At 39.5% G+C, this 144179-nt stretch overlaps 2 protein-coding genes across 3 annotated transcripts; both read right to left on the bottom strand.

Annotated features, from left to right (window-relative positions):
* Window positions 1-13676: 13676 nt before the first annotated feature.
* On the bottom strand, window positions 13677-30992 carry SPMIP7 (sperm microtubule inner protein 7; the record flags this gene model as incomplete). The annotated part of the gene is given in 4 exon segments (XM_082281351.1): window positions 13677-13788; window positions 21874-21958; window positions 30660-30926; window positions 30929-30992. Coding segments are annotated over 4 exon segments (528 nt in total).
* A 35454-nt stretch (window positions 30993-66446) lies between these two features.
* On the bottom strand, window positions 66447-125293 carry VWC2 (von Willebrand factor C domain containing 2). Of its 2 annotated transcripts, none has more exons than XM_082278098.1 (4): window positions 125082-125293; window positions 123194-123975; window positions 116357-116486; window positions 66447-66927 (listed from the first exon to the last, which is right to left on the bottom strand). In XM_082278098.1, exons 2-4 carry the CDS (start codon window positions 123905-123907, stop codon window positions 66776-66778), a joined length of 996 nt encoding a protein of 331 aa, XP_082134224.1. In that variant the 5' UTR covers window positions 123908-123975; window positions 125082-125293; the 3' UTR covers window positions 66447-66775. The 2 variants fall into 2 exon arrangements, with proteins under 2 accessions (XP_082134224.1, XP_082134225.1); XM_082278099.1 differs by lacking the exon at window positions 125082-125293 and adding an exon at window positions 124726-124922.
* Between the last annotated feature and the right edge of the window lie 18886 nt (window positions 125294-144179).

The following is a 144179-nucleotide window of genomic DNA, read 5'->3' as shown; positions in this document are numbered from 1 at the left end:
TGGCTCTTCTCTGCATTTTGGGGCATTCTTATGAGCACAGTTCTTCTTAAAAACAACTAATTTGGAGTTAGCACTGATGTCATTACTGACATAGTGCTCTTTCCATTTTACGTCGCGTATCTCTGGTTTTAACTAAAAATGGCACAGTTTTACATTTAATTTTAGAAATAATACTGAGTCACATAATTCCCTCCTTCTATTTGCAGTCTCTTAGCTTCTCTTCTGCAAATACAAAAAGCATGCCTTTTACAGAGCTGTTTCAAGAAAAGACAGAGAAGTTATTTTCAAGTAGATTATCTGAAGCACCAACAGTTGGTCTTATTCTATCCATACTAAAATAATTCTTTCTTTGGCTTTAGTGTCTTTTATTTAAATAATAAAGAATAAGAGAAAATGCTATCTGAGCAGAAGTCCTCTGTACCATGCCATCAGACCATGGATGGTTAGTAGTCCACGAAATTTCTCCAGTTTCAGGCTGAAGCGAAGATCTGCTGTCCTGACTGTGCCCCTAGTGGGCATCAGTCAAGGTTCTGACCAGCATAATTCCTAGAACATCATGTGATAGGAGCTTCCCATCTTTGGAGAGGGCACTTCAATCCAGAATGAAAAGTGAGTCATAAGAGAATATTTTAAATCAGCATTAGCTCTGTTTGTACAACAGTTGGGCACATGCTATTCAAATTCTATTGACAGATCTGGCATCTTACAAGTATTTGTCACACACTCTTGACAGTTTTGTATTTTTTGTTCTCTGACTGTACAAACCTCATGAAAAAATGAAACATGGAAAAGTTGTCTTAAAATATTTAGCAAAACTTCAAACAAACAAACGAGAAAAAAGAGAAGGCTTATAAAATTCCATTGCTCTAATTCTCTGGTTCAACTATTACTAATAAGGAAGTTTAGTGAACAAGCAAAGCTTCTGGACTTTATATGAGAAGGCTTTTCAAGATTAAAAAATTTTATTTTTCGCAAGACCCAGCCTTTTGGGCCTTCCTGGTTGTGCTTTGTGTGTTCTGCTTGCAAGGTACACATGCTGTATGTTAGAAATAATGCCTTCTCATGGAGGGTAAACAGTTTTATAGAGATTAATTAAATTAATCCAATTCTAAATCACAAAGATTTCAATTAAAGTAATCAAATGGACCGAATTAAACATAAATTAATCACCTTGTTTAATTGGGATATCCACAACTCTTTCATGGTTCTATCATTTTGAAACATTATAGACAATTTGTATTTGTGAATAGGACTAAAGAGTTTCCTGACCGCTGGAGTTGAGGTGGAATGGGCTGATAACAAAGTATCTATTAAAACATCATTGGAAAAAGCTCTATAGTTCATACATTGGCTCAGTTAATCTCTATAGATTTTTTAATGCTGTTGCTGGAAGGCTGGTGTTGGAGAGGGAGAGAGAAAGAATGCAACCTTCTTTTCTGTACTTCATGGATCCTTAACCCTTATTTAAAGACGACTTTGGATTTTAGACCAAATAACTGTTCTTGTAATTATATCAAACAGTTAAAAAAAAAGCTAGTTAATGATGTTCAACATAAGTAATCATGTTAAATAGTGAAATTTAATTTCTTAAAAACTTAAATCCTCATATCTTTTGGAATGCATTGTACTGTAGGATGTCTGAGTAAATTAAATTCTCCCCTGCACACTAAAACATCAATTTCCTTATGGTAATTATCTGCTAGATTGGATCTGTCAGTCGCAGGGAAGCATGCCTGACATTATACCCTTTTTACAAAAAATGATTACAAAAAATTAAGACGAATGAGTAAAATTAAGGCTGCGGCTGGTAAGCCTATATAAAGCTCTCATAGATCACTTTACATAAGCTACCATTGTACTGGATACTAAGCTTTTAATGACTAGTTGCATAATGAGGTGAAGGCCATTAAAGAACAGCAGGGGTAACCGATCACAGAGATAAGAGCTAAAAATGATTTTCAGCCAACTAGAAGCAATTTATTATACACAAAAACACAGGTCCAAATGAAATGTCTGGATAGATGAGGAACTTTTGAAAATTGACAGGATTTCCTTCCTAGGAAAGTTTTATAAATAAGATGGGAGCCTGTCTCTGTCATATTAGGTTCTTTTTCTCTGCTATTCTGTACTGCAGAATTGGGGTAGTGGGTTGGGTTTTTATTTTTAAAGACAGACGGACTGTAGCAATGCATTTCATTAGCCCACTTGAAAGGTAAATTAGAGTGAGGAGTGGTTGATATAAAAGCAATTCACAGCACTCTGCCAGCAAGTGTTATATGGAGGCAGGTTAGTTGTTGCAAGTCAACTCACACCCTGTCTGGGATAAAAAAATCTCATCCATGCTACCGAGCTGCCTCTAAGAAAGGAGGGGTTAGGGTTGTAAAGTACCATATTGCTCTCAGAGCAGGGCAAAAACAAGCATGTAAATAAATTCTCTTATAATAAGCAGTTGCTTGGGGGCAAAACAGAAAAAGCCTAAGTACCTTGAAGGTAGTGCAAGGTCAAATTTTGAGGTAACCTTCTCTCATGGGGAAAGCCACATCCCTAATTTAAACAGAGGGAATGTGGGGAAGGGTGCCTAAACAGAGGCAGGAACAGCAGGTGCAGGTGAAAACCTGAAGCTGGGCTGTCTGAAGCACTTGGTGTGTAGCCACTTTAACCCAGACAGTGGGAGATACACACATACACATCTGTACATAAGCACACACACGCATATATATGTGCACTTAGCAGATTTACCATGTCTGTATAAAACCCTATTTATACTCAGAGCATATACTTCACAACAACAACAACAAAAAAAACATCTACAAGAGTCTTTCTAATCAAAAAGAACTTGGGAACCTACTTCCCCTTCTTTCCTCCTGCTTCCCATGTCTCCTTTATGTGGTATGGAAGTTCATTAGTCTCCTGGCTTAAAGGATTCAGCTAGGTTGGATAAACCATACGATGCCTGGAGATAGTGAAGGTTACTACTGACAACCAGGGGTGTCCAGAGGAGGGCCACAGAGATGGTTGTGGGGCTGGATCACATCCTCTAAGAACTTGGGAACTGGGTTACTTTACCCTGAAGGAAAGGAGTCAGATGGGAGGGTGTAGTAGGTTACAGAATAGACAACGCCAGATGTTTCTGTGAGATGTTTCAATGCCAAGTGACAGGAGGCAATGGTCACAAACTGTAACAAAGGCACTAAGAGGAAAATGCACTCAAAAGTAGAGTTGGGAAGAATTGGGGCATGTTGCCCAGACAGGTTGTGGAGTATCCATTCTTGGAGAATTTTCATAATCCAGCTGGGCAAGGCCCTGAGCAAAATGCTTTGTCTTCACCATTGGCCTCATTGGAAATTTGGGGTTTATGCAGATGACCTCCAGAGTTCCTCTCCAAACTACATTTTTTTATGATGCCATGATTCTTGTCTGAGACTTATGGCCATCTTATTCCCGTTGCAGTTTTGAGTCCTATCCATATCTCTTCTTTCCAAGGACATATCCTAGTCCTCAGGGGACAGGCTTCTTGGGAAAACAGCTTCTTTATCATTGTTCATTTCTGGAACTTCATCTGGCTTATGTATGCACATTATCAGGTAACTGTGCAAGATCTGAAGCAAATTTCTGCAATTTTGTCTATGTGAGCTAATTAAATGCCACTGGAGACTGTTCCTGGCTATACAACAGGACCAGCTATACCATTAGATTTTTAGCCTTCATGCTATTTTTGCTTCATGCTAACCAGCATTCTTCTTCACACACTGAAAAATATCTCAGACATAAATTCCAAAATTGGCAGAAACTATCAATTCTTCTTATCTGTGGCACCCTTGCTTTGGAGTCTTGTCAACTGTATGGATTTTGCCATTCTTGACCCAAGTGCCATCAAATGGCTCTTGATGTATTTTAATTCAGCAGTATGGTCACAGCCTCAGTGTCTAGGCAACTTTCAGGCCAAAGTAGCAGCCTCAGGATGTGCTGGAAGTTGTGCAGCTTCATGCATATCGTGGGGAGGAGAATTAACCTCAGGCTTTTATGTGAATAATTAAATCCCATCTGATTTCTGGTTTAGGCATATATTGCCTTCCTTGCACTGAATCTTTAGCCATTGGAAAGCTGCAGCCTGATTTACATAGCACTGAAGTCATTGGACATTGTCATTAAAGCTTTTCTTTTTAATCACTTGCATTTGTGTTGTGGCTTGCCTTCTACAAAATCTTCAGTAATTTCAATCATTTCTCCTTTATTCTTTAATTATTTTAAGTGTAAATTAATTTGATCTACAGCGTGCTGGTTTTGTCATTATCTGAGATGTGTACATACTAGAATATTTACTCTTTCAAACTGATAGTGGCTAATACAATTATATGCTTTTTTTCACTGATATCTAATCTGTTAATTAACTGGAAAATATTTTGATTGGGGTGACTGCTTACCCAAATTATTTAATTGTTTCATGCAAGGCTGTCAGAAAAAAAAATGTAAATGAGCCTAGGAAGTTCTATGAGATTTCACAGTAATAGCTCTTCAGGTTAGTGTTAGAATTAGACAGAGAAATAGCAAGAGCAACTTGGAGCCTGTGGGAAAAGAAACTAGCTCACATTTTAATTTCAATAAAAATAATAGGAGGAGCACTTAGGTTTTGTCTATCCCTTTTCCTCCTTGGTTATTATTTTTTTTACAAAGCAAGGATCTCTTATCCCATACTAAAGGAGTGTGTGTGTAGCAGACAAAGGTTAAGAGAACTGAGAGCATGATGTAGGTAAATTGGAAATTAGGTCTGTACCTGGTTAACTGAACAGGACTTTTTTCTGATCTTGGGTAGGCTTTTTATCTTGAATTGACTGGCTGTGACTGGTGAACTGAACATGACAGAAAGCTGTAAGGAGTGTTTTCAGCTGAGAGCTTTACTTTTGCTTCGTGCAGAATACACTGGACATTCTTTCTTTGAAAATATAGAGGTCCTGTAAGAAACTTGGTTCAGTTTTTAAGGAGAAAGTCTAAGAATAATTTTTCAACTTAAAGTAGTGGATTCACTGAATACTCAAAGGTTCTTGTTGAAGGAAATTAATGGATTTAATAAATGCATTCTTACTTTATTGAAAAACTGCAATATTTATTGAATAAGTGCAATATTTGCACATTAGATTTCATACCAGAAATGAAACAGTTAACTAGCTTAAGTGATGTTGAGGGAGTGCTCTACGGGGTTTTTAGAGGACATAAATATCAATGAGAAGGCTTATACTACAGGATTCAGCAAGGCTATGCTCTTCTAAAACTGAGAGCCAGCAATAAGCTGAGAGACATTCATTGTTTATTCCAGTTCTGAGAATGCTGGAGTTCACGACAAAATCCTAAGGTAATGAGTGTACATGTAATATACACATAGAGATTTGTTTCATGCAGGATGACAACAAGGAGCCATACAAGGCCTTTTATCTGAAGATGGAACCTGATTATTATCTTTTTAATGGCAGCAGATATCTCTATCTATAAATAAGATAGATATGGATACATACTGCCAGAGGCTTGCAGCATAAACAGGAGCACCTCTCATGACATTCCAGTGTGACCAGCTGCTGAATCAGTGATGCTCCAAAGTTGCCCTTGCAGGCTAGCAAAACTACCAGTCAGTGGAATGTGGATGCCTAAAGGCGCCTATATGTGATAAACTTACTATGTATGCTCATATCTAGACTAAGTAATTAGGACAGAGCAGCTGCAATGGTTTTGTCTGGTTCCATAAGCAACTACACTTAGGCTTTCTTCCTATTTCTCTGAGAAGCCCCCAATGAAAATCACATTTTGTAAATGAGGGATGATTTGGGCACTTACTTCCCTTCTCAGCCTTTACAGACTATTTCCTAAGGCTGCTCTCAGAGCTGGTGTTTTTCAGAGAAGATATGAGGCACGGTCTTGACTTACCACGATTAAATGTCACACGCTGGTATTTGCACAAGAAGGGGTGAAGGAGTGTCCTCAATCCTTACTGCAAAGCCAGCAATTACATGTTCTAAGTGCAAATGGACACGGAGGAGTTGATAAGCAGCCATCCTGTCTCAGTGTTCAGGTCAGTGTTTTGGGAGTAATCTCCTCTGGGATGGCTTGATACATACTTTGAAGGGCTGCTTTGTGTTTCTGCACACTGAGGAAAACATAGACTCCTGTTCTAAAGTGTAAGTCAGGCCTCTTGAGTCCCACATTGCTGGGGAGGCAGAAAAGACAGCAAGGGCTAAGAGATGCTGAGACCCAAAACACGGAGATTTTAGCCACCAGTGAAGGGGAATACTCCAATTAAACGTTGTTTTCTCCTCTGCTTTGCCAGGCATCGCCATGTAAATCATACTTAATGTCTCAATTTCTAAAAGCAACACGAATTCTCTACTTGTTTATGATATTTTTCTGGGTTTAATTGCACTTTATCAAATAAAAGAGGCTCCCATCTACAGTAAAACAAAATAAAGTTTCCAGTTATCAAATGCATTTGGTTTCTGACTTCTCTATAAGCATCATATTTTCTCCAGTCATTTTCAAGATTTCAGGCTAGGATCACCACTGCCTCTTATATTATTTTCCTACCATGAAGTTGTTTATGTGTATTGTTTATCCAAAAGACATTTCTCTTTCACTTGGTATATTCATTACTAAATAATTCTGTGAGAAGATACAGGCCACTGATTTTTTGCAATTTGCATCCCCGTACTCTAAGCTATGTTGAAAGCAAAGCTTTTTGGTCCTCTTGCTTTGGAAGTACATTAATATTTCTATGACCTTTACTAGATGGCAGATGAGAAGCATTAGGAATAAAATAACAAACAAACCAAAGGAAACCAATTTTTTAAAATGTGTATTGCTGAAAGAAGCAAGAGGAAAAGAATCTAGTCTAAAAAATATGAACTTTAGCTGGAGTCATGATAATTGCTCTATTGTACCTATTTTTCCATATCAAAATTCTTCTTTATGATCAATCCACTCAGCATAATGCATAAATGTATTTGAAAGGGTTTAGTAGCTACGCATACAAAAGTATATAGATACCATTTAGAGATATTTAGAAAGAAATAGAATAGTTTAAGTCATGATTATTTACTGTGCACATCAAATTAAAAGCATGGTCACTATACCAACGACTACTTTACACAAAACAACTTCAAGTCATTTAACTTCCAAAGCCTGCTGGTTATAAAGAGAAATTCTGTGAAACAAGATGCAAATGTAGAGACTTGTGCATGGTGTAAATTCTCTGCTTTAGAGGACTATACTTTCAGAAAGCTTTAGACAACTGTAGGAGGAAAACCAACTAAATTCTACCCAGGAAACCATTTCTCTCACAGCAGCATTGTTTTTCAGTGGTTTGACTACACACCGGAAGCCAACTCTGTTCCTGTTCGTCTAGCTGTCGATTTTTGGATCTGTTCTCAAAGGAACAGTTCCAAAAATCATTGCTAGTGACTTGAAATTTGACTGCTTTATGAACCCCATGAGCAGATTAACACCACCTATTCAGCAAGGCATTTAACAGATGGAAAGCAAAAGCTGCCCATGAACTAAAGTATTTGTTCACTGGTTTCCACTTGAGGGAAAACAGGTTATTTAATAACAACTGTCTTTCATAAAATTTCTAACATATACTTTATATCATATGCTATTGCATCAAGTGAAAGGATATTCGGGGCAGGGGAGGAGGTGTGGGTTAATTCTCTTTAGGGTAGTGTGGAAGAGTCAGAAAATTTTGAAATAGCAGTAACCAGATCATCATACCATCAATCACATGAATCTAGAAGGGTTCAGATTAAATCAACTGGTACTAGTTACAGGATGGACATGGTGGCAAGAATCCCCCTCCATCCTTACTATCAAGAGTAATGCCATTGCATCCAGTAGAATTGGGCTAGACCTTATTTTGAGTGTGTCGCATACCTATTTTTTAATTACTACTTTTTAAGTTCTTCTACATGAAAATTTTCCCTCCTTGAGATTTCATTTTAGGAAAAAAAAATAGATTTTTATAATCATAAGAACTTCTTAATGGGAAGCAAGTGTTTGAAAATATGATTATTGTTGTTTTAGTTTATTTTAGGTGAAATGAGGGACTTCTTTATAATTTGGATACCCATTTCCCTTGCACTTGGTCTTTAAGTCCTAGAGATTGTTATTCTTTACTCAAACTTTCAGAGAAATGGAAAGTAACTAGAAACCAACTTTAAAAATGCTTTTCCTCCTCATTGTTTAGTTCTGTTTTTTTCTTAATAAATGTTATCAGATTGATCCACCAGTATGAAGAAGTGTACAGCATCCTTATATTTTTTCACAATTTGGATTTATCTAGAGGATTTCTAAGACACAACCATCCCTCATTAGAGCCAGAGATTCTGGCTCTTAACCAATCTGTAAAGTTAGAGGAAACTATGCTGAGTTATCCCATTGAGAACCCACCTATTTAAAATATAGCTCCCATATTCTTAGATTACCATGCATTAATTATGCCATGTGTTAAATATTTTTATACATAAAGCAACCAATCTGAACTTACTTGAGCAATGGCATCTGTCTTTGCAGTCAACGTTCTCAGCCTGCTGCTGGTTTAAAATGTAATCTGTTTTCATCTGCTAGTTTGAATGGAATTTAAGCTTCTGTTCAAGATATAGCAGTGATACTGCATTGCATTGCACAAAGAGAACTCCTACCTTTGTACCTAATGTCACATCTCTCTTTGCACTACACAACTGGGGCTCTGAAAGACTTCATTGGAATCTTTCTCAAGCATAGAACAACATAGCCTTTGTAACCAGTAGCAAATCTGCAAATATTTTTACATGGTGCATAATAATTTGGTAGGACATAATAAGCCAAATTTGCAGAAGTGGCTGTTTTCATCTGAAATATTCACTGGCTTGTATACGTGTGTAGCTCCAAGTAGACAAGAAAAAAAAGCAAAAGCCAGTTGCAACCTTCCTCTACATCTACATATGATTTCATTTTACACATGTATAGGTATAAATTTAATGTATACAGAGAAAGTGATTGCATGAAAGCTTCTCTTAAAAAAACTGGGACTGCTGATTTGTGCACATGGAAAATACTGAAAGCTAGAAGTGTAGTAGTTTCTGTGTAGGTCAGACATTTCAAGAATTGGTATCTTTCTGCCCCACTTTGGGAAAAACAGCCTGCTACAGTCTTATTAGGAGAAATTGTATACCCTAGTGTCTTGCTTAGCTGTCATCTTTACATTCCCTAGGGGCTTGTATATCCTCTGTGACTGAGATTTGCACAGCAATGACAGGGATTTGGAGGCTTAGTTCCCATTGTTGTTGCTGAGGATCTAATCCCTTTGTTAAGGGATGTTAGTTTTTTCTGAGGATTTTGTGTCTTTTGGCTCTGTGGTTTATTTTCCCTACCTTTCAATATTTCCAATAAGTCTTCAGTCTACTCTTGAAAGGGTCTTTCACCACTGGTGCACTTTGTAATCCTTCACAGAACGCCCTTAAGTGGCTGCGAAAAAGCTACTTCTTACAAACATTTTGACACATGTACGTGCCTTAAAAGCCTGGAGAGGGCTATACTGGAGAAAAGGAAGCATTAGAGGTAACAGAGTAGGAATATAGAGTATTCAAATAATACCAGAGACCTCAGGACAAAATTCTGAGGAATCTGCAAGGCTGTCCAAATTAGAATAACTATTTGGACTATTTTGGCCCCTGGAGCACAGTAGAACTTCCTGACTGACAAATTTGCATTTGATCTTCTCTTTCTCTGGCATGCTCCTTCCTCATATTGTCTACACCAACACCAGAAAATAAACAGTAGAGGTCCTCTATTTGCCCTGTCTAGATTTTCCCTATTCAGATTAAGCATAAAATAATTTAAGCATGGGTGTAAGGCACACAGTCTTAATTAGCCTCCAAAGCAGGGAACGTAACATGGCTCCTTTTATTCACTACACACATAAAGCCAGTAGAGGTAAAGGTTAAAATCTCATTCTGTGAGATTCTCATTCTTTGAAAGGCACAATCAGAATAGCTTGAGAAGGGCTGCTGCCCTGTAATGATTTCATAGTTGATAATACATTCACATATGTGTGTCCAGGTTTGTGTGTCTGTGTACACAAAATGTTTTTGTCAATGTATGGAACAGCTACAGCATCATTATCAACCTTACTTAACAAAGCAATCTAGTACAGACAAGTTTCAAGACTTTGAATTATGTCTCTTCTTGTTCTTAATATGGTTTTAACTGTCAGTGTTAGTAAGTCATAAATATGAGAATAATGCAATAAGGACTACCACAAACACCTACTTCTGTATTATTTTTTGTTCCATATTTAAAGTGTCTGCACATCTTCATACATTTCCTTCCTCCTCACTGTCAGACAGCGAGGCTCACAGTTATCCAGGTAAAAAGGACTGACGTTTTCTAAATTATAATAGTTTTTTATTCTGCCTTGAAAGAAATCTGAGGACCAACTGGAGTTGAGAAGAAAGTCCTTGGTGCTTATACGAGTGAAATTCCATGTTTTTCTATGTATCTGCAGTCACATGAAGACAGTAAAAAGACTTCTAAAACAAGCTCTCATATTCCTAAACATTCTTTTTCCCTCTCACTGCTTTCTTCACAAACGCTTATGCCCATTTGCCACAGAGAATATTAACCATTTGCAATATTCCATAGTATTAGAATCAGCCCCCTTAAGAACAGTGGGGTAAATCTTCCTGAAGAGCTTCTTCAGCCTTTCTTGAGCATGCACACACACACACACACACACACACACAGAGCTGTTTCACACCTAACCTGCACAGTACATGTGCAGAACTGTCATGACCATGCCAAATGTTTTCAAGCACTTAAGGCCCCGTGGTGCCTGAAGATCATGCTGGAGATTTGGCTTTCAAGCCTTCTAAAAAGACTTTGTTAGCACTGTCATATGTCTGCTTTAGATGCCCAGTTCTCATGGTTGACACAGAACTGACCACAGAGATTTATGTTCCCTCACTCCCCATATAAAAAATATTTTTTGACCTAGAGATACCTTTTGAAATCTTCAAAGCAACTTGCTGAAGAGTGAAACTCTTCTCTCAATAATCAAACGAAATCTAGCACTATCTTAGATTAACTCTGGTGAAACCAGTAGGTTTCCATGCAACCTGAGGCACAATTGGATTTGTATTTTCCGGGTAGCAATGGACACAAGACAAGACAACACATAAAACATTCCTTCTTATGCAAAAGCTAAGCAAATTTGCCAGAATTCAATTTCTCTAGGGGACTTTAAACATAATTTTCTGTCTTCACCTTGAGATTACCTGGAAATAAAAATACAGTAAAAATGTATCAATAAAGCCTGACATATAAAAACGCTACTCGTATTCAAAGATGAAAAGAAATGTATTTCTACTGTTTCATGTCCTATACAATCCTGTTGACTTCAGAGTGCTTGACACTGGTGTACAGGATTTTGCTGCATGTCCTGTGGGAGCACTGTGCAATAGAAATACAGTGCAGAAGTGCTTGCATGCTGCCTGGTCTATCTGACATTGCTGATACTTTTGACAGGAATGTTTATTAAATCAGGTTAGCAGTAGACAACAGACTCCCTTTGATACCTGTAGTTGTCTTCAAGACACTGACCATATGATGTAGACAGCAGCTATAAAACATCCACCACATGCAATCACTTGCTACTTTCTGAGAAATTATTACAATCATTGCTTGAGAATGAGCAAAGAGACAAAAAAAGGGGCCACCATTGCAAAAATGGTGAGGATGGGATCACGTCCTACATCAAAAGCACATGGAGGCAAATGTCTGACTCCAAATTACAGGAATAATTTCTCTTCACCCCTCCACTATAGTCTAGCTTGACCTGTGACCCCTGAAATCAGTGGGAATTTTTATAATTTATTTTATAAAGGGAAGGAATCAAATGTTAAGCATCTCTCTTTTATGGGCATCAGTAACTAATGTTGAGGGGAGATTCTCAGCATCCATCATAGTTTTATACAGCAGTTTCATGAAGGACTAGAACTTTCCATCTTAGCTCAGTGAATACTAACAAGTAAGACCATAGAACTATTATAGTTTTGCTATCAGAGATACACCTCCTCAGGGAAATGTACCATACACCTCAGGAAAAGGGTGGCAAAACCTGCTCTGCAATCTCTGGATATGATTATGCTTGCCAGTTTATTCCTACACTACCTTCTTCAAAAATGTCAGGAGATTCTGTCCTAGTTCTGGAAAGTATCCATTAGCACAGAATGAGGACCCTGCTCTTGCTATCCACTAAAAATGAAGAAAATTCCTCCACTGTGAACTACACCCACAGTGACATCTGTGTAAAGTAAAAGGAAGTAACTGATGTGTTTTCTTCATGTCACAGTGGCACCTGTCATTTTTGCTCTTGAATTTTGGTACCTGAATGAAGTCTCTCAATGATTTTTGCTAAGATGCCTTTGCCTGTTTTATTTGTCTGTGACATTTCCAAGCATATTAGTGTTGCATCAGGTTGCTTTGAGTTCAGCTTTATTAGACTGTGGGGACTCAGGACTTTGTTGCATCTTTCCATTCCCTGTCAACAGCAGCCCATGACTACAGGTGACTGCCTATTTTCCAAGTATAACCGCAAGAGAAAAAGAACAGAGGTGACTGGATAGAGGGCAGCAGAAAAGGAAGTCAGGGCATTCATCAAAATGGTGAAACTCTTGACAAAGTGAATTCTTTAAAAGACATGTAGCTCCTTAAATCTCCTCAAGCCTTTTCTTCATACTTTTCACTGACAGTGCTGAAAAATAATGTGTTGTGTTGTGAACAGAATGCTAAGGCCAATTAAAAGTTCAATAAGAAGATAAATTTCTAAGAAAAACATGGAAACTCAGGATAGTGTCACCATATCCTAGATCATTACAGATAACAAGAAAGCAGAATCTAAAGCACAAAATCCTAAAGGAGAGAGGCGAAACAAAGTTACTAAGCTGTTTTGAAGCTACTGTGAGAAAGGCTAGGTTAGTCCTTTGCCAGCATCAGAAGCTCTTCATGCTAACAAAAGGAAAAGGATTTTTCAGCAGTCTTGAAGTGTCCAGGTCTTTTGAAATCAACAAGTTAGACATCTAAATACTTATATTGGCCCATAGTTTTAACCAGCCTTGTATGGAAGAGCAAGAGAGAATAAAGATGACTAATTCACTTCATGAGGCAGCTATGACAGTGATGGGGAGCTATGATGATTTCATGGTCACAGGGTCCCAGGCTGCATCAGTCTGCTGGCATGGCATGACTTTGCTTCTCACTGCCTTTTAAGTCAACCCAGCCATTTTTTAACAACCATTTTTTTATAGCAAATAGCTGTTTCATAAATCTGCCAAGACTAACTGAGAAACTCCGCATAGTTTTCTTTTGGGAATTGATAACTTTGATATTCATGGGCCTTTTTGAGAAAACAGAGAGATTTGCCATTAAAAAAAAAGTCACCTCCCCAACACATAACTTACCACGTACCAGAAAAATTCTAAAACCTCAAAAGGACTTCAGATATGCATGATAATAATGTGGTGGGATCCAACCCCAACTGTTCTGTATTTTTTAAGCCAATAAAATGTCATGTCTTACATTTAATTGTTCTTTAACTAAATAAATGCAATTACAATTTTTCCTGTAATTTTTCTGAACAAGCTGAGAAATATAACTCATACCTACCCATGCATTCCTGCAATTACTGGTGGGGCTGTTGATGGAAGATTAGAATTTGCCGGGTGAGTTGCTAACCAATGAACCTTGCCAGTGTATCCAGGAATATTTGGAGTGCTAAAGGGAACAGTTAAAAGGTGGATGGAGGTGGAGAAAGGGTAAACTAAATGACTATAGGATTGAAATTTGACTTATAGGTAAGTACTAGAAAGAATAGGGTTTTTCAAAGATGGATGGGGTAAAATCTCTTCATAATAAAATGAGAAGTTCTTAGAATGTATAAACTGTCATAGTTTCTTTAAGGTCAGGGAAACAACTTTATGATGATCTAGCTGATGATTTGGGCCAAAATCTCTGCTTAGACATTGTAAAGGTAAGCTCTTTAGAGACTTTTTTTTCAATTTGTTTAGGTTTAGTATCTGTATGATATTCATGATTAGAAGCAACATTTAATCACAAAGAAGAAATGAAGTCAAAGAGTTTGCATAGAGAGAAAAATCCAGGAAGTATTCTTTTAAAATGTTATACAGATTTAGCTCATATTTAGTTTCCAGCTTCAAATATAGAATTTACATAACAGACTTTAGGTCAACAGGTGTAATTTCTCATGAGCTAAAACATAAGTGATTTCCCAAATTATTCTAAGGTGCTCTAAATTTCCCCTAGAATATATTAAGGGGTAATATTAACAATGCTGCTTAGACACACCAACTTAAATTCTAGTGTGAGTGCACCAGTGAACTGAGACAGTATGTGCCACATCTTGGAAAACTAAAGCCTTTTGTTAATTCCAATGCTGTTTTAATGTGAAAATGAAAAACAGAGTTCCTTAAAGAGATGGAGTAAAAAAACTACTTATCTGAAGCAGCACAAAGAAAATTTTGATGACAGTTGCTGCAAGAGGAAGCAAAGATGGACAAAATTAAAGAAAAAAATAGGTACTAATATGAATTCAGGTAATCCATGAGTATTAGAAATAAAACAATATAAACCCCCAATATAGTACCTTTTTTTTGCAACTCAAAGTTTTTCAGAGAATATCATCAATCTTGTTCTGTATTGACATCTCGAAGTAGGACACTGTTGAATAATACAATTATACATAAGACACACATGAATTATACATAAACATCCAGACTGCCCATACACATGGAAATAAAGGCTCACAACAAGCTGTTTCATCTGCTGAATCAACTAAATATTTGGGATTATACACCTTGCCTCCATTAGCCCTTTGCGGGTCTTCACACCATGTAACTGATAAAAGTGCCTCTTTTCAAACAATTTCTGGGGTACTCTTTGTTTCCCCTGTATTCTGTGTAAAATAAACAGTTTCTTCAATTATAAAGTGCATAAATTTACTAGTATCATGCAGCTGATGAGCTCCTTCTCCACAACTAAGTTCAGCACAGGATGCAAAAATGGACACATGTAAGACATGCAGTTTATCAGACTTTGTGTATCTCTGACTTTTGTAGTGGGAAACTTGGCTCTGAAATTCCTCACCAGAATAGCAGAGGTAATGACAAAATGCTGTATCTACCTACCAGAGTTATAACACAGGACCCTGAGTAAACTGTATTTGCCATGGGAGCATTGTACCCACAGTTAGCAGAAGGACCATCTAATTCTCTTAGTTTGGAGTAAACTTGCACTTACCTGTACATTCATCCACTGCTACACTCCCTGGGCCATGCTCCAGTCTACGACTCTCCAGAGAAGATGGCTTTGTAGAGCCAGTACAGAGATTTTATAGCACTTGGGAAGCTGTTGCCTATAGAGAATCACTAAGTAGTTGGTTGGGCAAGGAACAAATTTGCTCTCTGTCCTGACAGCAGCTGTGCAGGGGCAACAGGTAGGCTTGAAAATCTTTTACGGTTATAGAACATGTTTTCAGAATTGGCCAAAATGGCTTGCATTCAAATTTGCTTTTTCATGTCAAAGTAGACAACTGTTAGGTTACGTGCACATTAGGTGACTGTAGAAAATTCTATCTGTATCTCAAGATCCCACCAAGGATCCACCAATGGATATTGGGTGGTTGTGACTGTAAGCACATGCATTCATCCAAAACTGAAAATATACATGATGCCACTTTGAAGGACTCAGTAAAACTGTGAACCAGTTTTATTACCCTGGTGATAGGCTACATACCAAGATACATCTCTCACATGTCGTGAAATTCCAGTGATTTCCTTGGAAGTGTACAGGCATCACAAAGAGAAGTAGATGACAACAAGAAGTACAATATTAGCTTGCAACATTTTATAAGTCTATTTGAAGTTAAATTGCTCAATAACTATACAACTGTGAGGTGTCTCATTGATAAAATCTCCTAACCTTTAAAACTTGCAAAAGTAGAAGAAAAGACAAAAGCATCATAAATGGGCAAACATGACCCAAAAGTCTATCTGAGAGATGACCCAAGATGAAGACTTATTCTAGACTGTTTGTTAGAAACAACTGACAGAAGTTGTTACATTCATAATATGTGGGGTGGAAGTGGATCTGAAAAAGAAGAGAAGTGAGCAGAGAGAAGCTAAAGGTACCAGGAAAGTAAGCAAGGTTACACTACAGTAAAGCAGCTGCTCTCCTGGGAACCGGCAGAGAAGATGCAAAACTGTGCTGCGGTTATGTAGGTGATAAAGCAGAAGAAGCTGAGGTTAAAAAAGTACCCCTTTGTGTTTTTGTTTTTTTGGATCATGCTGTCTAGCTCTTGTGTGCTTTCTCTGATGAGCTGCTAACCCGTGTTGAAGAAGAAAACAACTAAGTGCCAGCCTACCACTGGGCAACACACAAAACTACAAAACTCCTCAGTGGTTATGCTGCCGTCATCAAGCTTTCTTTCTGTAACCATGACATCTTTCTTGTTCGTACACTTCCTTGTTATCATCCTAGCAACTCTTAGGCCCAACAGTAACAAACATATAGTGCTGATAGTTTAATCTGTGCAGATACTAAGATTTTTCGAGTGAATTGTACTGATTCTGAGTGCCTCTGCTTTGTATGTCCAAAGAATCATAGAATCGCTGAGGTTGGAAAGGACCTCTAAGAATCATCAAGTTCATTGTTAACCCAGGACTTCCAAGCCCACCACTAAACCGTGTCCCCATGTGCCACATCTACACATCTTTCAAATGCCTCCAGGGATGGTGACTCCACCACTTCCCTGGGCGGCCATTTTGTCTTGTCCTATTGCTTGTTACCTGGGAGAAGAGACTGACCCCCACCTGGCTTTTGGGTAGCTGTAGAGAGTCATAAGGTCCCCCCGAGCCTCGTTTTCTCCAGGCTAAACAACTCCACCTCCCTCAGCTGCTCCTCATTAGACTTGGTGCTCCAGACCATTTACCAGCTCCGTTGCCCTTCTCTGGACATGCTCCTGCACCTCAATGTCCTCATGTAGTGAGGGGTACAGAACTGGACAGTGGATTTGTGGTGCAGCCTCACAATATTGAGATATCTTTGTAGATATTTATTTCCTGGTAATGTTCAGGAAGATCAGTGTGGACTTAATTTAGGAGGCCCTCCATACTGATATTTAGATCTATTTGAGATACCTTAAGGTATCTGAGATATTGGCTATAATATATTGTTCAAAAGCAGCAGCTGGAAGGGATGATCTAGAGTGCCTCCAGGGTATTGGATGCCCAGGTTTGCTGTGTAAATTCCACATCACCTGTTTATATGGGAGTGAAATCTAGATTCCCCCAAGTAATCTGTAATTATTGAAAACTTGGATCTAGCACTTCAGCTTGAGCAATGGAGGTATCCAAGATTTTTGTGCAAAAATTCTGTCTAGTGAAAGCTACCTGGTAGATTCTTACCTTGCATTTACAAGCAAAGAGTTCCAAACATCTTACTTTCTTATAAACACTCCTGTATAAATGCAATAGAACTAAATTGCCATATGAAGTCATTATCTAGCTCTTTTTGTTATTGCAATTATAAAATAGGCCTCTCATATCTCACTCACAGCATATAAGGTTCGCAACTGGCTTCCACCTCAAAATCCCTTCCAGGAAGACTGACATGTAACACGTTTGTGACCGTCTACATCCCTTTTTCCTCCATGATCCTATTTGTCAAACAGAACAACCTGTGGTAAAAATGCCTAAGGAATGATCCTATGCCAGGCAATTCATGCATACACTCCCTTGTGCTGTAAAAGAATATACTTAAGAATACATACTAAGACAAAACAACATGCTTTATGCAGAGCAGAGAATGGGACCGACAGCATTCTGAGTTTCATTTCATACCCATCTCCCTCAGCCATCAAAGCAGGATAGGAAATGGGTACTTATAAATGGATTCAGGGTTCCTGAAAGGATAAAACCATCAAAATGGCAAGTCCCCAAAATATTTTGAATCATGTTGAACTGGAAAATTTTGTTTCTACCATTTCCAACAATTTTTTTCTTCTTTCAAATTTTTCAGTCCCCCTTTGTAGTATGGGGTAATATTTTTCAGACACAATGAAGCATTTTAAGCCAGCAATAAAACCTCATTTGGAAAATGTCAAAGTAGGATATTTCAACACACACTTCCCTCCACAACCCCATGAATGAGTCAAACTGGAGAACTACTAAACAAGCATACATGGTAGACAAGCTGTCAGTTTCTGAAGAAAGAATACTTTGTGAGAAAGCTCTTTGGCAGACCATGGAAATGACTGTGTAAGGTGAAAGACAGCAGAGGGTCCTGTTCCCAGTTATTTGTGGCCTGTGAGGTTTCTGTTAACTTGAATTTACAAGGGAATCATGCACGCAGTCAGTTGGAAAATGACTACACTGAAGAAATATGCGAAGTCACTACAGATGTACTGTGATAGTAGCATTTTGCTCAATGTGCTTGAGAAACCATGAATAAAGGGTGGTTTCAGAGAATAGCTCTGTGCAAGAACTGCAGGACTTGAAGTAGTTAGGACTTTGTCTTCCTAGAAACTGCATATTCCCCATTTCAATTGAGTGTTTTTGATCAGATCCTGTTGTCTTCCTCACACACACAACCCCTCTGGCCTTGGACAGGTCACTGTAGCCTTGTCAGTCTGAATCTGTCAAAAACCAATATTGTAACTTATTTTACCAGTGTTCTGGCAATGCATTAGTTGATGTTTCAAAAGTGTTACTGAGTAACTCTTTGCAAGAACGCACATGCATTGTGTAAGCACTGCCCTCTACTGTGGACTAGGAATGCTGAGGAATGAGTAGCAAGTTTTGAAAAGCCGACGACTGTCAAATTTTTTACTCAATTGTTGAGGAAGAGGCTTTTATTGTGGAACAAGAAAACATAATCACTGTCCTAACTGCTTTTGTCAAGTGTCAGGAGGCAGGTTACAATAAGCACCACAGTGAAATCAGGACGTTTTTCTGCTGTAATATGAAAGACACGCTAAAGAGAAAAGCACAAGTCAGACATAGGAAATGAACCTGGATTGGTATGAACTGTTGCTGCATAGTCTGCAATGCACTAAGTGTGCTACTGTTACTGCACTAAGTTCTGCCAGCTCACTAAAGGTGTAAGCAAGCTCTAACAATACCAGGGAGAAGAGTTATTTGTGCCTATCAGACCAGAGCCCTGCCCATGAATGCTACAGAGGAAATCCCCATCACCAGCGTGGGAGGCTTTTTTCCATTGACCCTTAAAACACCTGCAGAATCTAAAATACCACATAGAGCATAACCTTTTTTCAGTAGCTTATTGGGGAAGAAGTCAACAACAGAGAAAACCTGGTGGCCGTGGGTGAAGTAGAATTATACAAAATAAAATATACAAATAAAGATTTTAAAGAAAAAAAGAACAGAGGATGATTATGTTGGAAATCCATATGATCCAGTAAAAACATTTTATCTACAGTTTTCAGAATTGTTGAGTTCAAAATGCACTTCTGAATAAGAAAGACAATTTTTCAAAGTAGTTGTTAATAACAAGAAACAATGATTTGGGTCATTACTTATTTTCACTTTTTAATAACATGGAACCTCTCAAAAGTACCCAGAGAATTTATCAGTCTGAGCCTTCCTGGAAGTCACTGTAGCTCTGCTGCAAAATTTCCTCTCCTGTGTAACTTACCCAAGGGAGATGAAAACACAATGTTTTTCCAGAATTTGGACTGTCCTCCTCTTTCTTGGTACATATTTGACTTGGAGCAGCAGTTAGACACAGGAGATCAGATTGTGGTGTTTGTGGCCAGATTTTCACAGGAGCTTAGCGATCAACGTGCACCCAGAATGCGAGTTCTTTCAGAATTCTGGTTTTCATGTGTGGTTGCTGAGCTATTTTTGAAAGCCTGGCTGGCTGCACAAAACATACTCGTTAGCACTCTGTTGCTTACCTACCTAATATATGGGTAGTTATGTGACATATAAAGCCAAATGCTGTATTAATCTCCCACAAATAAAAAAATATTACAAGGAAATAATTAATAATCAAACCACTAAAAACAAAGAAAAAATAACCAAGAGAAACAGACACAACCAATTCAGAGTTTAAAGTCTTGTAAAAGAAATCCCAGAGGTCTCAGTTCTGCAAAATATGTGAACAGATTCTCTATCCTATCCCTGTTCAGGAAATCTTGTTAAGCAGATACCTTTAACTCACTGATTCCAATGGAATTTACACTTTGTGGGTTTGAAAAACAAGAATGAAAATACAAGAGAGTTTACAGTCGGCAGACAAGTAGAGAAGGTAGGAAAACAAAACTGAAGAAAAAGAAAATATGCACAAAAAATCGGTACATTTCAAAATACCACAAAAGCCATTAGAGCCACTGGGCAAATGTTATCCATTCAACCTAAAACAATCACACTAGCAACACACATTGAAAATTAAAAAAAAGCATCAATACATTCAACTTGGAACCTCATTCATTAGTGGTGTAAAAAGAAAAGATTCAAGCCTACACCATGTGTGTTCTGACAATGTAGTCCACTCAGCGAAGCACTGAGCTGTAAATTGAGGTCATAAGTTTTATAAAAAAATTTATAAGATCTGTTGTTGAAAGAGGACTGCATCAGAGAGAGATTTTCACAGTGCTCTTTCACAACAGCTTCCTAATTTTTTGACTATCACTTTCTAAAAAAACCTTATTTCTATGTTACCCTTGGCAAAGGAATGGTAGAAGATTCCAGCCTTTAGGCATACATTGCAACATATCTGGGGATGAAAGAGAGCAACAAGCTCATTCTAAAGCAAACTCAGGAGTGCATATACAAACCATGGATATTAAGAATGATCCTACATTCCAGGGCTGCAACAGACCTCAAGAGACTATGCCATTCATGACCTTCTCCAAAGACAGGTTTTAATGAAAGCCTGGAAGAAAATGAGAAAAACTGAATTATGATCCAGGATTTTTGGTCAAGTGCAAAGATGAAGAGTCTGACCTGAATAGCACATCCATAGCTCTCTTTGGGCAATTCTCACTGATCATCCTAGACTGCCACCAGATTACAAACATAGTTATTAAATTAATAAATTTAGCATTTCTAGGTGAATCACAACATTTATGACATGGCTTTTTACATGTGCTGAAGGCTCCCATACAAATTCCATGTCTGAACCACTGAGAAAAATGGGATAACACATGACTAAGATTCCTAATTTTTCACTTGCCTTTCAGCTAAATTTTTAAGAACTATGACCATCACTGTGTCCTAATTAATATTATATGAAACTGAGTTTGAGCACAGCACCATTTTAAAGACAAGAGTTCAGTTAAAAAAATAGCACGTTTTGGCTCAGGATATATGAAGTTTCATTCCTAACTATGCTACAGATTCCCAATGGGAATTTGGAGAATGACCTTATCACACTGCACCTGGATTTATGTCTGTAAAGCTTCCAAATTGCATGGTAAGGACTTCAGAATACTATCTAGAGTGCTGGATATATGCACAGCAGCTCTTCACAATGCTGATCTTATACTAAGGGCTTTTAGGCTCAACTACAGCACAGGTCAAGACTTTTATCTTTTTTCTAATTCCTTAAGAAAAAAGAAGAAAAACAGAAGATGGTTTCCTGTTCTGCCAAAAGGAAGAGAGGGTGGGTGCAAGGCTAACATACAAAACATGCCCAGGTTCACCACTCTTCCTGTTTGTCTCTGCAGCTACATGACAGATGACTCTTAGTTACTTTCACCTTTGCTAATAATTTGAATGGCAACCACTTTCTTGCATGCTTTGGGGAAGAACAGTGTCTCACTCTGGAGTAATGCCCGGGCACTGATGCTGTTGCCCAAGTGCTACAGGCAGGAAGTGCAGCTGCTGCTCCATGAGAGTGAAAGTAACTATTTACAAAGAGATTTTTACACTTTATAGTTACAAATCATATTTAGGCTTCTCAAGCCAAAGTATGTATCTGACTTTTCAAGGATTTTGGTGGGAGTTTAAAGGCCATTATACCTTAACATATCTTTCCGAAACTACTGTCAAACACACAAAGTGAGAAAAACAAATTATAGGACAAGTTTTATGCCTTCTGACTTTCTTCTTTCTTCTTCTCAAAATCATAGCAACCTTGATGCCTGACAGTCATGGACAGACAATAAGTGTGAAAAACTTAATAAAATTTTCCAGATGGAATTGAGTTTTTCACAATTGACTTTTTGAGCTTTGAGATGTAAGAATCTTTTAAATCTCAGAGATCTGGATCTCCTTGTTGCCAGAAATCAATGAAACCCATAGCCTCACTCACTAAAACCCAGAAAAATGAGATGCAGCATTCCAGAGAAGGCAGTACAGAAGCAGTTGCTCAAACTTATAAATCCTCCACATGATGCAAATAGTCCCAGATAGGATGTCTGCCTGCAGCAGAGTGCACACATCTGCTTCTCTTCTTCGAAGCTCCACCATTACAGCAGTACAACCTAGCAGAACTAAGGGTTAACAACTCTCTAATTTCACTGCAACTCAGACATCTCTGTTCAGCACTATGTTGTATTTTGTATGTGCTGTATTTTGAAAGCACATTCATTTCTCAAAAACCATTTTATAATATTTTATGTTATTATTCAAGCAGAAAAGTTAGATGCAGACTCTGAGAAACCAGATCACTTATGCAGAAGGTGGAATAAAACAATCAGAATGGTGCATTATGTCATAAAAGCTTGGCATTAATAGGCTCGGCTGCAGTAATATGAGTCAAATGTGATGACCTTACAATCCTTATTAGCATCTTACTTTGCCTGTGAACCTGCTGCTGTGTGAAGAGTGATGTGCTGTTCCCCATACATGTGACAGCATGTGATGCACTGCAAAAAGATATACATTCACCCTAGAATGGAAGTAAGAAACATAAATTAACAGATCGAAGCTGTAGCTCAGAAATTCCAGCTACTCACAAGGCAGCTCCCAACAACCAGGAATGTTTAGCACGTACTCCAACGTAAGTGAGTAAGGCCCAGCATCACGTCTTTTCTTTAGAACAGAGAGGACAATATTTCTACAGCTTCTGACCCTCCTCTTTACCCAGTGAAATATCCTTTCTGTAGTTTCCTCACAAATGCAAACTGAGCAAGACCATTCCAAGGACACACGGGAAAGGCTGATGCAAAGAGAAATTCTGGTTTAAGTAAACAGAACTTTTTTTCCTCTTTTGTTTTATTATTTTAATTCTTACTATTAACCTGTTACTTTTACCATTTTCCTTTCTCAAAAGTTTGCAAATAAACACTTAATATCAGCTCAAGCTACTAAAGACTGGTTTAGGAAAGGCTTAAAGTGAAAACCTCCAAATTTCAAAGTTCATGATCTAGCTAAAAGTATAGTGTTCCTAATAGCATTCAGGGAACTTTTGCATGCACACTCAAAGGCCATCTAGTGACAAATGTTAACAATCACACCCTTTTAACATGGAAATATTCAAGTCATACTACCCATCAAACATGCAACAGACCTGTTCATTAATAATAAATATTAATACTTAAGAACAGGAAGCATTTGAAGAATGAAAGTACGGTATAGTTTGAAAATAAACACACTTCCATTCTTTTCACCCAAGATCAGATTTTTAACTGTTTTGTCCCCTTTCTCGAGAAACAAGAACTCAAGAGGCAGTACCACAACCATGCTAATAAGTGAAACACTCTGCAGCGCTTGTGTAGTGAGGCTTTGAAGGTAGCACACGGTTAAGTGGGACTAAGTCTACACTGGCACTGTCTTCAAAATTTACTGCACCAACACAGCAGATAGAAAGTAAATCAAAGATATGTACATTATTCATAAGACAGCTGGTGGAGGCAGCTGAACCGTACACTGCACGCTCCAAAGTTCTAGTTATTTATTAAAATGGTTCACAAGAAAAAACCACAGAGATGAATGGCCCTGTGTGCTTGGCGTGTCCCAAGATGAAAACAATCATCTGCTGAACTTGCAGCACATAGCAAATGACAGCTCTAATACATATGTGCTGAGAGGAGGCTTGGGAAAAAAGGGAAATAAGATAGAAACGTGTCATCTCTCATCCTTTTGGCTATACTTATGATCAGACTGGGATACTCTTACAAAGAGGACATAATAGATTCTGATTTTTAGTTTACAGGTAAAAAGTTGAAGATACCCACAAGCAGAGGAGACTTAGCATATGCTCTCCTTTGGCACCAGAAAATGCCTTAATATTAGATACCATAGTCCAGCTATAATTCTTGTTTCAGAAAATGAGAGAGGAACTGCTTGAGCTTAATCAAAAATGCAGAAAGTTGAAACAACCCAGGGACATCATACTTACATGTACAAAGGGATATGACAGGTTTGAGAGATTTGTCTTACACTGTTAAAGCCAAAATGGATCAATATTTTTTCTTTTTGCCAGACAGAACAGTCTGATAGAATATTTATGAGGTCCCAAAAGACAGGTGGTGACAGGTCAAAGTTTTGCTCTTGCAATAATGCAGTGCTCATTTGAATTTGGTAAAAGACCATGGCAAATGATTAGTTTGGCATATATGCTAAATGAACCAGCTCAGCAAGCAGAATCCTATCTTTTAATCTCTTCTGATACTAGGACTTCACTAAATTTCATAGGACAGTATAAGCAAGCCTTCTTTAAAAATTAACTACTTCCCTTCTTGCAATACTTATTTAATTCAGTTCTTGAGAACTCAGGAAAATTTAACATCAGGTCTGAGTTTCTCTCTTGGTCTGTCCCTGCAAGCAACTCTCACCATCCACAACTGTATATTCCCTTGAAAGAGCGTCATTCAAGAAACCATGAGAGCATTTTCTATCTATCTATCTATCTATCTATCTATCTATCTATCTATCTATCTATCTTGCTTTTCTTCCACCCTGCTGAGGTACCTGTCTCTCCCATTGTATGCCTGACTGTGCCCAGTAACTCACCTACCCACTGAGTTTGCCTGAGAAAACCTTCTGGCTCATGGTCTGGAAAGGAGACATGTTCTTATTTCTCTATCATACTTTAACCAGCTTTTCTTTTCTTGTCTCAACTTGGCTCTTGTTTGACCCCTTTTAACACTTCTGTGGCCCTTTACTGGACTCATCCAAAATGCTCCACTCTGAGATAGATTTGAACAGGTGAAATACAGAGTAAATAAAAGACACCAATGCAGAAGTGATTGTTTTGGACAGGCAGCAAAAAACCCCTTGAGTTTGTGCGTGGGTATGATTACTGCGGTGTTTTCATAAATGTCATGTCTTAACACAAACATCAGATGTACGGAATCATGACAGTCATTCCCTTTACAGGTTTCTTCTGTTCTGCTTTTTATATTTAACTCTCTCACAGGAGAAGCATGCAGAACATATTTTTCATGTATGTATTAACTGAATATCTTAACTTATATAGTAATAGAATGCTACCAAATTTAGTATTTTGAAATATTTAACTGTACACAGACTTCATAAAGGAAATGTTAAGACAACTCCAGTATTCACAAAACCTGAAATTTACAAATCACCAGATCTCTGGGGAGAGGTAAAAGATCCTGTTTGAAATCTGTCCCAGAAGCCTCCAACAACCTAAAATCATAATTACATGCTCCTTGTAGGAAACATTGGCTAATTAATCTGACTTAACAGTTTTTTCATGCAGCAATCAAAACCAATTGCAGGACTGAATTTTAGTTTATTAAAAATAATAATTATTATAGTTATACAGTTATTACATTATAACTTAATGTGAGCCCAGCAGCTGTTTATGCCAAATACAAGATTTTCAGATAACTCTTCCAGATGCTTTCACTTGATTCCTTGGTTACTTATTCAATTTCTCTTTGTATGTGGAAGTTAAATATAACCTATTACCATTATTTCTTGTCTCTCTTTTAGTCTTTTGAAAGAAAAGGCTACTAATGACCCCCTGAAAACTACTTGTAACTAAGCATAAACCCCACCAGTTTGTGTTGGAGAGGACATGCATAATAAGGTATAGAAAAAACCCTAAGTTGTTGAATAAAGAAAGAATCACTCTGCTGTTGGGCAAGTGAAAAGCAAATGCAAAGTGAAATATAACTGTAGGGATGATGAATAATCTAACCCTTAGTGAAACCACCGTTGTTTTGTTCAATGGCACTCAACCTTAACAGGATTATTTCAAGTTTTTTACATTATTTCCAGATAACCTATTAGCTTATTAGGCAGATTGCTATTTCACATGTCATTGTTTTATGAGTATTTAATAGCACAGATATTTTTGAGCACACTGTAGGCTATTTTTTCACAGAATCACAGAATAATCTTTGTTGGAAGGGACCCACAAGGATCACTGAGTCCAGCTCCTGGCCCTGCACAGGACCATCCTCAGGAGTCACACCCTGTGCCTGAGAGCATTGTCCAAACACTTGAACTGTGTCAGGCTGGTGCTGTGACCACTTCCCTGGGGAGCTGTTCCAGTGCCCAAACACCCTCTGGGTGAAGAACCTTTATCTAATTATCCAACCTAAACCACCCCTGACGCAACTTCCCTGAGGTCCTGTCCCTGGTCACCACGGAGAAGAGATCAGTGTCTGTCCCTCCTCTTCCCCTCACAATTTGTAGACTACAATGAGGTCTCCCCTCAGTCTCCTCCAGGCTGAATAGACCAAGTGACCTCAGCTACCCCTCATACAGCTTCCCCTCCAGGCTCTTCACCATCTTTGGATGCTCTCCAATAGTTTAATGTCTTTTTTATATTGTGGTGCCCAAAACTGCCCCCAGCACTTGAGGTGAGGCCACCCCAGTGCAGAGCAGAGCGGGACAATCCCCTCCCTTGCCCGGCTGGGAATGCTGTGCCTGATGCACCTCAGGACACACTTGGCCCTCCTGACTGCCAGGGCACTGCTGACTCATGTTCAATTGCCATCCACCAGGACCCCCATGTCACTTTCCATGGCACTACTTTCCAGATTCTCATTCCCCAGGCTGTCCATACAACCAGAGGGCAAAATCCATCACTTCCCCCTTTTGAACTTCATATGGCTGATGATTGTCCAGCCCTCTAATTTGTCAAGGTCTGAATGTCCTTAAATAGTTCATTTGTTGTTGTTCAAGTTGCACTTTTTTTTTGTTTTACTTTATATGTTGTTGCCTCTGATTAAACTTTCTTCTTTCTCTTTCTACACGCTGGTCAAAAGTTTTAACTCACTAACTACCTAAGCACTGCCTACTGTAATTTTCTATCATTATTTGAAATGTAGAAGAAGCTGAAATCCTTCCTTGATACACCTCTCACTCAATGTGCTGCTTAACACTGCATTACTCCTCGATGATTACTTCTCCAGAGTAGTGATTACTCCGGAGAAAATGCTACTGCTTCAGCCTTTCAGCAGGAACTCTTCCTGCACAGAGGCTACAGAGAAATTAGTATAATCTGACCACAATTATTTCAGTAAATTCTGCATAAAATTCTTCAACTGAGCCTCTTAAAGAAACAGTAGAAGAAAGATAAGACCTTCACATGGATAAATAATTGGTTAGATGATCAGAGATCGAAGGAAGGGACAAATTATCAGATTTCCAGGTGGATAGAGATCACTGGTAGCGAGACCTTCAGATAACCCATCTGGGCCTAGGACATTTTTGCCTAACATATTCACAAATTATCTGGAAGTAGAGAGTTGGAGTGTAAGTGATGTGCTCAAAGAGCAAATGCATATATTCATAAAGGCAAATCTGTGAATCCATGACTATTAATTAGAAACACATCATCTCCTGGACACGAATCCCTGATCAACAAATCATCACATGATAGGAAAATATTTGGAGGAAGGATGATGACGTTATTAACTATCCACAGTCTTGGATGAAATACTGGACTAGGTGGGCTTTTGGAGAAATCCAAAAATCTAGTACTAGCATGAGTTAACTACTTATTTATTTAAAAAATGGTTACAAGAAGTCTATAAGTAAACTCTATAGTATTCCCCATTTTCCAGCTTTGGAGAAAACTGTGTCTACAGATGTATTAGCTCCCAGCAGGGACAAGAAGTCATCTCTGTTCCTTATCAGACTTGTCAGACAACCTGGTTAGTTCTTCAATCCCCATAAACTTTGTGTTAAGGCCTACGAATAGAATAATATCTACAAACTGGACAGGGGGACTTCATCACCAGGTCCCCAGTACAAATACACCTGTATGGTCAAATTCTGAGGTCCTCCTCCTCCTAACCACTGCAAAGAAAACTTGAGACCACGGAGAAAAGGGTAGAAAATTCTGTTGTCATGTGAGTGAGAGAAGCGGACTCCACAGGCAAACATTGTCAAGGCCTGGTCTTGTAGCACAGAGCACCTCCCCTATACAGACTGAGAACACATGGAGAATAGCTCCTCAGCTGTCATCCTTTCTCTGGCAGGCTCTGATTCTCCAGTCTTAGAACGACCTTCATCGCCAGCTCCTCACATTTGCTTTGCTATTACAGAGCTTCACTGAGTTTGCTTTGGTCAGCAGAGGCAAAGGACTGCTAGAGAAGTTCAAAGTTGTGGACTGCCAAAGCCATGGTGTTGTATCTTCTCACAATAGAGAAGCTCCTGTCTGCTGCAGATTTTTATACACCACAGCTCATCTGTCTCAAAGGCTGCTTCTGTCTCTTTTTTTTTACATTCATCCCAGACACAGTGGAGAAAGTGACTGTAGAATTTGCTTGCAAAATGCTTGACTGATCTCTCTTTCAGCACAGCTTCCCCAAACAACTTAGCTGTGGAATGTCTTGGGACTGGTATCTAGAAAGGTTAGCAACTTACATCACATGCCTGCGGGCTGGTGGCTGGGCTCTGAATCATACAGCTAAAATCTGGAATTTGTTTATGCAGTCTCATTAAAAATAGTACCTAAAAACTCATCTGCTTTTTATATTGATATTTACACATTTGTAGTTAATACCTCAGCATCATAGGAAAACTTGTAAATGCATTCTAGGTTTGGAAGAGCACTTACACCACTTCCTTAAGAAATTTATGCTGAACTATATCTGTTTCCAGGTTTGTCCCTAGATTCAGTTTGACTTTCCCTGACAACTTCAGTGGAGTCAGCATTTCAGGCTAACAGTGAACTTTCCCCAACAAAAGAACGCCAGAAAGCCATCAGAGTTTCTATCTGCCTCTTGGAACTACTGTCCATTTCAGATCACTTTCTTCACTGTAACCCAGATTACTGACTTGATGGCATTCAGTTTCAGATTTTGTCTGTGTTCTTCTCAGGTGTGTCTCTATGTGCCAGAGTATCTCTGTCTCTGCCTGCTTTTCTTTGCATTGGGAAAATTAATGGGCAGATAGAATTGCTTATCTCAAATCTTCTTTCTCCTTCACTTTCCCAGAGGCTTGCAGAAAAAACCAGCTGAACAGTTCTGACTGATGTCTGGGGTCTAATTTTCATACGTAAATGAAGAACACAGTAAATGAGAAAGAAGAGTGAAAATTACATGGTATGGGCAAGAAAAAAAAGGAAAAATATGTATTCTATTAGTCTATATTTATCCCTTGTGGTTTCTTGGGTTCTTTAGGGTTCTATCACATGGCTGCAGTAAGCAGAAAGTGATTTAAAATGCAAAGTTTGAAGACAGAAACTGGGAACTAAAACCACTGCCAGAATTTATGGCTCTTAGAGACTTTTTGGTGACAATAACGTCTAAAATATTGCTAACTGTGCAGTAACTGCTCTACTTAATAGCAAAATGGAACTAGGAGTTTATTTACATTTTTCTGTCATCTTCTAAGAAATGCCTCCCCTCATCTATGAGCGTGTAGCATGAGATACCATAAGATTTTGTTCTAGCTGTAATGAGCATTTCTCTATGAAAATCACTGAAATTAACATCAAACATATTGCTTATTGCTAATTATGTTTATCCTTAGAAGCCCTGGGCAGGTATTTCTGCTTTCCACAATTTTTATGAGAAAATTTTGAAACAATCAAGCCAATTTTACTTTGTGTTATAAGGAGTGAATTTCCATTTTAATGCTACAATCATAACAAAATGATCAGACTTAAATTTATGTGTAAGACATTGATATAAAATAAGAGAGTAATATGGTACTTTGACCAATATGTGATGGCAGTATTGAAGAATTTCTGTTCTCTGATCAACTAGACACTGGAACAGGTGTCTAAATGTGCTGCACCACAACTTGTCAGGAAATGCTAAAATACACAGAAATATCCAGGGGATGTCCTGACTTTGGAGTGATTTGGGTTTCTTGGTTTGCATTAAAGTAGGTGTTTATTAGAACTATGATAAATAACTTCACAATTTACATAAATAAAATTTTAAAAAACATTTATTACCTTCACAGTTGTTTTGGGGTTTTTTTTAGCATTAGAATTCTCATTGGAATCTTATGATTGGTACCTCTTTGCTACAGCAGGGACAATGACTCATACAAACACTCTACTGCAGTTGTTATTTTCAGTTCAAATATCTGGGACAAATATACTTTAAAAGGTTGTTCCTTTTAAAGGGGGAATGGAGTTCAGAAACTCATTTTATTTATTTGTTAAGCACCACCAATTTCTTTGGTGATTAAAAAAACCTAATTTGCTTTATGTCTGAGTCATACCCTGGACTTCCACTTTCTGTCCTGGCTGGTTTCCTCCAGGAGGTCTCCCGTGGCTCTCTCTCCTGTGATGGGGACACTGGTGACGTTTCCTATCGCTGTAGTCTACCTGAGATTCAGTAGCTCTTCCAACACTTGGCTGCTGTTCAGCATCTGCTGCTGGACTCACAAAACCTGAGCAGGGATCTACTAAAGACACAACATCCTGGTGTGGAAATAAAGGGTAATTTGCCACTACTGGAGGGGTGAATAGATAGAATTTAAGGAAATATTTACTGTTTTCTCTTCAAAGCTGACAAAACCATGATTGCTCTCAAGACCCCTCAAAACAGGCATGCATATCTTCTTCAGCAGGCTTGGATACTGTTGGTGATCATGTTGTAAACTGGTTCAACTGACAGGGCAGACTTTTCAAAGGCACTTGCCTGCCTTTCAGGTCCATCAGTCATTCTCTTCTATTGTCCTTTTTGCAGCAGTAAACTTAAAAGATGCATCTTGCTTCTGTTTTTCCAAGATTCTGAAGTTCCAGCCAATAAATCACAGTAAAACTAGAGGTCATTCTTCAGAAAAAACAGTGCATAGCACTGCATTGCAGCAGTTTATCTGCTGAATTCTTTCCTGAAAAAAGACATATCAAGTATGGTACAAAAAGAAGAGGGACACTGAATGCTCAGATTTTTTCTGTTGCTTGGTAATGATGGGAAACACCTCATAATGAAATTTCTCCTGATATGAAACTTAGTTCATGCCTACCACTGTAATGTAGTCCTTCGAGTGGACACACATAACAAATTGTAGTGACAGCTGAGAATGTCTTATATGCAGTATGGGCACTGCAAGGCTAAGGCAACACACTGAAAACACAGAACTCAGTCTGATACATCCTGTGCCTGCTTTCTATCATAACTGTACATTCATCTGAGTGAAAAGAAACTTCCAAAATTTGACTCCTACCAGTAACAAGCCTTTAAAATGACATACTGGTGTCTAAGTCTATTGACACTCAGTAATTTCCATACCAAGTATAATCAGTTTAACACTAGAAATTACATTCAGTGGTGCAGATTGACTTTTTCCTGCATGCCTTCTTACCTCCTCCTGGAAAGCTTTAGAAAGAGATGACAGGAGAGGTAAAGACATGGGACCCAGGTAAGGCACAGGATGGAAGACATCACAAGAATGTTTTGTTGCACTCATTTTGTAAAGTGAAATGCAATTTAAACTGTCTTGGATTTTGTTGACAGGGTTCTATCCAGTTTATCCTGGTAAGTGAATCTGCCAAGGAAGGCTGAATTATTTCTACTGTCAACATTCTGAAGCGATCCGTGCCTAAAGAAGCACATGGATGAGTTGGTCACGTGTCCAAGCTAGTCCTCTCTGCTACCTCTGCCTTTTAATTTGCTTCAGGATTCCTGTGGATCATTATTCTTGATTTTTTTGACATAAACAGCTGCTTTCATTCTCTGGAAAAGCAACAATATCCCAAATCTTCCAATAAAGTGATATTTTTCTGTCAGACTTTATTTGCTTCCCAGCTAACTGCTCATCCCTCTTCCCCCTCCCTCAAAAAAACCCCTTCTCTTCTCCACTACAGATTCTAAATACTCGAATGCCACAGGAACATACAAATGTCCTCGGATTCCAGGCATCAACTGCCTTTTTTTTTGCAGCAGCGCAATGAGAACGGAGCAGCAGAGCTGCGGGTGCCCACGGCAGTGTCTGGTCCAGCACAGCTCTTTAGCTCTGCTGCCGAAACTTCCTTGGTGGCTTGTTTTTTTCGGAGCAGCTGCAGGGAGCACGAGGCCGGCTCCCCGTGCCTCTGGCCGGGTGCAGTCGGCGCTGCCGCAAGCCCGGCTGCTTCAGAGGAGCTGCCCCTGGAGCGGGCGGGGATTGGGATTAAACCCAGCCGCGGGACGATTTCGGATGGCGCCGCGGCGGCAGCAGCAGCAGATGTTTCCCCGGGGTTTGAGGATGTGAAAGCCTCTTCTCCCCTCCCCTCCCCTCCCTTCCCTGCTTTCGCCAGAGATGCAAGCGCAGAGCTGGGCACTGCGGCCGGGAAAGCCCCACCGCCGCCTCCGCCTCGGCAGCTCCAGGGCAGGGAACCACGACGTGCCCCGAGGTGCCGCCTCTCGGCCCGCCGCCGCCTCCTCCTCGTCCTCCCCGTCCTCGTCGTCCTCCTCGTTCGCCTCCCCACCCTCCTGCAAACAGCCCAAGCGACCTGTTCCAATGCGTGACCGCCCCTTAGTGAAGACATTCTTCCTGGCATCCGATCTAAACCTCCCCGGCGCCGCTTGAGGCCGTTTCCTCTGCTCCTGTCGCTGGTTCCTTGGGAGCGCCCTCTCTGCAGCCCGGCAGTTTTGTGTTGCTGTCTGGGACATGCTGTTCCACAGAGCGGGAGCTTTCCCCCTGGAGGGTTTGTGTTACACCTGCCAGTGCTTTCTTTACCCATCTACGCTCACCCAGTGGGATCAGACTTCCTTTCCATGTGTGAATTTGCAGATGGATGCAGGAAAAGGAAAGGATTATATAATTTGACTCTTCCCCCCCCCCCCCCCCCCCCAAAAAAAAAATGAGCAGTGAGTGCTAGAGAGAGGGGTGTTTCTCGTTCCCATGTGCCAAGGAAGCTTCATGCTGGGGGTAGGGGGAAGAGTCTCTGCCTCCTAGTGAGGTTTTGAAATTTGAACATAGTAAGTTGCTTAGGCTGTCTGGTAGTATTAAGTTAGGTCATTTAATTTGTACATTAGTTTACATATGTGCTGGATTTATTCTATGGTCTGGTTGTGATCAAAGAGGAAGTTCAAAATTCTGCTCTCTGACAAAAAAGGGAAACCGATATGCAGTATTTAGTACATAGTCACTAAAACATCAGAGTATTTCTTCTGTCTTTGCATAATAGACATTGTCTGCTCCAAAAAGACACTTCAATTTTATTGCACTGGAGTGTTATTAATATAATCTGAGTTTCAGACTGATGTAAAGAAGATGAGACTTTTTAATTTTGTTTGGTTGGTTTGTTTAGTTGTTGGTTTAGTTAGTTAGTTAGTTTGTTTTTTGTTGTTGTTATTTATTTACCAATGCTGACAGTTTTAGCACATATATTTTACCTTAAGTGATTAATTAATCTTTTTGAGGACAATGTGGAGCATGTTTCCTGAAGTGTCTTAATTACATTTGAGTTTTCTGAGCCATCTGAAGGAAGTTTCCATCTTGCTGAAAAGACATTACATTTTCAAGTTCTGCATGCTATATGATAAGGAAAAGTTGATTTTTGAACTTATGTTATTTTTGAACTTGTGTTATGAAACACATGAGTGGTAAAATTGTCAGAAAGAAAATATAAAGAGCCACTTGCAAAACATAATATAGTTCATATCTTGCAGGCTTTTTGTCTAAAGTATTACACTTAAATGAGACAGATTAGAAACTGGAGTTGTTTCTCCTGTATGACTTTAACAAAACAAGTAATAGAAATGGTAATATTTCTGCACAGTACTTACCCTGAATAGGCAGTTTAGAAATGCCAGATGTAATTAAAATACTTGGATCTAGAAAACCACTTGACTATTAGCATGACTGAGAAAAGTAATTTAACTAAGTAGAATTGCTATTTACATAATCTTTTGGTACAGAAATCTCTTTACAAAAACTCTCTCTATAATTACTATAATTACTTTGAAAAAACTTTTAGCAGTTAACATAAATCTTTTTCTATCACTTCATAGATTTTTAATTTCTAAATAAGTGAATTGAAACTATGCCAATTGAACATTATAATAATACAGTATTTTATTAATTAATAAATTGACTGTTTTATTATTTAAGGCTCATCCTAAACTGTTTCCTGCCAATGCAAGATTCAGATTAGATTTAATTTTCTGATAAATTACGGTGAAGATGCTTGATTTTGCAACTCTAATGCTGATTTTAAGGCTAAAAGGTCAGAATAAAATATTTTATGGAACAGTAGAATGTACTTGATGTGAGACTTTAAGGGGGTGAATGGCATTTCCTTTCAACTCAATGGGCATAGGAATAATGTTAATTTGGTCTAATATACCCTGATTCCTCCTTTGGACAAGAAGTGGGAAGAGACCCCTCTTTACCTGAGGCTGTTGTAACTTCCTCCTCAGGTTTGTTTTTCTGTGAGGGTACAATCCACCTACTATTTCTTATCTTGAATTCAGACTCTTCTCCAATATGCAGAACCCCTTAGAAATACAAGAGTTCAATTTCCCTGTGTTTTCTGTACTGCTGCCCAAGTCAATTTTAAATGCATTGAACAGGATGTTAGCATTTTACACTCGAATTTAACTCTTTTGGCTCTTTTGGCCTGTTTCTCTGTCATAAATTAGTAGTGAAGCTGTTGAATTAACTCAGTCTGATTTTAAAGCTGCACAAGGAATCATCAAACAGCAGACATTTTATATGTCAAATGTCCCTTTTGGGGCATGTTCATATAAAACTGGGAGGTTTGAGCTTACCCTGGACATGGGAGGGGAATTGCCCCAAAGTTCTATGTGTCTGATAGTGATGTAAACTATATTTCTTCCTTTGTGTTCTTCTGCAAAAAGAACTGTTGTTCACCCTTTGTATAATATCTGTAAGAAGTGCAAGCCAATGAGGAATCAGACCCTATGTATTTCTGTGTATTTGGCTGATTAAAAAACTTAATTAGGGAATTAATTCAGAAATTAATTCTTTTTTTTTTTCTCAGAAAGTACTGAAACAAAGGATTCTTCCCACTGCTTGTTAAGTACAGGTTCAGACAGAAGAGATGGAATAATATATTTAATGACTTTAAAATGTGGTTTAAGCAGTTCCCTTGTATTTCATTTTCTGTGGCTCTTTCTGTGGGACTTACTGACTTCTTGATACTTTTTTTTTTTCCCTATGGAAACGGTGTCTTTAACCTGGTCATATGTACTCTTTAAGCAGAGAGGAGGAATGGGAAAATCATTTATACTAGACAATTCTGCAGGAAGTACCATTTCAATTCCAAAGGATTCCAGTAAGAAATCTAAAAGAAAGTTTTGAAAAAATTTTGAAAGACTGCCTCAAATGTGAGGAAAGGAGTGTTTGAGAGTTGGGATTCATATGTGGACAGGAAGATTTGCCAGGTGAAATGGCTGCTTTGCAAGTGAAATGTGTATGCACATGAAAGAGCATTTAGCCCGACTTTCTCACAATCCAGCACGCAATGCCTGAAGATACTAAGAAAGTAAATCCAGAAGTTCTACAGTATCTTCCTCTGGTAACTGTATTGCTTTCACTTTTTCTAGTTCTTTTAAAATAAACAGTTCAAGAGCTCCATCTTCGGGTTTAAGGTGTTACTGTAAAAAAAAATGTCTTCTTCCATTAAGTAGTACCTAAACATCCTGCAAGTTATGTACATCTGCTCATACCTTGTCAGTTTGCAGTGCTTAACATTTCTAGATACATTTATTCCATTGCCTTTTGGTGAACTTTGAATACTCTCTTTTTAATATAGTTGTTTTCAGTTCTTCTTTCATTAACTTACTTGGTTTTGGTGGATTATGTTTTTCCCTTTCAATTATGATACATAAATCAATTTGACAGTTCATAAAATATTTATGGACCATGACAGAAAATAACGGCAGATGGAATTTTAAAACGAGCTGTTTTTCAGGTAGGCTTTGTTATTTGTTAGAAATTACTATGCTTTTATTAAAATCAGAACATATGCTGATTTTTGTCAATGGGGAATCTGTTCATTTTCTTTTGGGAGCATCATTTTAGTGAAAAATTGTGTTTGTGCCAGTGCAGCAGAGTTCTAAAAGACTTAAATATTACAGTGAAAAGATTTTAATCAATTTTATTTTTCAATTAAAAGCCTCTAATTATTCCAGGAAGTATTTGGGGGAAATAAAACATTCGAAAAATTTTGCTCCTCAAACACAGTTGAGAAAGTGGTACATAACAAAAAAATATTATGAAGTACATTAAACTGTTAATCACAGAAATCCACCATCTATGAGATACTCTTATGAATATCTTCTGTCTCCTTTTTTTTTCCCTTCTCAAGTAAAGTTTTATTTCTTCCTCCTTTCTAAGTATTTTCAGTGGCATACTCTGTTGACATTCTGAAATCACAAGTACAGGCAGTCCTTTTACCCCAATTTTCTTGTCCTTGGAGAATTTGCCTTGCTTCTGCTTTCCATAACAACACTGTAGAGAGGTACAACTGCAATTTTTATAATAGAAGGGGTGACTTGATGATTACCCATTATTGCTTAAATTATTGCTTCAATCAAGATAAATCAAACTCAATTTGTGACTCGACACCATCTTTCTTGTTGTCCCCAGCAAATATCTCAATTTAAAATCAGTTCATGTGACTATTGTTGCTTTTAGTTTTTGCCCACTGAATCTGAATTAGCAACAAGCACCAATCTGGTGCCACATAATTACTTAGCCTGTCTTCACAAAATAATTGCTACTGATGGTACGTTCAGTATTTTATTGTTGCCTCTTGCATTTGAGACTTTTTCCTCCATTATAATTTACTTTCTTTCTCAGATTTCTTCAAATGAATTAGAAATAACAATGCCTTAATTCCATATAACTCACATTCTTTCCAAGCAGAAGGTGGAGACAAAGAACACAAAATGCTCAGAGGCTAAAAGCTGTCCTCATCTTCCTGCTGACTTCAGTTCTGTGCCTCTGAAAAGTCTGTCAGAGAACCTCAGATCTGACTTGAACATGAATGCCATCTGAATGAGACTTCGGTTTTCTTCCAGAAATCCTGAATGTCTCACAAAGCTTTGCAATCTTTATACATGTTTTTAATTTCTATTTAAAAGAAATGAAATGCAAACTAAAATAGAAACAAAATACCTTATACTTTATTTAATGAAGAAATTAAGAAGGTCACAGTAATGACAGAACCCAAGTTTATTGCTTCATTGATGGTTTATGCATGTATTGATTGACATAGGATATTGTAACAAGGCAGCTAAATTGTATCTGCATTTTAGACAGTGCCTATTCCCATTTTTCCCAATATGAACACTCTTAATGTAAAATGTGACAGATCTTTAGTAAAACATTACTATATTTAAAACTAAATCTAAAATTAAATGCTATTTAGAATAAGGGTGTTCTTCAATATCAGACCGTTGGCGTTGGTTTTTGTTGCCATAGTGACTCATAGTTGTAAAGATATTAAGCAGATATTAACTGAATACCTACTAAAAAACCCCAATTATTAAAGAGTGTAGCTTAACCTAAAGTTTGCTGATTGTTTTTTCTTATAAATTATGTAGTTGTATTAATATCGTTGTTCTATCTTCCAAGTTCAACTCTCAAAGAGTTTTTAAGTGTGGCACCAAGACAAAACACCTTAAAAATAGTGGGATGCGTTGTATTCCCACTGTTCTTCTTTAAGTATAAAGTAACAAATTCAGTAAAAATATTTTTAAAAGAAAAGGCCCTTCTTTATCAAATCCCTTGTTGCTGAATGGTTTTAAATGGTTTTAAGTGTTTTGATTAATTACAATTCTGTACTGACTGACGTATGCTTAACAAGTCATCCCACAGCATTTTAAAGGGGTTTTTTTTGTATTTTGTTGGATTCTTGCTCATAATTTTCATGAAACCAAGATAATTCTTTTCTGTGATTGTTGTAACAATAACAACATTCTGTGTACTCTTCCACCTGTTTATTTTAAAATATTGCTTTCTTCCACTGTAGGTATTCCAACTCCATCTAACTTGTTATGCTCACAGAACCTGAAGCTTAAAGTTTATGCTGTATTCTACAAAAAACAGAAAAAAACAAAAAAGGAAGAGTTAAGAATGTATTGCTTCCTAAGTTGCATGTATCTAACTTTAGAATACAAAGTTATCACTTTATTTTCTCATTAAACAAAACAATTACTGGAAAATCTGACAGTTAAATTTTTCTCTAAAGGTGAAAAAATTATGGGAAATAATTTAAAGATTTCTTTTAGTATTTTATAACATTATTTAATGTTCAATTATGGCTCTGAATGGTATAAAGCTTCATCCTACTGGTGTATTTTTTCTCTCTTCTGACTCTGGTGCCTATAAATGTGACTACTAGTTGAATGGCTCAGCACAATTTGAAAGTTAAAAGGTAAGATTTAAATATTTTATCTCAACTCTGTTTCTAAACAATTTAGTACTAAGAAAGAATATTTTCACTATCTCTGGGACAGACCATTGTGAGTATACTAGGCTTGGGTCCAGTGTTCTTTTGAGATGCAGGGCAAAGTCCTTATTTTCAGGTGTGTTTTAATTTTTTCCCCACCAAAATTTGGTTAAATTCAATCCTGCACTTTTTAAATCCTGCAGTTTTAAAATACCTGACATAAATGCTCTTTTTTTTGAACAGTATCTAATCTAAGGTAAATATTTTTATGATGGAGAAAATATGAAAAAATAAGAACAATAGCAAAGAACTTTAATTAAAGACTAAGATTTTATTTTGAAAGAAGGAAGAAAAGGTTGTACATATTTTTTTCAGCCTTCATTTTCTATCAGATGCCCTTCTGTATCCTATGATACATGCTTACAAAACAGTCATGGAAATTTACAGTGGTATGATAGAATTTACCACCTTGGCAGGTTATGGTGATAATGACACAATAATCTTGTTACTTATGGATACATAGGGGTTTTTTTCCTATTGCTCTAAGAAAGAACAAAGAGAGCTTGATGAAATAAAAAGAGAGGTGCAACATATAAAATTTTACGCCAATAAACTACTAATTAACCTGCTGGTTAGTAAACTTTGAGAACAAGTATTAAAGATTTGCAATGCAAAATGACTTGGTAAATGGATTAAAATGTAGAATTCATAATTTTCATGCTTCATGGTTAAAAACTGAAACCTGTAAATGGCATTTATTTCCATAGTATAATACTGTACAATTGAAAATGTAGTTTGCTGTTTTCTGCATTATATGGTGCTGTAAAAAATCTGACTATTAGCTGGGATGGACATACCTGTTGATCTTAAGGGTATCAAAATTCTTTTTCAGAAAGATGCCTCTAATGATGTCATTGTCTGTATATGCTAGCACAGCATGAAAACCCATGTCTGCTTTTGTTTGATTGCTCATTTTTAGTAGTTGCATAATTATTATGTCAGAAGGATAGAATGGATGCAGATGAGCTGAGTCACTGTTTTAGAGTCACCAGCAACCACATCCTGGTAAAATCTGGTAAAAGTCATGTTTCTTCATGGAGTATGTTGGGTTACTTGTACATACGTTATTTTTCTCAAATAATAAGGAGTGCTTAGAGATAATGACTGGCTCACCAACAGTATTTTTTGAAGTCTGAACATGGAACCCGAGTTCTGCTTTTTTGTTTCCTTCTATGGCTCAATTACCCTTTAGTGTAATTTCAATTTTAAAAAGAATAACAAGAGTTATGATCGAATTATAAGCCTGTTTAAACTCTTATTAATTTTACAATTTAGACTGTGAACCATTCATCCTTTTACAAGGCAAATCCTATTCTATTTGCTTTCCTCATAGTCTATACTAGTGTCCATCAGAACTCTGTCCTTGATCTGATATTTTCCTACTACACTATCTGAAATACCATTTATATCATAGTGATTCTTCATTCTTAATCCTCTACGTGCCGACCTTCATGGTAGAACATCTCTCATTTATGTCATTTCTGTCTAACACTGCCCTGTGTTTTTGCTCTCAATCTGATAATGGACTTTGCCCTCTGAAGTTTTAGCATTCTTTGCCTCAAAGTGGTTTCATTTGTATTTAAGGCTGCAGGCGATGTTGTAGTTCAAGCTGTTAATCTCCCTTTGGATTAATGTATTCTGGTTATCTGAGCACCCTGCACTGTAACTGAGATATTTTGATGCCCAGTCTGTGATGCATGACAGACACAGTACCAGGAGTATTGTCATGTGTCTAAGTACTGAGCCTAATCTGATCTGACAGAAGAAAACCTCTGATTCACAATTAACAAAAATTGCCTGTTTCACTCCTCTGGCTTCTGTTTACTCAAACTGCAGTTTCATCTGTGTAGAACAGAAAACCATGGAGACCTCAGACTTCTTCCAGGGTTAAATCCCTTAGGGCAGATTGCTTGAGTAGTATCCCAAGTTGCTATGCCAACCTTGGTTCAATAACAAAAAAAAACATGGTGGAAGGATTCTTGGCTCTGTGGCAACTTCAGGTGTACTGCAATCAGCAGCAGGAGGGCAAAAACCTCTTCAGTAAGAGAACTTATGATTTCCTGATTGTATTCCTTTGTATAGGGATGAGATAGGTTTGGGAAAAAATATTTTTGAAAAGTGTTAATCAAAGGACTTCAGCTTCAGCCACCACAATTTGGTAAATACCACTGAGACACTCCTTATTTTAGAGCTGTGATACTTTTTTTTTTTAATTCAAAGAAAAATAAACAGACAAAAAACCATTTAAAGTTTCTAGCTCATTAAATATTTGCTGTGTAAAAAGAAGAATTTGATCACTTTGCCTCCTTTTAGAATGGGTGTAATCCTCTGCAGGTGGTAAAATATCTGGGGTTTTGTGTGACTACTGAGTCTTCTAATATCTGTCATAGCAAATCTCCATAGCAGTGGGAAACTAAGATTCATAACCCTTGCTTGATTCATAATTTCATACTTTTTCAGTATGGTTGTAGGAAAGAAAAAATGGAAATGTTGAATTGTGAATCAAGTTTTAGGAAAGACTAATAAAATACCTCTTCTTGTGATGTTTGAAAATAAATAAATGCAATTGTTTAAGCATAAAATCTGCAGGAAGAGAGCCTATCTTTCATTGCACTGTCAGAGTTAGAAAAAGCAGATTCTCTTTCAGACACACTAGCTCTTGACACATAAACAGCCTAAGAAGGTGTTTTGTGCCCCAAAAGTCCTTCTAGCTAAATGCATTCAAACATCATGACTACAATAAAAGCCCACAAAGTGCAGTAAGAACTTTCCTTTCTGTAGCGTTAAAACCCAGTTGCTTTTAAGCAAGCTGCTTTGTTCACAGATTGTTCCAGTCCACATATAGAGTAATGAAAAATTAAATACTGCATAAAATTTAATTTTAAATCACTACAACTTTAAAATTAGCAAGTAATTTTTCTTCAGTTGGCATAGTGGCTCTTTTGTACTGAGATCTGGAAATTGAAGTTTTTGAGCAGCTGTTGGGCTGGCTGAGAATAAGAGGTTTTTAAAATACACTTTGAATGGAGGAAAAAACTCTTCAAAATAATTGCTTCTTAAGTTCAGAATCTTAGAGTTTTACTGCATAAACCAGAATTTTTGATGTTCTTCTAAGCAGCCAAATAGAACAAATAAAAATATAGTATTTCAATTTTTATTTCCAAATGCAAACATTGGAATAGGCCTGTTCTAGTTGGGTGAAAATGAACATAGGAATTTGGATTTACAGGAAAGTAACAGCTTTTCAGACATACCACCCTCTAATATATGCATGGAAGAGGGGCAGAAGATATATGCATATATGTGTGGCAAAATTGTGACTGTCCTTTCATAGGACTGAACAAAGAGCATCCTAGAATTTTGTAAAACAAAGCAACTGAGAAATTAGATACCTGCACTCAGCCTCTCAAGTACAAGCTAAACCCCAGATATTCTAAAACCTTCTATTGGTATATCAAGCAGTTCTTCTGTGTATAGGAAAGAAAAAAGAATCAGAAGAAATATGTGGAAGAAGCTTTTAGTGGATATGCCTGTCTGTATACTAACTTTATCTTTATAACTGATACATGAGTTATTTCCTGATAAGACTGTCAGAGTCCTACAAAACAGAGCATGTGTCATTCCTAAGAAGCTTTTCAGTGAACTCAAGTTTATTATATAAGTACACATGTACATATATATATACACTTATGTGTTTTATATGTACATATACAACTATTATATATGTTAGCTTTTGCTTCTGTGCATGAATAATCACTGAATTTCCCTATTCATTATTATTCATTATAATATTCCCTACTGCCTTTATATGTTGCTTATTTAAATTTGAGCATGCCCAGTAGTTTCATCCGAATTTATGGTTTGGACTGATAGCTGTTTCTAAACCTGTTTCTGAAAAGCCCATTGGCATGATTCTGCTGTCGTTTAATTTTGTTCTTATGGTATGATTTCGAAATACAAAAGTTGATCTGCTGTAAAACTGGTCCGAATAAGAGATGGGGTGAAAGGATGGGGAGTAACTTCATTTTTCACACTGAAAGAACTGGAAGAAGAATCAATCTGTTGGTTTTAAGTTTAATAAACAGAGAAACTAAAATATAGGAACATTAGCTTTAAATACAATTATACAAAATTAAGGGATACATAAACCTTGCTTGATACATGATTTCATACTTTTTCAGCGGGATTTAGAATCTGTAACATAGTTCTCACAGAAATAGCTCTGCTTTGCATCCTTCTAATTCCAGAGGGTCCTAGAAAATGGTCTAGTTTCCTCTCTTATCATTAATTTTAAAAAACCCTTCAGTTTTAAAACACGCCAATTTCCACTGACACCAGGGAACCTCTGAATTTGCTTTTGTGAAAAGCATCCTGTATAATAGAGACATATTCACAGAATCACAGAATCACAGAATAAGCTGAGTTGGAAGGGACCCACAAGGATCACTGAGTCCAGCTCCTGGCCCTGCACAGGACCATCCTCAGGAGTCACACCCTGTGCCTGAGAGCATTGTCCAAACACTTCTTGAACTGTGTCAGGCTGGTGCTGTGACCACTTTCCTGGGGAGCTGTTCCAGTGCCCAAACACCCTCTGGGTGAAGAACCTTTTCCTGATACCTACAGCAAATGAGAGGCTACATGTAATCCCAAAGACAGGTTTACCTAAGAGGTCCATTTTTAGTTTCGTTTTTCTGTCTCTTACAGTAACATATAAAGAAAGGATTGCTAGGGGAAAAATATAAAAACAGGCCAAAAATGGAATAAAGATTTCATGGTGCTGACTCTTGCTCTTGGCAGTCTGCAGGTTAGAGACACCCTGAACCAGAGGTTGCATCAGGACCATCCCATTTAATAGTCTCTGACATTACTTCTATAATTTTTAACTGTTCTTTAAAAACAAAACTCTGACCAAAAAAAAAAAAAAACCAAAAAACCAACCAAAAAACCCAACAAACCAACAAAACAAACCCCCCACCATTTAAATATGTCTAATATTAAAAAACAGGGGCTTTGGTTTGGTCTAAAATTTTTTACTTTTCAATGGGTACCCCTACTTTCTATATCATACCAAATGCTGAAAAATTGTTCCCTTAACTCCTTTCCTCATTTAGTTTTGCAGTTGACAGTATCACAGAATCACAGAATAAGCTCAGCTGGAACTGACCCACAAGGATCACTGAGTCCAGCTCCTGGCCCTGCACAGGACACCCCAAGAGTCACACCATGTGCCTGAGGGTGTTATCCAAACACTTCCTGAACTCTGTCAGGCTGGTGCTGTCATATCTTCCCTGGGGAGCTGTTCCAGTGCCCAAACACCCTCTGGGTGAAGAACCTTTCTCTACCATCCAACCTAAACCTCCCCTGACACAACTTCAGGCCGTTCCTTCGGGTCCTGTTGTGGTCACCACAGAGAAGAGATCAGTGCCTGCCCCTCCTCTTCCCCTCACAAGGAAGTTGTAACTGCAATGAGGTTTCCCCTCAGTCTCCTCTTCTCCAGGCTGAACAGAACAAGTGACTTCAGCCACTCCTCATATGGCTTCCCCTCAAAGCCCTTCACCATCTTCACAGCCCTCATTTGGATGCTCTCTAATAACTTAATGTCTTTTTTATATTGTGGCACCCAGACCTGCCCCCAGCACTCGAGGTGAGGCCACCCCAGTGCAGAGCAGAGCAGGACAATCCCCTCCCTTGCTTGGCTGGCGATGCTGTGCCTGATGCCCACCAGGACAGGGTTGGCCCTCCTGGCTGCCAGGGCACTGCTGACTCATGTTCAACTTGCCATCAAACATGTTGAATAATATATAATGTGATTCACATCACAAACCTGCTCATTTGTCTTACTGAACCTGCTGCAGAGAAGTAACATGGAAAAAATGTTAGATTTCAGGGAAGGGTGGATACTTTAGCCACTTTAAAAATTTTCCTTTAAAAATAACTCTGTATGTGAACCCAAATTAGGCTAAGTAGGCAGTATTCATTTAGATAATCCCATGGAACAAGGCATTTTAAGTTTGGTTTCTTTTATACAACTTTTTCTTTTTTAGAAACCAACAGTATAACAGGCTTATGATTACATGATTGGAAAGAAGATTCCTTACACACAGACATACCATTAAAATAATTAATTGTTCCCATGTAGAAATTCTGATCTTTTCTGGTATATGAAGCATTCACCCTTACAGGTAGGATAAAAAATCTATAATAAAGTCAGTGATTTTATCAGAAGAACACTTTACTTTTCTACTGCTGCTAATGTACTTTGAAAAAAAAATATTTCTGATCAGATCTCTTCACTGGATTTCCAAGTTTTGTCTTTTGCAGATACTTGTCATTTTTGTAGTTCAGTAACATATAAGTATAGCAAAACTGTCCTTGATACATCTTAAAGGTGTTTCAGCCGTCAGTCAACTAACAGTGTTGTTGCTTTTGGCCCACACCAGACAGTCGCATATATCAAAGCTCAGAACTCCAGATCTCAAATCTCTGAAGTTTTTCTGACAATGTTAATCTGTTAGCTATTGCAGTGTACAGGAGAAAATGACATCTAGTTCATAGACTGAAAACCTTTTCATCATCCCAAAAATGAAGGACAGTGTACCATTATTGTAAGAGCCTAGGCAAATATGGAATCCCAAACCATTCTTATCAAAGAAATTGCATTTTCTTTTTAATACTGCTCCTTTTTACTAGCACTTAATTTTTTTTTTAAAACACTGTCATGTATACAACAAAACTAATTAAAAGCTTAAATAGTTTCTTGTGGAAAAAAGTTGTCCTATATCCTCCTGCAAAGTAGGATTGTGTTGTTTTTATTCCTCAATATCATTCTTAAAATCACAAATCAAGAAAACCAGCATGTGTCTACAGTAAGTAACATGTTTTTTTGAATAGGAGTGTGACTTTGAAGTGAATTGCTTGATCATACCCACTTACCACATTTTTTTGGATCATTGTCTGGTTTCTTGAGTGCACAAACTGAGTTCATTTTGGATTAAGCTTATTGGAGAGGTTTGCTTCAGGAAATATGTGCTCTGCCTGTAAAACCAGATTAGGACTGGTCTGAAGTAAAAGACTTAAGATGTGTGTAATACAGATATTTCATTGATTTTTTTCAGTCTGAAAATATGCTGCTTTTGCACCACACTGTCTAACCTTGCATTGTCTACATAGAAGGCCTGAATTATGTTAATGAATGTTAGAAGTTAAGAATGTTAAAAGTCTTGGGGGCTTTTTGGTCTGAAAATGGAAACAAAAAATATTTTCTAAAAATATTTTATCAAAGTGAGAATTTTACCTTGAATTCTATTACAATTGACTCTAATACAGAGGTTCCCAAGGCTTTTTTTGACAGCAAGATAAGCTGCATATCATTATTATTAAACCCGTACCTTTATCATTACTGCGTGAAGACCTTTGAGGGAAGGACTCAACAACTGGCACCAAATGACCCAGATGCAGAATTCCTGGGATGACTCTGGCTCATGCTCAGTGCCCAACCCAGACCTTGAGCAGCGCTTCCCTTTCAGTTTAAGAACTTAGTTTAAGAGCTGTGCTCATGACCTGTCCTTTCAAGCAGGACCCTACTTCCACTCTGCCTTGAACTAAGGAGTTGTGTTAAGACTTTGGCCACCATAATAACGCATATCTTCCCATGCAGAAGGATTATTTTATGGTATTAAACACATTTCTCATTTTGGCATAGAAATATAATTTTTGAAGGTCCATTGTGCAGTACTTGCTTAACATAAACTTCCTGTCTTGCTTACTTTGAGGTTTACTGCAGGTTAAACTCTACCAGCAGCTAGCTCATGAAGTAGCTCTGAAGACTGAAAGGTTGTTTAGTCTGTTTGACTATATAGAGGTATAAAAAGACATTGTTTACCCACTTTGTGTAGATACAAAAATGCTGCTAGAAAGGATTTTCTTGCTATTTTCTAAGTCCGTGAGAGACTTTTCTCTCTCACAGAAGAGGTAGCAGAGTTATGTAAACAACCAAACACTTGCAACCTTGAAAAGTCTTGTTTATGGTACAGTAGGAAACTATTTTGACAATGGATGTTTTAGGATTTTAGCCAATCACCCCAAGGGGTGGCTGATCCTTTGTCCAATTGAACTATGAAGAAAGAAGTCTATAAAAGAGTTTGTAAAATAATTAAATAAATCAGTCTTGCTGCACAATTCCTGCCTGCTGGATCTTCTCCTCCTCCCTACGGCTGCAGGACATGGTGATATACCCTAGGGCCTAGGGCTGCAGTAATACCTTTGTCCTTTTTTTCTGGGAAGTTTTTTGAGTGGAATCTCCATTTTCCCCCGTTATTTATAAACTAACAGCAGCGAAACCTGATAGAACCCTCATAATAAGGTACTTTGCTTATTTTGAGTTATCAGTCCAGGTAAGTGTGGCGCTATTGCCTGGAAGAAGTTTTACTTTTTAAAATATATCTTGCCAATTTTAAATAAATAAGTTTATTTAGAATTTAATATGCAGAGATAAGAATATTCTGTTTCTCTGGGAAACAGTTTTTAATATTATTTACTACCAGGCAGTTCATTTAATATAATTTACAGAGCCTTAAGTGAAGCTCAGTGGCTAACTGAGAAACTTATGATACAGCCCTTGACTAAAAAAAGAAAAATAACCCACTAAATGTAATAACTTGAATAGGCAGTAATCCTTAATCACATTAAAGTACTATAATTTTAAACTGAATTATTCTTTAGATTAATTTCAGTACAACCATATGAATTTATTTTACACATGTTAATGCCTTGGTTATCTTGATTGTGTTTTTAAAGAACATATAATTTAATGATGTAATACTTGTAGCTTATTTTTTCCTGCTCTGATTACATTTTCTTCTGTCAGCAGGTAAAAAGTCTTTGACAAAGCGAAAGATTGTAAAGGCAACATTATTCATTAATAACTAGCTCTTCTTTTCTTCTTTAAAGGGTATTTTTTTCTTGGAGAGATGCAGGCTGGAGCTCCTATTGCCCTCAGCAGGAACTACCTCTGTTCTCAAATTTACAATGCATACCAGTATTCATTTAGAAACAAGGTACAGCCCAATAGCTGAAGTTAACCTCGAACAGTTTAAAAATTGGTAGTTTAGCCTTCATTCAGAATAACCATGACTTTTAGCACCTCTCTTCCCTGATAGAATAGGAAAGAAAAAGGTTTCTTTGAAACAGTTTTGACAGAAAAGTTACAGTTTATGTATACACAAAAATTTTCGAAATATGCAGCAGCACATTTCAGATACAGTTTCTCATGAGCTGCCTTGATTTGGTACTATATTTTTGGGGTTCTGCTTCTCCTCTCAGCTGGTTTGGTTTCTATTGCTTCTTTTTTCCTTGCCACCCCTTCTCATTTTTGTGATTGTACCCACACCATGGCACCTCCTCTTCATTTCTTTATTCCTATTTCCTATTTAACATTGTGCTCTGTTGATTTTCAGCTTTGGATAAGTAGAGTGATTATCATGAAAGAACTAGAAACACATACATGGTACATTGGATTGTTTGTAAAAGATGCTCAGGTGTGCACTTAGCTTCACAGTAAATGTGAAATAGCCGACCCATCCATAGAAGTAAATTTCTTACCTATACAGAAACTTTTTCACTTGCCTCTGCTGACAGAGAAGGAATGCCTGTTCATCTATTAGTTCATCTTGTAGTTCATCTTCTTGATCCCTGGGGAAGAGGGTTCAGTTTTTATGCCCTTGAAAACACTTCTGTGATAGTTGACTAAAAATATGTACTGTAACTGGCCGAAATAAGTGAGATGAAATATTGTGCCACATACTAAAGGGTATTTTGTATGCTTCTTAATCTTAGAGTTCATATTCCTGATTCCCTTACTGTAATCTTCTGTTAGTTTAAAAGCTATAAAAAAAATTACAGTAAGAAAGAGTAAGACTTACTTCTGGATGCAAATAAGAATGTTGAATTGTAAAAATCTCTTTAGTGTTTCCAACTGGCCCAGCATATGCTATTTTATCATTTAAAATTCTGTATGGGTGCAAAATGAGTTTTGTTTATACACTGAGGACTTAAATTGGAAATTTTATTTTCAAATATGCAAATACTTTTCTTCTTTTGATTTCATATATGTTCCCCATTATCTTCCACATTTTTTCCCACAGCTTATTCTCATTCTAAAAATTACCATGAGTTCACAGCCTGGTATCAAACAGCCCCCTGCAACAGTTCCCGAAACACTTCTGAGGAAGTATTCTGATACTAAGGAGAGTAGTTTCTGACCTTTGTGAGTGTCCATTAATTAAGTCAACTTGCCATCATGTAAAAATGCAGAGAGGAGGTCTACAGAATTTTATCTTTTCAGGTAAAAATCTGCCTTGCTTTAAAAGCCCAATTGGAATTTTTATATTTAACGGTATTTACTGCTTACATGCAGAAAGTATTGCAAGGGTTCAATAATAAAGTTTCTCGATTTTAAAAGTGCATCCAAGTATTGAATGTGAAATTCATATCAATAGCAAAAGGATAGTTGATCTGCTCAAAAACGCATATTTGACATTACTTCAAATAGCTTTAGAACATTTTATAGCTGTGGATAGATCAAGATGTTTTTAATTTTGTATCATAAACCATTATAATGTCCCTTGTTGCACAGTATCATAGGAAGGAAAGTGATACAGGGCATTCTTTGACTGCCCCAATAACCTTCATTCAGCCATGCACAACAGGCATATAAATCACTCCATGGATGTGCCTCGGTCTTTATAAACAGCTTCCAAATGACAGTCTAAGGGTGGATGTCTGATTTTCAAGAACTGAAGTTGAATGAGATGAACCTAAATACCTTTCCTTCTTTAAGTGGCAGCAGTCAAAGAGAGAGATTTTGTAATTTTTGATTTCTTTAAAACAAAAGGAGCCTAAAGAAGACTTGGATAAAACTGAGTTGCCAGAAATATTGAGTTGGCTTGATTTATAGCAAGTGATTATGTGTCTTGGGAAGATGTCACCAAATTACAGGATATTTAAAGATTCTTACTGAGTATGATTGTGTATTGTAAAAGTTATAAAACTTTATATTTGACATCCAGGTATTTAGGTGTTTGAATATAAATGAGTTTATACACAAATGAAGACCATTTAGTGTCTTAGTTACTCATTTTCCTTTGATAAAGTTGTTAAAAATACATTTTTGCTTCAACATGAATTTGTTTTTATAAAATATTTTCGCTACCAGATTTTCACTAAAGGCATTAAGTGTGGAAGTCAAAAATCTTGTGGATACTAAAAAGCTAGGAGCAGAGGAATTTTCCAGCTGCTGCAGCATCCTGTGAAGTTTTTCTTTCTCATGCAAGCTAGCTGAGAAACAGTTTGAGATTTTTGTAAACCAAGACTTTATCTCACAGCTGCAAAGTTGTTTTCCAACTATTGTTTTTGGTACGCTGGAGAAAATATTTTGAATGGGCATTGTGGAACCTCCACCTGTCATTCTAGAGGGTGGTTGATGAAGGGACCAATCGTATCATGCTCTCTTGCAGACCATATATAACCCAGCTTGTAATCAATAAAATAATTCCATTTCTCCTTGGACCTCTGTTGCGATTCTTGCCGTTTCTTGGTACAACAGCAACAAAATCTCAGTGTCATGTCAATCCAAAAGAGATTTTTTTTACCTGAGATCTGTTCTTAAAACCTTCATTCTGAACACTGAAGCCACATAAAAAAAAAGTCTCATTTACGCTGTGAGTTCAGAATGAGCCTATAAAAGAGTCCCAATATAAAATCAGTTCACTTTGAAGTGTTTTGTTATTAAAAGAGGTGTCTAAACACCAAAGAGGTGCTACTCATAATTGTCGAGCTGAATGTACACAAGAATATCTGCAGTATTTTATTGGACTTACTGTTTCTAATTATTTCATTTCTAAAAAGGCCATTGTTTCTCTATGTTGTATTAGATTAGTCACTATGTATCAAGATATGTAATTTGAAAAGGTCCCTTTCTGAACAAAGTATACCAATTATGCTTCATTTTTTTTATAAAAGCAATGAAATCTTTAGTCAGTTGTGTTTCTCTGAAAACTGTATTTGTAGTGGATGGCACTGACGTACCCGAAAAGTCTCTTTCCTCGCAAATGTAGTTAGTTAAGGTTAATTCTAAGGTTATTGAGACTACATAAATGAGATTTGGCCAATGTGGAGGCTTTATAGAATACTGGAACGTTAGTAGGAGAAATTCTTCCGTGAGAGATTTAGATGAACATAAACTTTGATATGAGCCAGTCGTAAAATATGTGGTCTTAAGTAGCTTCAAGTCTTGGAAAGTACTTTTTGATTTCTATGTAGCATCTGGTGTTTCAGAACAACTTCCACGACAGAGGCAGGTAAAGCTCGTAATATAAAGAGTTAAAATCAAATGCTAACAGTTTATTTCATGCTTAATATGGCAGATTACTCTAATGTCAGTCCTGGAGAGAAGTCCAGCAGCTTAGTTAATAGTTCCCCAGTCTTGACCACAACATGTTGGTACTAGTCAGCTGATAAGGAGTGTGGACCCATGCAAATGGATTACTAAAACGTAATTATGCTTCTTCTTCAGTCTGTACTTGAAATCTCCCTTTGTTCCTATGAGTCAGAGACATTCCAGGGAAAATGCAAAGGGTTGACCGCAGGAGGCTCAAGAACTGATATGTTTGTGTAGGGGGCTGAAGCAGTGAAAGTTTTTAAAAGCACTAGATGTTAACGTGATTAATTGTTCTTGAGGTAAAAGTGGCGTCCATAACAGAAACAGCCAGGAGCTTGAACTGTTATGGTTCCTGTACAACTGTACTATAAAGCTGAATCCTCATAAAACCACAACAGCAGGGAAGTTGAGAGGGAGTAGTTTATTTTGTTTAAGTGATTCTGATTACGTAAATCTGGGAAGAGTCCAGAATTATACATTTCCTTGCCATTAGAATTTGCAAATAAATGACAGTTCCCATGAAATATTTAAGTATACTGAAAATTAGGTGTAGCTGTGTGGTATCTATTAGAGGGATAAATTTCCTAAATACTTGCATCAAAGCTGACTCAAATCTTAAACAAGTAAATTAAAAAATAAATTATTTCATTGGCTTTGTTCTTCTATAATCAGATTATGTTTTGTTACAGTTGCTCCCTTAGACAGAGACAAAAAATCACCTTATGTTAGCAAAGTGCTTGTGATGCACCTCAGAGACTGAACAAGGTATGGTAGATGGAAGAATAAAGAGGCACCTAACAAAATAAGCTACTCTCACAATAAAGAATAACAGCACTAAAAAATGAAACTTACTTTGTTTAGTAAATTAATAAATCGATAGAAAAGTCCTAGTGGATATAGAATTTTATCAGTTACAATTGCTAATATTGTATTGCCATTATGGGTAAGGCAGATCACACTATCAGTCTATATTAAGAGTATGAAAAGTGGCAAGACAACCAGGAAATTTTGAACATGTGCTATCTTATAAATAACAAACATGCTGTTCTGCAATGGGAGTGCCTTTCCATCACTTCAAAGTGATTTTATTATTGATTGGGCAGCATTTTAGCTGCTTGAGGGCATTTGGCTGTTACACTCAAGAGCCAGAAGCCGGAGTCCTGCTTACCAAGTTAACTGTTAATTCAAAGGTTTTTAGAGAGGAAAGGATAAAGGGGAAGGGAAGTACAGGGGAACACCAAGAAAGAGGTATACTTTTGTATACCTACTGTGCTTTGGGATTCCAACAGAGGGATGAGGGAGTCTGAAAGAACATTGTATTCATTGAGTAGCTTCCATCCCATCCACTGAAAAAAGTCTAAATTCATAGGGAAAGCTCAGGACCAAAGTGCATCTTTTTGATACAAGGGGATCAAGTTAAGAGAGCATGAATAAATTTGTTTTTGCCAATTTGTGTGTGTACTGAACCATGTAAGCATTATAAAGACTTTTTTTTTCTTTTTCCTCTTAGCTTTCTCTCTATATAACTAGTCCCTTTACACAAATAAAGCACTGTCTGGATGTGAAGCATGGACACCTTTTAATGCTACATTTTCTCAGATTGTTAAAGGGTCTATTTTTTTTTTAATGTGTTCTATGTATTTTAGTCAGTTAGAAGTCACATCTTTAAATTTAACTGCTGTGACTTAAAACCTTTAATATTCAAATGGAAAACAGTGTATAAAAAGTAGTCCAAAATTCATAAGAAAATAAAGCGTTCTTAAAAACGAACGATGTCTTTGGCTAGGGAGATGAAATACATGTGATGGAACAGAGCTCCTTTGCATCCTAACATTTCTGTGATTCTGTGCCGCAGGTTCTGCTCTGATTGAAATTAATGTTTTTCCTATCTAGGACTGTATTTGTAGAAATACTTCTGAGTAAGGGAATTAGTCTTCCATGATTATATTTGATTGATTCTTTCTTATCATCATCATCATCACCATCATCATCATCTTCACCATCATCATCACCTTCATTTAACTTGGATTCAGGAGGCTTTTGGCATTTTCTCTTTATTGAACAGAAACAGCTAATAAAGATGGAAAGCATTTCTGAAATATAAGTGGACATACACAATAGTATCTATGCAGATGGGAAAGCTGCAAGTCTATTGATCGTGGGCTGCAGCTGTCTAATGTAGGCAAAGTTGCCATAGATTAGCTTTAAAAGTTCTATTTGTATAATCCTGAACACTTTCAAAGGCATTGAACTAATGGATCAAGGTTTATCTAAATTAAACCAAACATATCTAAGAATATCAGTTGTCTTGTTTCTATTTAGCTACAGCTCAAAGATTTAGTGGTACATCCTTTATCTTAATCCTAACTCAGATGTTTTTGTCTTTTCTTGTATTCTGACCTCTTTAAATCAAAGATTCTGAAAAAAACATTGTTTGCTTCGATTTAGGCAAAACACTGTATGGAGGTGTTTTCTTTGTGGAACTACTTGAAGTCAGAAGGGAAAGCCCTGATTTATTCCCTGCAATACACCACATTGAAGGTACTCTGCAAATGGTACGAGTTCATTGCTTCTGTCCCAGGCGCATCCAGGCAATATCCATGGAATGAATGCTCTAATACATCCATACTCTTGCCTTAAGAGGCAAATTCATTTATCATATGAAGAATTGAATACTGTTACAATGCTTTTTGCTCTGATTGAACTCAGTATTTTCATATTTCACCTTATAAGATTATTATGCCAGACCATTTTGGAACAAGTCTGTCAAGGTAACAAGGACTAGATCAGGTTAGTACTTAGCTAGAACTTTCATAAGGCCTTGTTGATTTAGATTTTAAGCTAGACCCTAAATTTCTATTTAGGCCTGATTCAAATTAAAACCAATCAGATTGAGTTCAGACCTCTAAGTAGCAATGATGGTGTTTTTGTAATTAGGATATAAAATCTGTAATCTGACAAGGTAGGTTTCAAGGGCCCTTTTACAGTGAGACAAATAAGACAATATTTTTGTCCTTAAATTGATAATGGGGATCATCATAATGCAATGCTTTCATCTAATTACAAACTCAAATGCTCAATTCCAAGTCTAAATATAATAAGAATAATAGGTAAAATAATTTCTCTGTATAAATTTGCAAAATAAATCTAAATTTGAAAATCAAGTTTAGAAAAGCAGGGTTTTTTTAGGATCACTCGCTTTGCATGGACTGCAGTTTTGTTTTGGCCTTTCCCTCAGAATATTTTACTTGATACTAAACTAATTTGTATTTCTTTTTTTCTTCAAAACGTAACTTTCATATTAGCTCTGGTGGCCTTTTAATGTCAGTAGTAAAAACTAATACTCTCTTCTTAGCTTCCATGCTCCATTACCTCCTGCACTAGACAGAAATATTACATAGCCTTACGTCAGTGTCAACCCAAGGAGCTGATCCCTGCTCAGCAGGGACTGCAGCAGACACCTCTCTGGCAGAGGCTTTGGCAAGCTTCCACATGTGAAGGATCCAAGAAGCTGAAACTGCCCGTCCTGAAACTTGACTGACTCCTACTTCCCATAGCTGAGGATGTCCCACAGTTTGAGTGCCAGCATGCTCAAAAATACTCTCTTTTCCCTGGTTTACCTGTTGGTAAAATCATGAATTTCCTTTCCCAGAATCCAAATCACATTGCTTATCATCCTCTGCTTATCATTCTACCTCAAGGCAAGATATGAGTTTCAGTTATACCGGAGAGATGTATCCCCTATAATCTTTAAAAATCCCAGGTGGCTACACAGACTCCCAAGGAAATAAAACTCTATACTGCACATCCTCACCACTGAAAAGCAAACCTGTATCCTACGTGTTGTGTTTGATTTTAATATCCTTACAAAGGGGTCACTAGATTACAACATGGTATTTCAGATGAGCTTTCACCAGTGCCTTTTACATCATTAGTTCTTTTCTTTTGCTCCAAAGAACCTCTTTCTCAAATCATGTAACAGCACATGCCTCCCCTTTCCATTGTTACTGTTTGTGCTCACAGTCCTCTTTAACCAAGCAAATGTACAGGCCACTCTCATTCTTCTGTTTCTTCTTGCCTATTTCCACATTGCCTTTATTCACAGCTTCTCACATTTTATTGTCAGCATTGTCCATCGGGACTTTTTCTGATAATCTTGTTAATGGAAATAGTAAAGTCTGTCTAAATGCATGCTCCTGAGTAACCCCTTTAGCAATTTCTTTCCAACTCTCATTTCCCTTTAAGGATCATTCAGTACTCTTTTTAAAATTCCATTCTAAACATTGTCTTTTGTAGTTAATTACATTTGTATGTGCTGCCATATCAGGTGCTTTCAAATTAATTACATGTTTAACTTAATTCAAAAAACACATCAGATTGTATTGCTTTACACTTAACTGCATGGTTTTCAGTATTCATGAAATCTTTACATATTATACGTTTGATCAGGTGGTCTGTGATTTCTTGGATTATTTTTTCCCTTTTCTGAAATCTTATAGTACATTTCTTACCCGTCATAGGTTATCACCACAGACATGTTGAAAACCTCATATTATCATCCATGGGCCACTTCTATTTTGGAACAGATGTCACTCAGACTTTTAAAATTTTTTAAAATAACATTAAACTTTGAATAGTGCATCTGTTTCTAGTCTCCATGTCTTGATAAGGATATGACCGAATGAAAGAGGTTATGGAGTAGGCCCAAGGGCATGGAAAAATTAAAAAACCTCTGCATAGTCTCTGCAGGTTTCATAACCAAGCCTGCTCTATTTTTACTTCTTATTACAGCAAAATAGCTGGGTGTTCAGTTACACCTGTTCTTTCCTCTATTATTTTTAGAATATCTCTTTCCACATGGTGTTCCAGTAGTTCTGTTCCTGCACACTGTTGTGCAGGGCTCTGTTGTGCAATGCATCATTTATTTCTCACTGCCATCACACAATCTGTGCACTAAGCATAAACTCCTTTCACTTATTGCATTATCTGCTAGTCTGAATCTCTGTATCTGAACTTGCATTCATTTTCTCCTCCACACATCAGTCTCATTCTCTTCAATATCAAACTATCCTGATTTGTTTTTCCACCTCTGCTTTTCTATTAAAATGGCAGGAAACATTGAGCTATTGTCTCAACTTCTCCCATTTTCTAGTCTAAATCTCTTTCTGAGTTAGTCAGTGAAACTTGTTATCCTGATTAGCCATTGTGTGCTGTATCTATCTACTGAGAAATCTTTTTGGCTGAAAACACAGGTGGTAAAACAGATCAAAGTTTTGTTTATCAGGTACTAGATAAGCCTCAGGCCAATCCTTTACTGAGCAATTTTGTAGAGGCAACGCCTTAAAGACACAGAGTTAATGATGATTAGTAATTCCATATAGTCTTCTGATTTCTTTAAAGCAATCTTGGATGAACAGAATTGATAAGTGCAAACATATCAGAACTTATTTAATATAATTTTGTATTAATTTTAATGCTTTTCGGCTTTTAAAATCCTGTTTTATGTTAAATAAAGCATGTTATTCCAGAACAAGTTAATTAAATATTCTGGCAATATGTGTTTGATCCACCATTAAATTTTACTTAACATAAGCAATGGAGTCACTTTCATGTCACCAAAACTTTTAAATATAATTTGTATGCTTTATATATATATTAATCATATGCAGCTGTGAGATTAATACAGTACAAAATGTCATGTTTCTTAGGCCTTCTCTGGAGAGACAATTTGATATGAGATGCTGTAGTAACTTAATGAAATATTTTTATTCTGCAGAGCTTGATTTCTGTGGTATTTTTAGTAGGCTAGATACTGAATAGTCAGTTCTAATTTGGTTTTCTTCACCTCTTTCTTACACTATAGTGGTTATTTATATTACAGAAACATAGTAACTTGAAAGTTCAAAAGGAAAAGCATTATCCAAAGAATATTGAAATAGTCCTAAAAATCAAAAGAAAGTGCAAAATACTATTTAGTTTGTACAAGAACAAATTAGGATGTCTCCATTTTGGTTTGTGAAGTGTGATGTGGCAAGTGTGTAAAATACGCTGTAAAGAGTATTTTGCTAAGATCTTTATACTTTCAATGTGAATATAGAGAAATAGGAGTTTTCCATTAGTGAAAAGACTGAAACAATTTAACAGTTAGAGAAACTTTCCAGTAGCTGGCTAAATATGGTACTGGTCCTTACTTCAGATTCCCTTCAGTTTTTCATGCTTTCTGCTAGACAGCAAGCAGATGACACTTCTGCGAGAGTTTTTATCCCATTGTAAGAAAACTCTACCTTCCTACAATTAAATAAATTGAAAGTTCTGAAGAATTGACTAGAAATATGCCTATAATCTTCAATAAAAAGAGAAGAATTATTCCTTTGGTGCACAAGATGATGGATTTTCCAGACAAAGTTTGGAAAATGCTTTTAGTTACTGGTAAAGCTTTCTCTTTCCAATGAAGCCATCTTGGTCTGCCTGTACTACTGTACAGTAAAAGGAAAGGCTACATCACCTGCAGAGGACTCCTTCTCTCTTACATTTCATAACCTCTGAAACCCCTTCCATCAATATCAGTGGCAAAAAATGCTCGATGAGCTGCTAACAGCCACTGGGGATCCAGGGAATCCTGCCAGCCTCAACAAACAAAGATAACCCAAACCGAGTACTGAAAATCCTGCTGGAAGTTTGTGCAGCAGTGGCTGTGATGTCAACATTGAGACAGGCAGAACACACCAACAAGGGAAATGCCAACTCTACAAAAGGGAAGAAAGCCTTAAACACCTTTGCATACTGCATGCCAATGCTGTGACTTAAAGGTCTATCCCAAAGAAAGGCAGCTCAAAGTATGATTCAGGATAGTCATAACCAAGTAGCTCAAATCCTGCTTTCTTCTGCCAAGAGCATAATGCTGAGTCTGTCTTTTGGAATGAAGTCATTCTGCAGTCTGTGCAGACTTTGTCAAATGGCGTAACGTGAGCCAACAGGAGAAGATGATTTCATTCAGAACACTTGTTCTGCATCATACATGGATTTCTGGTTTGATGTATTAGTTTTGCACTACTTCTTAATAATGACGGGAGCTTAAATTCCAGCTTTGTCTTGTAATACTTACACAAGGAGCTATAGAAGTATAGAAGTATAGAAATATAGAAGTAGATATAGAAGAATATTTAAAATATTACTGCATATAGGACATGTTATATTGTAATTGATGGACATATCCCCTATATGCAAATGCAGTAAAAAGTGATGGAAAGTATGGTGTAAGAAATGGATGATGTATAAAATATATACAATTTTTTCATCTTCAACATCGAATGCTGAAGAAATTTCCTTTTTCAAATAAAGAAGCATTCTAAACATTTTGAATGTAAATATTATTTATTAATGCCACTTAAATTCCACATTTTTTCCTTTTTTTTTTTTTTTGGCCATAGTTGTATGCAGTAATGGAATTCACTGTCTTTGGTGCAACAGTGGTTTGACATATGTAGTAAGAACGTGCTAACAACTGAGGGATTTTCACTCTTGCAATAGGTCTTATGTAAGTTAACGTAGTAATATTAATATTTTTAAAATGCGTACAGTTTGTTTTGTTTACATAAATAGAACACGTATGTTTTTAAGAAATAGTGATTTATCATCATATTGGTAAAATATTTTAGGTCATATCACTTAGGACTACTTGATTTTTAAGGTCTTTAGAATACCTGCAAGGCTAATATTATTATACAAGTATTTGAATCACAAAGCTATTTGAATACAAAAGTAGAGGTATTTTGCATACTTAGTCCTTTGCTGACAGAGCTCAGTTCTCTCCACAAGGGCTGATGTAAGGAGCCTGTACTGTAGTTTTCATCCACCTGCCCATTCAGTCCTTGGTTAAGAGGATTAGAGTGAGCAGCTCACAGTGTACCTGAAAGGTCACAAATGATGCCATGTAGCCTCCGACGCAAAAACATCCTTAAGACTTTCTTTCAAGGTTAATTTCAGTATCACTACTGACCAACTGTTAACTTCTTCCCAAAGAATGTAACATTCCACTTGGGTCAGTCATCTGTCCATCTTTAAGAGACCATGTTGAGCACAAGACTTTTGGTCTTACCTGAAGAAAACAGTCATGCACCACGACACTTTTCTTGACACTCATCTTTACTTTTGTAAGACTGCTCAGAATTACTAAGCGGTTGACTCAATGCATTCCTTGTCATCATCATTCACCAAGGGCCTTATTTAAGTTGGTATTCACTAGTGGCCTCATGTTTAAAAATGCTATTTGTTTAGTATTCACAAATTGCTTAGTTTTTAATAAATATTACAGAGTTTGTAATCTTTTTCCACCTAACTCTTTTCTTTTTTTCCATTGAGTTCATATGTAACAATGAGCTAGATGTGAAAGTCATTTGTGCTGGTTTTGGCTGGGGTAGAATTAATTTTCTTCACAGTGGCAGTTATGGGCCTATGTTGTAGATTTGTGCTGAAGGGTTGACAAGATAGAGATGTTTTTGTTGCTGCTGAGCACGGTTTACACAGAGCCAAGATCTTCTCTGCTTTTTGTACTGCCATGCTGGGGAGGAGACTGGGAGTGCTTGAGAGGATGGGAGGAGACACAGCCAGGACAGCTGACCTCAACTGACCAAAGGGATGTTCCAGACCATGTGACATCATGCTCAGATATAAAGTGGGGGAAGAAGTGGGGGGGGACATTTGGAGAGAATGGTGTTTGTGTTCCCAAGTCACCATTATGTGTGATGGGGCCCAGCTCTCCTGGAGATGGCTGAACAACTGCCCGACCATGGGAAGGAGTGAATTAATTCCTTGTTTTGCTTTGCCTGTGCGTGTGGTTTTTTGCTTTCCCTATTAAATTGTCTTTATCTCAACCCACATGTTTCCTAGCTTTTACTCTTCTGATTCTCTTCCTGATCCTGCTGGTGGGGCAGTGAGCACATGGCTGCACAGGCCTTGGTTGCTGGCTGGGGTGAAACCATGACACCATTTTCACCTCTTTGTCCAATCTGGAAAACGAGGTTTTCAGGTATTTGTTTTTTCAAGCACAAATATGGACCACAGATGTAAATATGTGTCTTCAGAAACTCTACTCTGACAAAAGGACTAAAAAGAAATACTGTCCTACATCTAAGAAATAATTTCTCAATATGATGCATTATCTTAGGATACTACACAGTAAGATTCCCACTAATATCTTGTTAACATGACACAGCCTGTCAAGCTCCAAAGATATCTCGATTTGAAGGATACCAAACTGAAAACAGTGCATTTGAAAGTAACTACCTAGACTGTATTATTTGCCTTTCCAGTTTGAATTAAGTATATATGAAGCTTTGTGTATAACACATATGCAACTAAGGCACTTGGAAGAAAATGGAAAGCAGGCATCATTAGCATTCTACAGAGTTACACTGTTAACTGCTCAAACATCAGTACAAATGGCATAACTAGCAGAATATATAAAATAGCTCTTTCTATGAAATGCCATTTGAAAATAAAGAGCTGGGAAAGAAGCTTACAAAATGTTTGGCAGTTAAGAAATTGAACTCTTTTTTACTGCAACCCTTAGAATGACTAAAGGCCACCTATTCCTAATTCTCTTGTGGTAACCAGCATTAAAGAGCCCACTGGGTTGTTAGGTTAGGTTGAAGCACTGCATGCCTACGTTATCTCCACGACTTCCCACTCACGACAGCATTAAATTAGCTAGCATTCATTTCAATTAGCAGTGGCTAACGCAACAGCACAATATGCAGTACTGCTTTTGTGAAAATACAGACTTTGATTTTGTTAAAACCTGTACCAATACAGTACACGGACCTTACTGTGGCAGGGATAGCAAACTACTTTGAGAATTACCCTCTAAAAGGGATGTAGCTTTTTAAGGAAATACCCACCCAGGTTAAGCAACATTTGGACATTTTTATAATTTGCCTTCCTTTACATCAGAAATGGAAAGCTCTGGTTGTCAGACGATTTCATCCGTTAAAGGCATTTATAGATTTGCATCTATACTTTGAGGGACAATAACAAAGCTAATATATTTTTCCCTGGGGTATTATACACACCAGAATGTTGCATTTTTCTCCATGCACGCATTTACAGATTTTAGAAGAGTATAGAAACAGTGGGATTTGGTCCTCCTGATAGGTGAAGTTCACTTTGTTTCACAAAGTCTGCACACCTTTCAGAACTTACTGGAAAAAGTAAAGTAAATGATTGTAAAGGTTTGTCTTTAATACTGCCTACTATGAACAAAGGCACTTTACACCAGGATTTGTGAATGTTCCCTCTCATTCACTGACCGTAGTCAAGTACAAAGACTTAATTACTTCTACCTGTGGAAGAAATCCTGATCTCAGTTAACAGTATTAACCCAGGTTTCTGAAATACTCTTGGTTTATGTTGAATTAGCCAAGAAAAGAATTTTTCCTATTACTGATAATTTAATATTCCATATCATTATTTCCACTTCTCTGTAACTAATAGTTTGGAGTTTTCCTGCATTTCTTTTAAAGGCATATAAAACAAATAAATAAATAAATAATACACGAGGCTGTGCTTATTTTTTTGTCTGCTACGGAAGTTGTTTAACGTGACATTTCAACAGACTGAAAATTTTCATTTTCAGTGTGGTTGAGCCTAAATATATTTTCAAAGGAAAGAGGATTTTGGGAAGGAGTGGCAGTCATCTCAAAACTGAACAAGTTATGTAGTTTCTGAACTAGTACTTACTTTAACCAAAAAGTGATGAAAAATTTGAATTCTTGGATAGTCAGAAAATAGTTTGTGATATTCAGTTCAGTGCTGTCTTCCCCAGTTTGAGTTTGGTTTTTAGTGCAGCAGGAGGTAGTATTTTTGCAGACACAAACCCCGAGTTGACACAGGCTGTGAAGAAAACTCATTGCCTGATAAGGGGAATAAATGCAGCATTTAATTGGATTGCATTAGATTCTTAAATAATGTGTGCCTTTAAAAGCCTCCTATGTATCACAAAGCTATCATAATTTAGGTATTAAAAGTTACTGTCAAAAGTCACATCAAATACTTTACAAGCACGACAGTACAGTTCCCCATTAGAAGAGGTGTTTTCCAAAGTGAGGGAACCTTTCATCATATCTTTTTCTTTCTTAGTTGTATTAAAGACTTTAATTCAGTGTCATTTGAACCTGGCTTTCAATTTTGCACTTCTGGAGATCATCCTGTCCAACACCTTGTTGAATGCAAGTTCAGCTACAGCAGGCTGCTAAGGGCTGTGTCCAGTTGGAATTTGGCCGTCCTCAAAGATGGAGACTCCAAAACATCTCTGGGCAACATCCTCCAGTATTCATTCACCTTTACTGTATGATTTTTTTTTTTTTTCATCACCAAGTAGAATTTCCTGTATTTCAATTTGTGCCCAAATACTTTTCTCATTTACTTTTCTTATCATATTCTGTGAAAATCTATGTTTTTCTTTTTTTGAACATTCCTATTGTAATGCTCAGCTCATCTGTCTCTCATATTTCCTCTTTTTCCCCTTTTCCCTTTTAAAACTCACATAATATTTAAGTGAATATCAGCTGCTCCATTTTTGCGGCTTAAATGAGTAGGATAGAGAATCCTACTGCACACTAACTGGGCAATTTATAATTACCTGAAACCATCTAGAATGTAATCTCTTCAGGCACCTGCTTACCCAGGTTGGAAGACAAATTCATGTATAATGCACTCCTACAGAAACAGACTGTTTTGATTTCAACTGGGAAATAAGCAGAAGCAAGTGAAGCAGAAGCAGAAATCTCATATTCATGCCAATGCAGCTACATGTGAACATCTGAGAAGAATATTCATTATCCAAGCAACAGACCTTCGAACAAAATTATTCATGAGCTATCAGTGTGTCTGGAAATACAGCCTTAATAGACACAACCCACCTGCAAAGCTGAAGGACTCCTCGTGTGCAGGATGAATAATCCTGTTTGCACTGAAGCAAAAACCAGCTGAGTATCTAGGCTTCAGTAGGGAAGACAATATTCTCTGGAGTTCAGTTCACTGGAAGTGATGCAGATAGCTTTTGCCTTATTTTTTAAGGTTACATATGAACAGGTATATTACGTAACCAAAGCGTAACATTTAGATTTCTACATGTGGCCACCACAGCAGTTCTGCGGTTGTTTTTTATTGCTTTGAGATTAAATTAGTTTAAAGGCAAATGGTTCCCAAATGCATACCATAATGGCTAACTTTAAATATTTTAATTTCCACATTTTCATTATCAACTCCAACAACAAGAGAGTTTTAAGCCTGTCTGTGTGAAGTGACATTACGCAAGAGGCTGCAAACATCAGCACCCCAGCTCTGCTGCCAAAGGCCCACATGCTGCTTGGTCCAGTCACTGGTTGGAGTCTGGCTTTTGGGGTCCTTTGGTGTCTTTGCCTCTGTGCCTGTGTGGGGCTGCTGGTGGAATCACCATCTGCTGGGATGGAGTTACTCTCCATAATAGGCAGTAGCGTGCTGTGGTTTAGACTTGTGATCAAAGCAATGCTGAGACACGTTTTGGCTGTTGCTGAATAGGGTGGGCACAGTGCCAAGGTCTTCTCTGCTTTTCACTCATCCCCTTCGAGTAGAACGGGGGCACTAAAGAGCTTGGCAGGGCTCACAACCAGCAGGTGACCTGAACTAAATAACCAAAGAGATGTTCCATGCCATATAGTGCTCTGCTCAGCAGTAAAATGGAGAGGAACGAGGTTAAGTTGGCTATCTTTCGCTTGGGAACTGGCCATCCACTGGCCTGCCCATGGGAGGTGGTGAGTGACAGCCATTCCCACACTTCCTTTGTTTCTGCTTTCTTCTTTCCCGTCTGTCTTTATTGAATTCTTTTCACCTTGACCTGTGAGTTCTCTTGCTTTTACTCTTCCTTTCTTTTCCCTTGTTCCACTTGCGTGGGTAGCTGGGGCGTGAGTGGCTGTGTGGTGCTTAGCTCCCTACTGGGGCTATCCCACAGCACACTGTATACAAACTGGGCAAGACTGGTGAGATCTGCCCTGAAAGATCACTCAACCCATGTCCCCATCTCAGAGATAACCAAAGAGCTCTCATGTGGTAATACTACAAGACAAAGCTGGATGTGGCCAGTGATCTAAGCATAAAGAAGGTCCAAAACTCTGTATAACTTCTACATCACTCCATAAAAATAAAAAAAAATCTAAAAATATCTGAAGTTTGCTTCTCAAAAAAAAAAAAAATCTCAAAATATAATCTCTTTAAGAAACCACCCACAGTGCTGAATGTCAAGATGAACATGCCTGGGTAATTTCACATGCAATTGAAAGGATCATCCTATTACTAGAGTAAAAATGGCACTAATACATTGGTACCAGGACTGAAAGACAGAAAAATATTTTTGTAAAAATGTGCAATAGAAAATATTTATAAAAGCTACACTAGAAGCTAACCCTTTGATTTTGTACTCACTACTTCAACAAAAAGAACTGCCTAAGAGAGCAGAAATTTGCCTAGGAAATGGCATAAGGCTTAACAAGAGCCTTCAGTGAGGGAGAAGCAAAGTGTGACTAGTCTGAGGTGAGATTTCCAAAAACAGACTCATTATGGCCATACACTGAAAGACAAAATGGTGAGTTTCTCACCATTCACTGAAAACACACACGTCTCTTAGAGACACCAAGCAGCCTACCCAGAAAGCCAATCCCACGCTGAGTTGCAAGTTCACCTTCCCTTCTCGTTTCATGGCTGATTCCTACATGGGTACTTCCACTTGTCTGAGAAGCCAGGCATGGAAGACCACTTGCACTCATGGCACTCTCTCAGAGCTGTGCAGACACTTGATTTCAGTAAGCAGAAGCCCGTGTAGCCATGAGGCACGAGTCTGATTGACTTAGGAGTTAGCTTTCTGCCATATGACTACGATTCTTATGAAATGGATATATATACTTTATCGCAAGTTTTAGACAAAACATACATCCTTTACTCCCAAATAACTCACAGGGATAGAAATATGCTCAAAGTAAGGACATGAGGTGATAACTGGGATCCACTGAAGTCACTGGCAAAAGTCCCTTAGTGTTCAGAAGCAGCAGAAAGTCTTACTTTGTATGGATGTAAAGCTGGTAACCAGGTTACAGCACAGGAGAAACTAGCAAAGAGTAAGTGGGAATTTAAGCAACAGTCTTTTGGCTTCAGATATTGATTCATCAAATCTTCCCTCCAGCAAAAGCTTAAAAGCAAATCCATGTTTCTTGAGCCGCTGCCCTAACAGGTATTCAAAGCTGACGTATTGTTGGATTTGGTGATAAACTAAACTAAAACTGAAATGAATTTAAGCAAAGGCTGTGGGTGGCTGAAGCAGGGAGATGTGATTCACCTCACATGTAGTCAGGCTCAGACTATGTACTAGAAATCCTCTGATGGATTCAAAGATGGAGTTTTAAACCTTTCACTTTAATAGAGTGTCACAGACCCTGTATACACTGCCAAACAAAATGCTGAGCCACATTCAAACAAGGTGGCAGGAGCAGGGTCTAGGGAATGGTGCAGCTACTAACCAGCTCTCCTACCCACAATTTAGCAATGTGGAGCCACATCACTGAAGGCTTGTTTGGCTGCTGTAGCCCTCCCAAGCTGCACTTCTCCATATCCATTATGCATCACATTAATGATGCTCTGCGGTTACTTACCATCATTTCCACCAGCTTGGTGATGCCATATTATATCAAAGAGATATTTGTCCCTCTGATAAATTTATGTCTGAAATGAATATTAAGAATCAAATTTGTCTCAATAAATATCTATAGCAGCAGCTATCAGAGACCAGTTTCATAACACTGCTCTAAGTTGTCTTGGCTGTGGAGCAGGAGACAGGAGCACAAATAAAACTAAGATATGGAGCTGACCCACCTCAACATTACAGCAAATTTATGTTCATAAAAGAACACATGTTCTCTGAAAGCAAATTCTACTCCTCTTTTTTCCAAAAATGAGAATGTCAAAGTTTTGTCATGTGCTATCTCTTGCCTGCCCCAATAAACTCAAAATAAGCAAAAAACCCCAAACCCAAAACAGAACCAAAAAAAACCACACAAGAAAACCCTCGTATAGTGAAACTGGAACAGAAATGTAATGTTTTAGCCATGGCACATGTATACAAGAAGAGAGGCAATGATACTTTAATCTGTAATGTCTATATAAAACATTTATTTTTAAGCTCTATAATGGTATTATAGAAATACATAGAATATTTTATAGTGTATTTTAGTGTACTCACTGTGAAAATAACACATTTAAGACAGGTATTCTTATGTCCAAACGTTTTAAATATATGCACTTCTTTGCTTTGCAGTATTATGTTACTTTGAAAAACAAAATATCAGTATTTTATTCTTTGCTCCTTGCCAGAATCTTCTCATTAGGATTTCCCTGGGTCATCTCGCGTGCTCTCTGCTGTGGGATATTTTATAAAAACCACGAGAAGTCCGTAGATTTGTAGATTTCCTATATTTGCTTGCATTCATGTCTAGTGCACATCGCTTGCCGTTCAATCCTCCAAGTGCCTTCTTCGTAAGTACAGTGACATATAGTGCATTCATCAGTTTTCACCTCCCGGCCTGCTGGAATGACAAGGGTTTCTGCAAAGCAGTTCGGGCCTAAAAGAAGGAGAGAGTTCATTATGTGACACCCACAGCACACTGCAATCCATCCTAGCACAATCCTAGACCTGGGCATGGAAAACCTCCCACAGAGTGAGTAACACTGGGCACGCTGAACAAACATGGGCATCGTGTACAAGGCATAAAAGCAGCCAAGAATGCAAGGACCCTGCCCTCCAAAGCAGCTGGAGGTTTCTGGTACAGATTGTCCCTGCCCTCCACATGGGAAGGTGCAATAAAACCTTTTGCAACCTGCAGCTGTGCCAGAGACCAGGGCACACACTGATGGTGCAGATGAACACAGATTGAAGCTAGAGAAAATGCCAGCTGTTGATAATTCAACAGTCCTACTGTAAGCTACTAGAGAACCACTTACACATTTTATTACTTTTTTCCCACAGGAAACAAGCATTTTAGTTTTTGTAGTAATCATAGTATCACATTAGCTCCCTTTCTTTTTCCAGCAGAGTGGAATAGCTTTAGCCTCTTCTGAGTGAGGACACTTTTCATGTAAAAAATGAAATATTCCATTTTATGTAAGTCAGTAAGTCTACAAACGCCCCTTTTCATAGCACACTGAAATCACTTCATTTCCAAGGATGAAACAGGAGAAAAACCCACCAGCACAACATTCCGAAGACCAGTCTGGTTCTTTCAAAAAGCAGAAGGCTGTGAGGGCTGTTTTATCTATATTTATGTCAAAAAAGAAGTCTATTTCTGCCTTGAAAATCCACATGCACTTGCAGAGCAGCATTAAACCCTCCAACCATGTATTTATCTGCTGATATGCCCCCAGTGGAACTCGGCCCTTCCATTTAATGAGCACACACAGCAGCTGCTCAGGCACAGCCTGGCCACTCCACAGCACTTTGACACCACTGTCATCAGGGCAGGATTTGTAGCAGGGGCCAGGATACACTGATCTGGTACTGCTGAAATTCTTCAAGGCTATGGATGCACAAAGCACTTGTTGACTGCCTGCCTGTTTACCATACGAATAAATATATCCCACATAGGCTCAGTCTTCCACTGCTAAGGGTTTACTCCAAGACCAGCACCAAAGAGCATGGCTTCTTCTTCTACAGAAATGTAGCCCACCTCCTGGGCCACGCATTTTAAAGCACAAACCAAAGAGTTCAGAAATCAGTTTCAATAGTTGTCTCTTTGAAACAAGTTATGTCTTTGTGTGCACACAACAGCCTGAGAATTAGATGCCAAATTTGCCATAAAGAAAGCCTTTCCTCACTGAAGAGTTATCTCCAGAAGAGACCCGCAAGACTTGCAGAAATTTGCTTCCCCAAGTGGTACCCCTTAATGCTCTGAATATTTAATCATTTTAATCATTAAGGTTGGAAAAGACCTCTAAGGTCATTGAGTCCAACTGTTAACCCAGCACCACCATGTTCACCACTAAACCATATCCCCATGTGCCACATCCACATACCTTTTCAACACTTCCAGGGATAGTGATTCCACCATTTCCCTGGGCAGCCTATTCCAGTTTTGGAACTGACTTGACAATTATCTTCAACACGTGGCTTCCTGCACAATTTTGGGTGACTTCCTGCCCATTTGGATACAGAATGTGCAGCAAAATAGAGCATATCTCATGTAAAATCACTGACTTTACTGTCCTAATGTTACTGTGATACTACTGTGTTTTCAGCCCCTCCATCTGTCCATGCAAAGTATTACTGAGCTGGAAACACTGGAAGGAGGACTTTTGGGGTGGAAGCAATGCTCCTGAGTCCCCACTGCACACTGGGAGGTACCCTGGGTTTCAACCAAGATAAAGCAGAGCTCACTATGCTGTCCTCAGTGTTTAAAATATTTGAATGTTGATCTGTATAGTTCTGTTTCAGTGAAATACATATTCTTCTTGCACCTAATAAAGTTTTATCCCAAGATGAGTTCACCTGCACATTAGGTAAAGATACCTGGATGTTTTGCATGCTGGACTGTAACAGCCCCATGATTTACAAAGCTATATGATATAAAGAGTTAAAATATTAAAAGCAGAATCTACTTTCCATAGAAAATTTGTATGAAACCTGCAAGACCACTTGAAATTTAAACACTATTTGAAAGAAACCGGAGGAACAAAAGTGATGTCAATCTCCTGTACAGGATTTATTTCGTTCTGGAAAAGCAAATGTTATAGGTTATACTTGGTTATAAAAACCAACCAGGGAATGAAGTAAAAAGGGTGCAACACACATAATATAATTCACTCGGATTCAGCATGTAAATGCCTCCAGTCACAATTAGCAACACTTTAATGTCATGCGTGACGAGTCCTTTTTACATCAGAAAATTATTTAATATAAAGATTCAACAAGTTAGACCTCAACTGCTAAACTATTTTATATGGGGGAAAGTCATTGCTTTGGTAAATCCACAGAAGAGCAATAACCATCTACCTGGGAAAGGGACCTGAAAAAAATAAATGGCAGCAACAAATGCTGTTTTAGTACCATGGAACTTTTCCTTAGAAAATTGCCCATTTTCTGGTTCTGCTTTTGCACCCATCATTACAGTAACTGCAAATCTTGCATCGTACTTAAGCTGACAACAGTCAAGTGGCATCCTTGCCCTCACCTTCTTCTCTGCAATATCATGCACAACATTGTGGGTAATGTTACAGAAAAGGTCATCAATGAAAAGGCTGAACTGACTGGATTACTGCAACATCATGCACATAAATGTCAGTGCAATATAGTGTCCAAACACGGGAAAATAATTCCACAACTCTCCTTTTATTATTTCTCCAAACTCTCAGACTTCTAGGGAAAACAGCTCTGAGCTTCACCCCAAACCCTCATTCGATTTTGAAGCTGCATGAGCTTGTTCCGGCTCTTGGTGTCCTGTGCCTCCCTTCCCACCAAGCAGGGAATGCTTGTCCCTTTCCTCTTCCTCTGAGGAGCAGTCACAGAACCCAGACTTACATGGCTGGACTGATGTGCAGTGATGGAGTATATGTGGGACAGCACTGGTGGGACCCTTGGTGAAGGGCTGCTCTGGCTCCCCTGTGCCTCCAGCAGCCCTGCCCTGGCCCCTGCCTGTCACACAGTCACAGAATACTCTCAGCTGGAAGAGACCCACAAGGATCATCAAGTCCAGTTGGAGGGACAGTGATGATGAAGCTGCTAATGATTCTCTGCCAGTCTAAAAGGACAGTAGGGAAAATGAGGAATGGATGATTTTGAACAGACAGTGGGAAGGCCAGGAGGCACAGCAGGCACACAAAGCCTGGTTCTGAAAGCCACTGAATGCCATTTCCTCAGTCTCCCTTAGAAGAGAGAGGCAGAAATGTGTTTCCTCCACATTCAGAGTGGACGAGTTGCCCCAATGGCAAGGCATTTGCTGAAACTACTGCTTTACTTAAAACAGGGCATTTTATATTGATATAGCAAGATTTTCAAAAGGTGAGCCATTTTTGAGTTTCCAAGTTTGCAATATGACCTGGCCTAGCACATGAAAAGCATTTCCGAGTGAATCGTGGCTGTTCCAACCCCACAGCAGCAGTGGCCTTTCTCACTAGATGCTGCTGCTGCAGGAGCAGTGAATTTGTTCACCTTAGTCTAAAAAGGAGGTTGCCTGCTTTCTGAGCTCCTTCTTGACAACATCACTACTCTGCCCAACTTCAGCACCTGGTACTTGCTCAGTGCAGCACTGGCTTGTTTGCTCTGCAGTATAAACCTCCTGGCCCCATCCCCAATTGTGTACACTTATATAGCTCTAAGGCAGTCAGTGGTGCTGCACTTCTTCACAGCAGATGAAGATCTTGCTCTATCACTCTTAAACCTGGCAGAAAATTCATTATGACATATTGTATCAATTCTGAGTACAGCTTGAAATTTACCACGACATCGTTTGTTTTCCTGAAGTATACAACTGGTGCTGTCAGACTCCACTCGAGCCATACCATGCTGGTATCAGCACAGATTTCTTTCCCAGGGCTAAGGCACAGTTGCTGCCATTGCAGCGATGTCTCAAAGCAGCAAGTTCAGTGCAAATCTTCGGTTCTCACACTGAGCACCAGACTGGCATGCAGCTCTTGGCTTCCCTGAATCTGAAACACTGAATCCTAGCTTCCAAAAGCAACTTTTTTACTGGGATCTAAAGAAGGAGGAAGGCAGATTGAATGGTTAATTCACTGAGCAATTATAAAGAGATCCTCATCTTAGAAACACTTAAAAAATGAAAAAAGTTTCAAAATATTATTGGGGTAAACACTGCTGTTGTAATTTTTTTTTTTTTTTTTAATACTTACACTGGTCCTGTGGAAAGTTTCCAACAACTTAGATGCTATGCTTCAGTGTTGACAAAGGCAACAACCTAATTAAAATGCAAATTTTGTTATCTCAGAAGGAAACAGCTGATGCCAATTCTCAGTAGAGAATGCCCAAGCCACTCACCTACAGAAGCACCTGTAACCTTGACAACCTCAGAAGCGCCTCTCTGAAACTCCTCCTCCCCTCCTTCCACAAAATCACAGCTGTATGTCACGGAGCTGTTCCTGTTTCCTCTTCCTCCTGCCCTTGCTTTTGTATGGGCACATGTTCTAATCAGTTAAAAAAATATGAGATACAGCAATTTGGTAAATCACAATTTAATCAACTGTTTTCATCATGCGTTAAACCAAATCATGGACAAAGAAATCTGTTCAACTGCAAGTTAATGTGCTTGCCTGGAGAATAAGTCACAGCAGATTTTTGCCAATTAAAACTACAGTGACAACCTCTGTAATTCAACACTTTGATGTAAGATTGCTTTGGGCTCTAGTTTGTACTAAATTTCCTCACAGCTGCCCCTCTAATAGCTCCTTGCAACAGTCAAACAGGCCACTTCCAAGGCACCTGACAGCAGCCCCATCTACCCTGACAGTTTTCTGGCATTCATCACTGGCATCACTCATTCTGCCATCATTCATGTGGTATTAGAGCACTTTGTAAACTGCATAACTTCAATATTTAGCTTACCCCCCTGGCTTTATTTACACTTTTTTTTCATTTTTCATGGAGACAGTTCCAACAGTTAAAATGTGGAAAGACAGATTTCCACTTTGCCCTGGAAGTGTTGAGAACCGTGACAATATACAAGAAGGAGCTGTGCTGGGTGAGATCAGAGGTCCACCTGCAACAGCAGCAGCCAGAAGGAGATGCAGGGGGAGGTATACAGGGACAGAGCAAGCACACATAACCAGCTTCCAGCACTGTCTGAATCAGAAATTTGGTAAATGGCTCCTCCTTGCTGAGTTAGTGGAGCTAATGGATGGAGTTAAAACGTTACTTTATGATTAACCTCTCCTGTACAGTAGCATAGTGATGTTTCCTGTTTCCCTTCCTATTTTCCTCCTACTTCCTGACATTCACTTTTCTGTTGTGACCACTGATGAAAAAGTTGAGCTGATGTTTTCATTACACTTATGAGTTTTACATCAGATAGAAATCTTATAGAAAAAAAGGTATCACTGCACTCAAGTAAAATCTGCTGCTGCCTCTGTTACATAAAAGTTTCACTGTCCAGAAATGCTACTTGACAGTCTTCCATGTACAGCAAGAGTGTTTCTGTTGCTCAGTAATTCCAGGAACATGCTGGGGAAAGCAAAGCCTTCCCTCCCATCTCTCAGATCTTTCTTCTTTCTGATGTTTCAAGACCTCCTCCATTGCAGATGCCAGGGAGACTAATGAAACACTGAGCTGGAAAACATAGCCAAGCTACCTGCCTTCATTTCAAGCTGTCTACTGCTGCCAGTGACCTGGGATGCCACAATACAAAGCCAAGGATATTTTGGCAGTTACACGGGGGAGCTAGGACAGCCAAGGGCCAAACCATGGACAGATGTTGGCTGTGCCTGCTTCCCAGTGCACAGGGACACAAAGCCCCTTCTCACCTGCTTAGATATTTGAGATAGGTTTTTGAAACGTTCTAACGTGGCATGGTGAGACACTAAAACAAGGCTGCTGTGCCACGCAGCACCACAACAGAAAGATTTTTGAGATACAGGCATTATCTCCTCGTCCCTCTCAAGTCTAATCACTTTCTCCAGAGATGATATCGGTACCTACTTTGTGTCCTGTCAATCTCTAATCTCTTCTAAAGAGTTGGTATCACCCTGACTTGATTTTGTTTCCCTCTCACATGGATGTGTGTATATACATGATACATCTAGCTCCTGCGAAATGTCAGCTCAAAAGATAAAGCACAAAGAACAGCTGGCAAAAGGAGTCTGTGACCAGGATTACAGCAGACTCTCATTCTCTCACAAAAGTAAGTTCATCATTCCTGCTACTGTCATGATTCTGATTTCTCCCAGTCTATCTCAAACTTTTACTTGCCTCAGTACCTCTGAACACAACTGAACCAAGTCCAGTTTCAATTTTCAATTACAGAAGAAGGATTCAGGTAGACCCAATTTTAAAAGCAATTTGAGACCCTGAAAAACCATGTACTATTTCCATAGTTTACCAATGCTTTAAGATACTGGCAGCCAAAGAACCATGGCAGATATCCTAACAGACTTCCAACAAATGTGTGTGTATATGACAAGGAAAAGCAAAATAAAAGTATTCATCCGTTTTGTGATATTTCCTAGCTGCTTTGGGAAGTAACGAAAAAACAGCAGGTGCAATATGCAACCTTCCATGAAAGCATCATATTTTTCATTCTATACAGAACTTTGTTGATTTTAAGAATAATAAAACCCCTCCCTCTGTTAGGGCCATATTTTTTAGATGCATAGGGAGCTGACAGATTGGAAGAAACAATCAGCATTTTGCCATCTAATTTAGAAGAATGTGTATAGCAGTGTCTGCTGTGAGTGGACAGACAGAAGAGAGCCCAAGGAAGCTCTTCCGTAACTAAAGAGGGTGACCATGTCATCAGTGGCACTGCTGTGACAAAGTGGGTATCAAAGCTCTGGCACTTGCTGTAGCCTACGTGTACCTCTGTGCGTGCATGTGCTTTAATCCAGAACATAAACCAGCTCTAATCTACTTAAGAGCTGGGTTTTAATGTTCTGCTGATGAAACTCGCAAGCCCTGTTTACAACCATGTTCTGTTGTTTTACTTTTTCATTTACCATGTGTGACAGCAGTACTGATGAGTGTTTTATTCTGCCTCCAGTCCTAGAAATTGGAGTAGTGTCCAAAAAGACCCACAGAACATGAAACAATGCCACCACAGCCACTGGACTGGTCCTTTTCACTACTGCTTCTTCCCAGATCTGATTCTCCATCACCTTGCACTTGGTGGTGATGGTAGCATCCCTGGAATGACAATGCCAAATTCTACTGAAACCACTGACAACGCCAGTGCTACCACTACCAAAAAGGGCTGCACAGTTTTACACAGATAGAAATGGCCTGCAGGAAGGGAACAGTCTGCAACCTGCCGCTGCTGCTGTCTCCTTAGATTTTCAGGTGTGTCCAGTGAGCTGCATTTCAGATATCTGCTTTTTTTGTACTGAATATAAAGAAGCAAAGGAGCATCGAACACTACACAATCCAATACCACATGAGCCAAACAGAAAGCCTTGAAGCATAAAGGGCCCAATTAAACATGAGGCTTGACTGCCATAAAAATAAACTGCATCAAACAACGTCCTTTATCAGAGAAAATACAGAAATACTCAAATAGGCTACTTAAAATGGTTTTCAAGGTTCCTGGGACTTGTAAAGGGACACTGTATTCTATCCAGAAATTGCAACAATTAGACATGAGCTGAACACTGTGGATATCTCACAGAAAATTACATAAGCACTTAGAAGCCAGCAAGCTGTGCATCGATTTTAGGCTCAGCTTTCTTGCAGATCTGTCACAACCCTGATGATTAGGAAATTAGAGACATCGGGCTTGAATGTATGGAGAAAAACCATGTCAGATGCCTGAGATAGCAAAGAATCACAGAATTTTTTATGTTGGAGAAGATCTTTAAGATCATTGAGTCTATACATTAACCCAGTACTGCCAAGTCTGCCACTAAACCGTGTCCCCAAGTGCCACATCCACAGGCCTATTGAATGCTTTCAGGCATGGTGACTCCCCTGTTTCCCTGGGCAGCCTGTTCCAATGCCTGACCACCCTTTCATTAAGAAATATTTCTTAATATCCAATCTAAACCTCCCCTGACACAACTTGAGGCCACTTCCTCTCATCCTGTCACTTGTTACTTGGGAGAAGTGACCCGCACCTGGCTACAGGCTCCTTTCAGGTAGTTTTAGAGAGTAATAAGGTTACCCCTGAGCCTCCTTCTCCCCAGACTAAGCAACCCCATCTCCCTCAGCTGCTCTTCATAGGACATGCACTCTGTATACCAGCTCCACTGCCCTTCTCTGGACACACTCCAGCACATCAATGTCCTTGTAGTGAGGGGCCCAGAACTGGATACAGGATTTGAGGTGTGGCCCCAATGCTGAGCCCTGGGGAACACCAGTAGTGACCGGCTGCCAGCTGGATGGAACTCCATTCACCACCACTCACTGGGTCCAGTCACCCAGATGCTTTTTTACCAAATGAACAGTGAACCAGTCCAAGCCATGAGCAGCCAATTTCTCCAGGAGAATACTGTGGGAGAAACAGTAAATCTTGAGGGCTGGCACTCCTTACCCTGCTTAGCACCGTCCCTGCCTGATGGGACCAGGTTACACTTGCAGAAAGCTGCCTGCTTGCACTCCCTGCAGCTCTCTCTCTGCTCCACCCTGCACCATCCAGACTGGACTGTGAACCAGCCTGGGCTAAAGCCAGTCTGGAAGAGAGCCTGGTGGTTTGGTCTGGGACATGACCTGTGTGCAGCATTCTGCAGAGGTGCTGGCAATGGAGTGGGGCCCAGGGAGTGCATGGGAGTAGCACTGGCTACTTGGAAATTACTTCTGAAGCCCAGAGAGGGCAGTCACATCTAAGAAAACAAACCGAATCATTGCTGGTTTTTCCCTGTTACAGAAACTGCAGAAGAATTGCTACGCACTGTGGTGACTGGCAACAGTGATGGGGCAGTCTGTGGCTGCAGCAGGGTGAGATGCCTGCCTGCCCCAGCACTTGTAGCATTGGAGCTTGAAAACCCTGCTGTTGAGGTTAATGGGGCTAATCCTTCCCTTTCTTAAGCTGTTTATTCATCCCAGTGACCCTGCTGCGCTTGGCAGGATAACTGAGGACCTGGTGACAGACCTGCTCAGCACTAAGACATCTTTGCACTGGGAACATCAGCTTACTCTTCAGATTAAGCAAGCCATGCCTTTGTTGAAAGATCCTCCACAAGTTATCCTAAAAAACTGTTATGCAAGTTTAAACAGATTCTGCTCTTCTAAAAGCACATGATACAAGCCAGTAACTGAATGCCTCAGAGATTTGCTGCAAACACTGTAACTAAAAGCACATTTTAATTAGCCAAAACACTGCAGCACTGGTGGGCTGTAGTGTCTATCAGACAGGTTAATTAGGTCGCTGAGAAGCGGTCAGTAACTTAGGCAAAAATGCACATACAGTCAGGATTTTATATGTCCTGAAACACAGGCTAAATGCAGGATAATGAAGGATAAGATTTAGAGAATTATTTTTGGAAAATCCCTAAAGACTTCAACTAAATCAAAAGCTAAAGTGGTACCAAAGTACAGTAGGAAGAAGACTCTAAATCAGTATTTTTTTTAGTCACTATAAATCACTGGCTAGCGAGAATACAATATGAGAGGATGGCCAGTGGCTACCTACTGCTACAAGGAATTATTCAATCAAACCAACAAAACATCATCAGTCAAGCATCAGCCATTTTTCACTACATTTTAGAATAAACACACTGAATACAGTTAAACCAGAGGTTATCTTTCTTACTGAGAATGTTTTATAACAAAATCCTGAATGTAGAATCCTTCAAGTCCTGATACACTGTCACAGCAGACAGTGACAACTCTCCCAATTAAACAGTCCCCTTGCAAGTTTAGGTGTTGTATAAAAGCTTGGTTTGGCTTTTTCGTTGTTATTTTATGTTTTGTGTCATCATTACTGATCCTTTCGGGCTTCTTTGTTTTAGTTGTGATCTTAGGGGCTTGTATGCACAGACAGATTTCTAGCCTCTCTTCACTAGAGCTGGCTTGCTCTGGTTGTAGGTGTACAGATGTACCTAACGTGCCTCCCTCCAGGTAATCTGCTGCTGAAGTGATACACACCAACGAGCAAGAGGTGTCATCACTGACGGAGCTGCAGTTTGGGATCTCAGACACCTGTGTAACCCTCTCATACAGGCGAGCTGTGAGCAAAGCTGACAGCTGCAGAAAGAGGAAGCAGAGGTTAAGACTCTTAAAGGGAATAAAGTTTGTGCAGGAACAGAAATAAGTGGTCTGTCCCATCTGAACTGCTCAGCTTTCTACTTGAAGACTTTGGCCCTGTGGCAGTTTCTTGACTGTATCTGTGATTTTTGTGCTTATTTTATCCATTTCCTTTGAGTTATAAAAGGTAAATACCCAGCCAAGATGAACCCCAGCACAACTGTTATTTAAAACATTAAAAAACCCAAACAGTTCCACAAAGGACTTTCTTCAGTATGGTCAGAAGACTGACCACCTTCTTTCCCTCTTCTACCTTTCTCATTTAGAATGTTTCCAGTAATCTTCCTCCTAAAAAAACTGAAAAACAGTACCCTTTCTTACAGGAATAGAAGTGTCAGGGATTGGTGCCAAAGAATGAATTACAACTGTTGGCATGTCACACATCGTTTTAAAATACAATGAATTCTAACAATGTCCTTTGCTGTGTGCATTGTTAGCTCCATTGACTGAAATAAAAAGCTGTCCTTGTGAAAAACAGGTGTAATGCATGGGAACCAGAACAGGAAAATGAAGAACCTGTTTAGTCACCAGTATTAACAAATTATTTCTATCTTTGGGTGTGAAAATTTACAAAATATACAGTTGTAATTGCTAGTTGTTTTAATGTCATATTTTTACTGTGTGAATATACCTGTAAAGAACTGAGTTTTTAGGGAAAAATTCCGTATTGGCTAGTTTTAAGATGTACCTAAGTTACTCGACAACAGAGAAAAATCACAGTATTTTTATGAGCAAAAGAAAGGTTATACTTTGCCCTCCATGCTACTCAATCAATAATTCTACCTTTTCATCCCCTGTAACGATTTTCCCCTGGTGGTTATGAAACACAGCCCTGACACAGCTTGCTTTGGAAAGACTGCATTTTGTACCTGTGGAGGAAGCTGAATTTAAAATCACAGGAAAATCTCTCTGTGAGAACACACTCTTCTTGCCCCTGGTAGCCCAAGCAGGGTACCCTGAGCAGCCCTGCTCCCACAGCTCCATGGCCCGGATGTGATCTGGGAAAAGTCTGGCATTGGTCCCTGCTCCAGCACACTGCTTCTGGACAGACACAGTTCTGGGGATAGGCACCCAGCTTTGCCACCTAAAAACCAGGGATCTGGTGCAAGCCAGCCACCTACAGACCCCGTATATGGAGGGAAAGGAGGAGGCAAGTCCTTGCTCAATCCTGCAGACAGATGCTGCCACAGCTGCTCACTAGTCTGGTCTGCAGGTTGAGCCCTTCATCAGCACACAGGCATCCTCCTCACATTTCAGCCCCGTTTCTCGCATGGGCTCCTAGTACCACTCCCTTACCTCGTTAAGGTCTTGCACAGCATACTGAGCAAGATGCTAAAACACCACCATTTGGATGAAAGAAATACTCTGGATGGAAAAGGGTGCATTAAATAATAGTTATTTTTCTGTTGATCAGAAACTCAACAAGTCAGAGCTGAAAATTTGAGATGCCATTCCTGAGGAGATTTCACATACTCCACTTAGGACCATGTCTAAAGCCAGCTTTTTAGAAGTACAACCAGGTACTATGCAAATCTGAATATATTAAGTTGCAACATGAAAATCCATCACTACCTGAAGTTGATTTCCTCTTATTTCCATTTGCATCACTCTCACACAACTCATCAATCAAAAACTAGCATACAGGGATGCTTTGGAGAAGGAAGAGTGGGAAACCAGAAGATGGAAGGGTGATTCATTGCAAAAGCAAAAGATTAGGAAGCCACTGGTGTTGGAAGAAACCAAATTAGTGGGATTTCAAGCAGGAAGGAAAAAGGCAAGAAAGCAGGCAGGGTGACTGGCAAAATTATTTTAAGGAATCACCTTTTTATTGAGATGGAAAGACAGATGGTTTGAAGTGAGAGACATGAATCATAAAAGATAAGAGAACCGGCTTTGTTAAATGTAAGGATTGCCTCTGTGAGTTACACAAATCCTTTCATCCAAGAGAAGTGCAGCCACACCGAAATTGCATGTCACTCACAGGGGCAAGCATAAAAGGACACGTACTACCCAAAAGAAATCTTCCACATAACATTACTCAACTTCTTCACTTTTAGAGTCTTAAAGAGCATTTATTTTCCCATGTGCTGCAAAGCCAGGAGCATCATTTGATAGTGCAGTGCTCTTCTCCCATGATGATGTTAGTGCAGGCTCTTTATTCCATTGCACAAGTGTGAGAAATTGGGCAGAGCCCAGTGGAGAGCACAACCCCCTTGGAGCAGCCAGATCTCTGGCTACCTGGACAGATTACAGCTGGACCAGGGGCTAGTCAAAGAAACACAAAGTGAGGATAACAAGCTCATTCCCTTCAACATTCCCATGGCAACTTGTTAAGAGGTATCAATGGATCGAGTCTGCATATTTAGCCACCAACACTAACATCACAGGGTGGGCTATTTTGGCTAGGAAGATTCAGCAGTTCATTCCAGTCACACAGCAGGATACAGACACCTTCAAAAAACACCAGGGCTCATGTAGAGCCCTCTGGTTTTAGCCAATGCAAACTCACAATCTAAGAAGCCAAAATTCATATGATGGAGGTTGCAAAGATGTCTGCTCTTCTAAGGAGAGACAAGATATTCCCAGTGAGAGGCTGAGCTATGTAAATACCCTACCACTAAGTCAAGGCACTAAGCCCAAAAGGAGACAGGCACTACCAATATTACTGGAGTTCTTGTTCACAGAAGTAGCCATCAAGCTCCTGCAAAGATGCTCAGGGAAAAGCAAGAAATCAGATCAGGCCTTCCATTAATTTAGTAGTCCAGAAAACTCTGAAAAAAACCAAATTGTCTTCCAGAAATGGTCCCCAAGATGGCCAAGTTGGCACTGGGAAGCTGGGCTGCTTCCTAGAGCTTTCTTTTCCTTTTTTTCCCCCTAACATATAAGACCTCTGGAGCAGTTACTGAGGCATGAAAACCAGTCTTTGTATTTACAGCAATAGAATTATTGTAAACCTATTCTTAAATATTTCCACGTATTATATGCTTCTTCTTGTAAAATTATCTCCAAAAGCAATTATTATGGAAATAAAAGTTCTGGGGGAAAACAGCTGGAGCTTTTATGTTTATCTGAAAGTTACATTTGTTTTTTCCTAGGCAGAACCAAAGCATTATGAAACTGTAAATGATTCCCAAGACATTTTGAACTGATTTTCTTAAAACTCAGATTAGTGCACTAGAAAAACAGTAATAAAATAATACAAAAGTGGTGAAACTAAAAATTAAATTTTAGTTTCTAATGAAGTTATTACTCTAGAATGTCCTACAGCCAATTACAACCTACAACAATTAAACACTTGATGCATGATTACAGTGATAGCTACTCAATCTGTCTTTGGGGTATTCTTCTACTCTCTGGTGATAAAAATGATCACTGCTCACCTGCTGCATACACAGCGTAAGTATAAAGAAGACTTGGGAAATTTGTGTTGAATAGAAGTTACTATTTTCAAGAACCTCCCTAGAAGACAAAACTAAATTAAAATGAGAAGCTCTTAATTACAGAGTAGATTGGAGTGTTGCAAAACATGTGAGATTCAGAGATGTGGAAAGGGGATGTTTCCTGCAGGAGAACTGATGTCCTAGCAAAGGGGGGATATCAGCCCAAGTGGAAGAAACCAGCAGATCCTCTAATTTGCTCCCTTTTGCAAGGTGAGGCTCATTCCTGTCTTGCTCTGGGGTTTAATTTGCAATTACTCCCTTTGCACTTGATACCATAACCATTAATAACACAATATGTACTTGTAAAGTCTACAACCATTACTGGATTAGTAATTTATTTTCTGATTCTTTATTCCAAGTCTATATGTAGGTTATGCATGTGCAATTGCAATCCATGTATTAACGTGCATAAAAAAAGGAATGTTTGTGGAACGAAAGCTGTGGATGAGTTTTCAAGAGAGGAGAGACAATTGGTCTGAACAGAAGGAAAATTACAAAGTAACTCCAAACCAAAAACCAAAACCAAAACTCTGCAACAGTTTTTAAGGGAAGTCTTGACCACAACACTGAACAAGACCATGTAAATGCTTTAAAATAAACTAAAGCACTTTGGAATGGAAACTTTTATATAGAATTTGTATCATTCCAGGCACATTACATCAAGGAATAAAATACATCAAGGGGTCTCTTTCCTCAAGCATGATTGTCAGCTGATTTCTACTGTATTAGGAGCACTGCTCCAGGTAAAAGCATCTAGTAGCAGGGCAAAATAATACAGTTGCAAACATGGGATTCCATGAGGGAATCTCATGCAAACAGATCTCTTTCAAACATCTCTTCAAATGCCAGCAATAAAAACCACGGTTAAACACATCTTCATCTTTGGCTAGGGCTGCAAACACCTGAAATGTCAAAGGATACTGGAACTAAGTCAAAATACCCTAATCATGGTTAAATAATCAGATTGATACATTTAGATTTCAGATTGTAAGCCTGCTTGGCATATTATGTAATTTTTTTCCTCTGGGCACAAAGTCTTAGCAAATAAAACACCTCTATACCTGTCATTATGAGACTCATCTTTCAGCTAATTATGGCATATTTATTCTTAGTGAATAAAATTGTGTGACAGAATACAGATGCTGACAAGCCAGAGACGGGAAAAGTCTTAAAATAGGATGAAATTGCAGCTATAATGGAAGGCAAGAAGAAAAACTTTGCTTTCTGGCACTTCCTCTCCTTAACTTTCACTTCTTTTCAAAGTGGAACTCCTAAAAGTCGCACTAAGTCACTTATTTTTCCCCAATAACTAATCTGTCGTGGGTTCTTCCTGCAGATGACATTGCTTTTAAAAGATCATTTCTAACACAGGTTTCTGGTTGAAAGACAGATTCACTTCCAGGCTGTTAGAAAGTGAGAAAAAATGTCTAAAGGAGAGGGCTAGCCTGCCTAGCCATATCTGATCACATTTGACTCCCATTACAGACAGAATGCCTGTGGCTTTGTTTCTTATTCATTTGCTTAGTGTTCAGAGAAAGAGTTTAAGAAAAGCTTCGACCCTCACCACATTTATTTTTCCCCCCGTTAAGTTCTGCCCTGTGTTCAGTTACCAAATGTGAGCTGTGTGAAAAGATTGTAGGAAGATTGTGCAGGGCATTTAAGCATATAGACTTAGGAGAAGAGAGCACCTTGGCCATACTGCAGTAGAGGAGTAATAGGGATGATAAAAAAACAAACCAACCAAACAAAACAAACCAAAAAACAGAAAACAACAAACAAACAAACAAAAGTGAAAAATAAGAAAGTGAGGAAATGAAAAAATCTGCAAGGTTCCCATGCAGAAATGTGCAAGTCTACACGTTAAGGAAACCAGGCTCAAGGCATTAAAAAGATTTCAAAAGAGGTCATGGAATATAAATAAAACTTAAAAGCACTTTCTCCTCCTCCAGCTATCAGGGCATGAGCACCTCACATCTAAGCAAGTTTTCTCAAATCTACCCCACTGCCAAGTCTATAGGTGCTGCAGTCCCCAGCATTACCCTCAGCACATTACTTTTCTTACTACCTAAGTCCCTCGCCTGCCATGTACACACAGGTAACATTGGTAAGAAATTTTCCTACCTTTTAAAAAAGTTTAAAGTTCTATAAAATAAAATTACTGTAAGCAAAGATCTCAAAGTTCTCGTTTCATTTATCTTCCTTTGTCTTCGCCTCTAGTCTTTCCATCTCCTTCTGCTACAGTCAGATTTACCACCTTGCCTTCTTTCTTGCCCTTAACTCCTCCTGATTTCTGAGAACGCTGCAGGACCCCGTCTGCTGTGCAGTAGCAAGCACAGACAGCAGACCTGACCAGAAAGGTGCACTGCATCATGTTTTCACAGACAGGCACCACAAGTATTCTGAGCTGCACATTCACTTCACCCTGGTGAGGGATTTGCTTTCTCCTTGCAAGTACTACGGCTTTCACTATAGTAATTCATGTTGCATGAATTCACCCATGTATCTCCTCAGCTCCTGCAGAATATGGATAAAAAAGCTGGTCCTGACATCTTGGCTGTCCCTAAAATTCTGAGGTATGTTCAAGGCAGATCAAAAATACTGCAATGACTTTGGTGCTTTTGAACAGCTACTGTAAGTTTGCATGTCTCAGAGGGGCATTTTTTTGGACTTTTTTCCCCAGCAGAAATCAAAGAGTTTGATTAAGATCCCAGTAGAAATCAAGAAAAATAATTGCCTATTTTTTTTTTTTATGACAGGCTCAGGTTCTTGAAAATTTCTCTGTTTCTAATTCAGGCTAGTCATTGGCTTCAGTTGATAGCACTGGCGTAATAAAGAGCTTCTTCATATAGTTTCTTTTCAATCAGTAACATTTTCTTTTAAAGATTTACCCAATATTAGCATACTGAATACCTTAACAAAGTTCAAATTATTTCTTTTTCTCCATCCAGTATGCTGTGTCACTTCACAGTTGTGGGAGTCCCTTGCTGGATGACTTTTTGCCCTATGGTTATTACATTGCAAGTTTGAGCACTGAATGCTGCTGACCATCCACATCTTTTCTCATTTTTTTACTCTGCATTTTGATAGCCTTTTCTAAACCATCCAAAACCTAAAGATTCCCCACAGATTTTAAGAAAAAAAAGTTGCACATGCAACTCCAGACAAAACTCTGATGTCACATTGCTGGAAACTGCTGTCTTCATGCACCTGTGCACACACTCATATAAACGATTGTCATGGGTTAGCATAACTCCAGAAGTGATTTTCTTGCAAAGAGGTGCTTACAGCTTCCTCTATGATCTGACAGAACCTATCAAGTGCCTAGTTTGAATATTGGCAATTTTTTAAGCCACTTAAAATTTTGACCGCCTCTGTGGTCCACATTTAAGAATAGACAAACCTCGGGAAAGCTCTCTCTTGCTTCCAGCTGGGGGACAGGTCACTGGGCTGGGCCTGTACGGGGCCCCAGTGGGGCTGGGCTGGGCCCCGCTTGGCCAGGCCCGGGTCGGGACAAAGCCATCCTGGAGCTGATGGGCCCTGTTCCACCCGCAGCCCCCCACATCCCTGCTATGTGCAGACGGCACAGCCCGGCTCCCCCTCTCCAGTGCGGCTGAAGATTCAGCTGAAGCTGCCCGCTGCCCAGCAAAGATCATGTGACCAACAGAGATAAGTGAAATTCCACCTGCAAGGCCTGGGTGAGATTAACCCTTTTAGTGCTGTAAGTTTCCTCCAGAACAGATGGAGCCTGCAGACATCAAGTAAAGAAAGAAGAGCTGAAATCCTGAGGGAGGAGAAAGAGGAGATGCTTAAAGCTGAAATTCTGTTGTAAAAGCTATGGTGGTGATGGACTATGATATATCAGAGTACCTGTTGTAATTTCATGACAGCATGGGGGGTGGAGTGTTCAACTTGTAAGCAAAAGCACCTGTGCTGTAATAAGCAAATGCTGAAGCAGCTGTAATTTGATGAGAAGTTTGAACAGGGAGAGACGGAAGTGATAAGGACTCTGGCTCCAAATGGGAAGGAGAAGACCTCTGTTCCTAGAGATGCTTCCAGAGATAATCCTAGAGATGAAGATGATGAGGACCCTTTTGCTACCAGGGAAGGGGGAGGGCCTCTATTCCTAGAGATGAAGATGCTCCCAGAGATGGGTGACGAGAACCTTTGTTTTTTGAACAGCTCAACCTTAAAATGGTACCCCATTAGCTCAAGATTGGGCCCTCAAAAGAAGTTGCGGGAAAAGCTGCAAGTTGGGGAAAGGACTCTCACATGCGAGCAGAGAACCAACCCGGGCGGCTGTCTCATTGTGATACTGAAGCCATGAGAGAACTTCTTGTGGAGATGGCTCCATAGCATGAGCAAGAGAGACTCCTCTCCCTAAGTGAACTGAACAAGGTTATTATGGAAGTGGTAAACAGACTGAACATCTCAAGGGTTGTCTTTTTACAGTGGGAGATAGGGGAAAGGTGTGGTATGATTTTTCTGATTTTTTTTTTCCCCTTCCTTTTAGGTCTGTTAATAAACTTCTTTATATTCTTGTAAGTTTTGTGCCTGCTTTGCTTTCTCCTAATTCTTATCTCACAGAAGGTAAATAAGTAAGTCATGAGTATTTTGGACCAAACCACTACAACGATTAACTCCAAAGAAATTCAGCGATTTGAGGAGGACTCAAATCTCTTTCCCAAAAAGAATGAAACACACAGTGAATAATTATGGGCACTTGGACACTTATAATCTATGCTTTTAGTATATTATAAATATATGTATTTGGATGTTCCCTAATTCATGCTTTTAGAGTAATATACTTGCAGAAGCCACAGGCCAAGCAGACTGCAAAACACCTTTCAGAGCATTAATAGCAGCCTGTGAACTTTTAAGGAGGGGACAAATAGACACCTGTCATCTTCTGATAGATAAACTTCAAGGTTTCTTTGGTATAGATTTAATGCACATAAGAAATCAAAATACATGATCAGTCAGAGCCCCAAGACCACATGGCTAAAGCAGCCTATCCTCCTGCAGACCCTGGTGCAGCATGGGCAGTGCTGATCATTCCAAAGACCAAAAGAGATGTCAGACTGTCAGGCTTAGAAACAATCTACACATTCAGCCAAATAAGACCCAGGACAAATGGAGGGAAGGTGTTTCTTTCAAAGAGCTTGGGAAGAAGGGGAGAACAGAATAAACTAGCTTCCCAAACTCACATCATGAGTTTGGTCATTTTTACTTCACTAAAATGTTATACATGGCTAAGGTAATTCAAAACCTCATCAATTTCAAATAGGAACACACACTGGTGCTTGTTATGATAATTTCTATATGCATTTGAAACTTTCATTTGCAATGAACATATCAAATCAATGAAATTCTACCAAGGCTTTGCAAAGTAAGAATATATTGGAGTAACAATCAAAGTGCCACTCTGAAGAAAGACCACAATCCTCCCTCCAACATCTGTTCAATAAATAGATTAGTTTTAGATAACACAAATAACTTCTGCTGTTGATTCTGCGTTTGGGTGGCACACACACAGACACACACGCTCAAATTACTATGAAATTTAGTATTACCTGTCTGTGCAGTATGAAATGAAGCACCTATGCACACACATAAACAGAGGACCAGCATGGAAGGCAATGGAAGAGCAAGAACAGTTGCTTAAATGAAAATTATATAGAATAGTAATATTTAATGCTCCAGCAGAGACCCTAATCATGATACAATGTACTACTGTATAATAAAACTTGTTCTGCTATGTATTGGGTTGACCCTGAGTTGATGGACAGTCTTTAAGACCAATTACGCTTCTCACAATTTACATATTTAAACCGCACAGAAAGGCGGGACTTCCCCTTTGGTCGGAGCTCGCTTGCTGGGAGGTGGGGGCAGCTCGGAGCCTCCCGGCCCCGCCGGGCCGGGCCGGGGCCACTGCCCCTTTCCCCCTTTCCCCACGCTGCAGCACGGACCCTGGGTGGCTGGGAGGGGACTGCCTCAGAGCCACAGGCAGCTCAAACCAGCCATGGACTGCTCACAGCTAAACCCATCCAGCACGGCTTCTGGGGACCGGCAGGTCCCTCTCCTCTCCATGCGGAGCCGGCGGAGTCAACGGGAGCCGGCAGAGCCTCCTGTCTGCAGCCAGCACACTTCGTGCTGAACTGAAGAAGACACCACGCAGCCAGCAGCACAAAGGGAGCGAGGCTTTCCCCACCGTAAAGGCCGAACAAAAACACCCTTCAGCATGGCGGCGTCAGAGTCAGAGAGAAAGAGAAGTGAGTCCCGTGGGACGGAGCTGGAAATGGCGACAGGAGAAAAGAGGGCGGTGCCACGATTCTGGCGCGCAGCTTAAAAGAAACCTTCTTGCATGCCGTGGTAAGAAACTGTAATACCACAAACTGTTTGTCTCTTTAATCCATTTGAAGAACATGGGGGGATGGAGTATCTTCGTGTGCCTGTGAAGATTGTGAAAAATGCCGATGCCAGGCTTTATAGTAGTAAGAGGCTGCTAGAGACTTGTGGCGAAGAAGAGCCTTTGTGTGCAGGCCAAAAGAACTTATCCTTAAAAAGATGAATAACCCCATGTGATGGCCCATGTTTTGCAGTGTGAAGGAACTGTGAGATTTTTCATGGGAGAGATGTTCTACACACAGCAGATTGTTTGTTTCCGGGCGGATCTGCTGTTGGTGGCAGTTTGGGAACCACGTGCAACTGAAGGAAAAACCTTTTTATTCCCTTAAGCATAAGAGAGAGACTTTTCAAGAACTGGAACACTGACTAACATCCCATGTTCTGTTATCCCTTGTGTGAGCTAGGTAAAAGGAGAGAAGTGCTGGCTGGAGGGGGGGGGGGGGATTTGCTTTAATTTTGTTTTGTTATTGTCTCTTTACTTTTAATTCTATTAGTAATAAAACTCTTTCATTGTACTGCAACTGTTTAAGGTTTGTGCCTGCTTTGCTTTTCTCCTAATTCTTATCTCACAGAAGGAAAATAAGTAAGTAATGAATATTTTGAACCAAAACCACTACATTTAATTGGTGTTTCTGCCTGGTTTCGAACTCAACCCGCTACATGCTATAATTCATATTCAAGCAAGAAAGAGCAGATGAGGGAAGAGAGATTTTCATTCTCATAATTTTCAGCACAAGAAAGTTCCAAAGTCTTTTTTTCAAGGTCATGAGGAAACTTTGTGGCAAAGCAAAGGTTTGTATGTATATGTTTAGTGGCGTTCACAGCATGTGAAAAATGAGCCAGATCCATGGCTGTTATACACCAGATTACCTCCATGGACTTTGAAGTATGAGCTTGAATGACTTGCATTAACAGGGCCTTGCCGAGAAAGCAGACCAGTGCTACTTTGCTGCAGAGTAGTTAACTATGTGATTATGAATAAGGGCAAGAATTTAAGCATTTTCTTTTGAAGGCAAAACTAATGTTTCAGCATATAGCCATCACCTTTGCAAATGGAAAAGAAGCAAAGCTGTGTCCAGCCTGAGGGAGATAAACCTACCTGGTGCAGTGATGCCTAACTGGTACAGGGAGTGCGGCACAGACACACAGCCTGGCACAGCGGGAAATGTCCGATGCAGAGAGACTTTCTGTGTTATGAGATAACTTTGGGAGAACAATTGGATGAGGCTTTGAAATGGATCAGGGTAAGACACATGGTGGCCAGGTCTGTGATTGAAAACATTTCTGGAATATCTTCTGAAATGGACTCAAACATGAATCTGCACCAGACCAGGCTGCAAGCTCTTCAGAGACCCGTGTGTGCCAAGAATGTGCTCCAGTGCTTCCCAGCGACCAGTGCTCTTGAAAGGGAAGAGCCAGAGTGGGACTCATGGTAGGCACACAGCTAGAGGAATCTGAACTAAAACATGGAAACGTGCAGGGGCCCCAGAGAGCTCCCCCAGGGCAGAGGGGTGGTTGATGACACAGAGATTACACAGAGACCTGCTTTTGCACACCCCAGAAGAACAGCACAGGATAAGCACAGAGCCTTCCAAACCATCCTAGTGCTGGGGAAGCATTTGGACAATTTGGACCACCCACAGAAACGAGCATGGCTTGCAGGCTGACTAACCTCAGCTCTGCTCTCAGCAGCTGCAGACAGGATTTGCAGATAATTCTTCTAGCATGTACAGCTGACAATTCTCATCTGAGATGTTTGTCTTACTAGTATATATGTTCCAAGATAGTAAACTCTGAGGCCCTGGTTTTCTTATTAGAATAATTTTCTGCAAACCCCCCAAACATATACTAGTTGATTTTTTAAAGAAATCTCCCCAAAAATTACTCCCCTCTCCCCATCAGACCTTTACATTGCCTGCAGAAATTACATTAATTCTATAAAGACAGACAAGAGTTTAGTGGAAAAGCAGTCATCACTCAGAACTTATCACTGGACATGTTGGACTAGGATTTGTCTCTCAGTTCCTGCTCCCTTGATAGATGATGCCAAATCATTTTAGCAGTTGACTATAAAGAAAAAAAAAAAGGCTTTTGAAAATATGTTTGTTTGAAGGATTTAAGGATTAGAAGACAAATAGTAGGAAGTCTGGAACAGTGTCACATACCTTAAGCTGCATGAGTCCAGGTACAGGCCAGGGACTTTTAAAACTTGTGGGAAGTTTTACCCAGCTAGAGGCGTAATTAAACACAGCTGGAGAGCACACTTAAAAAGCACTGCAAGGACTGCTGTTGGATGTATGTGTTTTGTCCATCTTGCTCACAACATGGAACTTGTCCAAGCACTTTGAGGAAAACACAACTAGGGATCATGCTGCTCCTCAGGCCCAGCTGGCACTCCTCGGTCTCCTCAGCGTGCCAGCTTGTAACTCCTCGAATTGCTGCTCTGTGCTGATCATGCTCTCACAACAACAATACACAGAATGAAGTGCCTTGCAATGGAAAAGAATTGTACTGGGAGCCAGTGTCCTTCGGACTCATGCTCTTCTACTGATACCTACGGACTTGCTAATAAAGAAGGATTTTGTGCTATAAAGGAAAAAAAAAAGAGCTGCTTGAAGTGTGTCACATATTATTCCACAGCTACATTCTCAATAAAGTTTTCCAAACATGTGGGACGCTACAAGTCACACGAGAGAAGACCCAAGTTTCAGCTCATCACAGGACATAAATTCATGGAATATTCTTAAGTAAGTTGCACAGATCTGCATGCAAAGTGCAATTCCAGCTCCTGACAATACTTTGAATTAAGGTGACATACTAGTGAATAAGAATGCTGGTATCGCTTTGGGAATTTACACAGATATGCCACAGTTTTTTGGCAGTCAAAGCACTTGCCAAAGACTGCTGTGGGACATGTTGCACTGAACAATCCAAAGCACAGATGCATATTGGCCCTATACTTAACATATGAAAAGATCACTGAGACGCTGATTTTCATTACTATTATTATTCTTTCTTCTTATTATTTTACTTTATTTCAATTATTAAACTCTTTTAATCTCAACCTACAGGTTTTACTTTTTTTTTCTGATTCTCCTCCCCATCCCACTGGGGGCAGAGAGGGAAGGAAGTCAGTGAGCAGCTGCATGGTACTTACTACCACCTGGGTTAAACTACGACAGAAGCAAACAGCTGCAGCTTACAATAGCAGAGGTCAAAAACTATCATCTCATCAACATTTACTGAAGGCTCATGAACCTGTGGGTCAAGGAAAGTTAGCTCAACCTATCTAACAACAGAGAGGAGCTGCAAAAAATGTTTCTCCATGTCTTTGATGAGTTCTTCTTCCAGCTAATCAAAGACAAAAGAATCCTTCTCAAAACCCCTGTACACCACAAAAGACTTTGCTTGTGCTTCATCCTACACCTAGCAGACCCAATTCAGTCCCCATATTAGTGCACACAGTGCTTGGGCTCCTTGGTGATCTAAAATGTCCACGATACCAGAAATTCAGAACATGCAACACAAACTAACTGAAAATGAATCATGTTAATACATGGGCTCAAAATCTTCACAGCACTGACAGATCAAAATGCCTTTTTGGTACGATAATCAATTAGTGCACTTGCAGGCAAAGAAAACTGGGCAATCTACACATTTCGACAAATATTTGTTGGGGAATGTAGTCCTTTCTATATGTGTGAAAAGTTCCTGTTCATGAACAGTGCTTCTACTGTTCTCTTGAAGAAACCAGCAATTCATGTGCCACCTCCACATCCCTAAAAGCACAATGACTGTTACCAATTTACACTGCTGCAAACTCCCCTGCCAAAAGAAAACCTGATTCACTATCTACTGGCCCAGCAGACAGGAGAACAAAGTAGCAGCAGGAGAGAGCTCTTGCAAGGCAAAAACTTCCTGGCAGCACCAACAAAGTATATGGATGGAGCCCAGGGCTTTTGAAATGAATTTCCATCCTTTCTTACAAAATCAGTCATAGGAATAATTTAGTTCACATTTGGTACTTCAGTGTTATCCATGGATACTTATATTAAACTTACTCTTTTTTTTTAATAATTAATTTAAGTAAGGTTGTCTCTAGCAAGCATACATATACACACATATCTATATATATATATATTTGTAAGTATGCCATCAGTAAGAATGTATTCATCACTTCTAGGCTACCACTGAGACGTGGTCATCAGGGCCAAATCAGAAGCTACAAACAGCCACAATCCAAAAAACACCCCAAAAATTTATCACTCCAGGCTGTAACAAGCTGAAATTTCTCAGTACAGCTCAATGACTAAAACAGATTGGTGGAGACACCTGCCCTGTTAGAAGCATGGACTGAAATATATTTTCCATGTATTATGGCAGCCTTTCAGTGGCATTTTCTGCTCAGGAAAGCTAGGAGAGAGACCAGTTAAAGCAATTACAGAATATGTACCAGGGGACATTCACTAATGGGACTAAGATGTGATCCTGCCATTAACTTATTGTAAGTGGGTGATTCTATACACAACTCTCTCCTGGTCAATGAGATGCTGTAATTACACCTAAACCCAGTACTCCTGCAGGAGCAGGGTTTTCAAAATTAAGAATACATGTGTGCACACATACACCTATGTATACACACACACAGAGAACTAACTGTATGTTGTGTGTACTATATAGTACATTACTGTAGAATGTATTGTACATATAATTATTATATACTACACCATCTGTATGCATTGCATAAAGTGTAAAAGGAAAGACAGTATTCTACTTAGCACTGTAAATCAGAGAAAAAAATGCCATGTATTTGGTTAAAATATTAAAATATAGCAGCAAACACAAGACTGTCCGTGACAATAATTTCTCCTTTTGTAAGATCTGGATTTCCTGTACCATGCTGCTCTAGAAACAACTGATTTTTTTTCTAACACTAAAGTAGCATACAAAGTGCAGGGATATGCATGTGCTCTAGCTGCCTGCCAACCAGCTCCAGAAGAGGAACACCAGACTCTGTGGGAAGGGTGCTGAGGCCACTGGCTCAGCATGATTCATTTAAAGCTGTTGCTGAAGAGAGCTCAGCTCTGTCAGCGTTCACCTGCCCACAGAGCAAGATGAACTGATCCTGGGAGTAAACAGCTTTGGTTCATCTGGCATGAAAACTCAGAGCAAAGGAAAGCACAAAAGACTGACAAAGTCTTTCTTCTGCAAGATGAAATTTGAAAGTGTAGGCTCAATTGTGAATCATTGTTTGTTTGTTTGTTTGTTTTTTAAAACCAAGACTATGTTATCCAAAACCCACAAAAACTGTGCTCAGCCTCCCTTAGCAAATATAAATGAGTGCACAAGAAGACTTCTTTCTCCACACAGCTAGCACAGCCCTCTCTCATCCACACCTCTGTTTTGAGTGCTGTGCTGGAACAAAAAACAACAGCACACAAGGGAAGTAATTCAGATGAACTCGGTCTTAGTTCTTTCGCCACTTCTCTTGAACCTTTGCCTAAAGGAGAAACTGCAGTTGTTTTAAGGAGCTGGTTCAAGAGAATGGGGGGATCAAGGCTCAGGACTTAGGCTTTTGTGCCAGGAAGCCAAGAGCAGCAGCAGAGTCTGATCCCTGCAGTGAACAGAGCTGGTTGCTCCACAAAGCTCAAAACCAGGGGTAAACTACTTCAGAGCATAATTACTATTAGGCATGTAATTATGTAATTATTACAGAGGTGGTATCTGTAATATCACCTGTCCAGAATCACTATCATCCCCAAAAGATTATTAGCAGATCCTGTGCTCATCATCCACTAACTGTACTATAACCATTTTAATTCCTTCCTCCACTTTTAAGGAAGTACTTAAAAACTCTAATAATAAAATAAAAGAAAACAAAGAATAGTGCAACTGTGCCAGCATACTGTATAGGAAAACACCAGTTTGTGGTTCCTCACCTCTGAAAGACTCAAACTATTCACTGATGTTGAAAACATCCTCAACCACGACACCCATGCAGGATTTAAACATAATAAGGCCATTCAGAGAAAACAGCAACGAAAGAAAGAATTACTCGTAGGCTTCCAATTTTGATTAATGTTTTGTAATGTAGCAGGAATAGGGTATGATTAAAGGGTGCCCAGCCAATGGAATTTCAGACCGTGTGCCTATTTCTTACAATAGCTTGTACCAAGTTGTAAAACTGAAATCATTAATTTAAACCCTTAAAATATCGACATGAAGTGTTTACTACCAAGTCTTAAAAATAATTAGATCATTATCATTAAAAGCTCCTAAACAGACTGCAACTTGAAAGTGCTGGCAGTGGTAGAGATATGATGTATAAAACAAGCATGTTTTTAATCTTGTTTTTAATCTAATTTTTAATGCTATGTGATCTAAACAACCAAGACATCAAAGACTGCATTTTCTAACAGGTTGGGGTTTTTTTTAGTTAAATGACATCCAGTTTTCCTTTGCACTTTCCTCTTTGTGTCATGCCTTTCAATTTTCCCATTTATTTAAAATCACATTAAACCTACAGCAAAGAAGAGATGTGCAATCCTAAATGCCTGGCTGCATGATTCTCACAGTGGCAACCCCCAGTTCAGAGCAGTCAGCACCACCTCTCTCAGAGGTCACTTTATTTCCTCTTCAAATAATTGTCAGCTTCACAGCACAGGCAAATGAGCCAAGATATCCTCTAATTATCAGTAATCCAAAGATGACTTGAAGACATCATGACTGACAACTCTGACGCACCAACTCTCTGCTGCTGGTTTTGTCCTGATTTCTACTGCTTAACAGAGTTGCTCTGACCATGTGGGAGGACACCTGACTATGACACTGCCACATACTAAAGCATATCCTTTAAACAACACGGTGGTTTAGAGATGATTCGCTTCTATCCTGTCCTGAATGACAGCAGCTTCCTGGTGCCACAGAACTTCCTTCCTGAGCACTGCTGGCCAGCTCAGCTTCCCAAGGCACTGCAGCACTCATTCCTTCAGCTTCAGCCATATGTGCAACCTCCCTCTGCAGTCACACTAGAAAATCTCCTGGTTTCTCCACTGCCAGTTGTTTGATGCTAAATGAGCTGCTGAGTCTCAGGTTTAACCCTCTCTTGCTTGCTGGGACACCTGGAAGCCAGAAGAGGACGTAGCAGCAATCCACATGTGAAGAGCTGAGGGGGAAGGGGTTCCTGCCCCTTTGCAGGTGAGCAGGAACTTGAAAAGTGCAGAAAACTGCTGGCCAAAGATAGCAGAAACAGAGAGGCCTAAATGTCTTGGAGAAGACTAGGAAGCACTGCAGGTAACCTGAAACCTTGATCAAAGGAAGCGTGGAGAGACCTCTCCTCAGTCAAACCTTTCCAAGCCATCCACATCCCAGCTTGAGAGACACAGGAATGCCGTGGACAGTCTCCTATGGTCAGACACACTCCAAGTCATTTGTTGACACAGAGGTCAACAGCTCAATAGAGAGTTAAACTCACAGGCTGCAGAGGGGAAAAAGAGAGCTGAATAGTTCAACACCTTGAACACTTTCAGCACTGAGAAGTACTGGGTTACAGGACATCTTCACACACCATGACGGTGTGTGCACAAACTCACCCTCCTCCTTCTGCTCTCCTCATGCTTGCACAATCATTTATTTAAGATGTAAGTTGTTCAGAGGAAGGACCATCTGCTTTCTCACCTCACAACTGCTCTTCTGTTATCAAAAATCTTAAAATAACCAAACTCTGACTTTACCGGAAAGCACATGTAATATAGATACGAGGGTCACTTAATTGGTTTTCTTTCTGTGGTGAAACTCAACTGTTGGTGTTTATTACAGGGAGCAACAAAAGACCTTGTCCTAGATCAGGATGCTGCTGAAGTGCTGTCATCCTGTTATTTTCTTCTTTGGTTTTTCTCTTTTGTTTGTTTGTTTCCTTTTTCTCCAGAGATAAGGTTAGAGCACAGTGTATCCTAGTTTCAGTCTGTTAGGACTGCATGACCACAAGCCCTGCAACACAGCCAAATCAGACTGGGTAACTCAAAGGGCTCAGTCACTGTTTCTAGGTGTCTGTACCTAGGACAAGGAACTCCTTCCTTGCAGTTGTGCTAAATAAAATCTGTAAAATTGTTGCAATGGCAATTTGAATTCTCCTGTTTTGCACAACTGCAAACAGCAGAAGCTCATAGGAAACACTCATAAGAGTGCACACAAATCAATACCTGCACTGTCTATTTTGAAAACACTATAAATAGGCAATGACCCGAATGTGACCTGGCTATGGTCCAAACCAGTGAATCTGAAGGTTGGCAATTGTATTAATCCAAGAAAACTACCTGAGGGACACTACACCTTCATTCTGACTTAAGTCCTTATCTAAGAATGCCTCTTATACTTTTTTTTTTCCCCAAATGAACTGGGCAACATGGCAGTATTGATGGCACTAATAAACACCTGAGTATACATACTCTTAATAAATGGCTGGAATGTGGAAGTGGAAAGTTCCCCATTTACTTAGACATGTACACCTTCTTTGTGGTTTAATAAAAGCAATTAAAGAAACTGAAGTCAGGGTTAAACAAACAAGCTTATTAAACTGGAACAAGCATGTTTATGAATAATAATTACTTTTAAAGGTGTCCTGAAGGTTCCTTGCTTCCTTCAATGGCCAAGCTTCGAAATCAATGACTGACACCATTTTCTGTTTTTTCAATACTTTCAAACTTCACGTTGGCACAGGTTTATCAGTCCAATGTACTGAATTGTTCCACTCATTAGTAATAATAATGATCAGATTTTTTTCCCTCCATACTTATTACATATTCTTCAGTTCTGTCTAAATCCCCTATGTTGTGTGGCTATAATAGATGATGTGTCAGGGTGAGGAAACCACCCTGTGTATAGGATAGGCAATTGATAGTTTAAGAAATGATAGTGTGGGGACTATGGCATTAAGAACTGTATTAATGAAAATAACAACATACTCCTTACAAGAAATGTACATTTAGACTGTATACTGGTTAAAGCAGGGATTTACTTATTATTTTCCACTCATACAAATGCTCAGGGATTTAGAACCTTTACTGCTATTTCCAAGATAAGCCAACTGCAAATGTAGTGAATGCTGCCCCAAGACTAGAAGCCTCTCTAAGCAAGAGACTTTTCTGATCATGTGGTGTGAGGAAGGAGGCATTGAGATGCTGAGATACGTTGCTTGATCTGGTCAAGAAATCTGTGCTAGAAATCCTTTCTGAGTTATGCAAGTAAACATAAAACCACCCGAAGGCAGCTGAGAGGGAGTAATTTTATCCAAGTAACGAATTCATTACCATCACCAAAAAAGTCACGTGAGCTGCAGGTGTCACCAGACATCAGAAATGCTTATTTCAGAACTTCCTGTTTGAAACAGATGGCATGTTCTTAAAATGAAAGGGGAAGAAAAAGCAAGTCATTCCCCAAACCTCAAATATTTTTTTCCAGCCGACACCAGCTTTGATGGCTACAAGCAGAATTGGGCATCATGGGCTTCCCTCAATCAACACTGCAGAGGGATATCATGAACTCATACTGAATGAGGTCCCCATTCCGAGTTTCTCATGCTCAGGATACTTGCCCTAGACACTGAAAATCTGGGAGTCCCTAAAGTATCTAACACAGAATTTGCATAGGATATTGACCTTAGAACAAAGGGGGACCTTCTCATCTTTCCTACACTCTCTTAAAAAACCCAAAACAATTTCCTTGTGATTTTTGTACTTGAAAAAGACAAAATGGTATCTTACAATCTATAGCACTGAAAGATTTTGCCAACAAGGAAAAGCATCATGCCTGTTCACTCAGAAAAAAAAAAAAAACAACTCAGAAGTGAAATCATTCAATCTTTCCTCAAGTTCCTCTGTTGTTTACAATTAGTTTCAAGGTCATGAAAAATCTATTGTGACTAAAGGCAGTAACTAATTAAAAAAAACAAATCACCAACAAAAAAACCCTATCAATTTTTTTGAACACCCCAGTGCCTCTACTGACTACAGATCTCTACCACCACATTCCCTTTTATTTTTAATAAGCATTTATCTGTGCCAAGGTCCTGCTATGTTTCATACATTTAAAAAAAAAAAAAGAAAAAGAAAAAAATCTCCTGCCAAAGCAACAGAACTGTGCTTTGATGAAAGGCACACTGTCAGACACATAAAATCTCAATAATCTCATCAGTAAAATGGCTGCTTAGCTCCTATGCTGAGAGGAAAGTTTTAAGATGGTGATGGATGACTTCGTTGAAGATGATTACAACAATGAAATAAATCTGGTGCTGGTGACGGATGGATTCAGGGAAGACAGAGACACATGCACCACACAGTTTGCTCCCGTCTGCCTTGCAGGGTTATGACCAGCCAAGCAGATGCAAGCTGGGTCTGTGCAGAATATATGGCCACCACAGCTCTGCTTTCCATGCCTCACACTCCCTAATTCTTCACTAGACAAACATTTGGACTTGACCCTATGGCTGGGTATATTCTTCTTCCCCAAACACAGATAACAACATACACCAGACTGCAATAAAAGTACCTCTTCCCTACCTCACTATGGGTACACAATCCTTTTCTTAAGTGTGTGTGCCTAATTCTCCCTCTCTTGTCTTCTTTGACTCCTTCTCTGCTCTTTCTTTCTCTTCATTCTTCTCTCTCATTTTTTCCTCATTCCCATACCTTCCATCTCCTTTCCATAAATCACTTAATCACTATTTGAACAGAGATGTTGGCAGAATTAAAGACCAGCTTAGAGGACCAAGAAATATCCACACCAGACAGGTGTCACAGAACAACTTCCTCAGGAAAAGAAAAAAATATTACTTTGTTCCATATTGCCAAGGTACCCCAGACTTCTTCTGAGCTATATTCCAAACAAATGAATGATAAGCTTTTCATTGAAGCATTTCACATTTCAATGATTATATCAGAAAAAGTGCCCACATTTTCACTACAACACCAGAAGAGATGAGTTTACGCTCTTTACAAGTCTGCACGTGTACGAGGACATAACAAGGGCTAGCACACTCTTGTTTTATTCATTTTTTAAATTCTTCTGACAGAGGTGGGGAAAAAAAAAAAAAAGGCAAGCTTTCCCTCCCTTATTACATATTTTTCAAACCTCCTGTATCAGCGTGTTCCTGGGATACAATAATATTTTGTATCCTTTTATCATTCCTATGCACATAATCTTTATCACAGTTTGGCACGGCTTTGCTCTGTGCCTCTGCAAATAGGTATAGCTCATGCCATGGGAAAATGGCCAGTGACAGAATTGAAGCTGCAAACCTCATAGCTACAGACCTATCTCAATCCTGCCAGCGGTCTCAAGGCTCACAGAGAAAATACATAGACTGCACACCTGTTTCTGGTTAAACAAAGAAAATTGGATTTTTATCAGTTTCACTGCCACCTTTTATACAGCACAGTTTTGTCAAGAGCCACTAATGAAAGAGCTTAGCAGCAGATAAAGAACATACAGTTTTTACTGAATTCATGGATTTATCTAAAACATTTTCCAGCCAGAATTATATTACATTCTTTTCAGATCTGAAATAGGATTACAAAGCATGGAAATTAATGTCTTAAAACATATATCTATATTATTGCATATGACTGGGCAGCTTCATTAATAAAGATGTCTCTAAGGATTTTGTGTTTGCACAAAGTCTTGGTGAAGGTTTAAATATACCGACAGTATATGTCAGTAATTATATTCATTTCAGCTGGCATTCTGAATGGATGCCCTAGGAAAGAACAGAGGGATTTAACATTTCATAGGCTAAGACATAACCCAAGAGTTAACATGTAATTTCCTTTTTCGTCCATGTCTCATGTGCCCATGACCAATGATGTGGTACTTGCCCCACCAGGATTCTTCTCCAACACTCGTTCTGTTTGTTACAGAGGCTGTTACAGGTGTTACTGTGAGGCTGAACTGCCCTGGAGATGGTTGGGCTGACTACATCCTGTGCTTGCAGAAGTCTGTATCAACACTTAAAATAGACAATGCTAGCTGTAAGATGATGCAGCTTGAAGACCTGGGGATCCTTCTGTAAAGTCCACTTAATGTTTCATGGTGCAAGAAGAATGAAAGAAACTTCTGAAACACTGAAGAGAAGTTCTGAATCAACACACAGCTTTTAACTGAGACCAATAAAACAATGTGTTAAAAAAAAAAAATTACGGGATCAAAGTGAAGAGCAGTAGAGCAAGCTCTCCCGATAAAACTGGAGAGGCAAAGTCTTTTCCAGAGTCACAGAGCTACCCTGGGCAAGGCAGCTGCCAGCAGACACCTTCCTGTGCAGCCAAAGAGTCGGAGCTGACTAAATAATGTGGTAACCACAGCATTTCTTTGTGCACACAAACTGCAGGAAACTTGTGTGCCTCAAGCGCACTCGCCAGATGGGATAATTAGGCTCAGACAGCTCACTGACCTTCCTAATAAAAATAACCCAGAAATAGAGGTTGACTGAAGAAATCTGTGTCATGTTACCAAACTCCTAAACAGTCTGTGGAAAGGCATCTATACTGACTCACCCAGCAGCTTAGTGCATCTTGTGAGGCCACAAATCATTTGGTTTGGTGCATTCTTAAGTATTTCTTGAATCTTCTTTATGGAAAACATGCACTGAGATTTCACTGCTGGGAACTACTCAGTTGTCTTTCTATGAAAATGATGAAAGCACATACACATGCATTTATGCTAAGCTATTCTCTCTGTAATTATCACTGAGGCTGGTTTCTCACACTAAAGCAATTTTGGAGAAGTCAAGGCTTTCAAACAGCTCAGAATGCAAATGCCATTTTCACCTTCCATAAATGGAAGGCATGACACCCATTTAAATAACATCATTTTATCTGGAATTAGAAATGTAAATATAATCAAATAATCTGATGCTTGAAAATAAATTCATTATTTTAGAGTTTCAAAGGCCATATGAGACACCACACTCTCCCTGAAGTCAGGGAGGTTTCCATCCTTCCCCCATCAAGTCTATTTTCCCTTCCTTGATGTGTACCACTACGTTTAAACCCATGTTGATGAGTAACCACATTCACACAAGGCTACTCTCTTATTTTCCAGGCATTGTCATGTCATCTAATTCTCTTCCATGTCCTAAACCAGAAAGGATTAGACACAGTGCCAATTATTGCTAAGCACAATCTGCTATGACCAAAGCACACAGTGCAAGCCCAAACACAAGCAATTTTGCAAGTTCACGGGCAGAAGATAACTGCAACTCCTCAAGACGCCCATCACTCCCATGGAGATTAGGGCTGGCTCAGTGAGCTGCAGCAACTGGAAGCATCTCTTCTTGTACACCCATGGCCTGGCATTCTCAAGCAGCCAAAAATTTAATGTATCCAGAAGCTTTCTATGGGCACAGCCTACAAACACATTTCATACCCCAACACAGACAGGCAGCTCCTCTTAGCCATGTCCTGGACATCTTGGCGTGGATGGATCATTGTGCTGTTTTAGACTTAGATCTGTATATATTATTTCCACAAGGAAAAATTAGGCATCAATGGCTAGTCCTCATTTTAATAAAACACATACATTCAAAAAATCAAAATAACTAAATATTCTAATTCAACTCAAAGCAGCATCTGCCTTTAACAAACAGTGCTTCTTTGGCTGGGGTATTTAGACAAGATTGAAAGGACCTACACCAAAGTTAGAGGCAGGGCTTTGGTAAGCAAGTTTTATGTCTCTGATTCCAAACATGATGCACTCATACACATGGACACCACTTCCTATATATATATATATATATCTCCAGCTGCTGATGTGCAAAAACCAGGGAATTACAACAGAATTCTAACAGGATCTGTACATTTAACTTCTGATTCCAACCCCTGACTGAAAATTATGTTAACAGCTATTTGATTTGAACTCTGCTAAAGAAATAACCCACGAATTTGAAAAGGAACACGGATTTTTTATTATAAAGCAGGCAAGTAAGCAGGGATGAGAAAAGAGAAGATAGTAAGCAAAATCATCTTGTTACTTATCTTGAGGTAAATAAGCAGTCACTCCATCAAAACAAGAGATAACAAGAATGTATGAAATGACTCAACCCAACTATTTAAGCTCCATATTTTACTCATTTTATGCAAGTCCCACCTGTGTCACAAGCATCCACAGTTTGAATTTACAGACGATTCGCTACATGGTAAGAAGAGATTTGATCTTAAAATTACTTTAACGCTGACCTCTAGCGACAGCTGATGGGAATTTACCTTTTTATGGGCCTGCCCATTTGGGAATGCATCTTTGGGCTTCTCTCTAAGTACAGAGCTTGCCCCAATTCACAGCTACCCCCACTGCAAGGTGTGTGCAGTCAAGGAGAGATCTTGAACTCACATTTATTAGCTACAGTCATAGGTGAATTAAGGGTAATTCACCACAGAGTGTAGAAATTTTATAATTAAATCCAGACCTCTGTTTTCACTTATTAGAAAGAGGAAAAGGCAACAAAATACAAATACTAGATTTTGAGCCTCGTAATTGTAACAAATGCATTACAGTATAAGCTAGGCACAACTAATGACAGACAACTGCCCACATCTTCAGGCAGCCAACCAAAACGTCATCTTTCATCTCAGGGATCATAGTAACAAGGCAACCTCCTGTCCTCTGGTGTTCTGTAGCAAAAGCAGCCCTGCAGCTTCAGCAGTACTGCTGCAGCTGTCTCTGCAAACCAAGGGTGTGATGCTCTGTGGGCCCTTGGGGGCAGGCATTTTGCCCACACACCCATTGCAACATAGTCCAGATGGAAGAACACGCAGATTATAGCAAGTTACCAACCACCTCATCTCATGAAAGCAGGGAGGAAATGACAGCTGCCACTCCAGAATGCAGCCCATCTTACTGTCTTTGCATGCAGAATCATAGAATAGTTTGGGTTGGAAGGAACCTTTAATGCTCATCTAGACTAATCCCCCTGCTATGGACATCTTAACTAGGTCAGGTTGCTCATAGCCCCATCCAACCTGACCTTGAAAGCTTCCAGTGATGGAGCATCAACAACATCCTCATCATAAAAAATTTCTCCTTTATATAGAGTCTAAATCTATCTTCTTTTAGTTTAAAACCATTACCCCTTGTCCTATCACAAGAGCCCCAAGTAAAAAGTTTGCCCCAGCGTCTGGAAGGCAAAGTAAGAGGATGATGGCCATGGACCACTGTAGACAACTGTTTCGAGAAGGTTTCAAAAGTGGGAAATGCTTTCATTAAGAATGGTGTTTGATGACCCTTGCAGCACGTGTTTGTGTATATATATCTGTGTATACACACACACACTTTGAAAGAGCATACTTAGCCAGGAAGCTAGAAATCTGCCAGCTGGACCTCCGAGGATGAGGAACCCCCTTTGGAGCTGATCCCTGCTTGGGATGAATATAAGTGGGTTTTATCTTATCTGAAGCTATGAAGTTCCCTTTCACATTGTTCAGATGTTGTAACCTGTGTATGTCATTTACATCGACATGACTGGTGTCAGAGGAGATTTTCCCATTCTGTCAGCTGTCTGTCCCAAATACTTGTCTCTGGTAGAGTCCTCAAAACCAGAGTTGAGAAAACTTCTGCCTTCCTGAAAGCTTGCTTAAAGGACTGTAAAAAGTTTCCAGACTGCCCCTCCACTTAGCTGATAACACAGGGACTTTTATGGAAGCATCTTCTGGTGCACAGCCATGGCCAGGTGACAGCACAGACAGCAGCACAGTCAGGGAGAAAGCCCCATGGTCCTGAGGGAGCGTGCATCACAACAGAATGTGGAGCCAAAGACTAATCAGTCATACCTAGGCACAAATACAAACCCATGTATTTCAAGATAATTGACTTGACTCTTCAGTCATTTTGACTGGAAAGAATCAGCTGTCACAACAAACTTAACTAAGAAGACTGAAGATTAAACACTCAGCTGATGTGAAATTAAAAAGTCCTCTCATGCTGACAAATACATCACCTTCTCATAATGAAGACTGCACGATGGTTAAAACCTCTCTGCTGAACAAGCTGCCAGCAAGAAAATCCAAAGAAGTATTTATTTTTCAGCTCCACAGGCATATAAACAGTACACTCAACACCTGCTTGCCAGCAAGCCAGGCAGCCTTTGGCAGCAAACCTGGATCTTCCTTCCCCCAACACTTGGACCTCATGATTCTTCCATGTCTTAGCAGCTTATCTAATCACAGCAAAACACAACAGTCACATGGGAAGGAAAGCATACCTTATTTAAACACACTGAAATCAAACCCTAACTTGCAGACTTAATGTTGAGGTTACAAACTAAGTAAATGAAGCTTCCTCATGTATTCCAGCTGCATGTAGGAGTGCTTAAAGATGTACATGTATAATTAGATTTAATTATCTAAGGGGGTTGGGGCGGAAGAGTGGAGGGGAGAGAGAAAGGGGGGCAGGGGCTAAATAATGGATACAGAATTGTCTCTAAGTTGTCATAATCACCATCTAGCTTGGGCATCAGCACAAAGTGGTCTTAAAAACAATCATTCACTCATGTTAGTGGCTGTCAAAGCTCCATCTAATCCATTCATTAACAAAATACCAGGTTAGCAAGCTGTCATGGCCAGAAGATAATTAGTTTTCATTGTGGGGTGGCACATTCTGTATCACATTGACATAATAAATAATTCCATAAACTGCTATAATTTATTTGCTTCTGAGCCTTTTTTTTCCCCATTAGTTCTTCAGCAGATTGTATTAAACACGCACAAACTATAAATACAGAGAGTCCTTTAACCAGGCTCAGAAACCTTAGGAAGCATGGATAGCTATTATACAAGCAGTTCATGGGTGACTTGCCTTTAGGTCATTTAAAGAAAGGTTGACAGAAGAGCTGAAAGCAGACCATGCCAAAAGGCACCCTCATTAGATCTCATCTCCATCACCTACATGTACTGAGTAAGGTGCTACTGTGGCCCGGCACACAACACCAGGGTTGCACAAGGGTTGTGTGGGAAAAGGATTGCTGCTGTTTTAACATCCCTTCACTAGGTCTGTCTTCTTGCCTTAACATGGAAGTACCCATCCAGGATGGGTTTGGCTGGGCTAAAGTCAAGATAGCCCAATTCTTTTTCTGCAAACTACTCTACAAACAAGCAGTTCAAAAAGTGATGCCTTAAGAGGCCTCCTAGAAACAGAGACTTGACAGGAGTAAAGGATCAAAAGAGGTATTTATTTAAAAGGCCTTCAAAGGTACCCCCTGGGGACTCTGAAGCTATTCTCAAAAATGGACCCCAAGATGGACCCCAGGTCACAAGTCCTTCACTTTTTTATAGGTTTGGTTCATTTGCATAGCAGGGTTAATTCTCCAATTAAAGCTTCAGTTTTCCCCTCAGCTTGCTCCCCCTTAGAGGCTCTTTGGTTTATACTTTTGGCCTAGGACAGTCTTGGGGTCCTTGGAAAGCAGGGCCGGAGAGGCTTTGTTATGTCTACCTAGCATGAGAGAGCAGAAATTAACAGGCTACAAGAAACTTCAGAGTTACACACCAAGCAGTACAGAATTTGAAAAATAAAGAAGTTAAAACCTAAGGCATCAAAAGGGAATTGTAAGATGTGGACAGTAGAAAACAATGTTACCTTTCTGTTCATGTGAAAATGAGGTTTCTGGGAGGCTCTACAGCATGTCACCCCAGGCAGTTTCACTGTAGCTAGGTTAAGGTACTTTTATTCCTTCTATCAAAGACAACATCTTTATTCTAATCCTAGGAAACTGTGTTTCAGCACTATCTTCTGCAGTGAGTTCATGGGTTAATCACATGGTGCTTTAAAGACCTTATGCACAATGCCTTTGGTTTTCTTGCTTCTCCCTTGACTTGTGATCACAGGGAAGATTTTCATTGGTGCTATCCCTCTCCCCTGGTACCACACTTTATCACATGATTTTTAATTCATGTGCAACCACTACTAGAGACCTTATCTGTTCTCACAAGGGAATATTCAGCTTTCCTGCTGCTCTTCTCTGTACTTCTGCAAGCTCTTCTTGCTGAGTGCTCAGCAAACACACCTTATACAAACCAGGTGGGAGGAACCAGTCTTTAAGTAATAGTGTACTTTTAATAAATGCAAGCCTTTCTTAATGAAGCCTGACAGACTTCATACTGATATGTAAATAAAACCACTTGGCAGAAATCTTAACAAAAGGTCATCAAAATACCCCAAAAAATTCTTTCACTACTTAACATGGTTTTGCCGAATTTCATTTACTATTGTGCTGCCTCGTTGCTTGGCTCCGTAAGATATTACTCATGGTCACTACTCCTTCTTTCTTTTCTGTCTTTAACAGGACTCATTATTTGCATATCTCTCCCCAAACTGTCCAGCTTAACCTGTGATCTCCCTTTTGAATTCAGAATGTTCGAGAAGGTCTGACATCATACTATCAGAAAGGAATGGGAACTGTTTTGGAGCATAACAAGCAACAACATCACTTTTTCTGGAAAAAGGAATAAACATCACACTTCAGTGAAACTACTTCTGAGAAAGGAGATAACACTGCAAGTATTTGAAACACAGGAGGCCCAAAAGCAATTGTCTGGATATGGATCTTCTTTATTCAATGCTATTCACCAAACAGTGTTTTGAATCCTGTTACAATGCATTGCTTGTTCTTTTCTTCTTGCCACTGCCCCATCTGATCAATTCCACTTAAAAAAGCAAAATAAAATAAAATAAAATAAAATAAATAAATAAATAAGCACACAGTGAAGATACAGTTATCTTTTCCATGGGTAATAAAAATTATGTGTGACTTGCTGCTTGCAAGTGCTTCACAGAAAGGTGGTCAGTAACCACTGTGCAACAATGAGAAGAAATGATGCAGGAGGAGAAAAACTCATCATCTACAAGACTGTAAGGTAAGTAGAATTTATGCATGCAGTTTTTTAATGGGCCCCTATCCAAGGGCTAGCAGCACAGAATTAAGCAAACAGAGCTGAAGACTCAGCAAAAGAACAGGGCATTTAGAAAAAAAGTGAGGTTTACCAGTAGAAAGTCATTCCTCTAATGAAAATTTAACAAGCACTAGTGTAGGCAGAAAAAAAAAAAAAATTACAGTTTTCCTAAACGAAAACAGCAATCCAAGTTTTTGATTGCCTATCAGCTTTGAAATGCTAATCATTATGGTAGCTGTGTTGGTGAAGGTAAGGAATTACTTAAAGTGTGTTATTTTCTTTTTTAGTTTTGTTTTTTTCTGTTTTTTTTTTTTTTTTTAATCACTGCTCCTCTACAGCTGCACATGCTCAAGGAAACAAAACTGTATGGTTAATTACCCCTATGGAAGCAATCCAAACATTCACAAAGTAAAAGCTCCTTCCACCTTAAAGATCAAGGTTTTAAATTAGGAAAGTACTTAAGTCTCCAGCTGATAAAGATGTTTGACCTGCTGGGCAAAGGTAATCGCCAGGGACCTAATTCAGGACTCTCACAGCACACAACGCAGGGGGGATCCCCAGTGCAGAAGTTTGAAACAGTAAGATGCTACTTAGAGCAACAAGAAAAACAAGCACCGCAATTTTACAAACATTAATAAAAAATAACAGAAGCTTTTAGCCTTTTCCCTAAGAACTCATCATTCCTTTTCCTTCCAAACCCTTTTCCAAACACTGGCAGAGGTGTCCAAGTCAGCCCCTGGTGAAGCTCATGTCAGGAAAGGAAACAGGTTTTCCTGTTCTTGATCAGATTTTGAGTTCATTTACAAATACAGTTTAAGCAGGACTAGAAGAAAACTTCTGAGACTGCTGTCATGCTCACGGTAAGACCAAAAACAGACTGAAAAGAAAGAGGAGTTATGTTCAGCTAAGACAAACCTGGCATTAGCAATCCTGCACTGCATGGAAAGGCCATTGCCATTGCAAAGCTCAACCACAGAAAAGCAAAGTGGTAAGGAAATCAAATTTAATGAAATCAGCTAATTCCTTGTTTCCATCAACCAGTAAGTCACTTGGATCAATTCACATCTTCCTTAATGCCTAAACCTCAACTTCCTATGAAAAAATAAGCAAAGAAAATTACACTGCACTTAGAAGTAAAGGAGATTTTGATTTTATCATTTATCATCAGAGGGAGAGTGTTCTTATATGAGAGAGATATACTAACATGCCACAGCACTTTAATATAAGCCTCCATTTCCCCTCAAAGCCAAGCAAACTCTTGGATGCCTCACTGAACATAATGAAATAGCAATGAAAAAATGCAAAAGAACATAAAGTAAAATGCACAAGGTGTGTATCGTTCTTCATTGCTCCTTTTGATCACACCAAAAAATACTAATCAGCCATGCAGACCTACTACTGTAGCACCTAGCTAGTAAACAGCTTGTATTTACAAGCAGGATTATCTGCAAAGAACACAACTAAGAGCTCACATGGACAGTGACAGTAGCTCAGCTAATGCTGGATAATGAATTAAACTATGGTAACTCAGTCTGGGCCAAGACAGGGTTTCAGAATCTAAGAGCTCACAATTTAATCAAATAGTTTTGTGTTCTACTCATAGGAAATATTATTCCAACGATGTAGGATACAGCAAGATGCACACAAGTATTTCAGACCTTGGAATCCTACATACCCTCCAAATGTTTGCCACAATTTCAGCTAGAGACACATACAAAATTAAAACAGACATCCAATAGCAGAATGGAGGAGCAGAATTAACACTTGGAATATTTTCTCTAAGGAACAGCATATAAAGACATACTGGATGTAGGATAAAAAGCAACTACATTAATGTTTGTTTTCTTTGAACAGCAAAGGAATAGCACTGGGGGCAGTGTACAGAACAGGAGTGGGCCACAAGGTGAGATCTGGGATCTAATTTTTTCTTTTCACATCTTACCTATCTGTGTGTGTGTAAATAAAACTGCAATATAAACTCAGAAAATTCTTATATGAAGAACTTAAAAATACAAAATAAACAGGCAAACAAAACCCCAAAGCAATTGGTGACTTCATTTTGGGGAGCATGAGCTAGCTGTTCTGCTAGAAACCAAGCAAATGCCCAAATGCAGCTCTGTGTAACAGGGAAAGTGTCAGTAAAGACAAATCAAGCAAGAGCCCACTCCTTACTCCAATTTCTTATGGCTATTGGCATGAAGGCACTTTTCTGTCTGAACCCTAACCAGCATCCAGAACTACACAGGATGACAGATACATGAAACTGCCATCACAAACACTATAAGGTGCATCAGACACATGAAAGTTGCTGGAAAATTATTTTCTCTTCCCATCCCAGGATTTCAGTGTTTGTTCTTTTTCTATCAGCACAAGAAAGCCTTTTCATTTTTCTGCTCCTGAGGCTGACACAAAACACCCTTTAAGAAGCCAGGTAGCTGTGACACGTGGAAGTTCTGACGACCATGAGCAACTGGTCGCTTGTTTCCCACACTCACCTGGGAGTATCACCACTAAACAACAGTTTGGGGCACATCATAATTGACTTTTGCTTCAACCTACAGTAAAATGACAATCCCTGCAAGTAGCTGCCATGAAAGTAGACTAATACAGCAGAATTTAGCTTTGATATATGACTTAAGCCTGCAGTATCCGGTAAGAGGCAAAAAACTGACTGCTGAATGCTTTTTAGACTCACTGTAGCAGCCTACAATGAAAAAATATTGCAAAGTGAATTCTGAAAACCTTATAGGATACACTGCTTTTATAGCTTAATAGGCTTTTCTACATCCTTCTACTTAAGTATAAAGTACCACTTTAAATACCAAGGTTAGTAGAATTTCGGATTGTCCTCATGTGTCTGAACAAAATGATGGGACATTATATACTCGGGGGCAGTTACAGCTGCCTCTTGACAGCAGAACTCCCAACTGAGAGCATTTTGGCCTCTGGGTGCAAAAAAAATGCACACAATATTTATTTGCAACAGATACACTATATAAACTGATTTATCCTTGTAACTGACCTAGGCTCAGTCTAACTGGGTACTTTTGCCATGTCTTCAGACAGATCCTTTTCATCCTCTGATGGGTTTCAATAGTTAGGAAAATAATTGTATACCCTGGAAGCCAACATAACTTGTATGCTAAAGAAACACCCTTAGAGGAGATAACAGCACCTACCACTGCTTAGCCAGCTGAACAGGAACAATGCCAACAGTGGATCACATATCCGCATGCATGCACATGGATGTGAGCTGGAAACAACAAGGCCTGTATGGTTGTGGCAGAACGTTTTGCTCAGCCCACTCTGCCGTGCTGATCCATGTGCATTTAAGCAGCTTTGGATCTAAGTGGAAAAAATGGCACAAGAATAAAATTCTGTGATTTCTGCCCAGGAAGCACACATGGCTTATGGAGCCACCAACTTTCCCACAGTAGAGAGAGAAAATGAGCAGAGAGATTAAAGGAGTTTAAAGGAATTCCTTGAATTAAGACAATACAGACCAAACTTATTCTCGACTTCATCAACAGCAGAAACAAAGAATAAAAACTACTGCAACTAGTTTACCAACCTCACCTACCAGATTTGGAAGCCACTTTCAATGCCCAATGCAGACAAAAAGAAGCACGTCTGTTGTTTTCAATACATGCCTGCCAAAATATCTGCTACAGTTTCTCAATCTACCTGCATAATCTCTAGGCAATTTTAATCACATACAGCTGTTCGTGCAATTTTAATGGTGTTTTTCTCCCTGAAACATTCACCCCCCTAGAACATTAATATTTCTTGGTTAAGAGTCCCACATTATAAATCATTTTGTGAAATACAGTCTACTAAAGTGGAGAGTCTATGCAGAAGTTTTTGCTAAGCGACTCATGTGCACAGAAACATGGAGCAAACGCTACCCTGCATATACAAGCATTCAAATGCCTGAAGTAAACACATTAGAAGGGAGCAAATCACATTGGTGCATACTGTGTGGGTGGAACTGGGAATAGTTTGAAAAGATTTCTTGTTCATTCAATTACTTTTTAATGTACATTTCATTTTTTAAATAAATGAAATACTGTTTCAATCTTATCAACTAGAATTTACAATCATTTTATGGTACCTACATTTTACATCCAGAAGAGACCACCTTGACCATCTGATTTGATCCCCTCCTTAAAATGCAGACTGAAGCAACCACTCTGGCTTTAAAACTTCTGGATCTCATTTGCTCTATATAAATCAGGTGCCAAAGCATGACTGAAAAAGTATTTAAAGTGACAATAGAAAGAGGAAGAGAGGACAATCAAAGGCACTGCTTCCTTAAATTTTACAGTGTGACACTCCTGATGTTTGTGATAGTCCTGCCTTGACCTCTACCTGGACAGCAGCATGATGATACTTCCTTCATTGCTGAGATTAAGGCATTTATGGTCAAGGCCATATCATATTTTATTTAAACACACTGCAGAAGGACGTGGAATTTTACAGTTCAGATTCTCCATGGTACTTGAGCTAAGCTTGGGCTTCAGGGAAGAGCAAACAGCCAGCTCACCTGAGCGCTGCCAAGGTGCAGCTTCCCTTTATCAGCCCAGAATAAACATCTTCATCTTTCTTATGGCCAGACAGGCCTCTCAGCCCAACCACTCTCCAAGCCCTCTCTCCACCTGGATTTTTTGAGGGATGACAGGGGCAACAGTACTGCATCAACCAGCACCATTTTTTAACAGATTTGAGTCCTGAAGTGAGACAAATTCCTGTTGTATGAACAGTAGCAAAAGGGGACAGCAGCTCTGCCAGCCATGACCACGGTTTTGCTCCCTTGAGAGCCCCTTCTCACAGATGGAGGTCCCACTTGCCATTCAGCAGCAGTCTCAGGTCACCTTGGGCCTAAATCCTGCAACTGTACACAAAGGTCCTAAAGCAAGTTTCAGCGAGTCAACCTCACAGCACAGAGATACAAAACCATCACCACTCACCCTCCCCAGCCACAGCACATTAGGCCTGCACTTCACTAACAGCAATCATTTCAACCAAATGATGCATGTATTTCAACCATAACTATGAATACAAATACCAAGTAAGGTCCTGACTCATTCCACCCAATGTACCTGAAATGACTGCAATCAGAGTAAAGTCTCCCTAGTGCACAGCCAGTAAGAATAGACATCTTCTGCAAATGTTACAGCCCTGAGAATCCTCCAGGCATCAATGTTTTTATTTTTGACTGTACAGCTATGAGCCTTTGCCAAAAGGAGAAGCTCAGTTGTCCCTGCTGTAGACAGAGAAACAACACTGACATACAGATAGATAAATGATAGGAAGACAACAGGATCCGCTTCATTTTATCTGGGGCAATCTTTCAGCCATATAATGAAATAAAAATCTCTTGGGGACCTTAGATCAAAACGTTTTTTGGTCTAGCAACCACAACTCCCCCTCAGGCTCCACGTGGGTTACAGGTTTAATCTCATCTTCCTGCAAAGGCACCGGCAGGAGTGGGGCCACCCTTGACTCCATCGGCTGCTCCATGGCTGCAGGCTTCAGGCAAAACAGACAGACTTCAGCTGTGTATGCCTATTAGGGCTCTAATGCTGGGAATAGCAGCAGAACACACAACCAAGGCAATTCAATCTAGAGCAAGATAATTCACTACCAGTCTTACCCCCCACCCCTTTCCACAGCGCCAAATGCATCAGTGACAAGTACCCCACCTTTTCTCAATGTAAGGGCAGTCGTATGCCCATTATCTCTACCCTTAACTCTGCACAAACTGTAGATGTGACTGTACTTGAATCTGAGGTTATTGAGATCACTGTGAACAGGGATGGCTTCTGCAAAAGTAACCACAGTGCTAATACTGTAAAGCAGGATGGAGGTCTGAACCAGGCACCTGTTAGCTAAGGCAACTTTCTGAAATCAGATTTAACTTTCTGGATGTTTTTTCTTGTGGCTGGTGCTGATGTTTACCAAAAGCATGGAGCTCAATGTGTCAATCCACATGGGAAGGAAGCCTCTTCTCCATCCCACTCTGTCCTCACCCTGTTTCCTTTCAGGGCATTTATAAACAAAAACCAGCTCCCACAGTTATAGTGACTTGAGACATAAAAAGCAGGAAAATTCCCATAACCCCAAGATCTCAGTGAGGTGTTATCTTTTGTCCCTTCTATATGCTACTTTTCAGAGTAAATGTTCTTTTAAAGCACCTTGCTGTCCCTGCCCACAAAGGAGGAAATAATATCTTCAGCTATGGAAGCATCCAGGCTTCTTTTTGAAAGTCAGGATGCGATATAGAAGATTATTAAATACTACACATACAACTATTCTTTAATTCCACAAGTCTTCCATTTACCACTTCTTACATTCAAAGCAAGTCTGCACCTACACGTACACAGTTGTGTAAGCCCTATGTGCAGTTACACATCCACCCCTCCTCGTAAGGGTTGCCAGCAATTTTGTGAAAATAGGTCAGAGAGGTCAGCTACATACCCTCCTTCCCACAAGAGATAAGGTGCAGTGTCTCACACCTGTCAAGACAGTGAATACATTAATTTCTAACAATCACAGGCTTCTTAACTGGGCATTTGTGTATGTTCTTACCAGTGAGAGGTAGTTGCTCAGTTCTCACTGTCGGGTCACTGCTAGCAATCTGCAGACCAGGCAAGTTGGGAAGGTGTTGTATGTTAAGAAGTGTCAGGAAAGGGAGAGAAATCAGTTTGATTATGTGCATTTTTAACACAAAAATGCTAGTAAATGTAGTGAACCCAAACATCACCTCCCAGTCCTTCTTGCTCTACTGCAGATCATGACAGCAGTTACCTCACTCGGATCCTTTCTGTGGCTCCAACTTTCCCACCGTTCAGGTTATATGGCTGAGCTCCCTGTACATCTCCCAGAGCTCTTTTGTGTCACTAACATGATGTCACTAATGCCATCGCTGTAACAATCAACCCTGAAGCACAACATGATGATTGTTTCTTCAGCTCACATTCACAGCACATTTGTTCCAGCAGGCTTGAAAATGAGAGGATCAGGCAGGCTAGGTTTTCCTGCTCAGTAGGTTTTTGCTCCAATCTAATTAAAAACATTCAGCAATTCACTGAAGTTCCTAGAGAACTGCACGTGTACCACACTTTAAAATAAGCTCTAAGTCCTTTATTTTTTTAAATGCACTCCCCAGATGGAGACGTTTCCTCAGAAGTTTTTTTGTGATATTATACTGAAGCTGCTGAACCAGAGAAGCTGCTTCTGAGCTATCTTGGTCTTGTTGTTATTGCTAATGGTTTTCTTCTTCATCTAAAAGCTAACAAGGAAAGCCACTGTTGGTTCTCTGACATGCAGAGAAGTGACAGTACAGCTCACTAGAAACAGGCAGCTGTGGTCACCTTGGTCTGAAACTGGGTCAGAGATGCCAGCTCATGGTTATACGGGAGAAATATGCAAGGAATATTAGGGATTCAGAGGCTGAGGACACGACCATCGTTTTCTTGCTGGCAGAAGTCAAGCAGCTTTAACAGCTCTTAGAAAAGGCAGCTTCCTCACAACAAAAGGTATGTTTCATGTACAATTTTTGGTAACTTTTCCTCATTTCTGGAACAAGTGTCAAGGAATCTATGTGAACAGCCTGTCAGAGACTGAAATATTACAGTTTATGACTTAAACATTTTCATGAAGGACTTTTAAAACTGTATTACAAAAGCTGCAGTGAAGACTACTGCACCCTGGATGGGGCCCTGACTGGGGCCTTACATGGCTCGCTGATGAAGATAAGATAAAGTAACAACTCAGGGCTGGGGACATTCACTGAGCACAGGCTTAACACCACCAAAGGTGGAGACCACAGCCCCAGGGCTATCAGCTGCCAGGCTTGCAGAGACCCTCCACCTGTTGGGGGGGTAGGGGGAGGAGAGGCTCTGGGTATCTTGGAAAAGCCTCTGATCAGAAGCGCAGTGACTGCCCATCCTCCACTGTGCAGAGTCCAGCTGAGGGGTCCTCACCAGGGGGGAGGAAGCTTATCCACAGCAGAAGGGGGTGACATGGCCCATCACAGGGCCCCCCTCAAAGGGGTCCCCAGACCCTGCACCAGAGCACCAGAGATGATGCAACAGACCCTCAGTGCTGCAGGGGACAGTGTCAAGCTGGCCCCTGCAAGAGGAGGCATGTGGGTGTTCCCACCTGGCCCACAGTGTGTATTAATCCACGGGATTCTGTACTCTTCGGCGTGTGGCAGCGTGGTGTAGCATGTGGTGGCCATGGTGGCGACAGGGGACCCTCACCACCATCAGACCAGATGGAGGGGAGCAATGAGACGTCGTTGGGACCCTCGGATGGGTGATATGCTTCCACCTAATCCCTGTCACCTCTCCCTGTTCCCCCACCCACACTTCTTTTTCTTTCTTTCCTCTTTCTTTCTCTTTGCCTCTTTTATTATTAAATAAAACACATCAATTTTTTGGCACCAACATCTAACTTCATTTGGTTTTAATCTCGTTTTGGGGTATATTTTGAACCTTCTAAGTTCTTCCCGAGACATAATTTTCTTTACTCTTCTGGGTTTAAACAGGATCGTAACACAGCCAAGCCAAGCCCTGCACTGCTACACCACCTTAAGCCAAAAGAGAGCCATCACTGGGAGACTGCCACTACTGTGCTTTATGTTGCTGCTTGTGGGAGAATGTGTGCTGATGGAAAGTCCATCCAGCTCCAAACACTGTTACGATAACTGGACAAATTCAGTAGGAAAGACTACAGCGTCTTGACGTATTCTGCTTATAACTCTATCCCTGATACTGGAAACAGACCTTTTGCCAGCTAAAGTCACTTCGACCTGGGGAACTGTAGCATGTCACATACAACGCCAGCAACATTCTTGCCATCAAACAAGTGCTAAAGGATCCTTCTGACTAGCTAGCTATGATATCACCAGCTTCCAAATTCAGACTTTCTCAGAAACTGTCCCTAAATGCCTCAAAAAATGCCTGTCCTCATCTCCAGAAACAAGAGTGCCCTTAAGCTGTACAGCCAAGAACAAATTCCTTCAGGGTTGTAACAACCAATTAAGGGATGTGAAGCAATTACTTTTATATCCATACAAATGAAACTCCTCCAATGCAATTAACAATCCCTTATCATCTACTATTGAATTTGTGGAAACCATATGCTGTACACTCACTCCTCCCCCAACTTTTCCACAATTTTAATCAGTTTGTTTTAGCTAATGTAATGAAACCTACCTATTCAAGGGAAATAATAGATGTCTGCACATTATCTGAGTATTTCTAAATGTCCTTTTTAATTTTAAATATAATTTCATTTGAGATTTTGCAGCTTTCATTTCTATTAATAAATTATCATTTCTTCTATATAAGTGATGAGCTAGTATGTCATGTAATTTTTTTCCTCTAAATAGACTAAGACTTTGATCTAATGCAAGCCCTTGCTGGGAGTAGAGAGACTTTCTGTCTAATTTAGTTATGAAAAATATTCAATTAAACTTCGGAGTTTAATTCATTTAGTTATGAAAATTAGATGAGCTCAATAAGGTACATTTGATTCGTCTTAAGAAAAAAAACCAAATCAAAAAAAGGAGAAGAATATCTGAAAGGGAAACAAATATGAATGGAGAACAAAAGTAGCTTTCCCTGTTCATGTTGAAAGGTGGATAACATGAAGAGTCTGAGTTCCATTTTTGTGCCTATATAAAACACAGCCACAATGAGTTCATGCAAATCTTATATCCAAGAGATACATGAACAGCTGGTATTAACATCTTAATTGTCTCTTGGGTAACAAAAATCCCCATAGATCATAACTGAGTCCATCCCAGTCAAGGGAGATCTGTTTCCTCACAACAGGATTACACCATCCACACAAAACTCTTCTCCATCTCCACTCGAGGAAAAAGAAAAATATCTGAATTATTTTTCAAAACCAGAACAGAGCAATATGTGTCACAGTATCCTGCAGTGGTAGGGAGAAGAAGAGAGATCCAGCAGGTAAGAACTGTGCAGCAAGATTGATTTATTTAATTATTTTACAAACTCTTTTATAGACTTTTTTCTTCATAGTCTAATTGGTCAAAGGATCAGCCACCCCTTGGGGTGATTGGCTAAAATCCTAAAACATCCATTGTCAAAATATTTTTCTACTGTACCATAAACAAAGGTTTGCAAGGTCGCAGGTGTTCATAGTTTATAGAACTCTACAAGTATCTTCCGTGAGAGAGAAAAGTATCTCACGGGACTGGGAAGAAGCAAGAAAAATTCTTGCTAGCAGCAATATTTGTACTCACAAACATGGATCTCTCCGACAGAGGCCTCCTCCTACTTTTGCAGCCATCACTCACCATTTTTGCAGATGGGACAGCACTGGTCAGGCTCATACACGGGATCCACACACTCGGTCTGGGGACAGGCTGAGACCGTGCACAGCACCTCACCGTTGCCTTCACAGCGACACCTTTCACACGGAGAAACCTGAAACACAAACCCAGTCACCCTTTAACTCCTTCACTTAATGCACTCCTGGAGTGTGCAATGCCCACCTTCTCATCTGCAATGTTCTTTCCTTCACATCTTTTTCCTCCCCACTCTAAAACAAATGGGTTTTGTGGCCTAAATAATGCAGAGCGCAAGACTGGGCTCCTGCAAAATTACAGAACTACAGCAGGAAAAAAACCCCAAAACAAAGCAGGTTCTTCTCTGTACCTACACAGCAAATGGGAAAGTCAGAGGGATGTTGAAAACAAGAACAGTGAAGACTTTTAATACAAATAAAACAACAATTACCTTATTGAATCTCTAATGAACTTCCTGAAAATTAAGTTCATAATCTGGTTTAGTTCTATTAGAGGTTCAAAATATACTTTATAGAAAAATATTCTATTTTAAGAAGAAAAGTTTTGCTAAATGAAGTTAGAAGCTTCTTTTAATGGAAAACCTTACCAAGTTTTTCAGGTTTGAAAGTATTGTGATAGCAGGAAGTTAAATTTTATTGAAAACTATATTTTTCAAAGAGAATTCAGGAAAAAAACACATCCTTTTGAATTCAGGTGTTTCCCATAGGTTAACTGTATTTGGACCACTCTTCTAATACTCGTAACTTTCTGAAAGGAAGTTGAAATTCAAAGAAAGGGGTGAAGGAAAATACCGGTAATCCTTTATACCTAGTGAAATGTTACTGGCTTTGAAGAACTCTTACACAATAGGAATACCATGAAATAGTTACTTGAAAGACCTACTTCAAAGAAATTAATTCTGAACAAAACAGTAGCAGGACTCTCTTTAGTAAAAAATGGACTTTGAAATGTCTGCAGTTCCCACATATACAATTCCAGCTGTCCTCTTCAGCATTCCTGACCAGGCGCATCACACTGCACTGCTGACATCCTCATACCACACAAGATAGAGGGAAGCAAGGATGTGAAGAGCAACAAATGCCATACTGTAAATCTCATTGCTGCACTCCAAAAAACCACATGGGTACCCATGCTCAGAACACAGGATGAAAATGCAGCTGAACGTTATTAGTGATCCTCTAAATCTATAATCTGTGCAGATTACTGGTTTACTTAAGGAGGAGGTTGTTCTTTTTATGGACCCTTTTTCATTCCAGATTCTAGCTGATGCAGACAACCCCCTCTGCATTTCTCCAATAAGAGCAGAAAAAAATAAAATCTAAAAAAGAAAATAATTATTCGCTATGAAGAATCACCCAGATGTCTAACTTGGAGATCATCTGCTTCTTCTCCCTATTTTTTAGGCAGCCTATCACATTTTTTCCTCAAATCCATTCTCTTCTTACTTGCCTCTCACATCCTTCTCACTTCCAAAGTTCAAACATGTGGATGCTTGCACAGCATCATCTCCAACTAAATGCTCATTCATGCTTTGCTACTTCCCTTCCCACCTGCCAAAGCCGCTATTTGCTTATGCACATATCTTTCACGCCCTCCCCTCTGCTTAGAAAGCCTAAATAGGGTCTCTTGCTGTGTTGCTTTCTGCTTTTATTACTATTATTTATTTCAGATTTCCTTTGCTACCTACTCACTTTGTGTTTTCTCTTTGCTTTACACTCTACCAAGCATAACACCACAGTGTATGTTTATAAAATCCTACACAGAGGCTGACAGCCCAGTGCAGCAGATCTTTGTTACAGACTTTGGGACAACTTCGTCCTGTAATTGGTTTTAAACTGCCACATTCACTTCCAGAGCTGGAGTGTCAGCAGACGAGGAGGTTCCTGATCCAGTGCTCAGAGTTGAAAGGCTCAGGTATTTTAAGTAATCACTTGAACCACATGTGAAGTTTTGAGTGTCAGCAAACCTGACATCCTAAGTACTAAGTCAACAATAAGACTCCTTCCTTCTAGAGTTACATCCAGAAACAATACTTACTAAATTATAAAAACATAGTTTTTAAGGAGGACTCATTTTTTTTTTTATATTATTTTTAAGTAATCCTACTTGATCAAAGGTACCAGAACTCAGTTCCAAGGATCAGGATCAACAAGCCAAACCTACAGCTTTCAATCGATTTTAACACTTTTTGCCATGACTTGGAAAAGATGCAAATTCACCAACCATCAAAAGTTCAATAAGACCAGTAGCTACGACAACAGAGGTTCCTTAGCTCAGGACACTGCTTAGTAGCTGTGTCATTCAATATTGGAAGTGGTGTAAAAACTAAAGTATCTGATCGCAATCAGGAAACAAGACAAGCACACAGATGCTATTCCTAAAATCTCTTCTCTGTAAAATTTAAGCATGTTCTAATTAAATAGGTTTGCTAGATTTCCAATTTGACAAAGGCTGAAATTCTCAGAAAAGTAAGTCACTTGATGAAGCACTGAAAATACTATTGATTGAAAAATAAAGCTGATCTAATTCTTATCTAATAATGATGATTTTTAATACACATTTCTGTCCTATACAGCACATACACCTGAAAACTGTATCTTTCATGAACAGAGTGCACTGTTAATGTGATACTGCCATAATGAAGACACTTCTAGTGTCATAGATCATGGGATTTCAGGGGAATACTTACATTACACCCTTGGTAAGCATGGTCATCTGCACAACCCACCAATCTGAGTAATGGCAGCAGTGATAAGGAAGGTCCCCACGAGCTTATTTCTAGAGAGATCTTTTCAGGCATGTAAGTAAACCACAGTGGCTGCTAAAATGGTATCAGTGTCAGCCATTATCTGTTCATCTTTGGACTAAACAGTGCATTCTTTTTATAGATGATCATGATATAGCAGGAACTGTAGAAAACCCCCACTTTCCACAACTTAATGGCAGCTCAGTACTTGGAGACATAATCATCATTAGAGAGAGAGAGAGAGACAGACAGTAAGACAGCATGTGTATGTAACAGCAGCTAAATAAATCAGAATGAAAAGACCCATTTGGTCCTTCATTTCCCCTCTCTACTCATGCAATGCAAGCACCCTCCCTGCTGCACAGTTCCTAGTGGCAGTCAACGCAAGGAGCATCCCACTTGTTCCTGTGGGAAACGACCAGCCCAGCAGCACTCAACACTCAGCACTTCTGACATAACCAGGCCGGACTGGAAATAATATCACCTATCAACCTCTCTCTGAAGACTAATGATACCACGTCTCCATGGTCTACAGATGAAGCTGTTAACTCGATAGCAGCAGCAGTTCTGCCTATGAAAAAACTGCAGGAAGGCAACAAGAGGCAACAGAAGTCTTGTGTATTCACCATGCAGCCACAAAACCTGTAGAAAATAGAGTGCAGATGGCAAAAAAACCTACTTCTTTAGAAGTTTCTAAAGGGAAGTTTATGAGGAGAGGTACAAATGGACTTGCAGACATTGTAAAAGAGCAAATGCACTATGGTATAAACCGCTAAGTTTTCCACTAGTGGGGTGTGAGGAAAGCTCTAGCTTAGTAGGTTTATCCAACAGCTTAGTGCAAATTTTCATAATTAGGAAGTGACAAATCATTCGTAGTCCAAGGGAATTTGAGGCTTTCCCCTACTCCCTTCCACATGTCAAACTTTAATTAGAAAATAAAAAGACATCTAAACCAAACCAACAAAAAAGCTGAATTAAAAATATATATACAACCTACAATCGGTTCCTTGAGCCTTGAAAATACCTAAATTAAAAAACAAATGCCCAAAACAATCATAATCCCAAACTTCCTTGCTTTTGCACTGGAATTTTTACTAATATTTTCTTGCCACTTACACAACTCAGGAGAACATGAATGGGGTTACACTGGCAATAAACATACCAGCCATGCTTTTACTCCTCTCTGTCTTCAAAATACCTCAGTTCTTTCAAAACTCTTTTGGGCTTGTTGACTTCCTGATTTCCAAGTAATTTACCCATAAAAAACCCCAATTTGCTTCCTCATGGTAGAAAGAAAATTCTAAAAGACACAAAGCAACAACTTTCAAAAATATAGATCTTTTCCAAAACATTGCACTTCTGAAGATAATGTATGGCTCTGGTAAGACTTTCTATGTCAGCCCTCATTTTCAAATTTTACTTGAAAGATTTGGACCATGTGCTTTAGAAATCTCCAGCTTCAGTGCAGAACTTTATCCCCATTGCGTTTCACCAAACAGAGGTTTTGCTACCAGTTCCACTCATATGGATGCTGTGATCACACTATTCTGCCTCACAAAACCCACAGGGGACCAGAGTGGTGCTGATGGGAACAGCTTTATGAGACCTTGTCCTTTCCCTACACCCAAGTTGTGTTTTGTGTTGACATCCATGTCCTTTTTGAAAACAGAAAAATGCATGCATACGTGCACACACAAGAAGAACAGACTGCAAATCAAAGAAGAAACACATGAAACCTCAAATTCCCTGGCACACTCAGCTTCTGGCTTCAGTCAGGGCAATTCTTTGCCATGCCAAGCCACATCGGAATTTTATATAAGCAGACTCACAAACTTGCACACATAATTAGACATCTATACATAAATGTTTGTGCAAATAATGTCACTTAAATTCTAGGAGGTCACCTTTTTCTTCCTTCAGTGATGGCTGGCACTCTTTGCCACTAATAGTAGGTGCAGACACAGAGAAAAATCACACCGCTATCCATTTACAACTCCTTCCCTGACCTTGATCAAGAGATAGCATATTAGTAACCTCTCTAAGACCATCAACTTTAAACTCACGAAATTACCTTTGAAGCTGTGTGCAACTGCATTTTGCAATTGCTTCCACTGAGCAGCAGCAACCTGACTACAACTGCACCTCGTGTTGCCAGACAACTCCACTGATTGCCGTGGCCTGGGCAAACAGCTGCATTTACAGCTTGTGCTCAGAATATTGGAACCAACACTGAAGCTCAACTGAAAAACAAGGTTCTCACATAGGAAAATAATCAGGCTGCAGTTCCACTGCCTAACTGCATCAATAACTTGCTTGTCCTGAGCAGACATCCCTTCTCAGTCGTGTTTCCAAAGCTGAGTAAAAGAAGGCGGAAAGGGAACCTAATTTTCGTTAGAGGAGGATACGAAGAAAAGGGCCAAAAGCTGAATGGGGTTGAAAAGAAAGCTGATAGCCTAGATCTTTTCAGAAAATTTCTGTAAATGTCACTGTTCAACACTCCATTTTTACCAAGGCTGCCAGCCATATTCAAATGTACCAGGGAACATTAAGGTTCTACGCTCACTACACATTTAACACAGTATTTTAGGCTTGCTTTATAGCCATTAATACAACACCACTACATAAACAGGCTAGGAAATGGAACTCTGTAGAAGAGTGTGAATGAAGAGCAGGGAGGAGCCTTTAAAATTCTTTAAGACTCATTAGTCTTTAAAACTCTGAGCTATGAAGAAGGTGTGGAGAAGCTTCATCTTTTGGCCACCCCCGAAGAATTAAGTACGCTGGGAAAGGAAGGATCTCACAAGCCATCTCTGAAAAGGTCACACCAACTAGCTGCTGTTAGGGCAGCTGCTCCCTCTTAAGAAGAAAACTGCCACCCTGAAGTTCAATGCAGTCCTTGAGGGTGACATGGAAAAAAGGACGATGATACAAGTTTTCTGCCATACCATGCAATTCACCAGTGCTCTACGCATTGCTGCCTAAAAAGGGTAAAGGGCAACACTGTTATTCATTATGGAGAAAGTAGTTCTGCTCCGTTATTTATTTTCCCTTAAATTGAAGAACATGGAAAGACATTATGAACCAAAGTTAAGTCTTCAGGAACATGCAAATACCACAGACAGCAAATAAGGCAACTTACTTTCAGCATTCACAAATACATTTTCTTTTTCTCCATCCTGAGAGGGGCTCAGCTTCCAGAACCTTGAACTGTATTTCATATTCCCCTCAACATATTCAGCATGAAACTCTCTGGCATATTCAGAAATGGGTTTTGCACCAGCTCTGTATCTACCAGTCTTTCACAAGCAAATTCACAAATCATTCTTAGAGCCTGGTCAGCCACAATAAAATACAAAATGGAAAAAGACAAGGTAAACAACCAGAAAACTGGGCCCAACTCCACAACTTTTGAGTGCACTGTAACATCTTGCATTTTCAATGATAATGACTTTGCACAACAATGCTTAAAAAGACCCTACTCTAAAAGGATTTCCCTGAACATAAAGCTTCTCAAGTCCTTTCTTTAAGTATCACTGCAACCTAGACTGCAGACCATGCTGTTATTAAAAAGAAGGTCCATTCTCAGAAAGCAAACATTATGCAACCTTGGCAGCACCACTTAAATAGTTAAAAAGGAAAAAGAAACAACTGTTAGAAAGTAAGGGATCATCGCAGAGTGATTAATAGGAATAGAAGACAGCCCACAAAACCCTGCTTGATCCCTGCAGGGCAGAAGTTTACCAGTTAATAGTTAAATAAGGAAACAAACGTACTGCTGAAATTTTTCATAAAATCCGTAACACCACCGAGTAGCATCCTTCCAAGTAGCATTTTTTACTGTAAATACCAAAGGAATTAATAAAGATCAGCACCCTCATTCAAAAATGTTAGAGTATCATAGAGCAAGAAAGGTCATGTTTAAGGGGAATATTTTACACGACTGCAGAAGTAATATTAACACAAAAATGAAAAAGAGGAGGGGGAGACCCAGAACACCCTCAGAGAAAGCAGTTAAAGAACATAATACCACTTTAAACAAGAGAAGAATTCACAAAATGACTTTTGGCTTCAGTCCTTACCATGAACTCCTCTAGGGTCTGGTAGGTTTTCCCTCGGAACTCGCAGTAGTTCTTCCTCTCCTTGCACTGCGGGCAGCACTGCGTGGTGTCCACATGGATGCAACGAGGGTGGAGCCTGGGGCACTCGGGCTGGATACATAGCGGGCCCTCCTCAGTGCAGAGGCAGGGGCAGGCAGAAGGGCCCGGCGCAAACTTCTCCCCGATGGCATAGACGAAGCCGCTCTCGTCCACGCAGCCTTTCCCACGGTAGTCCGGATAGGCGTACTCCTCCGGAGGCTCGGGAGTGACACTCGCAACAGATGCTGGGAGAGATGAATCTTCAGCCACCTGAGGTTCCTCAGGAGCAGCATCCCTTTGCTCCTGCACTTGAATGCTCCCAGATTTACTGCTTGTCCCCTGGCTGTTCCAAGCCTGTTTTTGCTTAGTCCAAGACTCCTTGTTCGAGTAGTTCCTGTTTCCTTTGCTCTTCCAGTCCCTGCCACCCTCCTCCCTCCCGCTCCTGCCGATCTCATTCATTTTCCCTGGACCTGTCTGGCTGTCCCTTGTAGATGTGTGATCCCTCTTTTCCTGGCTCGCCTTTATCTCCTGTTTGTCTTGAGCCTTGGCCAGTTTTTGTACAGGTACGGTGGAGCTACAGAGGGCAACCATGAGGCAGCAGGTTACGAGAAGAGAACTAGAGAGAGCTCCAATTGCCATTGCAGTAGAGCTGGGCATCACCTACTGCATCCCACAGGGGACACTGCATTCACATCGGAGGGAAGCACTTCATAGATCCACAATCCCTAGGAAAAGAAGGATTAGGAATACTTCAGCTTCTGCACTTCTTCCCCCCAGCACCCCGCCTCGCCTCCACCGATGCAACATCTCAAATAATGTGCAACCTGCCTCGGTAGTTTATGCAAAAGGCAAACAGCCTGCTGCTGCATCCCTCCTCCCCCGCTCTGCCAAGTCTTATAAATAGCAGGGCTCTGGACACGGACCGGGCGTCTTCGTCTCCAAGAGAGCACCACGCAGAACTCCGGGGAGTCAGCGTTTGCAGAGGCAGGTGCAGGCAAAACCCGGAGCACTTGGGAGTTATTTTTAACTTTCAGATGACAACATGTGAAGAGGACGGACGCCCGATGAATTAAACGGAGCTCCCCAAAATCCAGCAGGGTACGGAATAGAAATTACCCAGTTAAGTGCTATTCACTATATACACACACGATGATTTTCATTAACCTCTTATTCAGTCTGAAGTACGCTAGTTGGGGTTTTGTTTAAATACCTACCAGTGAGCACGTTTCTGTTGCAGACAACTAAAACCAAGCACACTAAAGCGAGCAAACTACCTGCCTTCCGAACTACCCAAACCAGCACACACCACCTCCTCTTCCTCGCCCGTGTTCGAAAGGCAAGGGAGAGCCGCTCCGAGTTTCCGCAGCCGAGGCTCATTTAACACACATCCTCCAGGAGTTAGCAGCGCTCCCGGCTCCTCTCCCTGAAACACTGCACGCCAAATCGGAAAAAAAACCCCAAACCAAAATACGTACACTACTCCGGCCACTCAAGCACTGCCGCTGCAGCCTGCCGGCACGACCCCACCTCCGCGGTACCGCTTCCCAAAGCCATTCAAAAGCCTCTCTCTCTGCCCGCCCGCCTCCTCGGCCCTCGGCGGTGCCACCGCGGGGCACAGCGCTCCGCCCGCCCGGCAGCGCTACCCGGCCCGGCCGCCGCGGGGGACCCGGGGCTCCGCGCTGCCCGCCCAAACTTTCCGGAGGGCCGGGCAGCGCCGCCCGATCCTCTCCCGGTGGGGCTGGGCGGGAGCCGGGCCAGCCCCTTCCCCAGCCCGGCCGCCTCCTCCGTGGCCCGGCGCGACGCCTCCCTCCCTGCCTCTCGCCGTCCGTACCTGCGCTGACGCCGCGCTCAGCCCCGGCGGCGGCTCGGGGCGGCGAGCCTCGCCCCGCGCCCGGCCCCCATGGCGGGGCCGCGGGCGGGCGGCCGGCGGCGGCTTGTTGCTGCCCGCTCGCCTCCGCAGACCTGCCGAGCCCGCAGCGCGGCGCGGCGGCCACAGGCGGTCCGGCCCCGCCGCCCCGGGGACGGGCTCCGCCGCGGGCCCCGCTGCTCTCACATGGCGGCCGTGCGCCGCCGTCCCCGGGGGCGGCGGGGCAGGACGGGGCGCTCCCTGCCTCGCTCCCCGCCTCCCTCGGCGCCGCGGGTGCGGGCAGGGCGCGGCGCGGGGAGGGGACTCTGTGCCCGCCGGGGGGCGGCAGTGCCGCGGCCCTGCCCGCCCCTGCCGGAGGGTGTGCGGGGCGGGGGGAGCCCGCTCCTGCCGCAGGGCCCCGCCGCGGCCGCGCTCCGGGGACGGCGAGCGGCTGTCGGGAGATAAAGCGGGACAAGACGGGCGGGGGGGGGGGTGGGGGGTCGGCCCCGCACGCCGGCGGCTGAAACTTTTGGCGATGTGAGGAGCGTCGGTTCGGGACGCGAGCTGCGCGCTGCGGCGCGGCGGGGATGGGCGCTCTCCCCGCGGTGCGGGACGCGCCCCCGCTGCCGGGGCCGGGCGGGCACCGCCGCGAACACCTGCGGATCCTGTGGCGGACCCGCCCCGGGCGCGGACAGGGGCGGCTGAGCAGCCTTTAGTCGGGACGGGCGGGCTGTGCCCGTCTGTGGCTGCCCGCGCCGCAGCATCCCGCAGGACTCTGCGTTAGCGCTAGCTTGCCATAGCAGCGAAGTGCTGCGTGGTTTACTAGCTGAAATACTTACATTTTTACATGGCTGATGGACAGTTCTGAAGTTAAACATAGTTGCATTTTTCTCCTTTATACTTTCTTGATACCAAAAAAAAAAAAAAAAAAAAAAGGACGGAACGGTCTGTTAATGAACTGACTGCTGAAGGAGTGTCGGGGCACAAACGTACAAGAAGAGCTAGAGGTTCTCTTGTTCAGGATCTAAGCAAGGGCTTGGAGCTCAAAAGGTTATTTATTTATGTAGTTATTTATTTTTATGCTGCATTAGATGACATACCAGTATAATCCTCTTTTCTGAATTTTGCTTTACAGATGTTCCAGAACAGTCCCAGCTGCACTAACCCTCTGCTGCAGTAGCACTTCAACATCTGCTGTGCCCTACTCATGACTAGGGCTGGATTTCCCAATGTATTTGGTACTGTATCTGAAATTTATAGGCTAGCTATAATTTTCAGGTTGGTTTTGGATTTTTTTTTTCCCATTAAAATGGTAGCACTGCAATATTAGTACTCAGGAGAGCAATGAAAATCTGCTGGATACTAACGTTTCATTGTTAAGTACCTTCATGAGCGCCTGTTATTTGTGAAAACCCAGATACTTAAATTCCTCCACAGGAGGATGCAGGTGCTAAACTCTTTTGTCTGCTGGGTTGTTGCTATTAAAAACCATTGACTTCTGTCTAGTTATCAAAAATATTTCTCTTGAAACCACCTCATATCTTCCAGTCAGATGTTTGCCAGCTAAATAATGCTTTAATTCTCTGAAACTTTAAAATACAATACTTAAGTTTTGAAAGATATGAAGAGGTCAAATTTTTCCATAGGTTGAACTAATAAAATGAAATCCCATATTGCTAGGGAGTTTCCAGACAAATTCCTAAGGAGTTAAGATAGACTTTTCTCCTTATCTGACTAATAATCTTTAAGTACCTCCTTTCATCTCATTACCTCTGAATAAAGAATTTCATTTTTGCCATGTCTAAACCTATTAATTTTATGCCTTATATAGCTTAAACCCTGACATGGGGTGAGCAACCAGTACACCCCATTGCTAATTGTAGAAGAACGACTTGAATGAGGGACTTACCTTTGAGTTCAAAAGCCTGTTAACATTGCTGTTGAGCAGCATCTGCTTGTGGCTAGAGCAAGGCAGAAGAAAATAAGGGCCTTGGGAAGGCAATGCTATATCTGTGATAAAGAGCAGATAGAAGCCAAATTACGGTTCTGACATTTTCATGTGTTCCCAGGTGAAACTTTGGTACAAAATTGAGATCTTCAGCATCCAGGACTCTCTTTGTAGGAGCTCTGCCTCTCCCACCCCTGGTTACATAATGCACAGATCATCAGCTGGGGCTGATGGTTCAAGATATTGTTCTGTAGCAAGAAGGGCAAAGCCTCAGAGAGCTTTCTTAACAATATCATCAGCTCATCCTAGCCTAGCGGACAAAGAAAGAAGTAAATACCCTCATATATTTTTCTAAAGGATTTCTCATTGGACTTCAGTCTCTTTTTATTCAGATTTTTAGGTCTGTTAAGTGATGCATTGTATCTGACATTAGGACCCTTGCAGAACTGACACCTGACCACTTCATTAATGTCATAGAATCAATTTGCAGTATGTTATAGTCCAAATGGTTAAATAACAGATAGGTAAGAAATGTTTGGTGTTTTCTTCAGTGAAGTCTGAGCTTGAAAGAGAGAGAATAATGAAAATCTGTCATCTGAAGGCAGCTTCTAAAAACATTTATAATGAGAAGTTGTATACTTCTGCTATAACTCTTAAGGTCCTGGAGACTGAAATCCTGTTTATTCACAGGACAAACTCAGCATAAAAATACAGCTCCAAGTTTCCCTACTCTGCTCTTTCCCTAGGCAACAGTAGTGAGGACAACCCTGTATCTGGGTGAGGATCAAATTCTGCATCCAATTCAAGACTTTCCCTTCCTCTGGGTCTTTTCTGCATGATGAGAACTGTGTATTAGCTAAATTAGAGCTGTCATGTGCACAAAACAGTCCTCATTCTTTTAGCTTAGTTTTACTAAGAATTAGCCTAATTTTACTAGGAAGCAGTTGAATGGAAAACAAAAGGGAACTTGGTAGTTGAAATAAAAATGGTGAGGAATAACTTAAGCTGACCATCTCCATTAGACCAGACTCAAGACACTGAGAGTAGACATCCATGCTGAAGATAGCTGGCTATTAGTCAAAAATACTTAATTAAACATCTGCTCCATGTGATTAGGGGGACTGAAATTTTGATGAATATTTTTTAAGAGTGACCTCTTTATGAATAACAAGAACTCAGATGTAGGATCTTTTGCCAAGTTAAAATTGATTGTCTGGCTGGGTAATTACAACATAAAGTCAAAACCTTGCAGCTAGGCAGACAAGATCTGGACATCTGAGAGTACTGAAGACAACCACTTTCAGCCTCATATATGATAAAGTGAGTCTTGGATAAGCACATACCCCAGTGGAGGCATGCAACCCTGCACACCAGGGAATCACCTAAAACATCCAATCCCTTCACGTGTTCTCATGCAGGCACCGTTTTATTGAAAGAAGTGTCCCCTACCTCCAGTCAGGAGACAGGGAGAGAAAAGAGGAGGAAGCTCCTTGGGACCCTGGGAAGCTGGGCAGGGTATGGGGAGCAGAAGAGGAGCCCCAGTGCAGTTGGGGAGCGGGTGTGGGTGTTGGAAAACCCCACACAGTTGTGAGGTTGGCTTTGGTGACAGAGTATCTGCAGAGCCAAGGCGAGGACAGGACGTGCTCGGGGAAGCATTGTCACAGCTGCTGTGTGCTGCAGTGCCCATGTCAGTGCAGCAGCTCTGAAACTCTGGAAGGTGAGATGGGAGGAGATGTCCCCAAAGCATGGCTCCTCTAGGAAAAGGGATGATTGTGGCTTTTTATTTTGCTTTGTTTTGTTATTCCTCCTGAAAGGAAGAGAGTTGTTAATGAAAAGTATTTTTTATTGTGGTGCTAAAATGGCAGTTGTTCAGGCAGGTTCAAATCACAACCTTCAAAAGGTGGCAATTTGTGCAATAGCATTAGTCCAGCCATATGAAATAAGGCCTTCAAATAGCAGTCAGTCTGAAGACAGAAAGAGAGACACAAAGCTGAAGTACATATTACTCTAACAAATCATGTGTATTTGAAAGGCTCAATTATAAATAAGCAGTTTAAACAACTCTTGAAAAATAAATAAAGAAAAGCAAGCTTCCATAACTATTTTTAAAGTAGGTTAGCTTTCATCTTTTCATTTTATTTCTTCTGTTTTCTTTATGCCACTTGTCAAAGGATACTCAAGACATATTCCTGTTCATTCTTTTTTCACTTTCCTGATGCCTGTTTAGTTCTGATAAGTAGTTATTGAAGAAGTATTACACAGTATTGCACAAGTTGTAGTTACAATTGTCTTCATTAATTGTTTTTAAATTATTTTATTTAGTTTTTCACAAATATTGATATAACATTATTTTATCTGTTTTGTGTTCATGAAAACTTAAAAACTCCCTCTGTCATTTAGAGTTTAGGATCTTCAGTACTCTCCTTACACTTCTGTAGATCACAGTTTGCATGCTGGGAAATAACTAATAATGATTTTTTGGTTTAAATTTTGCTTATTACCTGTAAAACAAAACCAAAAAATCTCTGTAGACCAAGGGGAGATTTGAACTTTAGAAGTCATAAGTTTAGAAAACATCTTTTAAACAAGGTTTTTGCTGCAACTGGTTTATGTTCTAGGAACTCCCCTTTTGCTTATGATTTGTCTCATTATTAAGCAAAATATAAATCTAATGCTGTGCTGGTTTTGACTAGGGTAGAGTTAATTTGGTTCTCAGTAGATGTTTTGGATTTGTGCTGAAAACAGTGTTGATAATTCAGGGAAGTTTTCATTGTAGCTGAGCAGTTCTTGCACAGAGCCTTTTGTGGTCCTCATCCCACCCCACCAGCAAGGAGGCTGAGGGTTCACAAGAAGCTGGGAAGGGACACAGCCAGATCAGCTGATCCCAGCTGACCCCATACCACACTATATGGCATCATGGCCAGGGTGTAAAGCTGGGGGAAGAATAGCAAAGGGTGATGAAGAATAAGTCTGCAGTGATGGAGTTTGTCTTCCCAAGTCACCATTACGTGTGGTGGAGCCCTGCTTTCATGGGGATGGCTGAACACCTGCCTGCCCCTGGGAAGGGGTGAATGAATTCCTTGTTCTGCTTTGCTTATGTGTGCAGCTTTTGCTTTACCTATTAAACTGTCTTTATCTCAACCCAGGAGTTTTATCACTTTTACTCTTCCAATTCTCACCATCACACCAGTGAGCGAAGAAGGGACTGCGTGGGGCTGAGATTATTTCTGGAGCTAAACCATGACAAATAGAAATAAAATACTTAATTTAATGCAAAATATCCTAATTAAAGGTATCCATAATGAAGCTTGTTTCAAAATGTTGGAAAGAAGACTGGTTTTGTTTAAAAAAACTCTGCAAAGCTCTTCTTGAAAATATCAACTTCTTTGCCCTGCAAGCTCAGCAGAGATTTTGATGCACATATTTCGCCTCAGAGGGAAGTAGAGATTGCCTTTTTGTGTATGAGATGTCTACAAGTTCCACCACTTTTAATAATTTTTCTATTTTTACATGACTTGCGTCTCTAATGGAGGTATTGGCAGTATAAACTTCAGAAAAGTGTTATTACCATCTTAATCATAATAGTTAAATAATATTTAAAATTGCACGGTGAAACCCTTGGAGAGGCTGATTCAATTCAGGACCTGTGCATATGCGCTCATTCTGAGGAAAAAATAATTTTCTATTCAAAGTGCAGCATTTTGTTCTTGTAATTACAGGACATAAGAGACATTGTTAAATGAATTTTGATGCCCCTATTTTCACCATAATTTCAGTAGCCTAGGGAAAATAGACGTTATTCATGGCTCAAAAGATGTTTTTATATTTGTGCCTTTTTCTCAAAAAGATAAATAATTTTTGCATGTACATACACATGGACATGCGCAAAATAACATGAAATACTTTAATACACAATCTTTTGTATAAACGAGTCTTAATACTTGTTCTTCTGTTTTGAAAGCCAAAGGATGCACTACCAATGTTTTTAGTTTTTACATTGTTGTTGTTTTGGAAAAGTGAACAAAGTATTTCTTAGGCTTGTGTTTAGGTCTCTTCACAGAGAATCTGAAATTCAGTTAAAATTACTGATCAGTATTACTTTTCCCTTTATTATTTGTGATTAGATTCTTGTTTTATTTATTTATAATATTTAAGTTTCTCCAGATACATTTTTGTTCACAGTAAACTTCTTCAGTAAAGACAATATCAACTATCACAAAGTTAATAAAAAAATTTGTTCTTATGTTGTTCCACATTTTAAGTTAATAGGTCTCATCCTTCCACTGCTCTTTAGTATTACTAGAGAGAAAACAACCCCCTAAAATCAAAAACCTAGTTTTTCTGTCTCTCCAGTTCTCACAAGATTTCTTGTCTTTAATTGTATTAAACATTGACCTAAACTTAATGAACAAATGGAATTGAAGGAAAAATCTCAACTTAAGTACCTTACAGGAAGATAGGGAAAAATAAAAACTATTATTGACAAAATTGATTTAGCACTGTAACACCAATATTTATTTCTATTCTCTAACTTTCTTTGGAACTTCAATAACAGGAAATTTACTGTTTAGTATTTGTTTTCCTTTGAAGTATTTCCAAAGCAACATAGGTTATTTTCTGAAATATGTATGTATATGAAATAAAAATGTGTTTAAACACATTGCTCTTATTCAAATACTCTGTTAATATTGTTAGTGTAGAGTAAAACCATTTATTATATGGTTGTTAATTATAAGCTCGTCTCCTACCAAGACAAATCCTTAAAAATAATGAAATTGTTTCCTCTGTCAAGAATGAGAAAGACAAGGAATTCACAGTATCTGTGCAAAAGCCTGCCTTCTGCCCATAGTTTATAGGATTAGAGCATAACCTCCAGGCACCTGATCCTTTAGTATAAAAAAAAAAAATCCAAAATCTTAACAGTCTGTAGACTCAGAGAACCATTGTGGAGCTTAAGTGATATTCTCCAAAACTTACTGAGCATAAACCCCTAGATACAAAGGCCTCAGTGATATGCTTTCCAGAAGACATCTTCAAACTTTTCCTATTCTTTGCCCTCTTTTTTTCTCATTATTACTATCTAGTTCGTAAAAATTGAAGCTTTTGCAATGACACTTCATGCATAATGCATACACATCTGATCCTACTGCCCTCCTTACTTTTTGAACCTGCTGTCTAAGCTCAACCAAACTTGATGAAGGAATTGCATTCTGAAAGTTTCACAAAAAGACTTGAATTGATAGAGGTGAGCAACATTACACTGATTGTCCTCAAAGATGTGCCTTGTTACCCACCCAGTGACTCCACAGGAGACAGTACCCATAGAAGTGCCAAGGCCACGTTAGGCACATACAGTCTGCGCCTTGGATGCTGGAGTTCACAGATTTAAAGACACCAATCTGTAAGAAAATTCTGCTAATTATTGTGTTCATATGTTTTTTCTTTCCTATCGTTACCCTTCCCTACATTACTGTGGAAGTCCCTTTGTCCCTCAGCGTCTGTGATACAGTACCAGGTGAGCTATGGATTATTTTGTTGCTTTTCTTAAATTAAAGGCCCAATGAGGCCTTTAAATTAATTCATATACGTTTGATAATGTCATAATTTAAGAACTAGGTAAATTATGATTTGTAACATATTGAAAGTTTCATGAATTGCAGATTCCCAAGTGTTCTGTCCTTAGATCTAATTACTGGAGAAGATTACATTGAGGACCTTCTGAAATCACAGAGCCTGGTGATACAGTTTCCTCTCTAATGAAAATAGTTACATGGCCCAAAATTCATGATTTAGGCTTCAGGCTGACAGAGCAGAGCCAAAAAAGAGTAGACAATCTTCGGGCTAGAACTTGAATTAGGAAACAAACAGAAGGCTTATTGCTGTGTTTGCACTAAGGACTGACACACTCCAGATGCAACTGGGTGTCCATATCTAGGCTCTGCGCAAATCCTTAAATTGGTTGGGATCCCTAGAACTGTACATCTTTCATTGACCAAGAAAGAAGGAAAATAACAGAAATAAGTGGCCTGAAGTCATATAGCAGGTCTGGGCTGAGAAGTTTATGTAAAACTCCTGCTTCTCTCTCATCTTCTCTTTTCATTCCACCTTTACTAGTCCGTGTTGACTCTCTTCCCTAGTAGAATGTTGACCACACTGCTGCATGGCTGGTGTACTACATCCCTTATATATTTACAAAAATTTAGGTGCTCATTTGTGCAAAAATCTTGGTGCCTTTTTTGCTTGTTACCACCAGTCCTTGAAGTACTGATGTCCTCAGGTGAAGTGTAGCGAGCAGGGTACTCCAGCACCATGTTACAAGGTTTAATATGAAAGAAATTGAGGTATTCTGTAATTGCAATAATGAATGCAAGCTGGTCATGCTGGTTGAGTTTGCTGTTTGTTGGGAGAAGATAACAGGGAACAACACAGTGTCCCTTGCTACTCACAGTACTGCTTGAGAGTTATTACAGACAGGACTGTTGCAAAATGGTTAGAGGATCAGGGACATGGGTCATTGATAGAATTATGGGATCAGTAAAAGAACTGTACAAGCAAAAGGCCTGCAAGCAGAGGGTTGTGTGAGAAACTGCCTGCATGAGAAAGCACCTGTGTGAGAAACAGGCCTGAGAACAAAAAGGGAGTTTTGAGGCCGTGCAGCTGTGCAGATAAGATGTACTGACCAGGAGAAGGGAGGGTGAACTCTGAATTCTTTAATCATAACATAACTGTAGAAGCTTGCCAATGTAGTCTAATTATGTAGAAGCAGAAATGCGCTGTGATAGGTTTAAGCCAATTAGGAGTTAACAAGCTGGTATACTATATAAGTGCCTCTGGATTGTTAATAAACGGAGCTTGCTTTTATCAACCATATTGGCTGTTCTGCAATGTCTCCCCCCGCCGGAGTCATTGACCTTTTCCAGCACAGGACCTGGTAAGTAACTGACTTTTCAGATTAGGTCCTTGCCAAATCAGTGAAGAAACTCACAGCCTAGATGCTCACAAAAAATCCCCTGTGACACTAGTGACAGTGAATCAGGGACCAAACACCAGACAGAGCTACAAGTTTCTTCCCTCCCCTGCCTGAGGATATTTAACCCCACAGTCCTACTTTCCCTAACCACCAGGCAATTAATTACTTAATACTGCTCTGCTTTAAATACATAAAATAGTCTCTTGGAGAAAGATTGACCAAGACTCAGTCATCCCCACTGTGAAGGCAACCAACTTCATCAGGAAAAGGTGAGCAAACCTCATCTAATGCCCATCTACAGCTCTGCTCAGAGTTTAGAGACAGGCTGGATTTGAGATGTGATCCTAGAGGTCTCTCCCTCACTTAGTAATTCTGTGATTCTATGTGTTTTCTTCTAATAATTCTAACCTTACCAGAAAATAATTCTGTAAACATGACCCAAATAAATTTTCTTGTGAACAGGCCTTGTGCTCTAATTTGTCAGTCCCTACTTCTGCATTGCCTGTTCTTCAACTTGGTTTTAGAGCAGAAACCATAGATCAAGCACAAAAAAATCTAGCTTAAAAAAAAAAAAAAAAACAAAAGGAAATTGCATCTTGCTCTAGGGATAAAATGGTTGTTGGAGAAATATAAGGGTATTAAATCAGCCATAAATTGGTTTGCCTGAATCAACCATATCTAACTTGGTATCCTCACAGTGTTAAACTCTTGCCTTTAAAGGCTTTCAAAATACATTCTTCCTTGCCCTGTTATTAAAATTAACGCAGATTTAACGTGATTACTGATACCTAATGCAGATTCAGGCTGCTGACCCAATTCTATAGAAATCTATACCTCAGCTTCTGCCTAAGGTCAGCAGCAGCAGTATGAGAAGACAAGGAAGATCAATGCATCTGGTACCTTCAAGACTCAGGAAGGATTTGGCTAGCTAGGACTTTTGACAGGCCAAGAAAATAGCTACAATAACAAGGAGCCTGTTTGGCAAAGATCCTCAGCCCACTGGTCAGTGGTCTGCTCTGAAAAATCATGGAATCATAGAATGGCCTGGGTCGGAAGGGACCTTAAAGATCATCTAGTTCCAACACCCCTGCTGCCAGCAGGGACACCTGTTCCAGAGAAAAGAAAATGATCAAATATCACAGTTTTCTTTTATTTTGCTTTAGGCTAAAAACAATTTTGCCATTCCTACCTTTGAAAACAGTCTCAAAACTCCATGTACAAAATATTTCAAAAAAATTTTTGCTTAGTAGTAATTTAACTGATAGCATATGTTAATTTTGCAAGTGTTCAAGGTGTATAATTTGGCACATTACAGAAAAAACTCAAGATATAAATAGTGGAAAACAGTATGTCCATACCCCTCTTGAGAAATTGGAAGTAATGTGGCAATTAGTATTACAGGAAAAACAAATTAATGTCCAGGACTTCTGAAAATTTGGTCCTTAGCATGCCCTATAAGCACTGCCTTGTTTTTTAACTTGGATTCTAACCACAGTTGAGCCCCCATCATTATTGTCCCCAAAATAGCTATCTACTGAGAAAGTAATCTAGGTGTTGACATTGAAATGAGCTTTGTTTCACCAGCTGTTTGATTTCTGAAACTTAGGTTCCTTTTACTTCATGTCGTCTTTTGCCTTTCTTTTCTTACAAGGGTCCACTTAAATTTGTTTTCCCTGATAGATTCAAGAACAGGTGTTTACATACATTAAAATTTACAATTTTCTTTTACTATTGGAATGAATTCTAAGTATTTCATTCAAGAAGTAATTTTTGTTTAATGCCAGTAACTGCTACATAAAGATCATTCAAGGAACTGGGGGCCTAAGTTATTCTGTAGTGCTAAAGCTGTCATACCATTCATATTATGCCTGACAGTCTGTTGGAGTTTTCATTTTCCTCCTGTATCTTTTGAAACCAATCACTTCCAGCTGTGAGGGTGTTTTGTTTTGGGGTTTATTTGGTTGGTTGGTTGGTTGTTTTTTAATTTAAGGAGAATAGTAATTGATATGAGTTGTAGCCACCATAGAGATGCCCTTGCCACTACTCCATCAAACTCTGGCTCGGGCCTTTGGAGAGATTCTTACATAGCAGCTTGCAACCACCCCAAGCAGTCATATTTCTCTCTGTAAATTAAATTTCTTTAAAAAGTCTCATTTTATCCTGAGGCTGAAATTCTGTTCCAGTAAATTCTGATCTACAGAGACATCTACTTCCCATTGAAGTTGATGAGAGCTGCAGGTGACCGGTGCCTCTATAGCTCAGACCCTTAGGCTGGATTTCTCCCAGAGTACGAATATGTTATTAATAAGAGCTAGCTATCTTTGGCTGAAAGCCTGGTGAAAAACACTTTGTGCTTTAAACAGAAGTGAGATGCTTGATTATGGCACAAACTCTCAACTCTCCTCAAAATTTTTTGCCTGAGTTTATTTTAAAACAATTTTTTTTTCAAGCCAAGCCTTAAGTAAGAAGTAAACATAAGTGCAGGTTCTCAGAACTTTTCTACTTTTTTAATTAAACAGAACTGAATGAGATAGAGGGAAAAAACCAACCTTTTTCTATCTCCAATGCTTTTCTTTTTCATTTGGGTTTAATTTTTCTTTAGAAAGATAGAGGTTATAACTGATTTTGGAAAAAGAAAATATCAAGCACACCTGAGGTTTTAAACAAACAGTTCCTGCTGTTAAACAAATCCATGGTGATTTGTAGATGGAAGAAAAATCCCTGAAGCAGAGGCAAAAAATCCAGTAGTAGTTCGCTGGATCTGTATCTAGGCTCTTGCTTTGGTACTAATGGGATTTCTTTGATAAGTTGACTCAGGCTTTTGATAGAAGACAGATTTAGTGCAAAAATGTTCCCAGCTTCCTTTGCTGCCTTAGTTCATATGTTTGGTTTCCAGGTTTGGTGTTTACATTGCTTTTTAGAGTCTGCATTTCACAGATCAAACTGTAATTCAATTTCTCTCTTTTTTGTGCTGCAGTGCTCAGATTATCCAAGAGAAAGTTACTGTGTTTTGATATGTGCCTGACAGAGATTAATTTGCAAGGAAGTTGGGTTAAAATTAAAGAATAACTTTTTGCCCTTATTCTTAGCAACTCAAGATTGCTGAACACACCACAGGACACAAGAAGATGCATGGATAGGTGTTACTCTTTTCATTTGCCAGCTGGAATCTGTATAATCAAGGGCTCTTGAATTGTTCAAAATGTTTTATTTATTTGTTTGTTGATCTATGGCACACAGGTCCCCCAGTTCTTCATTTTAAACAAGGTTTCAGTAGGTGATTTGGGAAGAAACCTGCTTCAGATGATCCATTAAGTTCTTGTCGAGTGGGGAGAAATTGAGTGTTGGGCTGGTGTGAGGAACCCCCAGTCCCCAGGGTTAACTGATACAATTGCTGGAAAGGGCTGTCAAAACCAAACAGTCAATTATATCAAGCCTGCAGGAACCTGATGACAAGCCTCAGGTCAAATCTCTCAGCACAGATACATGCCATATTTTGTCAGTTGCATTGATACTGTGTCAGGGTGGGAAAGAAGCAGTAATTCAGGCAAAGCTGGAGCATCACAACTTGGATTTTTCATACTCAGAATCGAACTAGCATAAAGAAATAATTAATTGTTTTACCTCTAGTCATCTAAGAGGAGTTGGGAAAATAGACCTGAAAGTGTCATCCCAGAATTGCATATTTTAAATGTTAGAAGTCAACCAAATCCCACAAGCCCCACAAAAACCAAAACAAAAATCCTCTTCCTTCCTCTGATCTTTTCCCTCCCCACACAATAAAGCCTCACTGGATAGGAAAATAAAAGATGTCTCAACTCAGCCTGTAGAACTGCTCTGGCAATGCAGCAAATGGCCTGCCTGGGAGACAGATAGGGAAGCAAGAAGGCAGCAGAGGACCAGAGGGCAGTTTTAACTGTGAGGATTGGGCTGGAACATCATCACGCTGTTTGCAAAATCCTTTGATTTTTGACAGGTATGTAAATTCAGATAAAAGTATGGCTAGAAAGTTTACTGAACTAGCCTAATCTTCTGGTTTACTGTCTCTGTTTAAAGTTTTCTTTGAGACCATCACACCATGAAAGGTAGAATATGGAAGGATGTGTTCAGGAGGGGGAATACATCTGAGAAAAATTCTGTGGTGTTTCTGGATCGCTGATGTATAAAAAAGTAAAGTGATTTTCAATTCTTTTTAAGAAGTAGAAACTTGGATTGTGATCAAATTAAATAATTAATATCAAATTTTGTTTGATGGTGAAGAGTACATAGAATTCCAGAATATCTGGTTTTCATTCTCAAAGGCCACACTTCAGTAACACTCTCAGTGCTGCTTTTTCATATAGTCCAGACCCACATCTATGATTTATAGATACCAACATCTCTCTCCCTATCAAGTATTATATACTTAAGTGTGGAGAGAGAAATTCATGACTCAAAGAGCACCCAATGGAACTGATTCACTAGCAACTTGTATGGGCAGTAAAGAATAAACATGAAGATTTCCTGCACCCTGTGCAATTGCCACAACCCCTGAGTGATGGTTATCTTAGTGCCACCCAAATACCTTCTGATGAAAATCCCAGTGAAGCGGCTACAATTCCATGGCTGTACTCAGTCTGACTCATTTAATCAGAACTGTTTGGCAAAACATCTCATTAAAAAATCTTCACCTGGCAGAGTGCAGAACTCTATTGTAAGGCTTTCATTTGTGTCAGAAAAGAATTTCCTCGGTTTCTTGCTCAAGATAGACTTTTTCTCCTTCACTGAGTGTTCTTCTCTGAGTGTCTGGACTTAGTTGTAATACTGATTTTATTCAACTGCTTCACCAGATTTACTCCTGTATTTGTATAAAGTATAGCAAGACTAGAATGAATATTCCCATCTTTCCCATTTTATGCCATACACCCATCTCCTGCACAGTGTCCCAAATGTAGGTAAAACCCAAGAGTGCATGTATGTTCTTGGTACTGACCACAACAGGATTACCCCCAGTGTATTCTATTCCTTGATTCCTCTCACTGGAGAATAATATATTTTAGTTTTGCAGAGGAAATAGAAGGCTCGGCATCCTTTTGAAACAAGCTACATCAGATGCTCTAGGAGGAAATGAGGCCATAACAGAGAAGCTAGTTTAATTTTTTGTGTCTGTTCACTGTGAAAGAATCTTTTTTTACAGGGGCACATCAGAGGTTGTATCTCAAACAAATCTTTGTTTCAGGACAAAGTTGATATAAAGTACAGGAACCGTTTCTCAGGATTCAGCCAAGAGTTTTGGCCTAATACTGAAATTTACAGCAATGTGCAGTTTCTCACATCAGCCTTCATATCAGAAGATTGTAATGCTAACTCTAAGGGTTTCATGGAGTCCCAGGGATATCACTTACCCAAAGAGCTTGACTTGATGTGAAAATCTGTGGAAGAAAATCTAAATAGTGTACTGGCTAAAACAATACTGAAGAATAAAAACTGTAGGCATATAAGAAAAATAGTACACTATGGGAGAGTCAAGCAGCATATTTATGCCCCACAAATCTGTTGGCATTGTTTGAGGAAACTGAGAAGGGTGTAGTTGAGTATGATCCAGCTAATGACACTAATCTGGAGGGGAGAAGGCTTTAGAAATCTTTTCCAAAAGTCTTTAACTGACATGGGTAAAAAGGAAGGCATTCTCATGAACTAATAATGGACTAAAGCATAGGACGAAAAAAAAAAAGGCATTAATAAAGCATTAGTTTTTGAAATTGAAAGAAATAGATGTTTATGCTGGGGTTCACTACTGCATTCAAAAGTGATCTAGAAAGTGATTGGATACAAAGAAAATGGTCAGAAGGGTAAAAAGAGAAGCTTTTGAAAGCCAATGCAGAGGTTTTCTTATAATGAAAAAGATTACCAATAAAAAAGCAGAATAGATCCTGTTTTAGCAAACAAAAATAATGAGGGGGAAAAAGAATTCCAGCAAGTCCCTAATGATGAGCTGTAAAACAGCTGTTACCTCTCAGGAAAGAGGTTTTGGAGTTATAATCGATAGATCTAAGACAATATCAGGTTGATGCTAATCAAACAGGGACTAGGATGTTAGGCATCCTTTTGAAAAGTATAGAGAACTGCCATACATGCAGATTTGATTCTCATCATCTCCTAATGAATATGGTTGACTGAGGAAAGGAACAGAAAAATGTGACAAGCAGGAACTGTTTGCTCAACCACCAAGTAGACACTGTACATACCAAGACTCCTCAACTTATCAAAGACATGACTCTATGAAAACATGATAGTCAGGAGAGACATAAAGAATTTGAAAATATAAAGGTGATTCAATTTTTTCATAATACCAGAATTAGAAGGAAGCAGCTGAACACATATTTTGAGCACACCTTCCATACTGAACAGTGAAATTGATCGTCAAAGGATCTTGTGGATGGAAATGGGTTCAGGAAACAAACTCAGACAGATGCACAACTATAAAGTGTGCTAGCTCTATTCTCCCCTTGTCACTAACTGCTGTCCCCTTTCAGAGGGAAAATACCCAATTTTGGAGTTTTAATCTAGCACACAACAGCTGATTTTGTGAGTTTTTAAGGCACTGTCCACGAGTTGTGCATCCTCCATCTCCTTCAGAAGACCAGTGAAGTGCTATTCCAAGAATTATTCTGCATGTTCTGAAATTTCTTCCCCAACAGTACCTAGCTCCTCTGAAGTCAATCTTACATTCAGAGTGGTAGGAGATTTCCAGTTGCAATGCAATTTCTGGCAAAATGCAGTACTTCACCTCCAGTTTTCTTCAATGTATGGTCTTGTCATATTTCCCATGATCAAAGATTTTAAGATTGTCACAGAAAGGCTTACAGTATTTGGCCATGTAGTATTGTCTATCATTGTGTGGGGAGAAAAGGGTGAAAATGGAAAGATTTGTCAAAGAAGAGAGAATAGTTTCATTCAAAGTCACCTTGCAGCTGGGAATGCTAAAAATGTCAGTATGGAAAAACTCTATTTATTATGCCTAGCGCTGCCTGTTTTGAGAGGAAGAATTCCTGTGGAGTGATAACTCACAACACGCTCTCAGACATGCCTGAAGCCTTTTGTTCCAGTGAGGCAGGCAGTGAACTGCTCAACTCTGTAGGATGAGCTAAGCCGAATGGAGCCCGTGTCCCTGTGTGTCTCTGTTTGCTGGGATGAACAAGGCCAAACAGAGCCCATGTCCCCATGTGTCTCTGCCACCCCACATTGTTAGTGAGGTAACGAGATAAATCTACTCTTTGCATTTTGGCTGAGGTTTGGTGGTTGCCCTTACTTACCTGGATGCGATTCATGCCTTTTGCAAATTTTCTAACTATTTCTGAAAGCTAGTCTAGTGCTTCCAACCAACTTTGGCCTAACTAAATCTTGAGAGAGATTATGATAGATCACCAAGAAGAAGAATGATAGCCTTTTAGGACTGGTTTTACTAAACATAGGAAAGGAAAAAAAACCCAAGTGTAATGGAGAAATAGAATACAGTTAAAACATTAAAGAGTCAGGAGACTTTGATCATACAGAATCATTAAATATTAAAATTCCATACCTAGAAGCAATCAATATATATTAAATGTGTTACATAAGGTATAACTGACCACTCAACCAGGGCCATGATAAAGGCTGCATAGTACTGAAAGCAATTACAGTAAGTATATATATATATACTGTAAGTATAGAATATTCAGTAATAGTAGAACTCACTTATTCCCTTATATTAACACTTATATAGTGTTAATTATTTGGATATATTTCAAAAGAAAAAGTGATGGAGAGGCTTAAATTTTAGACACTAAAATGGCATAATGTTGGACTGTTTGTTGGAACAATAAGAATTTACAAAGGCAAAATTTAATCCCAAGCAACATAGAACCTGGTAAATGTGTATCTGACCACAATCCCCCTTGTTACCATAGTTAAAAAAACAAAATATCCCCTACATAACATTTAGGTTCGCAGAAAGGAATTACAAGAAAAAGCTATGAGAAAGGAAAGGGTGAAATACTTTTTGCTTTCAGCATAACTTCTTTAGAGACCCCTTTTTCATGGGCCAGATTAAGTCAAGATTACCTGTCAAGAAGAACAAGAAAAAGACGGTATACTTTTAATAGCAATGTGAAGGAGGTTAACAGAATTAGTAGATTCTTCAATCTTTGAAAATGTGTTCAAGTGAAGGGAATATGAAACTGATGGTATAAATATAGAACTTCAATAAAATAAAAAAAATTCTATGCAATACAGCATGTTTTATAGGGATATATTAGCACAATATGCTTATATAATAATTATAAACAGAAGTGTTACAAAATATAAAAATACAAAACCATCAAGTTAAATGTAAACCTAGAACAGGACAGATTGAAAAAATGATTTTTGAGGAACACTTGAGAAAAGAAGTCAAATCTCCAAGGAAGTTTTTCAAAACATTCAAAAAAAAGAAAACTATTAAAATGCCAAACAGAAAATGAGATACAATGGCTGTAGTTAGGGGGGCAAATGACCTTGGGCAGAGTTCTGTGCCAGAATCCTTCCTTACAGGATGCTAATTTATGAAACTATGGCTCAAACTGAAGCATCAGCAAAACAGTCTCTGAAACGAATATATGAAATTCTTAATAAGAATTAATTCAGAACAGAGTTCAAAGATTTCTAATGAAGTTCCATGAATTCTAAAAGAATTTAAATGTGAAATTGCTAGAAGTTAAGTACTCTGTTCAGTATACCACTTACGTTGGTCTTGCGGCCAGAGAAATAGAAGATATTTTATAATGCCAGTTACGTATTTTTCAAAAGGCACCCAAAAGTACTTATGGATCAGCAATTTTGATACTCCCGACATTTAAACTTTGTGAGGTCTTAATACATATATGGATGTCTAAACAGATGGAAAATATGTTCTAGTGAGGAATAAATCATGCCTCACAAATTTCTTAAAATTCTCAAAAAAAAAAAGTCCATGGAAATATTGTAAAGAATAATCTTGCTAGTGAAGTGTACTAAATTGCAGTTTTCCATAAAAGCTTAGACAAAGTTCTTCACCAGAAGGTGCTAAAAAATAAAGTGAAGTACAGGAGAAAGGTCTGCTTGTGTACAGGAAATTAGCTAAAAGGCAGGAAACAACATAGACAGACAGGAATGGGAGCATTCCCTAGGGCCAACTCATTTCTCTTTTTCACCATGATATGAGAGATCTGGAGAAGAGGTAAAAAAAGGAGTGACAAAATTTCATATACTGTGACAAGCAACTCTAAAACAAAGGGCAAACAACTGATGGACTCAACTTGAGGTATATTATCACTTAAAAAAGACTCCTAAGGAACTGTTGGTAGGTATTCAAAATCTGCTCTACAAAGCTCACTGGCAGTCAAAAAAAGAAAAGAAGAGAACTATTAGGAACTGTTAGGAAGAAAGAGTAAACAAATAGAGACCATCACTATGACACGGCATAAATTCAGACCTCAAATGTCATTACAGTACCAAAAGTACCTATAAACATAAGAGCAAAATTATTTTAGAGTTATTGAATGATATATATTTCAGATAAAATAAATATCTAAGGACACAACAGTTTAACAGAGAAATTACTTTTGGGCACAGGGAGCAAGGGGAAACAGAAATCTGTTGGATAACCCAGACAAATCAGAGGGCTGGGCAATCACCAAACATATTTAATATGGGTAAGTATGGATTCTGCAGCTGGCATGGGACAGCCCTGGATGAATGTACCGGCTGGGGAATGAGAGGCTGGAAAGCAGTGCTATGGAAAGGGACCTGGAGGTCCTGGTCGATGGCAAGGGGAATCTGAGTCAGCAGTGCCCTGGCAGCCGGGAGGGCCAACCCTGTCCTGGGGGGCATCAGGCACAGCATCACCAGCCAGGCAAGGGAGGGGATTGTCCCACTCTGCTCTGCACTGGGGCGGCCTCACCTCGAGTGCTGGGGGCAGTTTTGGGTGCCACAATATAAAAAAGACATTAAGTTATTAGAGAGCATCCAAATGAGGGCTGTGAAGATGGTGAAGGGCTTTGAGGGGAAGCCATATGAGGAGTGGCTGAAGTCACTTGTTCTGTTCAGCCTGGAGAAGAGGAGACTGAGGGGAAACCTCATTGCAGTTACAACTTCCTTGTGAGGGGAAGAGGAGGGGCAGGCACTGATT

Source organism: Coloeus monedula (assembly GCF_965178545.1).
Source record: "Coloeus monedula genome assembly, chromosome: 1".
Classification (NCBI taxonomy): domain Eukaryota; kingdom Metazoa; phylum Chordata; class Aves; order Passeriformes; family Corvidae; genus Coloeus; species Coloeus monedula.
The sequence above is the reverse complement of the archived record's forward strand: the minus strand, read 5'-3'. Positions and strand labels throughout refer to the sequence as shown.

Bases quoted from the DNA above. Each gene is read 5' to 3' on its own strand.
- VWC2 (XM_082278098.1), bottom strand. From the start codon at position 123,907: ATGCCCAGCTCTACTGCAATGGCAATTGGAGCTCTCTCTAGTTCTCTT. The intron at 116,487-123,193 runs GTAAGGACTGAA...TTTGTGTTTCAG, and splicing joins AGACCCTAGAGGAGTTCATG to GTTTCTCCGTGTGAAAGGTG. The intron at 66,928-116,356 runs GTGAGTGATGGC...TCCTTCTTTTAG, and splicing joins CTGTCCCATCTGCAAAAATG to GCCCGAACTGCTTTGCAGAA.